Source organism: Hypomesus nipponensis, chromosome 9 (assembly GCF_054491055.1).
Source record: "Hypomesus nipponensis isolate SF chromosome 9, ASM5449105v1, whole genome shotgun sequence".
Lineage (NCBI taxonomy): Eukaryota > Metazoa > Chordata > Actinopteri > Osmeriformes > Osmeridae > Hypomesus > Hypomesus nipponensis.
In genome coordinates this window covers 16,067,740-16,192,500 of record NC_140369.1, presented here as the reverse complement: position 1 = coordinate 16,192,500, position 124,761 = coordinate 16,067,740, and the positions used below count along the sequence as shown (strand labels likewise).

The following is a 124,761-nucleotide window of genomic DNA, read 5'->3' as shown; positions in this document are numbered from 1 at the left end:
GTCACAGTTGGCCTGTGTTGTGTCATTGCTTCCTCCTCCCCCCCCACTCTCTCTCTCTCCTTCTCTCTCTCTCTCTCCTTCTCTCTCTCCTTCTCTCTCTCTCTCTCTCTCTCCCCCCTCTGCCCTTGGCTCTTCACAGCCTCAGCCTAAACAAATAGGTGAGAGAGGAGCTCTCACCAGACCGCTTTGATCTGCCACAGTCGCTAATTGTCACCTAGGTTCACTAGGTCACTCGCATGCCAACCCTGTTGCATCCCCCCCCCCCCCTTCACCGTCAGGGCGGTAGAAGGGCCCAGTCAGCTCCTGTGGAGGTGTCGGGGGCAGTGTTGTTGCGTCAGTAAAAGGTCTGACACGAGGGTTTCTTGGGCCCAATTCTGGATCCCAGCTCCCAAGGCTTTCTCAGCTGTTGCCGCACAATGCGACTATCTGTAGCTGTGCAGCTGCTGTCCCAATTCATTCTCTCTGCTTCCTCAAAGCCCGGGGTGTTGAACATTTGTACTTGTTTTTGTTTTTTTCTCCACGAAGGAGGAAGGAAATACTACCTCATATGGATGCCTGTGAGAAACGAGCCATGGCTCATGGTGGAGTTGTCGTTTGTTATATTTCCACACCAAGAGATGGTAGCTACCAGTGACTCTGTCTGCCTCCCAGTCAGAGTGCTCATGTGCAACATTGTGTTTTTATCCTAAAGAGGTTCATCATCATCAGGTAATCATTTATAATGGCTAATTGCGACCACTTACCACACGGATCCTCTCAGCCCTCCACTGTTCTTAGCCAGTCAATGTGTCCGACTTTACATCTCCAAGGTTACCTGTCTGTCTGCACCCAGCCCAGCCTGGAGAGAGTGGTGGGACAGACCCAGTCAGCCAGCCCTGCTGGAGCTCCCGCTGCTGACAGTAGTAATCATCTCCTCTCTCCCTGAGAGCTTTAGCTGCCTTCAAGCCTGCGACCCAGGCTACAACAACACACTCTAGACAGGCTTAGAGGGTCCACGGAGGTCCACCCACCGGTCTACTAAATTGCTTCATGTGCTTGAGAACGCTAAAAGAAAGTGAGGTTCTCAAAGCTACTGTCGGAAATGTGTGCATACCCATGTTACTCCTCTCCCCGCACAACACCCGACCGCCCCCCCCCCCCTCCTCCTCCGTGCTCCATCTTCCATCCATCTTTCATCCCACGTTTTTTGCATCCCTCTCGTCTTTTTGGGTGCCTTTCTCTGAATAAAATAATCACCTAATGACATCCTGTCAGTGGCAGATCACATTAATCCTGACACAAACAGGCCTATCGACAGAGCCATTTTTAAGGGAAGGCAGCGAAAAAAGAAAGCCGGGGCGGCTGTAATTGTTCTAATTTGGATTGGATCGATAGCTTTGGCAGTGTGCAAATCACGCTGCCACACAGGCATACAGAAAGCTGACGATGGTCAGCGTGGGGGGGCCACCTGCCATACAAACACTCATTCAGCATCCCCCTGGCAGCCTTCAACCAGGGCTAAGGTGATGCATCCAAGATCTAGATGTTTTCTCCAGGTAAAGGCGGCACATCGTTTGTTTAAAGGTTGTTGCCTGTCTGTTGGACAATACTTCACAACAATGTCATAATATGGATTCATAATCGCACAGTGATTATTCCAATGTTAATCATACAGTAATATACCACCTCTGACATGGTAGCCAGCCGGAGGAGAAAATGCATTAGATAAGCATTATTTCCAGTTTCGGGGCCATATTTCACTGGATTTTAAGCCGCCGCAAACCTCAAACCACCACATATTCTGTAAAGCACATATGGTGTTGTATTAACATTTTTGAATTAAATCCAATGGTGTGAAGCACTTGGAAGCCCAGAGCAGCAAAACAAGTTAATGTCAGTCACTAATCCAGTTGCAGGTGTTCAGAAACTGAAGCTCAATTAAACTAAATTGGGTTTCAGAGATTTATTCAAATTAGTTTAGAATCATGTACACCAAACACACCGAGTGTCAAAATATGCTTACCTGGGCAGAACACGCTTTTTTTTTCCCACTGTCAGGAGACTCTCATGGAAGAGGTTGAAATAATAATAAATTAACATTTAAAGTAGCGCTGAAACCTGAATGAGAACCTGAACCTGATCAGAGCCTGCGTTTCCCCAAGACTTAATCAAAGTTTGGATGTGTGGTGACATGTGCTCCACTGGGTGCAGTCTGGCAAGCTCCCCAAGAGAGGGACAAGCTAATGAGTGGTTAATATACTATCCTCACTGTAATTAGGCAGCTATTAGATTCTGACTTCATGCAACAGCGATATCTTAAATGCTGAACCCATCATAACCACTATCGGGCTCTATTGTGTCAGTCTTTAGAGGGTTGTTCTTAGTGTTTCTGCATGAGTGGGTTTACAGGAACACTGTGAAGAGGGGGGACGTAAAGCTGTGTTTCCACAGCAAGCACCAAGAATCAAACTTTTTACACAGCAGACAGACAGAGAGTGGGAACAGGGTCTAAATGAGACACAAAAAACAGACTGTGTAGAAACCTAGAAAAAGTCCCTGGTGTTGTTTTCTAATTGGTTCTACATCTTGAGTTATTGGTTTCTTCATGTGCTAACAAGAAAGTTTATTCTCACACACTTGGCACCAAGAGACTTCTCTGATTTTGAAATATGCGGTAAAAGCTTAAAATCATAGTTTTACTATTTGATTACATCCTGATTTTTTTAAAAGGACATTAGACATTTTACAGGTCCATATTTGCGTGTCATCATATGAATCAGTATAAGAAATAAATACTGGTGGAGACTGTGACTGTGGGTCGGTTTTTGGAAAGGTAGAGGATGGCGAAATCCAGACACAGGCCAGTGAACAAAGGGGCTGTAATTCAGTCGTAGCGGTGGGTGTGAAGATCCCATCAGAAGAGCTCAAATGGGGAGCGGAGTACGCCTGTTGATTTAACAAGTGACACTCCTCCCCTCCCTTCCTCTCCAAGTCTATCTCCTCTTCACACACATACTTACTCATACACTCACTCACGCTTACAAACACACATGCATACATAAAACACACACACCAAGCCAGAACGATATGGGAAGGTTGATGATACTGAGAAATACAATCTCAGCCATCCACAGCTGAAGAAATTGCCCGAGCAGCTTTGTATTTACACAGTGGCCTGTTCTTTGATGTTTGGCCTGTAAGAGTTAACTTGAAGGCACAGCTCAGAAGCAAACATTTCTTAAGAGGAGCTGAAATGATAGATGACTCTGTGCACCCTTTCAAATATCCCCAGTCCTCTGCAGTGCCTCCTTTGGTTCAAGTCTGTTTTCTGGAACCCTAACGCCATACAAACTGACAGTGTGGCATCCGTTTCTAGTTTGCTTGTGTTGTTTTGCCTGCTTGGTATTTTGACACTTTAGTCCTCTCTTTTTCCCTGCCGAGAGCACAGTTTGCATTAGAGCTGGGTTTGTGACAAGGACACATTCATCATGTACTAAAGTGATGCAAGCTGCTGCAAAATACCCTAAATGAAAGTGGGCCTGTGAATCGGAGGGATCGGGGGTGAATTGTAGCCGTTTAGGCTCAGTCAGGACCTGCCTCACTGCCAAGTATGTTATCTTGTATATTTCGATGACATCCTGTTATTGCCCAGGTGGCAATGAGTGAGAGAGCAGGGGAAAGTTGCTGATCCTACAATGCAGTTTATAACTCTGCAACGCCATGAGTAAATGATGCAGAGAGGATGTTGCAGGATTCTCTCCATCACAAGGCAGACCCTCTTCCCTCAGGGTGTGTGTAGCAACTCTGGTCATGTCTACCTACCTGCAAAGGAATCACAGTATTTTCCACAGGTACAGATAGATGGCCATTCTCTTTACGCAGTCGGCTTCCTCCCTCTCTCTCTTTCTCCTTCGCTCTTATTTGACGTGTTCCCCCCCCCCAACACACTCTCCAGCGACAGTCCTCCAATCAAGTACTCCGTATTCTCAACACATGTTTTGGGTGCTGTCTAGACCACATTACACTGCTGGGAAGAGTGTTTACTCATGAAGAATGTATAACTACGTATTTGCTTAGCTCTTCTTTCAAACCTCATCCTGTGAGGGCATGTCAAACTGAGAATGGGCATGTGCCATGTGTGTGTGTGTGTGTGTGTGTGTGCATGCATGTCTAAAGGGGGAAAAACACTCTAAAAACTTTAGATCATAAGTTAAATTGTTCAGATTTATTCTATTTGTGCAAGATGAAAGAAAGCGTTTCAAGCCAGTGTTTTGGGCCAGGCCGACAACAACACACTACTGCCACCCTCTGGTTTAACACACACATGCAGGACCTCTGTTTCAATCCTTTATTCATAATTACACCAAAAAACATACAAAAACAATGACAAAAGACACTTACTTGACATTTCACCTGTAAATACCTTGCTGATAGATACAGAGAAAAAAGTTGTTTCGTGTGTAATGTCATTGAATACAATTCTTTTAAAACATACATTTCAGAAATAAATTATTGTTATAACAAACTACAATTATTAACAGCAAGTCAATGCCAACACAGCAAATTAACCATCTTCTATGATATGTTTGATAATAGCTAATAACTGCAATCAATCCATCAACAATCTTAAAGGAGTCTCATTTGACAGCTGACTGGTAATACATTAACTTGCTAGTTGGGGCTGGAAGACCCGCATGCATACAACAGTTTGCTTATGATGATGTTTCTTCATCTCACACATTTCTCTATCTAACCAATGAGATTTAACAAGCCTGGGTTGAACATGTTATTTTCATTAGACCAGGCAGCATGTTGTGCACCATCCATCTCTGTTGCTACACTGTTGCCAGCTGACAGGGTGTGATGCTGTCCACCAATAGTAGCACCACACTCTGGGCATGCCCGGCTGACCACAGCCCCTCCACAGTCACCAATAGCGTAGACATGACCATTAGGACACTTGTACCAATGTCCTTTGGCCAGCTGCATGGCTGAGACGACCATCTTCCTCTCCTTGTCAGAGAGCCCCAGCCCTGTTCGAGGCAGCGTCTTGTCCAGTTCTTTCAGTGCCTGTCTGACCCACTGCTCATCTTGTTGATTGAACGGCCCCGGAGCATCTAGAACCTTCCGTATGGCTGTGACTTCGACCTGCGCCTCTGAACTCATTGGCCCCTTGCACCTGGCGTTGAGGTCGGCCAATAGCGAGAGCCTCTGCAGTTCGCTCTGCAGGTCGGAGGCTTGCTGATCAGTGAACTTCTGGCGAAGGTCCATGAGCCACAGCAGGAACTCCTCTACTCTGGCCTTAAAAAGGACCATCTCTGTGCTGGACATCTGGCGGCTGCATATCTTAAGCAACTCATCTACCTTTTCAAGGAAAGCCATTTTATTCTCCAAAACCCATAAATCCTTCGCAGTGAGGTTGGGATTTTTGATCTGATCTCTAATTTGGAAATATTCCACAGGCAGGTTCTCTGCTATTGCATTATTGTTTTGCCACTGTGTGACCAGCACCTTCGTCTGTTCCTGGATGTCGGACTGTTGACCGTTGATCTTCTCTTTCACTTTCTCGATCTCGGCCAGACACTGGTTGATCTTCGCCCCGTAGCGGAAGTTCCTCCGGACGGGGGTGCGACACCTGGGGCACTCCTTCAGTTTGATGTCATCCCCGTCGTCCTCCATCAGATGGTCCATGGCCGTGAACTCCACCATGTGACCGCAGTCCTCCAGCTGGATGAAGCGAGCGTCGGGCTCGTCCTCCGTGCCGAAGAAGATCTCCGTCACCTCCTCGCGGTTGCAAACGCGACACTTGTCCGGGCAGCTGCTCCCGCACAGGCCGATGCAGGGGTGGCCGCAGGCCAGGGTCTCGGTGCACGGCTCGTTGCACGGCCGCCGGTCGCAGGGCTCGTGGCAGAGCCTGCTGCAACGCTGGTGAGGGCACTGCCGCTCGCAGGGCTCGACGCACAGGGCGCAAGGCTGGCCGCACGCCTTCTTGCAGACGCTGTGGACGCAGCGGTTCTGGCAGGGCATGCGGCAGGAGGGGCAGTCGCGGGTGCACGGCTCGCGGCACGTGTGCGAGCACACCAGGAGACGCTGGCACTGGTGGACGCAGGGGACGTGGTAGCGGCCCTGGTGACATCTGTGACAAGTGCCCGCACAGGCGTGACCACATTTCAGGGTGTTCTCACACGGGACCCTGCAGCTTGGCTGTGCGGTCGACCCCCTGTAATGGCAGGCGTCCTCTTGCCTGTGGCCGCACTTGAGCTCCAGGGGGACTTTGACGGGGCAGTTGATGGTGCAGGGCTCCCCGCACAGGGAAGCACACGGGTGCCCACACAGCAGCGTTTTCACGCAGGGTACCTGGCACACAAACTCATCTGGGTCTTGGTGGCAGGGCACCATCTGCTCGTGCTGGCACTTCGGGACGGTCTTCTTCACCTTGACCGTGCATGCCTCGGGACACTTTTGGTTGCACCTGCGAGGGCATCGGTGACCTTGCTCACAGAGAACCTTCTGGCATGTCTTCGCACACTTGTACTGCTTGTGCTCCTGGTCATAGGGGTGGCACACCCTGGCACACACGTGGCCACAGTCCAGGCGGTGCTCGCAGGGGAGAGTGCAGCCTCCCTCGGGGGCTTGCAGGAAGTCGTCAGGGCCCGAGGCCCGGATGTGTCTCTCGGGGTGGTTCTGACAGCACAGGGTCAGGGCCGGGCCCACTTGGTCTTTCTCTTTCAGCGTGTGGAGGATGTTGCTCCACAGTGGGACCTTGCCCAGCATGGCCATGTTGCCGATGCAGTAGAGGCCCTTTTTGGCTCGTGACAGGGCCACACAGACGCGGTTGGGGATGTTTAGAAACCCTACGCGTCCTGCTTTGTTGCTCCGGACCAGAGACAACAGCACAATGTCATTCTCCTCCCCCTGGTACTTGTCTACCACGTGAACTTTGACCCCTGTGAACTCTTTGGCCGGCATCTGGTTGCGCAGGCAGTGGAGCTGGCCCGTGTAGGTGGTGAGGATGGTGATCTGATGGGGCTTGTAGTCCTGCAGTAGGAGGTAGCGACACAGAGCTACTACAAAGCGGGCCTCGTGGAGGTTCTGGTGACTCTTCCCATCCCTGATCTCCTCCTCAAGTTTGTTGTGCTCCACAAAGAACATGTTGGTGAGGAGGCCCTAAGGGAAGCAGGAAAATATATTCTCTCATTCAGTTTCATCCACATGTTCTCAAAATGACGTAGGATTCCAAGAGGTCACATGGTCACATGGTCAATTTGCTATACTTACGTAGATATAGAATCATAGACGAAGAATAAACACACACCTTGATATTCTCATAGTCCATCACAGAGGGGTGGTTCTCAAGCTCTTTATAGATGTGAGGGGTCAGGAGACGGGCTATGTCGGGTCTCATACGATGCTGCACACACACAGAAAGGACGTGAGTTGGGAGTGAAATATCGGATTCAACCAGCCTGTCTTCAGTGAAGACCCCACTTTGAACTCTCCCTGCCCCCTTACCTGGTAGTTCAGTCTGACGTAGGGAAATTTAATGTTGACCAGCCTCTCAAACATTGACACCTCCAGATTGTAGTTCTTAGCCAGTTCAAAAACATTGGCACTGGGGCGGAGCTACAGAGCAGGCAGACAAAACAGAGATCAGTAAGGAGCAAGTTTACCTTTACATCACATGGCTAGAAGTGTTCATGTCATGATCACAAGTGACACAACTTCATTATTTCTGTCTTTGATCTACCGTCTACTTTCTTCTGCTCATTAGGTTCAAAGAGAGGCTGAGATCAGGTGATAGTGAAACAAAGACCTGGAGCCATGGTGAATCTGCCCCAGGGGTCTACTACCTTATTTATAACCTCTCTCTACCCTGGCATGGCAACATAAATCTTGTCATTACATCTTGTCTTGTGCCTTTGTGTCTTACTCAGACAGTGTGACAGTTCCTTGTTCTGTCATGTAGTAAAATGAGCTCTATGCCTTCTACTCCCCATACTGTGGAATCATGAAACGAGTAGAAATGTTCTCATTTGCATCTCGTCCGCACAGATGTAGTTCTCCACATACTGTAGTGGTCCGTGACCAGATCGGCACGTTCTAACTTTTAGGATGGATCACTAGACTGTCTACCTGTGACTCTGATGAACAACACACTGCTGTGTCTGCTTCTGCCTCAACCACAACTGAATACAGAGTAGATGCAAAAAGGCTCCAACTTAGTTTTGCTGTCCTCTTTAGTTTTGTTGGTTTACACTCTTTGTTTCCAAGTGTGTGCTTCATTTAGCTAGAGGACAGAGCGTGTTTGTTTGTGTGTGTATGTGTGAGTGTGTGTGTGCGTGTGTATGCGTGGGAGTGATGCGAGGGAGGAGAGACAAACTCCCATACAATGTGAGGTATTGTGTTTCGCCTGATTCAACACCAAACTTGTGATTACTGAACAGCGCTACCAAGCCAAAGCTTGTTACACTCTGAAAGTGTGATCCATCCACCTACATTACATGCCCAGATTCAGGGAATGTGTCTGATATGACAACAGCACACATCTTGGCACACAAAGAGAAGCCTAAAGTGAACTGAGTGATATCAAGATGTAAGATATAGAGAGATAAAACCGAATTTCCCAACTATCGATACCGAGGATAGATGATCCGCTTAAGCCTAAAGCATAGCTTCAGGTCCGTTTCCTTTTAATTCAAGTCGATTGAAAAAAGTAGGAGAATAACCATTGAATTCCAATTGACAAATGCCCAACTCACATTACGAGCAATTTTCAAGGGAATCTTGTTCCGGATAAATGATTGTGCTGAGTGGATTTGCAATTACATGGGTCTTACAGTGGGGGATGCTAGGATAGTCCAATGCATGTTAATTTCCATGATGTATAAACTATAAATAATTGATTCAGATCACATGGGTGTCACCACTAGCCTGTCCCATTGACCCGTCTGTACCACTGCTATGTACCGAAAGCCCTTGGACAGTAACACGTTTGATTATTTGGGTTCTGTTTAATAGGATTTTGGAAGGATACAATGATATTGTATCCAGTGTCTGCATAAGTGCAGAAACTTTGAACGGTATAGTAGTATAGTATAGTTTAGTATCAGCTTAAAGGGGACAGCTGTTAAGACACCCAGACCTGAATATGTGTCGGAGGTCAAAGACTTCAGTCAGTCATTGCATATGAAGGATATCCAACCTAAGTTATGGAACATGATACTTTATAGTACATCATGTTAAAGTGCCCAAGAAGACTTGGGTCACTGGTGCTAACTGTGTTGCACCATAGTACGTCATGTTAAACTGCCCAATGAGGCTTGGGTCACTGGTGCTAACTGTGTTGCACCATAGTACGTCATGTTAAACTGCCCAAGAAGACTTGGGTCACCGGTGCTAACTGTGTTGCACCATAGTACGTCATGTTAAACTGCCCAAGAAGTCTTGGGTCACCGGTGCTAACTGTGTTGCACCATAGTACGTCATGTTAAACTGCCCAAGAAGACTTGGGTCACCGGTGCTAACTGTGTTGCACCAAAGGCCTTGCAGATGTGTGGCCTCTACCTGCTGGTGGTCTCCTATGAGGATGAGGTGCTGGCAGGCCCGGCTCAGCGTGGTGATGGTATGGGCTTCCAGGACCTCCGCCGCCTCCTCCACAATCACCAGGCGCGGGTGCACCTCCTGCAGAACCTTACGGAGCCTAGCCGCCCCCGTGGTTGTCATGCCGATGACCTTGGCGTCCTTCAGGATGCATATGGTCTGTTGGCGGCGAATATCGGCCAGGCGCTCGGACGCATCCTGGTAGGCTTCCTCCGATTCCAGGACCTCCCGACGAAGCTCCAGGCGGTAGCGGCTCACCCACAACCTGCGGAGATGGAGCGGGAGCACCGTCTGGTCAGGCCGTGCACCACGGGTGGAGATCCAGCCCCCGTTCACTGACAACATGATGTTGCAGTGCACTGACTACTAACTCCACGTGGGCAGTATGCAGTGGGATGTTGATGAAGCAGAGTTTGTTTTTCTTCAAAACAACAATCCCGACGACGACGACCGTCGTGTTACCGGGGTGTCTGAACACAACACAGCAAAACCCGGCCTCTTAGGTAAGTGAATCAGTACACGGATATTCTGAGATCCATTTTTTTCCCAGTGATTAGCTGGTGTAATTATGCACGCTGGGACTAGACGAGCTAGACGGGGGTTGCCTAGGGGATGAAAGAGAGGAGGAGAAGGAGGAGGGAGCCCTACCGATACAGTCTCCATCTGTCTGCCAGACTGAGAGCCCAGACATCCCCGATGGCCGCCTCCTCTTCCACGCTCATGGCAGAGCTCTTTCCCAGCTCCTTCCTGGTTCGCTTCTTCATCCTCCTCCTCTGCTTGGACTGAATCTGAACAGCCACACAGAAAGGCGGGAGAATTTCCATTTACTGTATTGACACACTCATAGTACCAAGAAGTTTACAGGTTCACCAGAATGATTAATAATGCAATTAATCATGAAAAATACTTTGAAGTCTAATTTAAGACAGAAGCTGCAAAGGCAACATCAACAGAAAGAAAATGGATGCATCAAGCATAGTTATTCATTAAAATGCAAATCTGGTTTATTACAAAAGTCCAATATACCTTCAATATCTCATACTACAACACCATTAAAACCACCCCTTACCGATGGACACAGGGTAATAACGTGCAACGTGATTGGTTACCTCCCAGCCATCCTGGTCCTGTTGTAGTACCACAGTGTTGTCCAGGTCCATGGCCAGCATCAGGTCTGCCACCATCGCAACGCTCTCGTCCTGCCTCTGCTTGTTCCCCTGTCTCCCCTGGTGGTCCACCTTATCGTCAACATAGCGCTCAGCCTGGATCAGATCAGCCTCTTCGGCAACTTCAATCAGATCATCCACCTCCATGTCTTCTTCCTCCTCCTCCTCCATGTCTGTCAGGATGAGAGGTGTGAAGGCATGAAGACGGGACACTGGTGGACATTCGTATGATGACTTTACTTTGGGATTTACATTTACAGTTAGTCATTTAGCAGACGCTCTTATCACAGAGCGACTTACACTAAGTACAGGGACATTTCCCCCGAGGCAAGTAGGGTGAAGTGCCTTGCAAAAGGACACAGTATCATTTGACGCGGCTGGGAATTGAACTGGCAACCTTCAGATTACTAGCCCGATTCCCTAACCGCTCAGCCACCTGACTCCCTTTTAAGAAAATTTAAGAATAATTTTGGTCAACCCTAATTTGTTTTTTCTTTGACCAGGTAAGACACAATCCTTCCTGGCTCTCGGGCACTGATCCTGAGCTCTGGGTTTCAAAATCTCTTTGCTCTGATAGGATCTTCTCACCTGCAAGTCCATACTGAGGCTCTGCTGCCCTCTGCTGGAATCTGGAGCCCATACCCAGCCACTCAACAATCAGTGGCTGCCTCTTCTCACCATATACCTCAAAGCCACCCATCCCCTGCAGGTCAGACATACATCAAGATGAAATATGGAGCCCTGTACATAAACAAACATATTACCAGGGCTTTTTTTTGCCACAATCTGTTTTATCCCTATGTCCTGCGGTGCTGTAGTTCGTCTGGGACAAGGCCCAGTGTAAGACAGTGGGGAGCTGCATGACAGTAGATAAGGAGCCATTGGCTTTTCTGCTGGAGATCTTGACCCTCCTCATAGATGAACAGCACCCGTTTAGTTCACCCAGATATCTGAGAATCGCTTTTAACTGCGTCCCATTCTGGCGTAAGCTTGGATCAAAGCCGTTCCAAAGTGTTCACTCGTGTCACAATGGAAATGCCTTTTCTTTTTTACCAGCAGTTGCAGACAGTAGGTTGGGACTCACTGGTGGAAGGACCAGGCTGTCCCAGTGGGTGTCTGAGATGAACCTCTGTAGGAACTGCTCCCTGAGGACTCCCTTCAGACTGCACTCCAGCTTGGCGCTCTGCTGCATGATACACTCCTCCTCTATGCGTAGCTCGTCGTACATCTGACAGGAACACACCACCCACAGCCGTGACCACCACACCCTCAGCCAGGAAAGCTCAGCATTAGCACTCCTTTTTACACAACGTTCTCGTTCATCGTGACTGCTGGCAGGTCGGCCCAGTGGATCACACAGCATGGCTGAGTCTCTTACCTGGGCGGTGGCGCGACGCAGGTGGGGCGGAAATCTGCGTGTGTGCTGGAATCCCTTCGACAGCTCCCTCAGAGAGAAGGGCTTCAGAACCTCGCTGGTGCTGCGGCCTCCGACCCTCACTATGCCCTGTGGCAGAAACTTCTGGATCCCTGTGGAGCCAAGTGGACACAGCAGGTTGATGACAAGCAGGCCATTCCCATAAGAGTGTGATGGAAGAAACACATAAGCCCTCTGTGACATGCTTGCGTGTAAAAAGGGCTAAACAAATACATTTGATATTGCATGCCCGATTAGTGATGTGAGTCTTTAATGTGATGATTATGCAATCTATCATCAAGTACCATACACCCAAGTTGTCTTGTTTGTCAGTGACAGTAAAGAATCCTTACCCTCTAAGAACTGGTCGAGAGCATGGTTGGTGTAGCACACCACAAGCATTGGGGATTGGTCAACGACATTGCTCCACACATTCATATTGGTCAAAAGGGCCTGTGCGATCTTCAGACCGACATAGGTCTTTCCTGAGAAGGTCAGCATGGACAGAGAAAGCATTTTCCAATGTGCTGTCTAAGGACACCCTCTTTTGTTCTTCCAATAACATCAAACTATACACTCACTTCACCTGGGTGCTGCTGCCTACTGACCTGTGCCAGGGGGTCCCTGTATGATGGCCACCTCCTTGGTGAGGGACATCTGTAGGGCCTTCATCTGGCTCTCATCCAGGCCCAGCTGCTCCATAGGAGGCCAGGCCTCAGGGTCCAAGGTGTTGAAGGGCTTGATGCTGCTCTTAAACTCAGGAGCTGCTATTTCGGCCAGGTTGTAGGTATCGTTCCTGGGCAGGTAGGCTGGGGGGTGCACGTCTAACTGACACTCCACTAAGTATCTGCAGCACAGAGAAGCTAATGTTGACAATTCAAATATGTTGAACATCACAGTATTAATATTCATTTATATTATATTATATTATATTATATTATATATATATATATATATATATAATATAATATAAATGAATATTAATGCTGCTATATATATATATATATATATATATATATATATATATATATATATATATATTCCATATATATCACTGCTGTAAGCCAGTCATCCAGTCATATTTACATTTACATTTAGTCATTTAGCGGACGCTCTTATCCAGAGCGATTTACAGTCAGTACAGGGACATTCCCCCCGAGGCAAGTAGGGTGAAGTGCCTTGCCCAAGGACACAACGTAATTTGGCACGGCGGGGATTCGATCCCGCAACCTTCAGATTACGAGCCCGATTCCCTCACCGTTGAGCCACCTGACTCCCATATACATATATATATATATATATATATATATATATATATATATATATATAAACTGGTTGTTTATCACCTATGAGTACTTGAGCATACAGGACTGACTGGCTTACAGCAGTGATACTGTAGACAAGATGCTCACACACGCACACACCTTTGGAATGGCAGATCTTCTTCTTCCAGCTCCTGCAGGCCCTCCAGGACATATCGGTAGGCCTCAAAGTAGGCAGTGGTCTCCACCATGCAGAACACTTGATCTGTCTGTGGAACAGTTGTGGGTGTTGTTCAGCTTCATGGAATAATAAAGAGCTGGACCAAATTGAGCTGACAGTTGACGGGCTATATGGCCACGTGTATTTCAGGGAATGTGTTCAGTGTTTTGCCCCACTTATGGACTGGCCAGACGGGAAATCATATTTATTTGCATAGTATGCAATGGAAAATCATCCTAAATGAGTAGAACATCACCTCTATTATTGCCAGCGCAGCTCTGCTCTGCTCACAGAAGATGAGCTGAACAAAGCCCTTCTCCAGCTCTGTAGGCTCACGTTCCGACACAGTGGCAAACAGGAAGTTCTCAAAGTTGTCACAGGACAGACATACCAGGGAGCCATACAGAAGGCGCTTAGAATTCTGCCAGCGAACAAACTGTTGCAGAAGAAAGTAGCAAAGAAATGTTATGATGATATTGATATTTAAACCAAGTCACATTCCATATATTCAAGGTTAGCCTCGATGAATTCTACTTCAAATGGAGAGTGAAGAATGATTCATCATTTTTCTCAGTCTACCCACCTTGAGGGGCTGCGAGTCAAACTGGACCATGTACGCAATCCCAGAATTCGTGCACATAGGAACCACCAATCGGGTGTCAAAGTACACTCTGATGTCATCAAAGTGCTTCTTCTGAGGGGCGTCTCCTCTCCCCTGATCCTGCTGCTCCTGCAGAAGCTGCTGAATCCCTTCGCGTAGAGGCCGGATAAAGTCCTCCCTGAGCAGCCGGAAGTGCGTGCCCAGATAGGCCAGCACGCTGGCGTAGCGCTCGGAGATCACGTTGCAGGGGAGTAAGGGCCTCTGGTCCAGGTGGAACTCGTCTACAGTGGGGAATATAGGGAGGGTCCTGTAGTCCTGCCCCCCAGCCGCGGCGTCCCCTGTGGCGGGCAGGAGGGAGTAGCTGTCCTTGTCCGAGCGGAGGGTGCCATCCCTGGCCTTCTCCTGGAGGTGACCCACCAGGACCTGTAGTCCCTCCAGGTGCTCCTCCGTCCGCGGCAGGATGTCCACGCCGGACGCCCGCAGCCCGTTGATGGCAGCCCGGAGCAAGGCCACCAACATGGAGACGGCCTGGACGGAGCTGGCAGGGAAAATGCCGAGCACTTCAGAGAGGAGGGCGAGGATGTGGTCCAGTTGATTGGGGTACTGCTGCCGCCTGGTAGGGTTAGGCTCTGAGCCCATCCCTGCCACATAGTGGGGCAGGATAGTCCGGGTGAAGCCGGAGTTCTTGACTATCCCAGCCAGGTGTTGAACGGTCCGACGGTCGGTTTTGGCCTTGAAGGCCTTGCACAGGACCTGACAGAGAAGCTGGACCAGTTCCTGGCGCATCTCTGGCTCGTTCAGGAGGTCTTGCAGAGCCGTGCCAGATGATAGGGTGATGGCTACCTCTGATGGCTCTTTACCCAACAGCTGCTCTAAAGATTTTAAACCCAGCCTAAAACCATGAGGGGAACCATTTTCTGTAGACCTCCCTCTTCCTCTTCCTCTTCCTCTCCCTCTCCCCCTCTCTCCTCCTCCTCCTCCTCCTCGTACGTATTCGCGGCCTGCCTCTCCATCTCTTCCTAATCCCCCTCTCTCACCACCTCTTCTCTCCCTTTCCCTTCTCCCTCCACCTCTCGGTCCTGCCCCTCTTCCACCTTCTGCCCCCCTATCCCCACCATCTCTACCAATCCCTGGCTGTGGAACTGGTACTCTCGGAACTCTTCCACCACCCCTCCCTCTTCCTCTACCTCCAGGATGCAAACCTTGCCCATCCACTCTCTGGCCAGTGTCTCCTCTCGTTTCTCCCCCGGACCTTCCTCTTCTCCTCCTCCTCTGTTGTTCTGGGTTGTCCATGGTCTCCTCACCTTCAGGATTACAAAGTACTTTATAAACCTTTAAGATGAAATACAATCCCTTCTTTTATGTATAGTGAACATTCATTTCAAGTTTAGAGACTCACGCTGCTATACTATCGAGTAAGATTGTGGGTTGGAAGTTGGTTAAAGTGCGCCCCTAGATGTCACAGCGTGCTCGCACCGGAGTCAGTTTCATTTGTCGAGAAACCGCGTCACGGTGAGTGAGACATTGTCGAACTTCCTTTTATTTTATTTATTCATAGGCTAGTCATAACGCAGTTGTTAAATACAATACCCTGTGCCCAATAATTAAAGTATTTAAATTTTAATCTAAATTAAAACGCGCAATACATTTAGCATATGAAATACAACTAACTGCGTTCAGTCCTCTCAAAAGCAGGACAAGCCTATTGCATGCAGTAAAAGGTGCAATTTTGCACTAGTCTTTCCTATGGCTTAGATCAAACATCTATAGAATCAAGAAAAATGCTACCAAACATTTCAATCGTTTACACTTCATTCAAACTTCATGGGAACCTGAAATGCTCTTACTATCCAATTAGAATCCATATAGAAATAGCTAATAAACATTAAGAATCAAGTGGATTTACATTACCTGTTTCTCGACTTCAATGTTGTTCAAATATATAGCCTACGTTTCAGGGGAAACAATTCCCTTGCTGAATGTCAGTCTTGTATTCCTAATGCAAAATCGAATTTCTTGTCTTTCCTCAGTCAGCTGCTGGGAACGACTGACTCGCGATGCGCTTTTTATATGCCATGCCCCGTTGACAAAACGCAGTTTCGTTTTCGTTGTTAACGTTGAGATAAACAAAACTGTAACTATGTGCCCTGTGACAGGGAAACTACCGTACACCGAAAGTCACTTAGAAAATATCTCTAAATGTTTCAAATACGCGTCACTGATTAAGAAACCTCTGAAGCTCTAAATAAAAGCAATGATTTAGTTTCTGGATCTTTATTGAGTACATTATGACACCTTATACCTCTGAATAGATCGGTTATACAACAATATGCTCAGCTAATCCAGGCCACTGCATATTAATTCCTTAAGTATTCAATCTTCTTAAAAAAGATAACTTTGCAAGCACTGAATGTGTATGATGTCAGATAACGTCATAATGTAATGAGGCCTTAAACCACAAGTTAGTTACCTCAGCCAGATACAAAGTAAGACAGGTTTGCGTTGGGTGTGTCAACAACATATCACATCCTCATACAGTTCTCCCATTTGTACGTCTTCTCCACCATGTTTTAGAGACAATCTAGCAAAAATAATTGTGTGAATAATTCATTTTGTGTACTGATGATGAACCCACAGATCCTCAGTCGATTGCCACAGTGCTTACTTTCTCCTGAACCTGAAACAAAGAAATGATATTCGATTGTTCAGGTTCCAGTCCTCTTAGAGAATTTCAATTACAGTTCTTTCATTGATCCAAATGTAAATTCAAGAACAATCAGCTATCTGTCAGCTATCTTATCTGCTAAGCATGCTCCCATTCATAAGTCATCCATTCAATGAATTAAATCCATCTTAAAGTAATAATAACTAAATGCATATTGGCCAGAAATATGGTAATGGTATGAATTAAATAATATAATGATCAATGATCAAATCCATATTCATTTATTACCATAGGACAAATGTCATGAAGTGATCAAAACAGGCAAGGCTATATAATCTACTCTCTTTTCACTTACTTGGCTTGAGACTTGAAGCGGCCTCCCTTTTTGTTGGTTGGAATCCCCAGCCTCTTCTTATCCTCAAAGGAAGGTCTGAGGGCGACAAAACTCAAGTGAGACTGCAGCAACATATAGGTAGGCCTTCTATAGAGAAGTCTCTCTTTGTCCAGCCAGAGGCACGGCCATGTGAGGCCCATGGGAGGCTTGCTCACCCTGCTCTGTACTGCTTCAGGGCTTTCTTGCTGGTGTTGGTGAGCTCCTTATCAAACACGGACTTCTTGGACGGTTTATTGCCTTTCTGGTTCACCGCTGAGTGTAAAGACAAACAGAATGGGGGGTTGGATACGTTCTGAGAGGAACGTCTGATGACGGTACCGACGTGCACCACAGATATCAAGGTCACCTTTCTGTACTGGCTCGTCCTCGGGCATGGCTCGAGCACGTTTGGGCTTGCGGTCTCTCTTGGCCGCTCGCTCAGCGTACATCTGAGACTTGAGCATCTCAAACTGGGCCCGGTCCTCTGCCTGGGGAAGGAGGAGGTCTGTTATTTTATTTTATTCTAATTCCACTTAGTACTGTTAGTTTATGTACCCTTAGTATAGATAGTCCACATATTTACATTTTAGGTTCCTACTGTGTATTTTTATTGTATGTACCTTCCTGCCAAAGAAAATTCCTTCAAAAATTCTTGGTGAATGATACCCAATGATCGAGGTGAATGATACCCAAACTGTGTGTCTGTGTGCGTGTGTGCTTGAAACCATAGGAGACCGCATCTGTATTCATAACAGGAAATGGTGGTACTGCTGTGTGCTAGCCTGACGTTGTCGTACTCATAATTCTAGTCAGAATATGAGTCTGAAAACTCTCCGTTGGGCTGTGACTACGGTGCGTGTTTCAACCGAACTCGAAAAACAAATGCCTCTACGTTCAATTGGATAGACCAACAACCAATCAGAGCAACGTAATATGTTGTTTGTTGAAAACAAATTCAACCCAAGGGCTCTTTCGTGACGTTGTTGATTACGTTACTATTGATCATCTGTCCATCATCGTATAAAGACCACCCTGGCAATTTCATTGGTCCGCCCAGATCCTGGTTTTATGTAGTTGTTCCCAATACCAGACCCTCCAGACCCAACTTCCCGACAAAATGTTTTTGTGGGCGGGGAGAAGTTGGGCTGGCAGCCAGGCTAGCTGTGTGCAGGTTTGGAACAAGAAAAGCAAGTGCATGTTCAATCCAAGCCATGCTATTTGTGAACGACCAAAACGCATGGGAGTTCTTACGGAGAGCTCTTTCTTTTTGCCCTCCTTGATGAACTTTTCTCTCTTCTTCTTTCCCCTTAGGGCTAGGTCAAAGTCCTGGAGTGCCTTGGTCACTGTCACACACAGAAACACAGTGGTTAGACGGTCTCGTCTTGCTGGGGGGGGTCAGATAACGTGTGCGTATCTGCAGGTCCAAAACTCACTGCGCTCTTTCTTGCGCTCCTCGTGCGTTTGGAACCACGTCCTTTGGGGGTCCCGTTCATCGGCGTTCTGGGCCAGTCGCTTCTGGGCCACGCTGATCTGCAGAACGCGTGCGCGGAGACAATGAGCGCAAATCAAGAACCTTTCCGTGTATACTAAAACACACAGAAATGTCTACACGTGCACATGCAGAAAGGTCTGCGCGCACACACACACACACACACACAGAGGGATGGTGAGGAGAGGGTGTCCCTACCTGGGCCTCGGAGGCGGACATCTCCCTTTCTTCCCTCTCCAGCCTCATCACGGCATAGACGTCCTTCTCCAGCTTCTCTATCAAGTCTCTGAACTTCAGAATGACATCTGTGGGAAAACACAGCGAGGACAGACAGTGGCTTCACGTGAAAAACAGGAAGGCGAGGCGACGACATCGTACGGTACTTTATGCACCCCGTGTCTGTCACAGAGCTCCCTGGCGGGGGGGGGGGGGGGTTCACCTTGAGGCAGGACACGGGCTTTGACGGGGGTCTTGGCCTTCTTGACGATTTCTTTCAGCATTCTCCTCTCCGTCTCTCCCACCAGGGAGACGGAACGGCCGACCTTGCCGGCGCGGGCCGTGCGCCCCACCCTGTGGACGTAGTGCTTCACCGTGTTGGGCATGGTGAAGTTGATGACCTGGGGAGGAGAGGTCATGTAATATGTATTCATTTGGTCCCGCCCTTTTGTCTGGGGCGACGCACGCGAGGAGATTTGAACCTGCGACCTCTTGATCTGCCGTAGAAGGCTCGACACCACTGAGCTATTCCCGTGATGCGGGTACGATCCTTAAGAGGTGGGTATGCAGTTCGGATACAGGGAAGTTCTGGTGGACAGAGTTGTAGGAGGGGAGTATGTGTGAGTCTGCTGCTGGCGCTGGGCCTTTTGAAGTACAAGGACAGCCAATAAGAAGGAGGAGGGATCAGAATGAACTTGTTTTGCACCTGTTGTGTAAGATTTGATAGAACTGCCGACTACTGAGAGACACTACGGCCTTGGAGTCTGGAACATCCTGCAGCTGTGCCATTTAATAAAAGTCCTCTCCATACCACACTTTTCAAGAAGCAAAAGGCACTCTTTTCATTTGTAAATAGACCTTAGATTCTAACAAGAGATCTAACAGATTACTTAATATTTGCTCCACCCTAGATGGTCTGTTTAAAATGAGTCCCTGCCCTGCCCAGATACTGTGGTGCAATTACCTGTTATGACACCATCCCCACAGGCATGTTTTGACAGAGAGATTGGAGACACAGGTTGTAACTGACTTTAATAACACATACAAGAACTTGGGTAAGCTCCTTACCGTCTTGACTCCATCAATATCCAGTCCTCTGGCTGCTACATCGGTGGCTACCAGGATATCAATCTGCTCATCCTTAAACCGCCTGGGAGAGAAAGATAGAGGTAGTGTGTGTGTTGTAGGTGTGTGTGTGTGTGTCTGTGGCCGTGTGTGTGTGTGTGTGTGTCTGTGTGAGTGTGTACTGTACCTGAGACTCTCCAGTCTCTGGGTCTGGGACAGGTTTCCATGCAGCTCTCCCACCTTCAGCCCCATCAGGCCCAGCAGAATGTGCATACGGTGGGCCTGCTTCTTAGTCTGGGTGAACACCATCACATGATCCTGGAATGTCCGTGTAAGGAGAGCTGGCACACACACACACACACACACACACACACAATTAGTGTGTCTTACTTCCTGATGAGATCCAATTTTGGTTATGTACAAAAACTATTTAAACATTAAAAGCAAGAAAGATCTCTTCCAACAGCATCATCTTCAATGTTTAAACACAAAGTCACATGAATGATTGCCAAGAGGTAACTCTCAACACTCCTGAGACTTGTGCCCGTATGCAAAACTGCATGTGGACTAAGAATGACAAACGGTGATTTCTAAAAGCGCTTCTGGCACGTGATCCCAACACCATGGAAAATAAAGAGCCCAGGTCTGCATTTGAAGGAGTCAGGATGGAGCACATAGGAAGTCAATATGGTCAACACACAGACGCATGGCCTTGGTCTCACAAACTCACCAGCAACAACGGCCTCCCGGTCGCCCTCCCTGGCCGGACGAATTCGGACAAACTCCTGGCGCAGGTACGGCGCCACGTCTGTGTTGCTGTTCACAAAGATCCTGACGGGTTGCTTCAGAGACACGGACGCCAGGTCCTTCACCTGGAGGCCCAGACCACACAAGCCAACACATTCAGACACACGGGGGGACCTTCAGACAGGCCAGGGCATCCCAAAGTCTGACAAAAACAGCAAATGTGTGGGAGGGGGAACACTGTCGGAATCTGAACGAGGCAGGCCTGCAATACCCAATGATATAAGGCAGTTGGAATGGAGCCATGAAACTGGGACAAAAGATGAGGACGTCTGATACACTTGGATACGAGTCAAGAAGCACCTGGATATAGGTGGGTGGGGGCTCAGGGCAAAGCCATATTCTTACCTCCTCGCTCATAGTGGCAGAGAACAGCATGGTCTGTCTCTGGTAGGCACACATACGGATGATCTCTTTCATTTGCTCCTCAAAGTACTCATCCAGCATCCTGCAAACACAACCATAGACCATGTTTTTTCGTCAGCATCGAGGAACGGATGCACAGATGCTTTTGAATCCACATTATGAGGATGTTTACTAGAAGAATCCCACGTTTCAGAGCCACGGCATTGATATAGCTCCTACAGTTGCAATCAAATTATTCAACCCCTATTGCGTATTAGGCTTATTGGCAAATTGTAAAAATATGTTCAGCTGTTTGCACTAAACAAAGTAGACAAGACCAGTTGTAATTGTTCAATAAAACTAACATTACCATGGATTTCATCCAAATTCAACATGGAATGCTACTTTTAATCACTACCGCAGTCTCAAAATGATTCAACCATTTATTCAATGCAAATTGATTGAAATATGGCTAAGTCAAAAGAATTGTCCAAAAAGTTCAGAGAAGAGATCATTGCCTTGCACAAACAAGGAAAAGGATACAAAAAGATAGCAAAAGCACTGAATGTCCCTAGAGATACAGTTGGAAGTTCAAAGTTGAAGGAACAGTGGCTACACTACCTGGACGTGGCAGAAAGAGGAAGCTATCAGCGAGCGGCTGCCACCAGATTCCTGCGGAGGGAAGTGGTCAAAAACCCTCGACTGACTGCAAAACACCTGCAGCAAGACTTAGTGGCAGCAGGCACTGAGGTTTCAGTTTGCACCGTAAGGCACCTTCTAAACACTGAAGGGTTCCATGCCCCGTTTTCAAGACACACACCACTCTGACCCAAAAGCACAAGAAAAGTCGGCTCCAATATGGCAAAGACCATATAAATAATCCACCAAAGTTTTTGAATTCTGTTCTTTGGAGCGATGAGACAAAACTGGAACTTTTCGGGCCTGTGGGTCAGCGGTATGTCTGGAGGAAGAAGAATGAAGCATATGCTGACAAGAACACCCTGCCTACAGTGAAGCATGGCGGTGGCTCAGTGATGCTCTGGGGCTCCTTGTCTGCCTGTTGCACTGGAAACCTGCAGCGTGTGGGGGGCACGATGGATTCAGTCAGGTATCAGGAAATCCTGGAAGCTGAAGCGTCATTGGACCTTCCAACAGGACAATGATCCCAAGCATACCTCAAAGTCAACCAAGGCTTGGTTTCACAAGAAGAAAATGGAAGATTCTAGAGTGGCCGTCACAGTCGCCTGACTTGAGCCCCATCGAAAATCTCTGGTGGGATTTGAAGAAGGCGGTTGCAAAACGCACACCAAAGAATATTACTGAACTGGAGGCCATTGCCCATGAGGAATGAGCTAAGATTCCTCAGGAACGCTGTCAGAAGCTGGTGCAAAAGGGTGCTCTATTAAGTACTGAAAAGGCTTGTCATGAAGGCGTTGAACAATTTTGAGACTGCAGTAAATTCATTAAAAGTTGCATTTTGTGTTGAATTTGGATAAAACCCTTGTAATATTAGTTTCATTAAACTACTTAAACAATTCTTGTATAATTTGTTTATTGCAAACAGCTGAGAAATTGTATATTTTGCCAATAAACCTAATGTGCAATGGGGGTTGAATAATTTTGATTGCAACTGTATATTATTCAACCGTTCTCGAAGTTCTCTAAATCCCCCTCCAGGGTTCTAGACTTCTTCCAGGGTTCAAACCCCTAGTCCAGGGTTCTAAATGTCCTCCCAGCATTTCAAATGACCTACCATCTATTGCAGTAATCTAGACCTCCACTGGGATTCCAGAATTCCCTCACTGTTCAAGATTAGACGTGTTCAAGATTAGACGTGTTCAGAATGACTTCCAGACGTACCTGTCGGCCTCGTCCAGGATGAGGATCTCTATCTGGCTGAGTTCGAAGGACGGCGTGTTGTGCAGATGGTCGATCAGTCGGCCAGGCGTGGCAATGAGGACGTCAGGCCCAGCTCGCAAGGCTGCTTCCTGGGATTTGAGATCCAGGCCGCCTGAAGGTAAACACAAGCCTCCGTCAGCGGTTCACTCGGCGCCCAGGAGGACTCTCTCATCATGAGGCAGATTCGAGTGGCTGCGTATCTGTGGCGCCTCTGTCCACATACATGTCATCCATTGAGGGCCAGTGAGAGGCGTGTGCCTCATGGCGGTCTACTGACCTACGGCCAAGCAGGTGGTGACGCTGGTGAACTGTGCCAGCTGGCGGGCCACCGCGTGAACCTGGATGCCCAACTCCCTGGTGGGCAACAGGACCAGCACCCTGGTCACCTGGTTCTGCCTGGGTTTATAGACCAGTCTTTCCAGCACGGGCAGCATGAACGCAGCCGTCTTTCCTGAAAGGAGAAGGAAGAAGACCGAGGAACAAGGGAAACGGGTGTGAAAAGTGGGAGTTTGTGTGATGAGAAGGTTGACAAATATGAAAACACTGTGCGTCTTCCTCACCAGTTCCGGTAGCAGCACAGGCACAGATGTCCTTGCCCATTAGACCTACAGGTACACAGGCTTTCTGGATGGGTGTGGGCTGCTTGAACCCCATGGCTGTGATGGCCTGGTAACATGGTGATGACAGACATTAACATTAAGTTATTAGAAGGGCAATCAGGAAACATCAGAAGGGCAATCAAGAAACTAGAGCAATTAGAGATGTTCCATATCTACAGACCTGACCACATGCAGTACATATTTCCATGACACTGAATAGCCTCACATTCAACTATGTTCTACAATATATATATTCGGTATGTTTTTATTTGACACATGCAAACATCTATGATGAGTTAAATTTTGTACAAAAGAAAACAGGCTCTTAAAAGATAAAAGGTGTGTGTGTGTGAGTTTGTAAAACAAGAAGCAACCTTTAAAATGGGCCTGGAGAGGTTCATGTCCTGAAACATCAGCTTGTCATCGTAGCTGGAGGCGTCTTCAAAGAACTCTTGAGGAGGCTGAGAGGGAAACCGTATAGAAGAGGAGAGCGGTTTGAAAACATACTCGATGTGGGCAATGCAAATAACACCAAGCGTTTGTTTCATACTCACTTCCTCTCCTGTCTTCTTCTTCTTGCCTCGTTTTGCTTTCTCCCTTAAGGTATCTGTTAAAAATGGAATCGCATCAGCCGAGAGCCAAGTGTCACGCTGGCCTTAAGACAAAGAGCAAAACCTTGGCCCAATGAATCATCTTTAGAGGAATCCACAGCCTCATGTCCAGTGTGCCACCCACCTGCTTTGGTAAGAACCTCCTCGTCTCCTGAGGTGAACTCCTCCCCATCATCATCATCATCCTCCTCATTGGAATCCTCACTCCCATCTCCAACGACTGGTTTCACATCGTCACCTTCCTCCCCCTCTTCTTCTTCCTCCTCGTCTTCATCATCCTCCATCTCCTTTTCATCAGCAACCTTTTCCTCTGCGGTCCGAGTGACTGTCAAAGCCTTTTCCTGTTTACAGTCAAACAGATACAACATGTCGCCACATTTTAAGTAAAAACGCTTCATAATCATGTTCATATGTCCACTCAAGTGACTGTGCGTCATACCTCGGTTTTACGTTTCTTCCGAACCTTCTCAATCTTCTCGTCCAATGTGGTGGGGGCTTTCTAAAGCACAACATGAGAGAGCATCACAATGTCAGTTTGGCAAAACATTAATCAGATGATTGGCATGTTATCTTGCTCATATGGTTACATGATATATCTCGTTATGCTTCCATGGACTGAGATGCAAAAGAGGATGAGAATGAGAAAAACAGAAGGGGGGGACTCAGGATGCAAACTGTTTTAGCATTCGTCTGACAATGACCTTGAGAGCATCAAAGTATACAACATGATGAGTATGTAAGATTCACTTGAAAAGGCTACCAGCATACCCTCTTTTTCAGCTGAGCCATAACATCAGCCATTGCCCAGTCCTCACTGTAGAGTCCATCTCTCTCTCCAAACTCAAAGTCGGTACTGAAGTCTCCAGCACCTCTGCCCTTCTGTGCTGCCTTTCTCTTCTTGTTCAGGACTATAGGTTGCTCCTGCAACATGGAGAGGAAGCATCACCATGTGAGCTGCATGTATCAAGAGTCACTGGATCAGTTGTTTGAGATATGTTTCAATAGGAATGTCAAAATCATGGTTGACAAATTACAACTCGATACTTAAGTGGTAAGTATGGACAATATTCTACTTAGCTATAACGCGGACACCCATGGCATCATTATATAATATCTACATCGAATCGAGCCTCGACCTTCTAATACATATCCCACATCAAAAACGATATCCCACACTTACATCTTCGTTGTCTGATTCTGAATCAGGATCTTCTGGCACATCCTCGTCATCCTGGATGGTTCCGATTAGGTCTAAATGAGACAGCATGCTGCCACTTTGGAGCATGGAAACCAGGGTACCTAGCTCGCTAACGTTACTGTAGCTAAGATTGTCTTGGCAGTCCCTGCATAAGCAGCGAACCCTCTTGCGTTGAACTGTTCGGCGAAACAGTCCTCTCACGGTTTGTCTGTTTGCAACACGTATTTCACAACTTCATTAGCGATAATCAAACTTGAATTGGAGATGCCACTGCTGTAGTGTCCACACGTGTGTTGACGGATGGGACGTCGCAACAGAACTACGACTTCCGGTTTGTTCGCAGTGTCGGCGTTGAACTAGTGCCCTCTATCGACGTAGCCAGTAAAACCACCATTTGCTCATGAATCACAGGTATTACAACTGTTTCTGAAGACTGACATCATTGCTACTTATGTAGGGACTGCCAGGACAATCTTGGCTATAGTAACGTTAGCTAGCAAGGTTCTGACAGCTCATATCAGTCTCTACTGAATTTAACTCAAGGACACTTATCAATGCAGTGCCAATACAAAAGGTTGACTTAAGTGTGATGTGGAGCATAGTAGCAAGCCTTTCAGAAACTTAATGCCCCACAGGATACATTTCTTAGCAGATATTTATTAAACCACCAATATGAACTGGCCACATTTGAATATGAGGCTCATTTGGCCACAGTCAATAAGGCAGGAAATAAATCATTGTTAAAAACAAAATTGTCCATCAGACACTTTATTTAAAAAAAGCAAAAACAAATACAAAAGTCGGAACTATACAATAGCTCAGTGTGACAAATCGGGAAGGAAGGGTGACGGAAAAAACAGCCCTTCAGTCCAGAGGATGGGTTCAGGGTCTAGGAGGGCGCATACCTGGGGGTGGGGGACCTAGAACAGAGAGCAACAAGTCAGCAAGTTTAAACTGCACTGGGTGTTTGTTTGGGACACATCTTATGAGACAAAGCAACACTAGATGAAGGCAATGCTTACCTCTCATGCCAGGGGGAGGTGGTCTCATTCCTGGAGGAGGCATGCCCATTGGTGCACCTCTGCCAGGGGGCATTCCCATTGGTGGCCCCATTGGTGGTCTCATGCCTGGGGGTGGGCCCATCATGCCTAAAATAACAACAACAAAAGTTTACTTTATGTTTGAGTACTTATTGAGCCTGATTACTCAGGGGGCTGAGTATTGGTTGAGGGGCTCAGAGTAATCCTGCTTTCAAATAGCTTCAACATCATCGTTCAGCTGATGAAAATCATCACTGCCAAATCAACCAAGACTCAAAATCAAGTGAGCACCTTTTCAGAATGTCTAAGCAGACACCAAGGAGGCCTCTGGGTACAAGTCTCTTACCAGGAGGAGGTGCACCACGGCCCATTGGGGGAGGCCCTCCCCTGCCTGGGGGGTACTGTGTCGGGGCCCCAGCAATGCTGGCTCCAGCTGCTGCTGCTGCCACTGTTCCTCTGCCCTGGGGGGTCATCACCTTTGGGGAGAGGGGGAGGGGGGGGGGATTAACACAGACAGAAATGGAATCCAGAAAACCACAAACTCCCATGGGTAATGTCCCCAGTAGTTCATCTTGGCTCAGTGTAATCCTGCTCCAATTGGCTTCAACATCATAGTTCAGCTCAATTGAAATCATCCTTGCCAAGGAAAGTGTCATGACTAAAAAGCCCCATGATCTGAACTCTATCCCCACCACACAAATTGAACAAAATTGCAACCCAGATTTCAGATCACATCACTCAAACCTCAAATTTGAGAGACTGGTCATGCCAATGTACCTGCTGTGAAGGCCCTCCTACTCCTCTGACGGGGCCTGCCAGGCCTGCAGGAGCCTGGGGCATGGGGGCGCCAGCAGGGACACCTCTGCCAGCTGCCCTGCCCACACCTGGACCTCCTGCCACACCAGCAAGGGGCACGCGGGCAATACCAGTCTAGGGGGAACAGTTGAGTTAGTCGCACATCTCAATATTCCATTTTGGCCCTCATATCAAATATATATATAGCTTGTGATTTTATAGAAATTGTTCATGATAAGACATGACAGGAAAGGATATAGACTTACATCTTTAGGTGGTGGTCCCTCGACTGTCATGGAGACCAAGTTCTCCCCTCTCAGGAGGACCAAACCCAGCACCCTCTTCTCCTCACGTTCAGGCTGCTTTGAGTTTTTAGGCCTAGTTAGCACAAGAGGGATTAGGTTATTGCTGACACATTTCAGGGAATTGCCCCAAGATCAACCAACCAATACTCATACTTGTATGATATGTTGCCCAAATGGAAAAACATCGATTACTGATGAAGCAATCCACCATCTAGATTTCAAACCCACTTACTTGATCTTTCTGAACTCATCACAGTCGCACAAAATGAGGTTCATGTGTTTGTCAAACGCCTTGAATGTCCCAATAAAGATGCGCCCATCCTGCAGAATGCACCGCATTCTGTAGTCGATGTGCTGCAACATCTTGCTACTCTTTCCAACCGTCTGAAAATAAACACACACACACACACACACATCAGTAACACCATTGAACAAGGTCATTTCCTTGTGTCCACATGCATCCGGATTGATTTTCGGCGACCAGCTTGGTGGTTGAATGCATTGACATTTAAAAACATGGTTCAGGGCTCAGTGTAATCCTGCTTCATTGGCTTCAACATTGTTTAGCTCAAATGAAATCATCATTGCCGAGACCAATTTGATATAGTTACTCATTTGCGAGCAAGCTAATGGGAGCTAGCATCTGGTAGCTAGTCTACGAGTTTAGGTTACTGGTGTAACTAGTGAACTTTCTAGTTTGTTATTAACCATTCCACTTGTACACACGATAACCAATATGCACATGGTCGGAGTTCACAAAAAACCTAACATTTAAGCTTAGCTTACAGCAAGGATATGCTAAATGTTTAAGGTTGTGGAAATGAATGGCTGCAACAATGGCCCTACGTTGCACAGACGTTCTCAATCCCACCGTATTTTCCGACATTTTCAACTTTTGTAATACACAAATAACACCTTAGACAAGCCATATATATTTGAACTATGTCACAGACGACGCCTTACCATGGTTGCAGTTCTGATGGCTCCGATATAGGTCGGATCACGCCACACAAAATCAAAAAATTGACCCGCGAAGCTCCCTGTTTAGGGCTGCCAGGTCCGTCTTTATCTCAAAGTTGAAGGAAATGACGACAGCAGTGCGACCGAACACTATTCCGTTGGTCTCGTTTAATGGCGGTCGCGAAACACACGGATTTTCTCCACACTGCCTCTATGTGGACAAAAGATGAACCCTTGGATTGGAAGTTAAGAAGGTATGCATTTAAACAGGATTTCAAACACCTTTTAGTAAATAATTTCTCAAATATATCAACGCAGGAGAAACATTTAGCCTATCATTCGCTCACATGGTAGGACATTTTGTTCTGGGCTTGTTCACTCTTTCTTTGCGAATGTGTCCTTGTTTTTTTAACCTGCTGAACTGGCGTGGCTAGTGGTGGAAGTCTTTGTAGCCAATAATTGTTGTGGTAAATAGTTGGTAGGTGTTCATTTCTGGTTTACAGGTTTAAAACAAGAGAAAAGTAGCTCCAATTATGTTTTTCTTTGAGGAAGTGTTTGTTAGAAATATGTGGGCTACCCTACTGTGACCAGGACCAACCTAAATCGCGTTTTGTGGTCAAAACCACTTTGCTTATCTGTAAAACTTCACCTGGTGACTGGAGGAGGCTTGAGTATGAATAGGTTTTCTATTTATAACCAGAACATTGAAAATATCCTATTTAGCGTAGTTAATAGGGCAAGTTAATAGGTATGTTTACTAGAGTGAAGCGTGGGCAGTCCTTTGTTTATATGATTGACCCTAAAATCCATATTGATAGGCTGCTGTTGCAAAGCATACGTCGTATTTTCCAGCATGCACAAAAACAGACGCGGTTAGGTCTAGCGTAATGCACAACAAATGATGAGTGATGGAAAGATGTTAAATGAATCAACAGCACACATGCCTGTCTGTGATGTAGGGCCTAAGTAATTAATTGACATTTATTGGGATACCGCAACCATAGGTTGTCCTATAGGTTATGGACTGTTCAAGTCCGTCGCAGCTTGCACTTGTAACTGTTGCCACAGCAACCACTGAGGAGAATTCTGTGCCGGTCCTGATGCTACCGCGCGCTACCGCATTGAGGGGGATGTAGCAGTCAGACTTGGACAGATGGGACCTCGAGATCGACAGTGACTCACCGACAGAGTGCCACAGGGAGGAGAAAGCGTGGCGGCGACAAGACTCATTTATCTTAGACCTTGACGGAAGACACGATCACACGTTTATCAGGTTGTTCTACGGATCATAGGTGAGTGCAAGAAAACTGCGGCGAATTGGTTATTGGTTTAGTGAATCAAGTAGCCTGCTGAATGTTAATGAGGATTGCGACTTTTTCATTAGTGTTGACATTAATTTATCTTAAAGTAGCCTTTAGACTAGTTCTGGCTTAGCAAAAACCTGTTCTTGTTTTGCAAATATAGTAACCAGTTTATGCGTCCTATGCAGTTTAGCCTATATGCTGTGAGTCTGTTGGGTGTATTTACTAAGGTGCCGAGGAGTAGGCAACAGGCCGCCTGACATTTGTTGGTGAGAAAAATGATATCGTTATTTTGCCTAAAGCAACATAAAACCATGAAAACTTATCTCCAGAGCTACTCTCTTAAATGCAATGCCACATTTCAAGATTATCAACCAGCCTGCATCATGCACGTTTTGTTGGCTGAAGAGATTTGTGAATAAACAACACAGGAATTGTATTATTTTCATATCCTGTTATTTACATTTTACTTGTATGCTACTATAATTTTTTGTTTATCTTCTTTGGCCTCCTTGAGTTGGTTAGTTTGTTGCTGATTCAATCAAACAGATCAGAAATAAATGATTTCTTATGGGATGAAAATCAAGTCACAAATTCTAAACCATTCCTTTTGAATTAAACATTTGTATTTAGTTGTCAGTCTATAGCGTAGTTCATAAAGTATACCAGTCAACATACCATATAGGTACATGCAATTGTCAATTGAAGAGGCCATGTCTGCTTCATGCTTGTAACTTGCATTGCAGTATATTTTTCAAAAGTTAGATGGATCACTTATGGGGCCCATTTTATTTCCTTGTATCTATATATAACAGAGATTTGAGTTAGTCCAAGGTTGTGATGCAGGATTGGAGCAGAGAGGTTGGTTGACTGACCAGTCCTCCCAGGTGCAGGCCCTATCAACCTGTCCCATCACATCACATCAACACAGACATGAGGGTGGTACTCTTGAGGCAAAACAAGAGTGTGTCACGTGACATACTGTATGACCAGGATAACTGAAGACTCCAAACCTGTTTCTGTTTGTCCTTTTGTAGACCCGCTGAAAAGACTGAAAGTGTAGTTGTTTTCATTGTTTAGAAATAAACATGGTTTAGTTTCTGATGCAACAAAACTCCACTTCTTAAATATTGTTGACTTTAGCACAGAGACTAGCATTACTAGAATAAGCCTCCCTATATATTGCAGTTTTATATCCTGTGCATTAATTGCTTTGTTAATTTCCCCCTATCGTTTCACAACACTGCCTCTCTCACTGTCGTGCGTAAGACCGGATCTGTGGGGTTCTCCCTTAACGAGGCTGTAGGGACCTGTTATTTCGAAATAGATGAGAATTAAACATCATCATGAAAGATTAATACACAAGGGCTCTCTGTCTGGCATCATTTTTCAAAGCTCCGCTTTGATCGTCCATCTTTTATTCCCTCAGCTCATCGCTCATCTCACACACCATGCACAGGACTTGTCACAGTCGAGGGAGATGCAGAGGGTACCTTCTCAGCATGGGCTTTCATCCACCCATAGGATTACTTACCAGCAAACCTGTTAGCCCATGTGAAAGCATCTTGTGTTTTGATCTGCATCCCACTGAAGATGACTAACTAACTGTCATTGCATTTTGTCAATTTTAGAAGGAAATGTCGCTGTGAAAAACGTTTATTGTTCTGTTCCCTTTAACAGACATGCGTTTGTACCTGTACCTGTAGGTAGTACATGGAAGGCACAGTGACAGTTGTCAGGGAGTAGCTTGAGAGGAGCCAGGCAGAGAGCACTGGCTGCCAAGTAGAGACCAGGGGCAAAGATGGCCCGGTGTTGTTGATCCACCACCACACTGGCTCAGGAGGCCCTCCTGAAATAGCAGGCTTCAGGTCAGGCTCAGTACCACCTTGAACATGGAGCAAACACAACTAAAGGAACCGCAGGATGTCGTGATGGCATCATGAAATATGCGATGGGTGATGAAATAAATGCCCTAGAAGAGGACAGTTATCTTTATGTGGTGGGAAAGGCACACATCAAGGAATTTATTGCTGCTTGACATTTAATTAAACAAAGGTTGATTTTGTCCAGCTTCCAGCTTTATTGGTTTTGTGATATGCTAGTATATTTAAGTTTGTTGAAGAGGCCATTAAATGCAATTATTGCCTGTTTACCTCCTCATCATTCTGCCTGTGTGGAACTCCCCCACAGAACACCACACATACACAGACCCTCATGTTTAAACATACACACGACCAGTAGATCAGTCTATCAGATAAGAACACAAATGTGCTTTGTGTCAGCAGGTGCTCTGCAAATAAGTACACCAATGTCAAATGGACGGAGCGAACATCACTATAAGCAAAGCCATGACTACAAATTCTTCTCGAGTAGCTCTGTTGTCGACACAGCACTCAAGTCAGTGTATGAGTGTTTGAACACGGCAGACGCTGAATGATGGCGGCATTCTTCAACCTGCAGTGTGCCGTGCGTCCCTCTGTAGTGTAAGACAGTAATCTGTTTTGTGGTGGGGTTTCTCTTAGACTGGAAACCACACGTTAATGGCAAACCCACAATCTGGTTTTACAGATCTAAAGAAAGTGGGCCTTCTTGGTTCCTATTTGCTGTTCTTACCCCACTTCTTATTAAGGCTGACAATAGCCCTGTCCAAATATTGGCTCATAGAGAATGATCTATAATGGCCTCATGTCCGCAACTGAAGCTGTTTGGAATCAGGGAAACTTCTGTTTATGCACAATGACCAGCCAGAGAAATATAGACACCGATACACACTCACACATTAGCACTTTACTTCATTATAGGGATAAATATGGTCAGGTCTGTTACAATGCGTCCCTTCAGGATATGGAGGTAATTACATTACAGCAGTGCCTGTCTACAGCCACCTCCATTCCATATTGACCCACTGGCTGTCATTCAAAAATGTGTCTGCATTTATTTATGTAATCTTTAGTTTTTCTCTCCCTAAAGCCTGGGAGACAAACTTGCCACCAAATGTCTTTATCATGATCGGTACTTGTTGCCTGTACCTTTTTATCTATCTCTGCCCCTCTCTTCCTCTCTCTTTCCCTCTCTCACTCTTCCTTTCTCCCTCCTCTCCCCCTGCTATCTCGGATGGAAATGGGGGGTGTTATATAAAGCAGCCTGTGTATCCCCAAGCTGTACAGGCTGGCTATTTATAGGCCCAGCTCAGATTCTAACAACCTGTGCCCAGAAAAAGAAACACAGAACGAGTGAAGGAGACGAAAGCGTTAAAGAATGAGAGAACGAGCAGCGAGAGAGGTGTAATCTATGTTCTGTTAGCGCGCTGGTGAGCTCCGTCTCTCTGCTACCCACTGGTGAAGGCGTTCCTTCCTAAATGACATTCTGATGTGTGAGTCATCGTCTTTGTGAAATAAAGATGAGAGATGGGGAGGGAGGGAGAGGGAGAGGGAGAGGGAGGGAGAGAGGCAGAGAGGGAGAGGGAGAGGCAGAGGGAGGGAGGGAGGGAGGGAGGGAGGGAGGGAGGGAGGGAGGGAGGGAGGGAGGGAGGGAGGGAGGGAGGGAGGGAGGGAGGGAGGGAGGGAGGGAGGGAGGGAGGGAGGGAGGGAGGGAGGGAGGGAGGGAGGGAGGGAGGGAGGGAGGGAGGGAGGGGGAGACGCCTTCCTGCCCCGGTTACGGTGGATGCTTGTTGGCCAGCTACCCAACCCGATGTTTTGATACCTAGCCTAATACAGATACGCAAAGAAGCGCGCAGCTGATCGTGTTTTCTTTCTATCTCCAGCCTCGCATGGATCCACAGGCATCCATCAATCTCTTCCCCCCCCCTCCCTTCCTTTTTCTCTCCCTCTCTTCACACAGGGCTGCCAAGCCCTCGTTTCTATGACATCAGCATGTCTACATGAAGACCCTGACAGAGAGGGAGAGATGGATGGAGAGAGTATGAATTGAAGGGTTAACTGTAAAGTATGCCGGCTTCGTAGCATTGTCAGGTTGGGGGCCATGTTATTGGAGGGCACAGTTACAGCTTTGGACATGGAGGTCCCCCCTGTGGTCGTTATGGGGGAATGAACCACACTAAGAGGATTACTGCTGCAGCATGAATGACATTGGATGACCTACAGCACAAAATAAACATGCTTCTTTATTAAATACACTCTCATGATCAAATGGAATACTTGTATGATTGCTAAAGCATCATTTGGTGGTTTAAATAGTGCCGATTAGAAAACAGTAGAAACCAAAGGACATGCAATAACAGTGCAATTTTCCCTCAGGGATCAATAAAGTTTCTGTCTGTCAATCAATTGAATTATGAATCTATCTATATGTATCTATATAACTATCATTCTAGTGGTATGCACTTTCTTCCTGTATTTCTAAAGATAGACAGACTAGTTCTAACAATATGAACATCACTACAGTGGCAGTACAGTAAAATGCAATTGTTTGTATGGATTTGTTTACCAGTTCATCAGCCCTGTGTGTTTTCTCCCCAGGTGAGAACACAATGCTGGATCTACTCCCCCGATAAGACCACCTCTACACTCTTGTAGCGCCAAAACCAAACTCCAACTTCTCCTCAACATCTATGGATATACAAAGGATGCAACATCTTTGTCCTTTGATACTGTGAGAAAGAGTTACAAAGTCTAAGATGAAAATGTTTTTATCTCCTCACACTGTTAATTTCTTTTCATTGGACTTTGCCTTTAATGAGGACTTTGAAATAAGGGTTGTCTCCATGAAGGGTTGAGATGCATGCTGTAACAAAGGTAGCACCAGATCTGCAGCTGTAAGGTTTGCAGAGAAACAATGAGACCAGTCTGTTTTAGGTTGCTTGGCAGAGGTTGGCATAGGTGTGGGGCCAGTGTAACCTGTTAAATTACAAACGTTGTCTTCCCATTCCTCTGCTGTCAAAAGATAAGCTTGCGCCATTGATATATTCTGCGACAAAAAAAAAACTTTTACATGTATGCATGAACTGTGAACATAGTGAATTCAGGGTATTCAGGATTTTCCAGGGCTTGCCAAAAAGAAATCAGGTAATTTCATTCAATGTTTTGTTGATAAAATATATTTGTAATTTAATGTGAATGTATTTATCAACTATTTCTGTGAAAAGCTGTAAACTACATTATTATCTGTGACTTGAATTAAGACTACCCAAAATTTTGCAATTTTCCAAGTGGAATAACACTCTAAAAGTATGCTACATATCTTCACTCTTGAAAGAATCTTGAATCAGGGACAAAACCAAGAGAGACCATAAACCGCTGTTGAAACTGCTCTAGGATCACTTTGGAACATTAACAGCCACATTCCCCAGCTGCCCAATAACTCCCATCCTCACCTACATTCCTTCCTGGCTCGCTGCTGTGCATCACTTCCTCTCTCAGGATGAGCCAGAAGCTAGAGGTGGAGGCAGGGGAGGGCTGCCAATCTCTGGTGTACACTGTGGAGGAACTTGAGTGTAAGATCTGCTACAACCGCTACGACACACGCACGCGCAAGCCCAAGGTGCTGGGCTGCCTGCACCGCGTCTGTGCCAAATGTCTGAAGAAGATAGTGGAGATGGGCGACTCCTCCCCTAGCCTCATCAGCTGCCCCTTCTGCCGCCATGAGACCCACGTCCCAGACGAGGAGATCTGGCTGATGCAGGACGACAGCAACATCCTGGCCATCCTGACCTACCAGGACCGAGCCAGGAAGAGTGGCTCCGCCCCGGCCGGGGAGGTGCTACTGACCCCCAACAGCCTGGGTGGCGAGGTGGGCGGAGGTGGAGGAGGGGGTGGCTGTGTGACTGGCAGCGGAGACCAATCTCACAGCTCCTCAGACTGTCTGGTCATCACCATCATGGAGGTCCCGGGGGAATCCCAGTCGTCCGACTCCATGAGCATGCTCAACATGGTCCGGCTGTACCGGCCGCCCAGCCTGGACTCACTGCCCTGCCACCTGCCGGTGCAGAAGTGTCGCGCCTGGACCTCGCGGAGCTTCCCCCGCTTCCTGCTGGGTGTGCTGTGTCTCGTCTACTTCAGCTCGTTGCCGCTGGGCATCTACCTGCTGATGATCCAGCAGCTGACCCTGGGCGTGATCCTGGTCAGCCTGGTGCCCACCACCCTGGTCCTCTGTGTCTTCTATGGCTTCTGCCAATGCCTGTGCCATGAGATCATGGAGTCCATAGCCACATAGCACCATTTCTTACAGTGGTGGGTTGGGGTCCATTATAATTTAAAATTGAAATTTAGCTGATGAGAGGAACTGAAAACAACTTATATAAATTGGAGGGATCAAAAACCTCATTTAAAAGCAGACTTTAAAAACTAATTATTAACTAAATTCTGAATGTATTAGGATTTAATGGTAATTAGTGTTGACCCCAACCCCAGCTCATAAGGACTCCATCATCCCGCAACCATAGACCTGGATGGAAATAGTATATGTTTTCACATGCATGAAAGAGATAATGTGCTGCTGATTTAGTTTGCCCAGAACAAAACCATCCCCAAATGCAGACCTTGCACTCAGATCCATCTGGGAAAACAAAATCTGGCACATCCATCTGAAAGAACACATGTCCTATTGACACCCTGGTCTTTCCAAGTACTTACAAATCTCTGGACTTAGCGAGCCCTGTAAAACGCCAAATCGATCACCGCTACCCTTTCCTTTGTAAGATACCTCCCTATCCACCCCAATTTTCCACCTCTGAAAATACCAGCACTTAACTGATATGACTGCTCATGGGTTATCTGTCTGTAGGGCTTTTCTTTGGAGGCAGGGAAGTGGAGAGGCAAGCCTGTGTACGCGAAGGCCCAGCCATCCTGAACGTTTTTCTACAACACAGCTCAACCTGCATCAGACTGCTGTTCGATGTTTGTGTTATTTCTAGTACCCGAATGGGCCTGACTTCGTATTAAGCTGTTAAGATCACTGTCACTATATTGGAGAATATGTTCCTCTATCTTGTACTATAATGGTCCCTTACTGCAGAGTGTTTAATCTACTGTAATGGAACCACCATCTGCTACTCTTGGGTACATTATTTTGATATTCCATAGGTAAAGGATGTATTCAGTCATACAGCATAGTTTCCATGTATACTGTTAAAGTTCCTAGTTGCCTTCGTAAGGCATGTCTGTCCTGAAGTAACTAAACGTTGTATAATGAATTTGTCTGTGGCAATGCAATGGGAATGGACAAACCGCCTAAACTGTTACTAGATATTTAAAATAAATATTCAAAACTATATTGGAAAAAGGATTATTTGATGATATCACTGTCACATGTAATTTCTCCGACAACTGACTCAAAAATTAGCAGTAATGTACTCAATGCAACTGATATCTCAATACATGTCTATCATAATAAATTAAACAACTGGTAAACATGGCATCTTGCATCATCCTAACAAGCGTATACAATTAGACCAGTTTAATTAAAATAGTCCCACAAGAAAATTGGTAACAAAATATTATTCCCTGCAAGCACATCAATGTTCCATCTGATCCCTGGTGAAAAAGTGTACCATTTGGTAAAGTGTGAGTCACTTGACTATGTTCCATTGCCACAGGCTTGCTCTGCTGTCATGCTGACGTTTGGCTACCACAAGGAGCTAATTTTAGTGCAGTTGCTCTGGTGACCTGGCACATGGGAGCAAACTTATGGTACTATAGGATCTCCACATCTTCAAAAAAGCTTTACAAGTAGTTAAACTGTAATTATCACTTGGAAGTAAAGCAAGAAGCACCGGTCTGGCACGCAGCTATTAAAGCCAGATCAAACCGCACATATACTTATAAATGTGCAAATCAGTCACACAATCAATCACAAAAAACAGCTACACATGATTAATTAACACTGAAGGTTACCATTAGAGTTGCACCGAACGACCTCTTTCAATATGTGTTATTAGAAGATTTTTCTGAATGATAATGAGGTGAAGAAGAGGTCTTCCCTATCAGCCATGTGTAAGAGCAGACTGTAAGAACAGAGGAAGATGATCCTGGGCAGCTCCATGAGCCTCAGCTGCTGTGTTTGGCCTAATTGAAATGTGTCTCCCTAATGAGTAGCACCTCCCAAGGCTCCAGCCAAGACACACCGCTCATTGGAGCAGAGGAGGTGCCTAATACTGGGAGGGTGGAGGGATGGGGGGGGGTTATCCTGAAGTTGTTCACTTCGACATTCAGTTGCCCACAGGCCAAACACTTGCCTGTTTGATACAAGACAGACCATGATACCCTGAGGCAGCTCTCACCTTGGAGGTAGGATACATTTTTTGTTTGTTTATCAAACTGTCATTTATCTTAATGTGTTTCCAAACAATTTGAGCTTTATTTTCCAAATGCCCTAGACTAGTAGTTATTTCTACAGTGGATGTTGAAGTCATCTCTAAATCTACAAAAGGGTATGTTGGGAAAGTTATTCAGAATTCAAAATGATATGGTTTTCATAATTTATCAACAGAAAGGCAATGAACAGACAATAAAGATGGCTTGATTGCTCTGATCATTATAAAAATCCCCTTATCAAGTGCCTTTGTGAGAGCAGTTTCTATATTATGCTCAATAGTACTTTGTGGATGTTGCTCTTCTGACCCCGCACTACAGAATTCTGCCCATGCACAGTTTGATCAGTCCCGTCTGACCTCTGTCTTAGCTTCAGATGAATCGGTGGCAGAAGTCCGTGGATGAGATCCAAGCCCGGAGGCGCCAGGTGGCAGAGTGTGAGCGTGCCCAGGAGGCTCTGAGCAAGGTGACTGCCTGCTTCCAACAGTTAGCCAGCTCAGTGGGGAGCAACTCTGATGGCAGCTTCCTGAGGGAGGAGATGGAGGAAACCAGAGGACTGGTGTATAGGATTTGTGCAGGTAAATCAATTTTCCCAAAACAACAGACAATTTCATTCAATACCAAAGTTGCGGTGGAAAAGCTGTATTCTTTAATGCTTTATTTACTTAAATGATCATCGACCATCAAATAAAATGACCTTTGATCATCCACATCCCTTAAATAAGAGACAATTAGTAACTACATTAAACTTTTGATCAAACGTCTACTTTAATTGTTTTATTAATGCACACATAACCTTACTATTATTTTAGTGTTGGCTTGGCACAATTGTTAAATGTTATCGATGATTGCACTCATTATCACTATGAAAAGTATAATGGAACAAAAAACATAATAGATGTGTTGATTTGCCCATTTTTTGTAGCCGTAACAAGCCTTCAAATCAAGCACTTGTACACAATCACTAGACCTGTTTAAAGTATATCGATTATACATTTAATTTTTTCATACATAGGCCTACATGAATAATGAAAACGAGCTCATAAACAGAACAGGAACAAAACACATTATAGTTAATTTTGTGACAAACACAAACAAGTCTGAAAGCAGCCTTACCCTCAGGACAGCAAGGTAACAAATCGTACCTGCTGATCTTGATCCTAATCATACCGGAGCTTTTCTGGCTTCATCATGGACCTTAACGCCCCCCTCACACATCACACACTACACCTGTGTCTTGGTCTTCCTTGGATACTGAGAAAAGAAATACTAAGTCGGGTCATAAAAAATGCGAATCATTTCCGTCATCTGTATTTCAATCTAGCCAAACTATGAAAAACAATACATTTGCAGACATCTTGCTATGCTAGGCTTGACTTAGTCAACTCAAAACTATTCTGTTTGCTGGTGGGTGCAGATGAGAGTGCATCGATAATTCTATGCACGTCTTTGACATTTGCAGGCATCAGAAATAATGCCATAATTAGGATAAATCAACACACCAGAAGCTGGTATGACCACTGCATTAGAAACCACAGTATTGCAGTAGTTCTGACACGTCATTACCCTCCCGTGCATGTCCTAGGTCTCCATCGCAGACTGGTGTCCCTAATGACAGAAATGGAAAAAAGCCAGGAGGACAAGGAGCAGGTGAACCGGCTTTGGGTCATCTTCATCTCAGGCCTGGAGAACTTCCAGCAGGATCTTCACAAGGCCAGTGACCTCATAAACCTCTTTCCCCTGTCCCAGAAGAAAGACCGTCGGGCACTAGTCAACACAGGGGTGTCAGATAGCGTTTCTGGCGTGGCAGCACTCGCAGCCTCCGTTCAGACGCCCTGGCTGACTGTGCAAGTGGAGCAGAGCCCTGACCTGAAATCACACATCGCTCAGGTGGACACCTTGCTCAAAGAGATGCTGCAGAAAGTCAGTGTGCCATTCTGGTCAGTGGAGTCCACTCAGAAGGCCTGGGTTGAGTCTGGATCTCAGGATGATAACCATGACAATCATGGCACTCTGGAGGAGATGATGGAGGTGGAATCACAAGACTCCAAGATGTCTGCATGTTGTCACCCACCAAACTGTAAACTCAGGTGTATGTTCTGTCTACTACACTGACTATAGATTACCAGAACATTCAAAGCAATTAGAACCAGTCCTTTAGTCCTGAGCAAGACGTTTTATATTTCAGTTGTTATTTTCTAACAGAAAACCATTCTAGAGAACAGTAACATTTATTAACAGATTGACACAGTTATCATCTTGAGTACAAAATTATGGATGTTAAACTGCAATAAAGCCAGACACATGATTGTATCAACATTAAAATCTTTATTCACACATCTCATACAAACATGGAAATACTGTACATACACATACCCAGTATTCAAATATACATAATTAGAAGCTGACACCACAGAGAGAAAGAGTTTGACAGATAACAGAAGAAAGAAATTGTGTGGCTGTGGGTCAGCTCAGTTCTTGAAGGTTGAGTGCAAATGAGCTTTGAAGGCTAAGAGGGGAAAAATGCCATTAGATTTAATTTTGTTCCCCTCACTGAATGGTTTGATTAAGGCACATTGCATTTTTTTATATGGCTGGCAATATGCTTGCTTACCTTCCTGGTTGTCCCAAAGCTCAGCTGCACCAGCATTTAACGGACTTTCATTATTGGGCTCTGGGAGTGTGTAAGGGAGAAAAGAAAAAAAAGGTACATGAAAAATGATTTTCCATACACATTCAACACAAGGTTCACCAAGATAAGTGTGTGTCGCTAAGTGGCAACAGATACATACCTCCTAGTAAACTTTGGATGGAGAGGAGGATGGAGCGCACATCATATAGGGCTGACCACTTGTCTTTCAAGATGTCCAGACAGATAAAGCCTTGCTCGTCCACGTTAGGGTGGAAACAGGGGGTGATGAACTTCACCCGAGGGGCTTTGTATGGGTAGCCACTGGGAAACTCCAGTGACAGCTTGTACCTCAAGCCTTCATATACCTACAGTATATAGACATACACTGAGCATTCAAGGAGATGTGTCATGCACACTGATTATGTGGGATAAAGTACGGGTATAAGAGTAAGAAATGCCAAATATACATACACAGCCCCGGAAAATACCAATGGATTAAAGAGAGTGTTTAATGAGGTAAACTGATTAAGTGGAAATGAGCCATCTACCGTTGCTGGAGCTCCATGTATTGTTCCGATCCACTTGAAAAGATTGTCTGATTCTGGAAAGGCAGATATTCCCTTGTCTCCAGACATCTAGAAAACAATGCTACTATAAGAATGTGCAGTGTTTTGATGAATAGACGTTAGACAATGTAACAAAGGAAGCATGCAAACGTAAGGTACATTCTTACCATAAGTGTCATCAGTTCTTGTTGAAGCCTAAGAGAGAAATACATTTAGTTTCGAGGCGAACATGAGGTGTAAGACGTTGCTAGTTTAACTGGGTTAATCAAAAACGCCCACAGGTAATGTAAAACTCGCTAAACTAATCACCCACCTCTTGGAGACGGAGCCCTTGGCTGCACTACCACCGGTTTCGTTGCCTTTCCGAGAGGTTGTTGATGAGGCTGCTGCAGGATCCATATTCTGAGAGGCCATAGCTAGCTAGGTACAGTGCCGTAATTAAATTCTATGGAAGCAATGAAATCAAGATGAGTCACAAATGCATATCATTTAGAGCAAAGTTACTTTTATTTACCCGAGTTAACTAGCGTAGCAGTTGGGTTTGCTAGCATGCAGTTGACTGTCTAGGTGCAGTGCTAGCTAGCTACAGTACTGTAAAAACTAGTGCTAACATTGTCAGTGTTAGTGATGGCTAGCTAGCTAGCAGCACAGTTAGTACCTTGGCTAGGTTTTTTTAGAACACATTTAATAACTACTAGCTAGAAAGCTGTTGTTTCAACGGTAACGAAGGGTTGCTAGACATCTGAAAACGCCACAACATATCTACCTAAACAACATAACCTAACCGATGTCGGAAAAGTAAATCGAGTCACTCAACACCGGCTAGCTAGCTGTAGCTAGCACCGTACAATCAATTCCAAAATCCCTTTGCTGTTTGTACGCATGAGCTTGTACAGCAGTGCTTGCTTTAACAAATCAGCAGCTACATTCTTGTAGTTAATTTCGGCTTCATAGATTAAACAATTTGACACCGCATCTTTAATTCAGATGTAATACTTGCCTGATAAGTCTGATCAGACGTCACCTCCCGAGAGTCCTGACTGTTGCAGTAAAAATTTCAAACTGAGTTTATCCCGCCCCCCTGTTTAAACTTGCTTTCAGAAAACGGTCCCTCCAATCGCAACATCAGGTTTGAACAAAGCACAGCCTTGGCAACCATTTGGGAGAATGCGGTTAACTACACAACTTCCATGATTGGTGTAAACTCAGTTCACGAGTCAGTCAGAAGTTGCTGCATGTTTTAGAAGGTGTAACTAGACTGATTTCAACATAGACATAAGAATGTAACTTACTATGTCTATGTTGAAAATCTGATTTAATGAAGCGTATACAGGAAACTCGATCTCATCCGCAACATGTCTGCCGAATCAAATAATCTGGCAGACAAATAAATGAAACAAATTTAAAGGAGTCTTTAATTGTTTTCTACTAGTGGTTGCCAGTGTTCAACCATTATTTGCGATATTTGCCATCTTAAAACTGGAGCTAGCATAAATGTAGAAAAATACAATTCATATAGCTACAGGTGATTAAGTTACAAATCATTTATCAATTTACAGATCATTTATCATATCAAGCCCTGGAGAAAAAAACGTTATTACAAAAAAACCCACATCAATGACAAAAAAATGTTTTACACTCAAGGGGCTAGGGACACACTTCCATGCCAGACAAATGTGATTACATTCTATTTCTGTAAACAATAGAATAACTTTAATATTCTTGATAAATTCTCTGCTCTGGCACACAAACTCAACATAATACAATCCCTCAACCGTCTTTTGAACATAGCCAATACAAATAAAGTTCAAAATTTGATACATTCCATTTTGGAGTTTTAAGTCACTGCAAATAATAAGCACCTTATATTGTTTAGACAGAATCTGTCTAGTACATCTGATGTACTACACGACTGCTAGGCTGTAAAGAACATTTTAAGTGGACTTAAAAATTAAATAAAAAAGCAAAACAAAAGACATGGAATTAAAACAGTAAAACGTGTCAGCATTATTACTGGGTACTCCCATAAACATTATGCAGACTGAGGAATTGGCACAACATTTTACAAATGACAAAGGGCCTATAGCACCCTCTGTTGCTGCTACTGTACCGTGGTCTGTTAGTATGAGGTGAAGAACGACAATGTGCACATTATGGCTCTGATCACTGGCTTTATACGATCAACCACAGTATCCAAAGCACTACCTACAGATAAGACTAGACAATGTTGTTCCTCTTTGTGACTTAATAGGATCCAGCTTCAGTTTGGTTCTCTTTGGATCTATTCCTTCTCTGACCTCTGGGCGTCCATGGCCTTCTGCATCTTCTCAATCATCCACCCTGGTACTGTAAAAGGCTTCAGTTCATCCATTTTCAGGTCCGGACCGTCTCTGAAATGTGCAGAATTTTTGATTTTCTGAAATTCACATTTGAGAGACTACAATGCTGTCATGACTATGATTTGACTTCTGGGAAACAGATGATACGTGTGTGTTTATTCTTAAATGTGTGTTTTGCAGAAGGTCAAAAGACCAACGTGTTTTACTCACTTGTAGTCATCACTCCGAGACAGGTCTTGAACATCGTCTTCAATAAGGAGGTAGGCCTAAAACAATGTAGAGGGCAGATATTGTTGAATACGCCTGAATGGCTCCACTAGGTCGTTGTAAGGCTGAGCACTTACCATCTTTCCCCCTGTGGCTCTCATGTGCTGCCTCTCTGCTAGCCAGTGTTTGTCCTGGGCATCGGCAGCATACTGAAACAGCCAAACACAAAACAGTTGACCAACCGCAAACCACTGCTTGCAACCAAACAACTGAACATCCTGTGGGTTGTATATGAATCAAAGGCGCTAGCCAGGTGTCTACCTTGAAGAGATCAGCATGTTTAATGTAGATTCTCCCCCTGGTGCCACCCATTCCTAGAGCCCTGCATTAGAACAAAGATTAGGCCATGCTGTCAGAAACGACAAGCACAAATGTTGTTTGTAGGTTGTGCACATATAGAACACCACCAGTAGTGAACCTACTTATTAGCCCGTGACCCAAGAACAAATGTGCTGCCATCGTTCAGTCGTGAGGGGTCCCACTACGAAACAGAATACCAGACAGTGTCACGGGGGGGGGGGGGGGGTCCTGTTTCGATAGTGTCCTGTTTCCAAGGTAATTTATGAAAGCCTATGCCATTTACCCAGCAGCACAATGACAAGGTAATAACACCATAAGGACAACACAAACCTTTGGTCCGTCACGCTTTATTGGCTCTGAGGTCTTAGTTTTAGGCCTACAGGAAAGGAAAACAGGCATGTTAAACATGGGAGTCAGGATGCAGGTAGGTACTGCTGCCTATTCATACAACAGCATCAGCCACACTATAAACGTGAACGTAGACATTCAAGACAGTGTTTTGATGGGGTAATGAAGACTTCCTTTTGAGGAAATACTAACGCGTTACTAAATGTGGCAGGTCTGTCATAAGAAACTGTGGGTGCATTTGGACGTCCTTTCCTCTGAAATTGAAACACAAGACAGGGCCATAAGTTTTAGTTGCTTTGGATTCCAGACAATAAATAGTCTAATCCACAGGGTGAGCTGGTCAGTTTAGCTTGTCTAACAAACCTACCTTTTTTAGAACGGGGCTGCCCCTCTGACTGGAGTCATCCTCTATTGGTCGTGGACGCTTTCCAGAGAAGAGAAGAGGGGAAAAAAGACAAAATGATTAGTGATGCGGAAGTAATAAACGTACCACTCAATTACTCTCCAGAAAGAGTATTGTTGTACTGTATTTTCTTTCCAGTCTTAGGGCACAACACCTGTTTTACAACTATTTCATAAGATTTTTTTTAACATGACAATAGTTATTTTAAATATTGAGCCTACTTTAACTGAGGGCTCCAGACCAGGTTTTGCAGCTGGCTTCTCCCCATCTGAGAATAGCTGCTTGGCCTGATGATGCACAGGAAACAAGTATTACTCACAACTCCTGATGTTAACCACACATAATCACACAAGAGTGACATCTACAGAACCCAAGTGTCACGCTCACATTTTCCAGACAATTTCTACAGGCTTCTTTTATCAGATGATCCGTCTGCACGTCCTCTCCAACGTTCTCTTTTACGTTGCTGGCTGCTTTCTCAAAGAACTGTAAAAGACAAGGCAATAATGTAAAAAGAAAGACCAAAATGCACATTTCAATGCCAAAACACATCGGCATGGATGTGAAGCATTCGAGATTATTTGGCCATACAGGGCACCTCTTGCTTCTCAGAAGGGATGTCATAACAGTAAAATACAGCAACCAAAATCACACTTTACACCAAAAATATGGGCTTCCCTACTCGGTTATACATTTTTACGTAATGCATATATTTGTATTTTTATCTCAGCAGACAAATCCAACTACTCACCCTCATGTATTTCCTGAAGACTGCCATGATATCCTCATTAAAGCTGGGCTGTAACACTGTTCTCAGCAGGTCCATAGATATGACAGGATCTGTGTAACTTGAGGCACAAAAGGCACACACTACTTCAAGACATCTTGAATACCTTAAATCTGATTTAGATGTCAATCCTTATGATTAAAGCATCTCACTTCAACATTGACTAATTTACTTGCACAAAATGTTCAGTTTTTTGCCCATATTCCCAAAAGGCCAGTATTCCTACTTTAATACCTGGCAAATGAAAAAGAATATTCCACTATTACCGTTTAAATGCTGCCATGCACACTTAGATTAACTTCATGTACTATACTTTTTATGTTTATGTAGGCTACAATACTGTGAATGTATATATATGGCGGTCCATTTGCATCAATAAAGCAGTTTGTCAGCCAACTAACTTACCTTACAGTCATCTGAGATCGCCTCCCCCTTCGATGAACCTGTCTGTGTTTGATCATGATATTCCAAGGATTCTGCAAAGGGATAAAAAACACTGGCTAAATAGTTCAGTCTAATTACTCATCAAAGGGCTCTGCGGCATAGTATTGCTATTTCATAAGTTACATTAAATGCAGTGATAATCTTCACTCAGTCTAATTAGTACCCCAACTCCGTCCATAGCAAAAGTCTACGGTTTTACCAACACTTCTGGTAGATTTAACAACTATCATACAGGATATGAAGGCCGGAGTTGACACTAATTGTGATGTTAGCATCTGATGCTTCGTGGCTCGGTGCACGACTTACTTTAAGAAATCATTTACAGGTAGCCAGACTAGTGGCCAGTTCAGTGTTTTAGGTATCAAGCCAGGATGACAGCACACTCACCATTGCTTGTATCGGCTGTTCAACAGCATCTTGCTGGAGCCAGTCCCTGCGTCCCTCACTTCGATGGGCACCCATTTGTTGTGGACTGTCTGAAACTATATGGTAAATGAAAGTAAAAGCACTGATTGACGTCTGTCAACCAGTTTAGGTTGATAACAGCCTAAAAGCGGATTGCTGAATGTACACGTAAAGAAAACGACGCGACATAGCTAGTTAGCGCACCTACTTTGACGTGGGGTTCCTGATGCTGAAGTTAAGTCAGCGCGAGCGGTCAGGTAGCTAGCTAGCTATCTAGCCCCGCTAGATATCGTAAAAATGTTGACCTATCAAAAATCACTTACAGCTAACGCTTTCTGATCGTATGCTATCAAACTGCTTTTTTATGACTTTAGAGAGAATGCAATCCAATTTTGCAATATTCAAGCAGTTAACTAGATTACCTGTTAAAGGAAAATTGTTTACGAATGCAGTGAGTATTGTACACGGTTAGGAAAACCTGTTTAGTTGACATGCAACTCTGGCAGTGTCAAGAAAACGTCTAAGGCGCATGCGCAACGAGAAACTGGGCATGTCCTGCAGACAAAGATTTGTGAACCAATATTCAGCCATCTTTGTAGAGGCGTCAGTGTGGCATGTTGCAATAAAGGCTAAATTCATTTTTATTCTTACGCCTCTCAGCATTAAGGAAAACATTTGGACTAATCTTTACATTATTAAAAAGAGTATTTACTATATCAGACAGTAAAGTGAATGATTAAATGTCAAATGTTTCTAAATATAAAAAAAATGTTCCCCCATATTTCAGCAGGTCGGATAGACTAAAAACTACAGTAAGCTAGTTTATTAGAAACTCATTTGACACATTTTACTGGGAGCAAATGTGATCCAGTGAATAGTTCTGCAAGTTTGAAAAGAGAATGCCACAACATTGATCATCTACTGAGAAGACCAAGGATATGAATTCAATGAGCACAGATAGTATATTTACATTCACTTTCTTCTTGCCCATAAGAATAACATTAAAAAAAAACATTCATGGTATAACAAAAAGATAATAAATGACCATTAGAGTTTAAACAGATATAATGAAGGATAAATAAATGTCATACTGTATGAAAATTCCTATAAACTGATTCAGCAATAAAAACATATTTTATGAGTGTCAAACGTATCATGCAAAACAAATAATTCAAAGACAAAACTGATTTTTTTTACAAAACAAAAGATAATTATAAAAATAAATTTGAGGAGTAATTTGTAACCTTCTGCATTACTGATGCAATCATACATAATTCTACTTTTAAGTACTAGAGATTTTTAATAACACTTTGGTTTAGTTTAAAACAATTTCTATGTAATAAACTGTATAATACATAAACAGATTTATTTTTAAAAGTTATGTTAAATTAAATCAAATTTAAAAAGCATGGATGAACATACGACATACAATTAATTGTTTTTATCATCAGAGCTCAATCCTATTGTGTAGCATTGAGGAAAAATAACACATACTTCATACCAATTCTCTGTACAATATTTACAATAGTTTGCTGGTGACAGAAATACACTAACATCTGGGCATGTGATTTGTTCTCAATTATAATATGGAGAAGCGTGAGTGGCTAAAGGTTATAGGGCACAATGCCTTATCGACCAATCGGATCAAGACAACCATCATAACACAATTTCAACAGTACCACACTCGTCTAATCCAAATCTCTCCTGCACCATGCAGTCATCCTAGTTCTGAACCTCACTTGTCAGTATGGGGCAAAGGCAAAGAGATGATGTCTTCTGTGAAACTACATCTAAGCTCATTATACACGCACTCAGGCTATAGATGACTGTATGCAGAGTCTGCTTTGCATGGAATAGTAGTTTACTAGAACAAAGCCAACATTTAAATACAATGAAATGATGGAAGAATTGTACAAATAGAGGTTTTGTATTCCCCCCCCCCCACCCAACATAAATATTTTCTCAACTCACTTAAGTCTCCAGACCAACCATTTTGTCATTTACTCTCAATTCTACATTCATTGTGCTGCCCAGTGATGCGTTCGAATCTCATACTGGTGTAAACATCGGAAACAAATACAAATTTGAATGGATGGATTAGAAAATGCCACTACTCAACAAACTAGTCTACTCAACAATGTGACAACCAACGTCGGCTGAAAATAATCACATTTAAGCATGTTTGCTACCGGTGGCCTAAGAGCATTTCATAGCTTTACACTCTCTAGAGTTATTGAAGCCTGTTCATCCTTTTACAAACTGTCCACAGAAACAATAAAACACATAAAGCAACATCATGCCAGGGGTACTGGACTCAGCCTTCTTTAATCAACTGCAGATATGGAGGTTCAAGGCTGACTTGGCCGATTCTCCAAATCTAGTCTACAGTAAACGTGACCTGCATAGCATAATAAATCTAGCGATGTTTTCCATCTTAGATTGCTTCGACTGTAACAATGGGCCTAGATGTTACATGTATGTACAAGGATCACAACTAAAAGTGTTTGCAGGCTTAAGGGGGTAGAAACATAGCTGCCTTATCACCAAACACTACAACTCCCTTCTGTACCAAGGTATCATAGGATTGAGGGAATTTGAGCAAAACAATGACAAACAATTCCTCTTTATACCAACAGAAAACCACAACCTCCAGCGAGCATTGCACTGTCAGAAGGCCAAAGAACGAGGACCAGAATTACCCAATTATTACCGACTACAACAGCAACATATACCAAAATAACCTTAGCAAAGCGCTACAACTACGTTATTAAAAGCAACAAGAACTACCACAGTAAATAACAAGGAGAATCTGTAAAACCCAGTATAACTATTTTTAAATAGTCGAGGCAGAGAAAGTAAACAGATTAAAGAGGGGGTCCCCCTCCTTTGCAGGCCACCCTTTGAAGGCAGTCCAGGGCTGAACCCTCCCCCCCGTCAGCACCAATACAGAGTTTCACCACCTACCCCCCCCCCCCCCCCCCCCGGCTTCCTAGACGCTAGCTGCTTCAGGTGCAGTCTTTTCTACAGGACTACTGCTACAGCTGTTGTCCTGGCTTGCAGGTGAGTCCAAGCTAGCAGGCTGCTCTGGAGTTGCAGTCTTAGAGCAGTCTTTGTCACCCGCAGCCCCAGGAGTCCCTGTGCTGGCCTGGGAGGGTGTGGTGGGGGTTGAGGAGGAGGGCCCAGGAGAGGACATGGTTCGACCAGACACCTGGTAAGCTGCCAGGAATTCCTGGATGCGCTCGGCAGTGGGCTCCCACTTGGCAAAACCAGCGGCGTTCTGGAGGAATAAGACCGCCGTGCCATGGACGGCTTTGTAGTACATCTCCTCCCTGAAAGAGAACGAGGGGAAGCAGGGAGGGAGCGGGTTGGAGAAACATTTGTGAGTAATAAGTAATAACTATAAACATCACGGGGTGTCCTGGCACTGATACTCACTTTTTGCAGATGTGTTGCGAGCCACTTCGGTACTCGTGCTCAAAGGCCGGCACGATCATCTGATGGCGCCGATAGATGCTGACCTCCATACGGGTGAGGGCCGGAGTTGGAGGGTCCCGCCACTCTGGGACAAAGATGATGAAAGACAGGGGCTCGCTGGAACGTTCCAAGAGCTCCTACGGGTTAAACAAGGGTAAACCGCTTGCCTTGATATATTTACCTATTTCTACTCTTGAATAGGGCTGTGACACATACTGCATTTATTCTTTACAGGCAACGCCTTCGGTATTTTAAGGATTATTGCTCACTCAAGTGTTCAACCAATGTAATAGCACCTGCTCGTTCTCATCAGATAAAGGCAAGTTTATCCTAACCACAATTTCCCCCCACTATCTCTTGGACAGTTTACTTCTGGCAAAGGCCAAAAGTTATCTCCGAAAGCAAAGTGTTATTGTGTCTGCTTGACTGTTTACAACATATTCTTCATCTGTAGGATATTCGGATTAAAATACAGCCCATGGTTACCGTTACGCACCTCAAAGTGTGTCACCATGGCATCCATGAGCTCCTCACAGAACGGAGGGTTGGCCTCAAACGATCCACTGGCTGGAGAGAAGTTCAGGAAGGGCCTGGGGGAGGGGGGGCAATGTCCAATGGTTCAAACTGACAAACACGTGCCAACAAACACACGGAACACAACAAACACACCACATAGTTCACATAAAGAGCTTTGTTAAGAATGTTTCCCACTTGATTGTACTTACCCTCTCGATCCAAAGAAACCGTCCGTATCGGGGAAGGCCGAGCAGAACTGCTTGAAGTAGGAGTTGAGCGGAGAGGCAAAGCACTCGAAGCTGACCCCGAACTGCTTGTTGAGAGCCTCGAAGACGGGAACAGGGAGAGCCCCCTGTAGACCCGTGCCTTCGTTGATTCCAGAGCCAAACATCACCTGAACACAGAGCCATGACATCGGTCACGCTCAACCGACTTCTAACATACCAGTCAAATGGTGGGTGCGGGTGTTGAGGACATTACCGCAGCAACAGGTCCCTGCCATGGTTTACCTGGTATCTCTTTATAAGGCACCACACTCGTGACAGGAACTTCTCAAACCGAGGATCGTCTATGCAGCTGTACCGGTACAGGAGCTCCTGAGAGACAGGCCGGTGGATGAAAGGGTGAGACAACAACATTCTTGTGGAAGAGGTATTTTTCTGTTGGTCAAAATCATTAAAAGGAATCTTGCTGTTCGTTAAACTAACTAAATCAGTCTCCACCCTCCTGAATGGGTCACTTAAATGATGGCGTGATTCACTATCTCTAACCATACACGTAGGTCGCCTGTAAAATGTTTAGACTGTATGAAGTTAAGTAAGGTATCACCACTACTGGAGAGGGACAGGAAATGTCTTTGTTGTGGTCTTAAGTCGCTCATTGAATGAGGTGTTCAACTAGTTGTGCACGTGATGATCTATAACTATATATACACACACACACACACACACACACACACACACACACACGAGAAGTGCACAAACACACAGATTTCTTACCAGCTTGTTGAAGTAGCCACGGTTCACCTTGACCATCTCGCCTTTATAGCGGAGGCAGGCTATGTCGTTCTCAAAGTGCAGCTCCACGCGAGGCTGTGGCGGCGAGGGCATAGCCAGTCTGACAGGGTAGCAGTATACCAGCCTGTCCTGCACCTCTGCACTTGCTTCTGTTCCAAACACACACACACACACACACACACACACACACACACACACACACACACACACATGAACTACTGGCATACCTTCACATACGAATGTGATCCATTAAGTGTGACATCAACCAAAGTGCACTTCCCACAGTAGATGTTGTACAGGTCGGGTCACAAGTTGACTTTCTTCATCACGCTAAGAGGTCGGTATCACTTCACCAGGGCTCACTCACCTGTGATGTTGCAGTCTTTGAGCAGGGCCTGGTGAGCCTGGCGTATGCGGCGGACGTACTCAGCGGAGATGTGGTAGATCTTGGTGCAGATGCCCTCCACAGAGTCCTTGGCCACCGCCGTCACATGGGGGCCACACTGCTTCCTCAGGTGGTCCAGGCGGTCCTGGGAGACGGGAGGGAAAACAGGAAGTTGTCGTTTTAACATGCACGCTTGAATCGTTCCGGTTTTTGTAGATGAACATGACTGCGGCAAGAATGTTCACAACGGGCAAGATCCCCAAAAGTAAAGCAATCACACGCACACATGACAACACTGTTTATTGCACCACATGTACACCAAGACACGTACCATGTAGTCCTCTTTACTGGCCGAGTGGTCTCTCCGTAGCCAGTTCATTGTGTCCTCTGCGTTCCACTTCACCACCTTGCGGCTCTCTGGTGTGGCGTTTCTAAGATGTAAAGCCAGGAGTGAAAGACCACACACCAGAAGACCATAGAGACACTGGGGTAGAAAACATGTTGGATCCAGGACTGGGTTAGACTGGTGATATAGGAACTGTCTACTGCTCGGCAATACCCGGTATGCCCCTAAAATGCAGAGGAAGTGATATAGCAGCAGAGATGTCTGCTGGGATTGATTTACTAAAATGCTGAAGTAAGTTGTAGTGCCTTACATTCCGTCTTAAGAGACTGCTCTGACCTCATGCTTGGAGAGAGTTCAAGAAATAGCCTGCAACATAAAGAGGTAATATGGCTAATTATGCTGAAGACTGCCAAAACACCTACCTTGAGTCGATCATTTTCTTGGCTGCTTCTGCATATTTGAATAAGAGCTTTCTGGCCTCTTCCTTATACTTGATGCGGGATAGCCTGTCACGGGGATGAAGAATAGTGTTCAGTGATATCATCCATTAACCAAATGCAGAACAAAGATTAAGGATTAATGAATAAACACACAGCAAAAACACCACATTACTGTCAAATCCCTTTTAAAGTAAAGCCCAGGTTCATTTTATGCAACATTTCTTATCTCACTTCCTCGTGCTCAGGAGCATACGGATGGATGGGAATTGAGACGAGGAAACAACGTCTTTTCAGACCGTAGGATTCTGTGTGTCCTGACCTTATGGGAATGTCGTTCATGACCTCTCGGAACATGGATGGGGAGATGACAGGTTCACACTCGCTGGGCAGCAGGGGGTCAGGGCCTTTGTCGATCACCTTCCGTTCTAGTAGCCAGCGGTTGAAAGACTCCCGTGGGGGCTCAATACCTAGAGAGAGTGTGTGTGTGTGTGTGTGTGTGTGTGGGGGGGTGTTAGGGTGTGCATTGGTACATAACCACTGGCTTGGTACAAACGGTCAGAAACACGGCCTACCTTCTCGTTGGTAGCAGAGCTCGTGGTAGTGTTGCCTCAGCTTGGTGACCAGCTGGGCTCGCAGCAGCTCCATCTCAGGGTGCGGGGGCAGGTGGTCGCCCGGGGATCTCTCTCTGATCACTGCGTTCGTCTGGATGTCCAGGTCCCAGTACACGCTGGGACGAGTCACAGCACAAGGTTTTAGTTCTAAAGCAGTGACGTCGTGGCAGATGGATACGTTGATGACAGGGCTGGAGGGTGTGCTTACATGGTGGGACGGTATGGTGCGGGGGTGGGGGTGGAGGGGGTTGCTGGCTGCCCTGGTTTCTCCTCGGCGGTCGAGTTCCATGGCTTCATACCTGGGGTGCTGGGAGAGATGGGGACTGTAGGGGTCGTTGGGGTGACTGGGATTTCAACCTGTGAACCGCAAATACAAAAGCTACAGAAACCATTTCAAGTTGAAAGGACGACATTGAAACGTCATAACGGATGCAATCACTCTGCAGATAAACGACAGTGAGCTTTTGACGTGACCCGTCACATAAAAACTTGCCTTTGGCCTTTTAAAACTGTTAGGCCCCCCTTGTGCTGCCTCTTCCGATGGGCGTCTCTTGCGCTGCCCGTTGCCCAAGCCTGCGTCCCCCACGCCTGCGTCTCCCGCGCCTTCCGCTGGGGCAGCATTCAGACCCAGAGGGTCAGACTACAGAAAGAATAAATGAGGGCAGATGTGACATCAGAAAACTGTAATATGGTCGTTACTCACACCATACTAATGTTTTTCTTCTTTCAAAAACTCAATTTAAGGGCAGGGATGAGAACATAATTTGCAGTAGTGAAGTACTGAAGGAAGAACAAATGACAGAAACATTCTCAAAGCTGAGTCCATGAGAACACATTATACTGACTGATGGGCTCACATAATACTGCCTGAATCAGGAACTTACAGACACATTCCATCCCTCTGTTTCTACTTCGAGTCTTCTTTTTTACACTCACAATGACATCATGCTGCCCAAGAACGGGCATCTCCCAGAGCGACTGGTTGGTGAAACGGTTGAAGTAATATGGCCGGTTCTCTCTTTTGCTCCAGCATTTGGACCAGCCAGCCTGGATCAGCTCATCTGTACAAACAGACGATACATTCGAATATTCTACCATCAACTGAAATTCAGCCCATAGACACACAGTACGACATACAAGGGACGCATCTTGCACTCTCTCCCTCACATCATCATCATTCTCGAACTAATATCCTGATGGGTTGGGCACCATATAAGAATGTCATATTACAGTTGTTTTACCTGGTAGCTCCTGGATGGGTTTACTGGTTGATGGTGACAAGGGAGAGCCCTCTGTGGCAGAGCCTGAGGGCGACATCACCATGGTGGTGTCCCCCTTCACTGTTCCATGATTCTCACTTGACATCTCTCGTCATCTGTCCTCCTGTCCTGGGGAGCCATGGGAGGGGGGGGGGGGGGCAATAGCGACTCATTCTGTCAGGTGCATTTCTTGAAGCCACAGTTGGTGATCTGGCATTGATTACCTTCTCCCTCATTATGCAAATATGATGCATTTAAACAAACTTTTTTGTACGAAAAGATAAGCCACATTAATCGGTTGTCCACTTTGCTAATGGGGAGGATCTGAGTATTTTGTTTGAAACCATTTCATACATTAACCTCATGTGAAATCGACCGGGTGGGTTGGCTGCTGATTGTACTCGCGCTTTGGCAGGCAAGTAAACAATTCCCCGCGCCAAAATGCATCACTAGATTCACAACACATTGACTAAACTCGAGGCCAAAACATTGGAGACAGCGTTATTGCACTAAAGGGTAAAAACTATAGCTACAATAACACCTTCCCCAAAATAGGCAAAATAAACTGTTCCAATAATTAGAAAGGGGCTATAGATAGTGGCTAACTTGCTGGATAGCTATGCTGTGGGAGTGCTAAAACTAGCTACTACTAGCTAGCTATAGCGTTGACTCGTTGTTAGCCTTGGTTAGTGTTGTAGTGCATAGTTGGTCTGGCTATCTTAAGTTCGGTATTTTTATTTGAATAATGTAGATTCCCACATGAGCTAAATACGAAATTGACATCAAGACAATGCGTTTTCTGTCAATCTCACAGATAATTCAAATGAACGAACGATGTAGGGACACGCATGCGCCCCATCACCGCCCACCCCAGCTTGAGCCGCCCGAAAACAAACACGAAGGAGGAGGGGAAAACGTCGGGTAGCTGCGCTACACAACAAAGACAACGGCAGCATCTCCAAACTCAGGCGGGGGACACTTGGTAAAACAGGTAATATACGGAGGAATACGGCACTAAACTGGACTGTTAAGACATAAAAATGATCAGAATTAATACATGCACACGAGTCAGCGAGCAAACTAGGCAAACGTGGTGTGCCAGATGTAGCTGATCCTTCAAATTTTCAAACATACTGCGCGCACTTTGAATGTGACAAGATGGCGCGAGCTCTTGAGCCATAGCCGCTGCGCACCTTGCAGTCATTATTTTTTGTTTATTACGTGCATTGGTCAGATATGTACAATCTGGGTGAATAATATGACTCTCTGCACATTCCGCCGTATGTTTATGTTCTTGCGGGTGCGCTAATTTGTTAAGTTCCCTTACCTTGCAGAGGTTTGTTGGGAATCCCGTATAGGCTTTGCTCTATTCAATCCGGACCCGCCTCCGCCTCTCCCTCCCCACCTTTTCAGCCATCTTGTATCAGGGACTCGGGCCTATGTATTGCGCATGCGCCAACTTTGCCTTCGCTCCTTAAAATTTGACACTGTAAAGCAGCCATATGCAGAGTGTCTCTTACGAGTTTTCTGTGCAACCAGCTTTACAACAGCCAACATGCTGATGGAGTGTAAATGTTCTTCGCAATTGTTATAATGGAAAAATATATATTGCAATTGCACATTATATTAGTAGGTTGAAGTGTATGAGAAACGGATTTATAGCGGAAATAAACACGATTCATTTTAACATTAAATCTAAAGCGTCAAAAATCACGTTGAGAAAACGTATTTAATAAATATAAAATACCTTTGATTGAAGTGTCTTTCATTTTTAATTTGAAAAGTATTCCCACACATATGTTGTAATGGAGCTGAAGTGAACTGTATGACTGAAGTGAAAAGCGTTCCCAAATTGATCAAGGAGGTGAGGATCTCAACCACAATAACAAACAAAAGTTTTTAGTCTTCCTCCTTTCCTATGTGGTCACACTTTTCTCACAGATGCACTGTGTGTTAAACTAAGCAAATTATCACATTACTGACATTGTTCCCACAGGACTTCCAAGAATTCAGCCTTATGAGGATCTTGTGGAAAATTGGTGTAGAGGTTTTCTTAATGCCACGTAATGTCCCTCTGTCCACCCTCCATGAACCAAATTCTTAGCAAGGGAGCTAAGAAGCACTTCTCTGTGGTTTACAGACTTCAAGGGATCCAGAAGTATCAAACTGCCCTGCCTGGCTCTTTATGTGCTGTGTATTCCAGGCCTGTGCAGTCCTCTGCCCAATTTGTGAAATACCAAATAGGATTGGTACCTTATATACACTGTTTTGTGTGTGTGTATGTATATATATACATAAACAGGAGAACAAAGTTGTAGGTATTCAGAGTGGTGGCTTGAAGAGTGTGTTGATGGGTTGTCAATAACCTGTTTCCTCCCCAATCACATGACAATGAGTGACTTGGAAGTGAAGAGACAAACTAAATGTGTTGGGGGGACACATGTCCCTAAAGAAAGGATGCCTCACCAAGTGTGTTAACTCTTAAATGTCTTGCTTTCTAAGCACATGATGCAATCCCCACTCCCTCACTCTTTGAAGATTGTGTATGTGGTAGGTTTAGTTAACATTTTAGGACTGTGGCTTTGGAAATGTTTAGTCAAACCTATTATTTATCAAATCACATGGTGTGGAGTTACCCCATATAACCTTATAATAATTATACTTTGAAGACTTCTTATATGTCTCCTCCTGAAACCTTCTTTCAAGCATGTAAGATCATTCTGTGTAGTTTAAGGATAATGGATAAAGGGAAATCAGCTAAAGTGTCAATGCAAACCTTTGTTAAATATTAACAATAATAATAATATAGTATAATGTAATCATTATAATTTAGCATTTCTGAAAGTTAAATGAAATGTTTTTTCTTTCCCAAAATATGTTTCCACATCCATCTTCTTTTGAACTAATTGCCAGGAGTGACATTTTCCACATTGAGTTGTTTCTGGAATAATGCCTAAAATAATGTTTTATTTTACACCACACACAGAATAATACGAATCACAGAGAGAAGTCACTCCCCTTTCGTGTCAACCTGCCTCTATAAATACTGACATTCAGACCCCTGGGGGGAAGTTAAAGAGAGATGTGTATGTATGCATGAGAGCGAGAGGATCACAGGAACACAGAGACAGCACCGTCTTCAAAGTAACTGAAGTTTAACACAGGACAAAGGACTGATCTGCAGTGAGCTGTTCCTCCACCCCATTTCAAGTAACACCGTAAGTATTGCCGTTTTGGTGGAAGCCTCATTGGGGAGAAGGGTGTAGAGAAATCTAGCTGTCATGTCATGTGGAGATAAGTCTGCTCAAAGGTTAGACAAAGCAGGCTCAGAATGTACCCAGTTTCTGCTGAAATTAGTTAACAGGACACAGAAGACCCTATGCCCTCCCAGCAATGGCACGCGAATGGTGAGTGGTAAACACATTCAGGCTTTGTTCAATTAATTGATTCAAATTGCCACGGTTCTTAAATCTCAGGCTTATCGTAACATAGTGGGTAGGAATTTAATCAAAGTTAGGAACTTGATATCCTGTTGAGTTTGTGCAATATGTAACAGTGGAGGTTCATTTCTGCTTGGGGGATTTCTGTTTATTATAATCTCATGGGTTCTATCACAGTCATTTGAACATTTTAAATGGTACTTTTTGTGCACAATGGATGGAATAATTAGGGAGTGAACACTGGTTGGGCTGTCGATTTAGATTCTGTTAGGAATACCTTAATACATGTAAATTGACATTATTCTTTAAAGCTATAAGCGTGCCTACAGTCAGCTTTCCAGATTCAATGTAATGTGCTACAACATTGATAAGTCAGAGCTTTCGGTAAAAAAAATGAGGTGACTACTGTACGAGTATGAATAACAGATGACAAAATGAAAATGACCCCTTACCCCAAAGAGATGTGCAATGCATCTGTAGCTAAATGTCACGCTCAGCCAAGTCATAATTTGTCCTGCAAATTACAGGGGTTTGATCATAAAATGACTGCAAATAAATTGCTTTGAAATAGCTTGAGGCAATTTTGAACCCATTTTTCAAGGCCGGCTCACACTCAATCAGGCTACAGGAGGGCAGGCGCACTGGAGGAGCAGTAATACGTTTAACTCCTGCGTAGCAGCTCAAAGCTGCTCCCCCAATTTGGATTGTTAGCGTGCCCTCCTCCCTCCTCTGCCTCTTTTAAGCATAGTTTTCTGGCAATCATTGACCTGGATGTGACCACAATGCTGTGCTGCTGAACTGCAGTACCCTCTCCCTAATCCCTCTCCAAAAACACCAGCTCAGTCTCACAGCAGACAAAACAGTAGCCTGAAGACATCCACCATAAACGGGGCCCAGAGAAGGAGGATGTGCAAGAACATGGGATGTTTATGTTTTGACAGGAACAGAAGTAACCTGTTGTTTCAGTGTGAGTCTTGTTTAACCCTTGTGCTGCCTTCGGGTCACATGACCAAAAGGTTCATAACGAACCATCGTTGTGTTTACCCAATTTTACCCAATACAAAGGCAAATAAAAATAATTTTCTTTTAACCTTCGCAATGTGGGGGGTCTGAGACAGCCCAACGGTTAAAAGAAAATGCTTCACTTTTGTATGCGGTAAAATTGTCGCAAACGAAGGTGGGTCACAATGACTGATGGGTCAGAATGACCCGAGGAGAACACAAGGGTTAAACAAGAAAAAAACTATAGTTTAGAGCACATGGACAGACTGTTCTATGTTGGTGATTGTGATGATTGATTGCCAGGATTCCACCACAGTGGCAAACATTCAGTCATAAATCCGAGCTACTCAGGAAGCTCTTTAGTTTTTTTTAATCATGATATAGTGTTGACTGTGAAGTGCTAGAGAAATCCACGTGCAGAGACACGTGTGGTCAGACCATGTTGACCGTTTTGGACTGTTTATGATGCCCAAGTAACACAAAGAGGTTGCCTCTGGGGAACCCACAACCCTTGACCCAGCACTAATTCTCAGAAAAAGCCATGAAAAAAAGCACACTGTTTGTCCAAGAGGAAAAGCTTTTCAGATGTATGTGAGGTTAAGTGGTCCCTGTAGGGTCAATAACCAGCATGGGCCAATTGCTGATCCTATTTGTTTTGTTTTAGCGTCCACCAAATGTTAAAATAACTCTCATGCCTTCTACAGGAAATGTACACACACAGAGTCACTCGCATTCTCACTTTATGAGTGTCGAGAACATTAATTAAATGGAGTTGGCAGGGGATGGCATGTCTTTTGGGCCCTCCTAAAATCTTACGGTCATGAAACCTCCAGCTCTCCCAACCCTGGAGTTCCTCTGTGGTAGGTTACTATAGCGATCACTACTCTCCCTGCTGTTCAAGGAAACAAAAGGCTATGGAGACATGAAGTAAAGAGTCAAACCCTCTTCTCTGGGTTACCCCTCCCACTTACCCCCCGTCTCCCCCACGACACAAGCACTCAGCCCACTCACTCGTCGCTCGCTCGTTCAGCAACAGTTCATGCTGCTGGGAAACGATTTCAGACTGCAGCATTTAGGTGCACTTAGAGCAGACTTGTGAAACATTTGAAATATTTATTGCACACTTCTACGTTTTGGATACTACACATCCTGCACTGGAAAGGTAGGACAGATTTTGGTGGTTCACTTTCCAAGGAATAATGATGTTCTCTTGCAATGAGAGAGACCTCATGGGCAGAAATGAATGACTGCATTGATTCTGTTGTGGCTACTTCACTTTTAGAATCATCGTTTTTCAAAAACATTTGAGGACAAGGGGTAGGGCATAGAAAAGGGGCAATATAAAGTATAATATTGTTGTTCAAGGATTATGGAAGGTTTGATTTGTTACTTTTAGGCCCAATGCATTTTATTGAAGGATGATGATGCTTCAGATATTTATTACATGGCAACTAAGATGAACAATAATAAACAGTGCCATCATCCCCTTTTCTGTGTGATACTGCACTGATGCCACGTGTGGTCCTAGACTGTCCTATTACGACAATAAGTCTCATCCAATATCTCTGCCATCAAATGTGCTATTATGGCTGTAGGCATGGATGACTTCTTGAATATGTTTCATAAGACAAGCATATTTCGAACCAAATTTACGATAGGATGATTTGTTTATTGTCAAGGTTTGTCCAGTTGTGATGGCTTCCAGTCTGCGGTCCTTCGTCCTCCTGGTTCTTCTCACCTGCACGGCCATGGCTGCCGAACCCCCCGGCTGCAAGATACGCATCACCAACAAGGGCCTCCAGATGTGTAAGACACACATTTTAGTCGACCGAGTTGGTCACCCAATGACTAATAATTTTGCAACGTTGTAATTGCAAACATAAAAAAACCACTTCATTTTGCAATCATTCTCATGCGTATTCCGATGCATGTCATCCTCCAAATGTATTTTCCAGTGAAGTATGAGACTCAGAAGTTTGTGGAGGAGGAGCTCAGCAACATCACCATGCCCGAGATGAAAGGAAAGGAGGGACGCTTCCAATACACCATCAAGGAGTGAGGAACCCTCTGTTGTCATGACACCTAGACTGAATCTAGATCCCTTCAGGCCCATTGACACCACTTATTTAAGATCACACCACTTATTTAAGATCACACCACTTATGTAAGATCACACCACTTATTTAAGATCACACCACTTATTTAAGATTTAGTCCTATATGTTGAATGTATGCACCCTACTGCCAAAGTAAATTACTTGTCTGTGCTAACTTTCATGGCGATTAAAACCCTTTCTGATTCTGATTGCATGTAGTAATGTCTTGTCCAACCACAGTGCCACCCCTGGGACCAACACTGTCTTTCTTCAGGCACTAATCTCACATTCTACTGTCTGTTTAGAGTAAAGATCACCGAGCTGAACCTGACTCATGCTGACCTGAGGTTCCAGCCCGACCTGGGCCTGCTCTTTGAGGTGCAGAACTCCTCCATCGCTCTCAGCTTCGAAAGACGCATCCTCTACTGGTTCTTGTAAGTCATCCGCATTATAGGCCCATTAAGCTGGCTTCCCACCAATTTGAAGCCAGGCTAAAGGGTTTAGGTTCAGCTGGACGCCTAGATGAACAACACATGAGTATAGGACATTCATTTCCTGTTCATTTAAAAATGGAAATGACAAAAGTTCTGTGTCGACTTCGGTGGCTTATGAACGTGTATGAAGATGATCACGACTATGTGTTCTGGTGTGGTCCCAGCTTTGACACAGGCTCCATCAACGCTTCTGCAGAAGGCGTGAACATCCACACGGCCCTCCACCTCATCAGAGATGAGCAGGGACGCCTCAAGATCAACAACATCACCTGTGACGCCTCCATTGCCAAAATGCGTGCCAAGTTTGACGGCACCTTAGGGTAACCATACCACGTGTACATTTACACATGCACTTGTAAGATTTCATCTATTGGGTTTTGAGTACAGGTGTTCACAGCTTGTCTGTATTGTTCCTCAGGAGAGTTTATGACTTCATAGCAACTTTCCTAACCACAGGAATGCGCTTTCTTCTCAACCAACAGGTACGGACATATAATATTGTCCTCTGGCTATAAGTAAGTACATGGTATGTGATGTTTAAAGGTGTTACCTCGTCTTCTCTACAGATCTGTCCTGTCCTGAATCATGCCAGTTTGGTTTCGATCAACTCTTTGTTGGAGACAATTCCAGGTGAACATAGCAACGATGCCTAAGTCAGCACTGTACTGTTCACACTGGCATGGGTTTCAACATGTCATATTTTCTTTCTACCTACTAGTGCGAACTGAAGTGGACAGTTATATCGGAATCGACTACTCCCTTCTGAGTGACCCTGTGGTAACCTCGAGGAGTCTTGACATGGACTTCAGGGTGAGTGTGCCACTTACCAAAGCAGACACCAGTGCATTCACAACCATACAAGTCACTTTTTTTCTTCTAAACTCTCACTTTCTCACCCCTACACTTCAACGCCGCACAGGGAATGTTCTATAACCTGAAAGACGAGAACAACACTCTGGTCAACTACGCCGTCGACCCTGTCATGAGAGAGTACGACCGCATGGTGTACATGGCTCTCTCCGAGTACTTCTTTGACAGTGGCATGTTCTCCTACTACAAGGGGGGCGCCTTCCAGATGCTGCTTGCCAATGACAGGGTAACTATGAGGCCTCGAAACCCACTTTAACCCTAACCCTCCATTCAATACCAACCACTGGAACTGGACGAATGTGTTTCCAGATGTCAAAGGACCTAGAGATGATCCTCAGGACTACCTACTTTGGCTCTATTATGATGATGGTGAGCATACTCTGACCGTTACAGTTAGACTGCGGTTCGTTCACGGATATTCCCTTTTCTACCTCCAACTATTAACTCGTGTCCCTTTAATCTGTCTCCAAGAACCCAGCTCTGGTGGACGCGCCTCTGTCCTTGCATCTGGCCGTGACCTCAGCGCCCCGCACCACCATCAAGACGTCGGGAGCGACCGTTGTCGTGAACGCCATTGTTAAGGTGATGCTGCTGCCGCCTGGCCTGCCACCTGTTCAGCTCACCAGCATGACCATGGTAAGGATTAGTAATACGCCTTGATCTACTAAGGCAATCCTTCCCACTCTTTCAATCTGCTTTGATTGGTTGTGTCTGATTACATTGCATTTAAATGCAGGATGTCCCGTTTTGGGTCTGTTCTGCTGGCTTCAGTGCCCAACAAGATACCAGCTGTTAGGAGACTAGGCCATTGTCAGATTCTGTCTGTCGTCACTCTTCACAGGAGGCCAAGTTCAATGCCAAGGTGTCAATGAAAGGCAAAAGGCTGGCGGTTAATGCTGACTTGCGCAAGTTTAAGATCTTCTCCAATCAGTCTGCTCTGGAATCACTGGCAGTAAGTTCGTCTCGTTTATCTTTCTTTCTTTCCTTTGTATCAGTACGTGGTTCAAACCCTCACGTGTGTTTGTTTCTGAAGCTCATTCCCCTACAAGGTCCTCTGAAGACCATGCTACAGATCTCTGTGGTACCACTCATCAACAGTAAGTGCTGCATGATGACTGTTCGGTAATGCTCATAATGTACCTCGATTATTACTTTGACATTATTTCACTGACCATCAGAGACTTTAATTCTTCATCTGTGGTTCTGCTTCAGACTGGACCAAAAAAGGGGTCCAGATACCTCTGGCAGATGGTATTGACTTCATAGAGGAAGTGGTGGAGTACCACAATGTAAGTTTCAATCACAACCTCTATCCTTAAGATGACTGAATAGACAGAACATTATGCCCGTATGAACATAGTAGTGATGAGGAAGATTGTTGTCTTTGCCGTTCGCTTTCTAAGTACTCGACCTTTGACCCTAGGGTTACCTCATCATCGGAGCCAACCTGCACTTCAGCCGAGGTCTGAGGGATATGATCGAGAGGAAAATCCAGGAAAAAAACGAGGAGATCGTCTAGACAGAGTTCTGACAGGCACCAAGTAAAGAGCACAGCAGCACTCCTATACCCTGATGGGTTTGTGGTCCAATGATGTTTTTTTTTTCTATGTCTCACATGTATAGCACATCCTACTGTAAGAATAAACGGTGCAAATGTTTCGTGTACTTTACTATGTAGATCTCTAACTAAGTATGAACAGTTCAGTGACAATCATGCTAATGTAACGATGAATGTAATGCAACCTGGGAACCCTAGTGATGACTGCACAACAGTTTTAAACCTCAGTCATGCATTTATGTAATGCCATTCTGTAAGAACCAATTAAAGTGTCAACTAAATACAAAATATCAAGCGTTTTTATTTCCAACAATCATTAGATCATTCTTGGGAACACAACGAAAACAGACATGTTCCCTTGTAATCATTGTGTCTACAAATGTTTATGTGGAGGCACAATCAGATTGCAGTTCCTCTTAAAACATGAACAGATTTACATGTACAGACAAAGAAAACAAAACATAATCCAGTGCGTACAGATCCCTTTGATTTTTACATGTAGTTAAAAAGGCCATTACAAGAGCACAGAAGACATTTTCCTGTGCAAATCAAGGCAGTCAGTAAACAAATTGTCAATCAGTTTCTATCACGATTACAGAAGGCTCTAAAAAATATGCTGATCTGTTACAGCAGCATGTGTACCTGTCACAGTAGAGAAAGAAGCAGACAAGTTTCGATATTCCTTGCTTAATATCTCACCTACATATGACCAACACTGATGGAAGAGTATACCAACAATACACCATATTGTTCCATCAAGATGTTGACAAGCCAAAGTGCCAAGTGGGGTCTAAAAGTCAGTCTGTTCTGCTGCCAAAACAGAGTGCAAATCAAATGACAGAAGGAGGGGATAGGTATTGATGTAGTTTCATCTCAGTAAGGCTGCTTCTTTAGAAAACGTGTGAACATGCTGAAGGCAGCGATGGGCTTGTCTGAAGGGACCATGTGGCCTGAACCCTGGGGGTGGATAAGACAGGCAACGTTACTGAATATTCTAGAAGGCAAATGAAAGCTGGGTCTGTCATGTTCAAATCAAGGGAGCTCAACACATTGTAATCCAAAAAGCAGGGATGGTTTCACCTGATTTAATACAACTAAATCCTTTAAATAGTTTTACACAATACAAGTGGGGGGGCAAGCTGTTTGGATGTTCAGGCTATGATTTTTTTTTTTAAGGGTCCGATTGTGTCTGTGTTTATTGGTGGTGGTGATTTAGGGAGTCTTACCTTAACGGTGAGGAAAGCCAGGTTGGAGAACTCCTTGACAAAGCCTCCCACCTGCTGGCTCTCTCCTGTATTATAGGTCCAGTGCCTCCGCTTCACCTGCACCTGGAGAACCACACAGCCTGGAGGTCAGCACACACTGGCCCAGAGCCACTCACCCCCCCTCCCCCCACCCCAGGCTCAGCCACAAAACAGCTGAAATATCAACACCCCAATAAGTTTACTTAGGGAAGTGACCTTACCTGCTGGTGGAGAGACTCCACAAACCACTCATCACCGAGAAAGTTACAGGCCATGTCCACATCTCCGTTGTACACCAGCACTCTGTACTTCTGAGGGGTCATACCAGAAACAGCCTACGGCTTGAGTGCTGCTACTTTTACGTAAACAGGTGCTGCGTTCATCTTCTTCGAAAGCACAGAGCATCTCAAGTCAAATAAAAAAATAAACCCTCACCATGGCCCCCAGCAGCTTCAGGTACTGCTTCTTCACATCCATGTAGAGACGCTTGTAGTTCAGATTCACTTCAGCACTGCAACAACACCACAACACACACTCAGAACGTTCTCAACCCAGCCACGAGACACAGTGAACCCTGGCTCCCCGGTCCACTGTGCGAGTAGCGGGACCACGGCTCGGGAGAGGGTTCTACCTTGGTGTGTGTGTGTGTGGACCCACCTGCAGATCTGCCACTCCAGGGCTTTGGGGGAGATGTGGAGGGCTGCTTTGACGTAGGGGTTGTTCAGGTACAGGGTGGAGGGGGTGGAGTTGGTGCAGGGAGGGTCCAGTTTCACACGCTTGTACAGAGATGCCACACCCTTTACTTTCTACAACATGAATAATAACACTGTTAAAAAAAGAACTCTGGTTTGCTGACATATGATTCTTTTAGGAATTCACAGACTTAACGGTACACCAGAAATGTATACTGCATATATGATCAGATTTCTGAAGGCCCTTTGAGACTTCTCTTTAAAAGTGTTCTGTTTTCACGGAGGGTCCACTCTTCTGTGCTTACCTTGCTCCACAGCTCTGTCCACTCGTGGTTCAAGAAGCTGTTTCCCATGTCCCGGATCACCAGGTTACCATTGTCAATGCTACAACCACAAACCCAGACGAGGGCAGTCGACAAGTCAGGAAGGAGGATGGATGGAATTGAACCAAGAAGTCTCAACCAAACAGTTCCTTACACCAGACATTGTGTAAGCTAGATAACCCAGGAAGATTGTTATCTGACCTGACTCTGTGGCCGACTCCTCCGGGACAGGGGGCGTACAGGTTGTACATGTTGAGTCCAGAGCTGTACACTATGTACTGCACTTCAGCGAGCTAGAGTTGGGAGAGAGTGGCATGAATGCATTTCCTCTTTAAAGGAAACAATACTTTTACACGGTCAGCATGCAGTGTTCCAGTCAAAGTCCAGCTGAAGCTTTCTTGTCAAATCTACAAAGGGAATGTGGAAGCTGTAGGTAACAGGGACTCACATTTTTGGAACAAGTGGGGTCATGGTTGTTGTAGAAGTCACATTTACCACCCTTGCAGCAATATGTCTGTAGGTCAGCCCATAGCCTGTCAGATAATTAGATGTTTTTACTCATTCTGCAGGTTTGTTTCTAAAGATGATTAATACCATGACAGGTGTTATGACCCTTCTGTTTAGGGTCAAAGAAGGACCTAACACAATTGGAGTCTGCCAACTGTGTGGGTGCATTGCAATACAAATGAAAGAATATGTATCCCCTTGTCCCTGCAAGGAGAACCCAAACAAGGCACTTTACCTCTTATAGGTCAGCTTATAATATGAATACACAACCAGTGGCTCGCTTACAACAATTGAAATGAACACAGCAAAACTACAACACCCAATCCCACAACGCCTACAAAGACAGACCCAGAACAGAGGACAGGTGGGCTCATGGTTTTGGGAGACAATGTGGGAAGATAGAACACTCATGCATTGAGGACGAGGGACATAACACAGGCTTAAATACCTTGTTCCAAGAAGCCCGTGGTAGTAAGCAAAGTACACCAGGGAGTTGTCATTCATCTCATAACTGGACATTCCATTACCAACAGCAATCCCCTGGGAAAGACAAAGCCCCATTTACTCAGTGTCCTGATGGAAGTCATACATTTCGGGGTACTTGCCCCAACTCAGGAACAGATTAATGTTCAGGTCTGGAGCTCTCCCCCCTTACCTGCAGGTTGATGCTGTCGTCCTCCATGACTCGCTCAGCCAGGGTGGGGATGTATATCCCTCCGTAACTCTCTCCAGTCAGGTAGAACTCATTCTTGCTGTACTCTGGGAAGAGCCTGAAGAACTCCTTCAACGCCAGATAGTTGTTCATAGACACCTGCCGATGGACAATATTGAGTCAGTGGAACCATCACAAAAGCATCTCTTATAAAACCCTCTCTCTTGCTGGAGCCATGCAGCACCAATTATCATTCACCTCTGTGTCATTGGTTGTATACTTCTTATCATCAGAGTAGGAAAAGCCGACCCCTGCAGGTGACTCCAGGTACAGCATGTTGGCAATCTAAAAACACAACTTCAGTTACACAAAAGTGAAAATGAATTCCGTTCTATTGACTACTAGTGGGTTCATGTTTTAAAAGGGAGGAACGGGGAGGAAAGGCAGAATAAGCCAACCATGTTCCATGAGTAGGGGTTGTACTCCAGTGATATCCCATCATCTTGAATCTGAAAAGACAGCATCACATTATTGAACATGACTCAAATTTGATCTGGTCTTGTAAACAAACCAGTGTCCAGTTTAAGTGCACTGTTACTGTAGCCTACATAAATCAAACGAGGTAGCCTGCAATCACTTTTTCACAACATAGCCAAATGTGATTGAAATATTTGGTCCCATCTGTGCTTGGTTTTATAACAAGTCCTAGCAGTCACCCCCTTCTCCTCACCAAGAAGGGGCCATGCTCAGTGAGCAAGCCATCCAGAGAGCTGCAGCCAGGGCCTCCATTCAGCCAGAGGACCACAGGACTGCTGTCCGGATTCTTCTGAGACTCCACAAACCTGCACAAAGATAAAGACTTCACATTGTCACACATGGTGTGGGGAGCAGTTAGGCATCTGAAATACTAAACAAATTATTGGTTTGAAAATGAGCCGGAACCTGAAGGTGCTGACAATACTTTCTAGTTTCAGTTGGCCTGCTTCCTACTTCCTTGGAGAATCTAAAAACTAGTCTAGGGAAATTCTTAACCAGGAAGTTAGGCCACTAGATTTTTATATAAAGGTCTGATTGTGGGAACTTCTGAATAGAAGTCTGTAGATGCAAATTTAATACCCTGAATGTGCTAAAACAATAACAGTTGCAAAGTATGTTTGGAGCTTAAACAGCACAGAAGTTTTACATACATCAAACAAGAGCTTCCACTTTAGACCAAGTAAACTAAAAACTCTCTGGAAGGGGATTTACAAACATATGTCTTGCTGTATAATGTGGAACAAAAACAAGTATGTACCAATAATGAAGATGTTTGTTTTCAGCAACGTTGAAGTATCCGGAATACTGCTTGAAGCTGGGCTGCTTCGGAAGACCGGGGAGGAACTTGATTTCATCTGAGTCAGGAGCTCCTATCACCCCAAGTGCTCCCAACAACACGCCCAACACCACACGAAACATCTGAAAAAACAATTGTTACCAAATGTTAAGTGATTGTTCAAACAATGTATGATTGTTCTTAAAATAAAAAATCCAGCCACAACTGCAGTAGCAACGTTATTTGCTCGTGCTCGAGGGGTTACAATGGCACACAGATTATAACGTTGGCTACAAATATACATACATTGTTGAAAGTCATTAAAGATAAGGAGTGCATCGGTTACTTACCTTGGGCACAAGCTAGCTACCTTTTTCACAGTCAAACCAAGACCTTGCCGACTCTGACAGCGGAAGAAAGAATCATGTGCTGTTTGCGTGAATGCTGTGGTCATATGACCTGGGTGCGTTCAGCAGCCAGTAAACGTTGAAAACATTTTATAGTTTTTAGCAGTAGGATGCAATAATATCATCCGGCCTTTGGATGGCGCACAACAAGTTGTCCGTCACAACCTTTCCGTAATAAAACGTAAAAAGATTGCTGAAATGTATTTGCATTTACGTCGAACCACTAATTATTTATAAACGACATGCGTTCCAAATGGATTAAGTAAATTAAAAAAAAAAATATATTGTGTTTTATAAGCACTTGTGTAAGTTTTCTGTTGGGGAGGGGGATGCGGAGCCTGGATCTCTGCATCCTCGCTTGTGTTCCGGTCTTTGAAGGCAAAAAAGGAGAAGATGGCGGCGTTACGAGCGGTCGTGCAATCTGGGAGTGGGAGAGCCCTACTGAATTCTCCCAAATGTGGCCAAACTGTCTCAAGGGTAGGATTACTTGTTTTCTTCACATACGTTTGGTATCAGAATATGTGCTCAACTTTTTCTTTAAGAGTCTGGCTACATACAGCAACCCTGTGTCAGCTCGCATGTTAGCTATCGTGGTGGGATAAGACAAGGTCACTTGTGTAAATCTGATATTTGTAATTTTAGTTTCACACTGATGCCAGTTCATGATTTGGGGATGAGTCTCACATTTGTATTCTTTGCGACAGTTTCGTTCATTTTCGAGATTGTTTGCTAACCTTGACAATATTTTTATGGAGTTCAATGTACTGGCAGATTAGCTTCTTAATGCTAATCTATATAACATGGCAGAAGTCATGTAAGTCCGCAGAACACCGGCTGGCCTTGCTTGTAACATTTGGTTTTGGTTAACTACTAGTTTGTAACATTAAAAATATAATTTGAGTTGTCTTGTCTGTTTAGTGGAATTGATGGGTATGTGTGCCCGCCAACTATGTTAGCAAATGCTCGAAAATTACTTTACGAGCTTCCGTACACTTATCCAAATGACTACTGTATGCTATTAAACTCGGGTTATGATAATGGTGTAGCTGGCCCGTTGTCTCAAGTCATCTGACTGTTGCTGTTATGAAAACTGTCTGGAAGGGCAGTTTCATAAAACTGCTTGCCAACATCAACATGGTGCACAAGAGAAGATATATCTTGATCAAACCACATTATTCTTTACAGTGAATACATAGATATGAAATACAGATAGACAGATATACATAATAGACATGAACACTGGCATACCAGGATAGATAAAACGCTGGTGATTTTGTCTACATTGGAATTTGTATTATTCCCTATTGAAAATGAAATTGCTCTAGCACATTCAAAAGGCTCTCCTCTCATACAGTATGTGTCCCCTCCAGGCCAACATGTCGTTCGCCAGTTTGCCGAGGGGGAAGAAGGTTATGCTGACCACACTGGGGGTGTTGACTACTGGTGGAGCTGGGATGGCTCTGATGCTGCAGCAGTCTGTCAAGGCCTCGGATCTGGAGCTGCATCCTCCCTCGTACCCCTGGAGTCACAGTGGCATGGTGTCTTCCCTCGATCACGCCAGGTCCAACTTCAAACAAACACCCACATAGCCTTTAGAAAACCCATGTGAGTGTAAGTCTCATGTTCCTGTTTGTGTTTTGTGCATGTGATTGCAGCATCCGTCGTGGGTATCAGGTATACAAGCAGGTGTGCTCGGCCTGCCACAGCATGGAGTATCTGGCCTTCCGTAACCTGGTCGGCGTGTCACACACAGAGGCTGAAGCCAAGGTCTTGGCTGAGGAGGTGAGGATTGTAACTTACCTGGATGGGTCATAATGTAGAGCAGCACCCTCTGCTGATGGTTCCATCTAAAAAATACCCCTGGTCCTTGTCTGACTTCATGTAAGTAGGTAGAGATTTAGTAGGGGTGGGAATCTTTTGGTACTTTTGGGGTCACGATTCGATTATAAATCGATTACCGATTTATTTAATTCGATTCAATATATGCTTATATTTGATTACAGTTTGCTGTTTAGTGTTCCTTGTTTCTGTTAGACTGTGATAGGCAGTTAAGTGTTGAAGAAACAAATCCCACTGCATCAAAACCTTGAAATGTATTGTTTTTCTTGCAGTTTAGTAAACTCATTGTCATAATTTATTTTTTAATTTTGTATCGATTTTGGAAATTTCTGAATCGATATGAATCGCCAGAAGACTGAATTGCAAATAGATTTTTTCCCCCACCCGAAGATTTAGTAACCAACCGGTTGTGTTTACTTTCCTGGTCAGGTCGAGGTGGTGGATGGTCCTGATGACACAGGGGAGATGTTCACCCGTCCAGGGAAGCTGTCAGACTACTTCCCCAAGCCCTACCCCAACCCTGAGGCTGCCCGCGTGGCCAACAATGGAGCCCTGCCTCCAGATCTCAGCTACATTATCAACGCCAGGTAGCTCAAACCTCTACCTCACCTCTATATCTCTTGGAAAATATTTCACCGCTGTAACATCTCCTCTTCCTTTTCCAAGTAAAACATTTGAATCTCTCTCTCTCAGACATGGAGGTGAGGACTACGTGTTCTCTCTGCTGACTGGCTACTGTGAGCCCCCCGCAGGTGTGGATGTGAAGGAGGGTCTCTACTACAATCCCTACTTCCCTGGCCAGGCCATCGGCATGGCTCCACCCATCTACAACGAGGTGTTGGAGTATGATGATGGTCAGTATATCCGTTTCCCCTCCAGATCTGGTCCACCTTGTTGAGTTATCAGGCTAGCTGGACCAGCACCCTAGGATGTAGAATAGTGATGGTCTCTTATAGTCTCCTGTTGCTGTCTGACAGGAACCCCTGCCACCATGAGTCAGGTGGCCAAGGACGTGTGCACCTACCTGAGGTGGGCATCGGAGCCCGAGCACGACACACGCAAACGCATGGGACTGAAGGTGAGTCGCTGGCCTGGCCACACATGTAGACTTAGAATCTGACTGCATCTCCCTAACGCCATGTCGCTCTCTCTCGCCTCCCTAGTTTTTGATGGGTTCCGCAATCCTTTTGCCCCTGGTCTACTACATGAAGAGACACAAGTGGTCTGTGTTGAAGAGCAGGAAGATCGCATACAGGCCACCCAAATAAACCCATGACCCGTTCTAACTGACCTTCCCGTGGATGCCTCTGGGCTCAAACTCAGATCTTGTCCTCTACAATTGTCGATCTTCTGTAAACCAGACTTGTGCTAAGACATGGTTGCCCTAAATCATTAACTTGTTTCTTCTTCAAACACACCATTTCCTCAGTGAGGATCGAAGCAGAGAACGCAACCTCTTCAGTTTTACTGTATAAAATAAATTATGGAAAGATATGTGTCTGGGTTGTGGTTAAGTTGTTGCTTCAGGGTAGGGATGCATCATCTTCCTTCAAACTTATGTTGCTTGCTGTGAGTTCATTTATCCATTTTAGTGGGGGCTCTACACTTGTTGTGTAAATATTTAATAAAACAGTAAACTATAAAAATAAAACCTTGTTATAATCTATTGTCCCAGATGAGAACGTTATTCTGCATGCTGACAGAACTTCCTTGACTTGAGTATGAAGATAAGCAATACAAACTTCCACAGCAGCTAATACCAACTACGGTTTTGTAAAGGGAGACATATGCTATATTTGAGAGCAGTGGCGATTTTAGACCCTTTTTAGGGGTGCTTAACAACCCCTACATTTTTATCTCAGCACCCCTCAAAATAAGTATTATTGTGTATTATCATTTGATGCTGGTAGTTCATGAAGAAAGGGAAATCCTTCGTTTTTTCATTCAATATTTTGCAGAAAAATACACAAATGTATTAATTGTTATCCAGTGAAATTAGAGATTATATTAGCAAGGGGGTTTAGCACTTTTGCAAGACACTGTATTCATGTTACATTCTCTTGGGGGCTACATTGGGGGCTGAGCACCCCAAAGGTCTGATCCTAGAATCGCCCCTGTTTGAGAGTATGATATGATACAGGAATGATGGCCCGCCCCGATGTGTACTAAATACACCCTTATTCCAGGAAAATAGGTGACAATAAAAAGGTGTGCAATCACTGGGCGCATCTCACGTACTCGTACTGGACAGTCGAGTCTGATCGGGTTGCTTACGCGGTGAGCGCTGATTGGCTCTTAACGCATGCCTTGTGTACCGGAAGTGAATCTTAACCAGTACCGATGTGTTTCGCGATCAAGAGTGTCCTTTCCGGCAGATTGACAGACGATGGACACGTTAAATAAACTAAAGCAATTTGATGCATATCCCAAAACACTAGAGGATTTCAGAATTAAAACATGGGGTGGAGCAACCGGTGAGTTTTCGTTTGAAATGTTTCTGTAGTTAGTAGCTAGCGATATCACCCGTGAACCTCCTGCCATTCATACCTGCCATACTAGCTAGCTAGCCAACAAACTATCTCAACTATGCTATCAAGGGCTGGGTAGTTCTTTCTAAATATTTTGCTGGCAAACAAGTTACTCGCAGTGATAAAAAATAAAGTGTAATCACTCTCCTCTTTGTAATGACAATTTATTTTACGGCTGAGCAACAGATGTAGACCGGCAGTAACGCAAAGCTATCGCAAGTTAGCCATACACTCTGTGTCAGTACATACAACACAGTGCAGCATAGTTCACAGCAACATTTTGGATATTGTGTACGCCGTACACAATACGTTGCCTGAAAACCCAATTGAATGGACTTGGTTGCCTCACACACCACGAGAAACGCTCTCATGTGTTTCTTTTACTCCTCCAGTCACCATCATCAGTGGGCTCATCATGCTGATCCTGTTCTTCTCTGAGCTGCAGTATTATCTCACAAAGGAGGTGGGTTTTACACACTGCCGTTATCATAAGGTTCTTAGTGAGATTTGCTTGTAGACTGGAAGGTCTCGTGTTCATGGAAATGGTTTGTTTAAGGTTCACTTTTCATCTCAGCTTCTCTTACAGTTAATGGAAAAAAAAAATTGTTTAACTTTACCAGTTACACCAGTTGCTCCAGTGGCTCACTGGTTAGAGTGCGTACTTAACGCAGGGGCCCGGGTTAGATTCTGGGCCATTACCTTCATGTCTTCCCTCTCTCCCTCCCTGCCTGCCTTCCCTATCACTCTCACTGAAAAGCAGAAGAAAACAAAAACTTTACCAGTCACCTAAGTTCAACAGTTGGTCAACAACTCTTTCCCCTCTGATATAAGATACTCTACATATCTCTGGCTAGAATACAAAGATGTTGTTTCTGGTTTGTACATCTGAGCTGTCTACACCGTATCATAAGTCATAGCAATCTGAGTGGAGATGTAACTTTGTTACCGGTGTAACCGAAATGTCTCCATCCTCTCCACAGGTCCACCCTGAGCTGTTTGTGGACACATCACGGGGAGACAAACTGAAAATCAACATTGACGTCATATTCCCTCACATGCCCTGTGCCTGTAAGTAACAAACAGAAGTGTGACTAAATCATTCCTACCAATTCTCCAGACAGGTAGGATGGTATATAGAGGAGACCCAACACGGATGTGGTTTTACTCATTCAGACCTCAGTATTGATGCCATGGACGTAGCAGGAGAGCAGCAGCTGGATGTGGAACACAACCTGTTCAAACAGAGACTGGACAAGGATGGCAAACCTGTCACCACAGAAGCTGAGAAACATGGTAGGTGGCCAGCTCCCAGAGCTCAGGCTCGATAGGACAGCTACAATGGAAAAAGCCAACCCTCTCTGTTCATTTTGACATTAGTTGTTGATTCGTTGGTTGTTGTTGTTTTGTGTAGAGATGGGTAAAGAAGAAGGGGGGGAGGTGTTTGACCCCAGTAAACTGGACCCAGAAAGATGTGAGAGCTGCTATGGAGCTGAAACGGAAGATCTGAAGTGAGTGCCACTGGGCGATGCCTGGAACAATAAACACATTCTTTGTTAGTAGTAATTATGTACATCCATGTTCTCTGCCGTGGTCAATTGTCTCCTCCTCATTGCCTGATATTGGAGTAAAGGCAAGGCATACAAACATATGGTTTTGATGTTTGGCGCATTGGCTGTGTAGGGTTCTGTGTGCATGTGTAATATGGGACGGTTGTCTCCATGGTCCAGGTGTTGCAACACCTGTGATGACGTGCGGGAGGCGTACCGCAGACGGGGCTGGGCCTTCAAGAACCCAGACACCATCGAGCAGTGCAAGAGGGAGGGCTTCAGTCAGAAGATGCAAGAGCAGAAGAACGAGGGCTGTCAGGTCTATGGATTCCTGGAGGTCAACAAGGTAACGTGTGCACACACGCCGGTGAGGTGGGGCCTGAAACTCAAATGCCATTTGCTCTAACCGACTTCCCTCATGTGTTCTCTCTTTTTTTCCAACCAGGTGGCTGGAAACTTTCATTTTGCCCCAGGAAAAAGTTTCCAGCAGTCTCATGTCCATGGTAAGAGCTGGCCCCCTGACTGAGCTTCTGGTTTTTTGGTCATGTGGTCTGTGTAACATGTCAATGGAACCAGCCTCCTCCTGTTTGATAGGGTAGGCATTACAAGATTGAAAAATATAGGATTTTGATTGGTTGCATTCAAAGTATTTCAGCGTATCCATATGGGTTGTTGTCTAAATATAGCCTGATATAAATATGCTCAGTGCTTTACAGACTGTGTTTATCAGACCACATGCAGCCAGAGAACTTTGTGTTGTGTGTAAAATTGTAGCTTAAATTCCATTCATTGAGACAGACAAAGGAAAACCGGTAAGTCCACTTATTGTAGTTGCTAGTCACAAAGACTAGTACTTACTTCCTTGCCATTTTCTTGGGTACACTTCCTTCTTACTCTGTTAATTTGTCTTAATTGTAAACTTTTAGTAACCTAGTATATTTCCTAAATAATTATATTGTATGTGCACTGGCACAGTAGTATTACTCACAATATTTGCCACTCACTAGTGATTTATACATTAGATAATCCTAATCTTAAAAATAACATCCAAATAATGTATGTTATAATAAGAATAATATTCAAAATAACAACATTAAAATGACATTTGTATAAATTAACTCCATTAACTAATCCATTAACACCAATTCTGTAGTTGATTTCATACTAATCAGTACAGCACTAAGTAACATGACACAGTACATTTAAACAAAGGTGTGAGCACACAGATCTTTCCCCTTCCTGCATTGTCTCACAATGTCCCTATCTGGATAACAGCAGAAACACGAGACAAGAATCCCTAGTGATGTCAATAAGGCTGAAGTTACCATGATGAAACTGCTTATCGTGTTTACTCTTTGGGCATAGGACAGGGTTCACAACCAAAGCTGTAGTTGAAAACTATCCATAGTACTGTAGTTGTGTATTTGTGGCCCTTATTCCTCGTCATATAGTGACTCTTCTTTCTTCTTTCTGCAGTGCACGCTGTGGAAAGTAAGTCAATTTTTTTGGTAGCTTTTGTTTTTGTAGTCCCCAAACCCTTACATCTCATTCTTTTCTAAATTATCCAGTGACATATCAGAACTTCTATCTAATTTCAACACTCACAGCTTCCATTTACTTCAAAGAACATAATCGTTTACCCGGCGTGTTGTTGAATGCTTTTTTTTATTTGGGGTGGTACAGTTTGGATAATCGATAAATCATTGAATAATTGATAAATCACATTTCAGAGGGCCATTTCTTCAACAATAACTTGGAAAAGGGAATGTCAGGTTTTGTGACGAGAGAACCTCCATTTACTTTACATGTCATTGTTATTTCACATATCCAAAGTTCTACTAACAATCTGTCTCGTTTATTTTCAGTTCATGATCTGCAGAGTTTTGGACTGGACAATGTAAGGACACGAGAGAAACCAAATTTTGAACACTTATTTCCTATGAACTTCCAAGAGGAAGCGACAAAATACTTTTGAGACGGATCTGTTGAATCCTGCTCTGTGTCTGTGTTACAGATCAACATGACCCACTTTATCAGGCACCTGTCTTTTGGGAGGGACTACCCGGGCATTGTAAACCCTCTGGATGGCACGGACGTTGCAGCTCCGCAAGGTTGGCTAACTCTCCCAAAAAAACAGCCTCAAATACATAAAGAATTTGAAATCACAGCTTTTATTTAACAAACTTAGCCCATCACAGAGCCACAAAGACTCTGTTCCAGCAGATCTACAGAGATAGTGACATTGTCAGGCTTTTCCCAAGATATTGTTTAAACTGAACTAAAAAAACAGCTAGTGTGGAGTTCTCCAATCATCTTTAATCAAGAATTAATCTTAATCTCAGAGATGCCATGCTCTGTAATAAAAGTCCCATTTTGGAAGTTCAATGAGTGACAATTGGAGACTATCTTCAGCAGCGGATTCCCATCCCAATGGACATGAACGTTCCAAACGTCCCCCCGCTTTGCATCATGGTCTTGCCCACTCCTCCCATCAGTTCACGGCCCCTCATTCCAATCCTGGAGAGAGAAAGACAAACCAGTCAATTCAGACACTGACATCTGCGGTAAAATGACCAAACTTGTTCAGTTGTATATGAACCCTTACCTTAAACAAGAGAAGGTCCCAAACATGGCACCTGCTGCCATACCAACCGCAAAGCCCATCATGAAGCCCATCTTGACTCTGTCAAAACAGCTGGGCTGGCCCTGGCCCTGTCCATATGGTCCTACTGCCACAGGCATCTAAATAAGAACCCAGTCAGATATAATGCCATTCTAAAAATCCACATGCGTTGCATTATCAGGACAGTTGCATATTTCAGTGAGCCTACAATATCCTATAATAGTAGATCTAAGATTTTAAACCAGTATAAAGGTTCGCACAGTTATGCTTGTATATAATACCTCGTCCTTGCTAGGCTAGTTAGCTTTGGGTTTGGAGACCTAGCATGTCAGAATCACAATTGGTGTTATTGACCAGCTTGCTCGAGTTTAGTAATCTAGTTGTTTTTGTGTTTTACCAGGTATAATAAAAACGCACTTTGCCCTGTAATGGTGTAAAAGTATTTAGTTTTTACAATTTAGGTGGTTGTTTTAATAGCTAGTAGCACTCTATCTACAGCCCGTCACCTACGGCTGGCCTTGAAAACAGCAAGAGTCGATACTCTCGACTGCCGACAGCGGTACACCAAGTACGACATTTATTAGCAATCACGTTGACTTACCGTAGTTAAATAGTTAACGTAATGTGTTTTTAAATTTAAGAAAACGATTACGTGTGCCTTCTAGACGATGCTAATATCAGCTACCCTTCTAGCGCAACTTCATAGCAGGCAGACAACTCTCAATGCAGTAACTCATGTTCCGGTCAAATGCTTAATAGTTTTCATAATAAAGGTACTTTTTTAAGTTACTGTTCTGAACCCGCTCACACTGCTGTCCATTTAAACTATGTTGTTGAAACAGAAAATGTATCCGTTTTTTTTTACTTCAACATAATTTACATTTCTCGCAAAGAACTCACAAATGTCAACTAAATAGCAAGGACGATGTGCAGTGTTATTGCTTGTTCCGCCATCCAATTCTCAAATTCATGCACATTAACGGTCGTGCTCTTATTTTGAAGGCAAATGATCAGACCCGAAAATGCCGTTGACGTCTTTCAAGGCCAGACGCTACTTTGCTTCATTACTGGTTACTGGTGAAAATATACAGCGCCCCTTGTGGTCTGGGTGCCCTTGACGCTTTGTTATAACAGGTATTTTCATTTTTTTCAGCATCAATGATGTACCAGTACTTTGTGAAAATAGTCCCAACTATTTATGTCAAAGGAGATGGAGAGGTGAGAATATTTATTGCATAATAAAGTTCACTCATGCAGCAAATGTCGTCACGGGAATGTTTACATGTTGACGGGCTGTATTTATTCTCTAGGTGGTGAAAACAAACCAGTTTTCTGTGACCAGGCATGAGAAAGTGGCTAACGGACTAATAGGAGACCAGGGTCTACCAGGAGTGTTTGTGTTGTATGAACTCTCCCCCATGATGGTCAAGTTCACAGAAAAGCAGCGGTAGGTATTGTAGCTATGGAAACAGAATATGAATTTGACTCTTTACTGCAAGTTTCACACTCCCCATTCCATCTAACTACCTTTCAAAAGTTTGGGGTTACTTAGAAAGGTACTTGTTTTCCAACGACGGTGTACATATTCAACGGGTTGAGATGACAACAGTGTGACACTTCATGCCAAAAACATTGTGTCTTTGTTGAAGGGGGTTCTTATTGGAATTGTTGTTTGATATAGATTTGACCAATTCTGAGTTGTAGTTTGTGTGCATTTTGTCTGATGTGGAATCTGATGATCTCTTCAGATCGTTCACACATTTCCTGACAGGAGTATGTGCCATCATTGGGGGGGTGTTCACAGGTGAGTGAATCATGTGTAGTTCATCCATCTTCGTTATCTATAGTGTATTGTGTGTATTATGTTCAAAGCCGTATTGAACTGATAGTTCAGTTCAGATGATTCAGTGTGTTTTATGTATCTGCCCCCCCCCCCTCTCTCTCTCTCTCTCTGTCCACAGTGGCTGGCCTAATAGACTCATTGATATACCACTCAGCCAAAGCGATACAGAAGAAGATTGAGCTGGGCAAGGCTTCCTAGTGGTGGTATTCTATGGTGCTGGAGTTAGCGCAACCTGTGGTGTGCCCCAAGTTTCCGGAAGGCTCTCTTGGATAAAGGAAGTGACTACAAACAGACTCACTGCTTCCTACTGAGGCTGACAACACACTAAGAACTTTTCACATCTTCCCCAGAATGGAGGAATCTGTCTGAACTCTCTCACATCTCCACCTCAACCTCTGAGATTCTGCTGTTTTCTTCTGTTTCTTTGTTCCACAGACAAAAGTGCATTTTCCATAATCCCCCTCGAAGCCCCACCTCCTATGCGTTTGTGAAGTTCAGAAAGGATCGGACTCTCATTAGCAATTTGCTGTCAATCTGTACCAGCCAATCACAGAACATGGGGTTGGGAGTTATTGCCATGTATTGCTGACTTGTCCAATAGTTTGAGATCTGAGTAAACAGGAGTCTGAGATGTCAGTCTAGAGGAAACTAAGGACAACGGCATTTTCCCAAAGTGTTGGTAGTGATTCACAGTCGATTCCGTCTTGAAAACCGATTCTGATTGTTTCTTTTCTTTCATCTTGACATTTTTTCTTACTTGCCAACTATTCTTCTGTGTTGCAGTGGACATATCCTCGACCTTCACGCTTTCTTTACTTTACTTTACTAAGTCATTTGTAGCGTGTTGTTTCCCAACAGACAGAGCGTCTGTGTCGCGCGGTGACTGTGCGTGATGTGTGGAATCCCACTGGATGAGAGTGCCACTCAAGGAGACTGGGTTGGCTGTTTTGGTATTTTGGATGTGACGGCACCTTTGACATCCAGTTCAGGGGGCAGGGGAAGTCATGCGTAGGTGTGTGTGAATGTGTGAGTGTGTGTGAGGAGTGTGTATGTGTGTTCATCTGGTGCTGTGAACAGCCTATTTTGCAGGTGGGAGAGATGTATTTATATTGTCCAAAACAGTTTTTAAAATTATGAAAATAAATGGTGAATAAACCAGCTTCTTTACATGTCTCAACACATCAATCCGCTTAGTCTTTGAATAATGTACCTACTGCTAGCTGAACACTTAAGAGAGAGTGTTTGGAGTCTCTGCACACGTACAGAATGTGAAGGTCAACACTTCACTGGTGTTAAATAGTGTTATGGAGTACGTTCCCCTAAAGAGAAACAGGATTGTGATCTACCATGTGAACACTCATTCTCTTCAATACTTGCCCAGTGATCACTGAGGGTAACTGTTGCCGTTGGGTTGTGCTGGTCTGCATAGAATGCCATTGATACAGTATGACCTCAGGAAAGCTACATTGAGATTCCTGGATGCGAATAAAAATTTAAAAATGATCATGTGACTCGTGACTAACCCACTGACATTGTTTAAATATAAATGTACTTCAATGCTTTCTTTGTCAGTTTGCCTTTTTTGTCCTCCATTGTGGAATTCCTGTTAAATTAAGACCACAAGAGGGCGCCCCAGACTTCCATTGCGTTCAGTAGAACACAATATTTGTGGTCAAATAAAGCAAAAGAATAAAGGGGAATGAGTGCCATAAAAAAATACAAGCCAGCTGAATATCATCCATGTGAGCAATATCCTGTAAGTGTGTCACAGCCATGTATCTATGAGGCATCATGTTTTGAGAGACTCGTTTTTGTACCCGGCTTGATTTCTTGGACAGGGATGTGGATCCGTGTAAATGCATTATTTCCTAGTTAGACTCAGACAATAGTAATTCCCCTGGGAGTCCACAGCTGGAAGTGCTTTCTCCATGGCCTGTATTCACTGGTACCTCAGCCCTAACTCCCACATCCTGCTCTGGAATTGTGAAGCAATCATCCACACAGTGTTGGAGGGAGACTAAGACAACAGCTTTGGGAGTGTGACAGCGGATGTTTTTTTAGCGTAGCCGGGAGTAGAGTGACTCCCGCGTCTGGTGAAAAGGAAAGGCAGTGTCAGTGAATCATGACCAGACCAATGGTTGAATTTGCGTGTGTATGTCTGTGTCAGGGTTCACATTCATTCTCAACCTAACTTAGCTAGTTTCACTTCAGAATGATCTGGTTTTCTCTCACAAGAATGTTCACTCAGCTGTTCAAAGCTTCAGAATCTTCCGGAAGAACTGAGTACATACAACAAGAGAGATAAAAAAACGATAAAAGCATAGATGCATAGCATAGATTTAAAGACGAGAAAAAGATGTGAACGTTTGACACTCCTCTAATGCTGTACCACCCATGGCCCCTTAAGGCAGCTGCTGAAGTGAGGTCAGGTCATGTGTTTTACTTCGGTTAACTGTCAAATTAGATTCACATACAATTATTTATGTTTTTTTTTTTCACACATTAGTTTCTACTTTTTGGAAGTCAGAAACTCATTGTGCATTGAACTAACTGATTAGGTACCGTCTTTATATAGGATGCAACAGTATACTATTCACACAGAAAATGTGTAAAACAATCACTCTTGAGTGGAGGCCATGTTCAGGCCACGAGAACAGCAGCTGCAGGAAGAAGGTTAGAATGTGGACCAGAGCTCCATGTGGAAAGCCGACATCATTGGAAATCTATGGCCAGGGTCAAGAACCATGTCAGGAACCTCCATGGCCAAGGATTTCTTCAGAAGAATCGAATTGCATTTAAAGTGCTATTTGACTCCGTGCAGCCCTATAATCTATGAACCTAATCTTTGATTAATCCCAGAATGATGCCACTATCAAGGACCACACCCCCAATGACTCAATCTTCACCTTTCTGAGGCGAGGGCAGAGAAACAGGGAGAGGGTGGGGGGTTCAACATTTGAAAACAGCCTACTTTACCCTTCACTCTCATTGTGTTGCTCATTGATTGCTAACCTGTCTTGGGGCCCTTTCAGACATGCAGAAGGTCACTCAGGTCAACAATTAAAGGCTGGGAGAGACAATACTTCAGTGATCAGCTAACGGTCTCTGATATGCGCATGGGAGGAGGTGGCAGGTGAGGGGGGTTACATGCCAACCTGACTCACCTGATCGTTTGTTACGCATCACCATCTGGGAAGTTGTGTTTGGATAAGGGCAGGCACTTGGTAAGTGATTAGATTAACCATCTGCCTATCACTGTCCACCATGGGCTAACTTCAACCACGCCCATTCCAGTTCCTCAGAGGATCCTGATGGGTCTGAAATTGATTACATTGATCTTGGGAAAGTGGATTCTCGTGTGATTGTGATCTCGCGAATCCATCTGTCCTGCAAAGTTAGATACATACAGCCCCCTGGCATGATAGGCATGTATGGGTGGGAGGAGGAGGAGGGGGAGGGGGCGGAGGAGGGGGGTTACGGTGGTGGTATTTGGGCTACCCTGGGGCAGAGTCATGAGATGGTGAATGGCTGGAGGAGACTGCCATGGTTACTTCCAGTGATTGCACATTTAAAGGCCCCATCATCACATGCCCTGATCTAGTGCTTACAGAGAACTCGTGATCTTCTCTATCACACCATCACTCGGATATCAGCCCTCGTGAACTGGGAGGAGCTCCGACTGACCTTCCATCTTGTCATGATGCATTTGACCTTTAGTGTACATGATCTCACTTACATGTAGGGGTTAAACGTGAACAGAACGTGATCAGAAATACTATGCATGCATGCATAGTGCATAGACCCATAGGGAGTTTAATGTTGGCTAACTGCTACTCTTAGTACTGCTGGTACAGTGTTCCACCTCATAATAAGTGACACAGGACCACCATATACTGTGTCTGTTTGGGTACATGGGTGTGAGAATGAAGTTGTGAATGCCGGCATCGGTGGGTGTGGGAATCTGAGCTAGTTCTTATAGGACCTTTGGTGATCTCTCACCATAAATATCCATATGTCGTTTTTGCCGTTCCTTCTCTCCATATGTTCTGGCTTCCAATTCCGAGGAAGAGTTCAGGAGAATCTCTGTGGTGTTGCTCCTGCACTTGGTCTTGACAGTATGGTTTCATTGCAACAGCAAGGCGTTTTCATCTGGCCCAGTACCGATGAGTGTGATGGTATTTGCTTATGCCAGCACCTATGGTCTTGCCATATAAGTCTAGAGACAGTTCTTCTTAGAAGTTCACCCAGAGAACCGGGGAGGTCGTGAATGTTTCTGGCATGCGTGGTGTCAGGTTGTGTGTGGTTCAAGTGCTGGCACCAACTGATATGTGGTCATGCCAAGGATCTGCCCTAAATGGAGAGGACTCATACTGGCCTGCTGCTTTGCTCCACCCCAACCACCAGACATGAGAGTCCAGTGGCATCTGGAACAACTCCCCCAGTCCTATCCTCTTTCCTTTCCTCCCCTCCCTCCGATGCACTCTCCAACCCTCATTCTCCTTCTCTCAGTTTGCCTCTCTCTCTCTTTCTCTCTCTCAGGACAGCCTAAAATAAATACGATGGTAATGCTCTACTACGACCTCAATATTCTCCCTCCCATTTCTCTCTCTCGTTCCCTCCGTCACTTTTCCTCTCGCGCCTCCCTCTCACACAGTTCCTAGAAACACTCCCTGTCAGATGCGTGGAATGTGCCCTTGAAAACCTTTGTTCCCCCCTTACCAGTTTCTCCCGCGTCATTCCGCACCATACGACCCCTGGATCCATGTCTGCATAGTGCATACTTTCTGTCTGCTTACCTGTCACTTTCCTGTTGTTTGGCTGTATAATCAATACATATATGTAGGTATGCAGTAATACGATAGAAATCAGTTATGTGGGGATATTTAAAGTCCTCATGTACCACTATTTGAGTATAATTAAATGATTTCCTTGCAAATAGCGAAAGCAGCTCCTTGTCTGAAAAACAGGGAAGTCTAGTGCGATACATTCTCTCATAGCATGTCAACATGTGCTCAGAAACAAATGTTGCACTCAGCAAATGGAGGACATGTATACATTGATACGTGTGCATGTGTATTGTATTTGTGTGTGGTGTGTCTGTGTGTGGTGTGTCTGTGTGTGTGGTGTGCCTCCTTCAACACTGTGACTCTGTTTCTCCAGCAGTCTTCTCGTGCTCAGTGTAAGGGTGGTCTCAGTCTATGGCTGAGAGCACACCATGCTGACCTTTCACACAGTCTGACACAGTCGGATAGGTATAGCTCAGGGGTTGACCATTTGACTGCAGATCAAGAGGTTGCCGATTCAAATCCTCCCTTGTAAGTTGCTTTCGATAAAACCCTCTGCAAAATGAAAACATTAAAAAATAAAATGCTTATAAAAATAAGAGAGGGGGAAGGATATGAACGGACACATTTATAATTGCAACAGTGTTCTAACTATATTAAGCAAAAGAGGAAGAGAAAATATGAATGTTCACTTAACAGTTAAGCCTGCTTCTCCTTCCTCACCACTTCCTCTTGACAGTCATGAATGAACGTCTGGTATGTCTTTTAATGTCCCGAAAGTTGTCTCAAACTTAAGTCTGTGTATAAAACCAATCACCAACCACTGACATTTGGAATACCACAAAGACACCTATCTTAAATCATTGATCTAGAACAGTTTATATTGCATTAAATGTAAGAAAAAATAATAACAATTGTACTAATCTGTCATTAACACTTAAGGTAATGAGAGAAAAAAAATCACCATTGACACAATGATCACTTTGGGTGTGTAGGATTTGGCTTGGAAACAACTTTTATCTTTATCTCTGTCTCTCTTACTGTACCTCTCCTCCCTTTTGTTTGACAGGGTTTCTTATGTCTAACAGCAGAATCATGTGCCTTCTGTCCTCGGAGAGATAAGCAAATCCAGGGAGGTAATCAGAGGAGGAAGACCCTGCATCTCTCTGCCAGGGTATCTGTGCTCTTCTTCACACCACCCCTCAGCCCCTATCACCAGGCCACAGGCAACACATCCCACTTCCTCTTGCCTCCCACCCTCTACCCCTACATAACCTGTCAGAGGAAACATTGAAATGATTAATTTCTCGTAAAGTGCATAACGTTAAATATTGGTTATGCACACACGCACACACACACACACACATGTCTGCTATCTGGGAGCCCAAGGGGATGTGTTGTAAGGCTGACAGGGACCCCTCCCTGACAGTTTCAGGCCACAGGGTTGGGGGTGAGGAACTGTTGCTCCTAGGTTGACGGGAACTGAGGAGGTCGGAGTGGCCTGGGTTTCACGTTTTCAGAGATGTCAGAAGAACGTGGAAGTGGATAAATCTTCTGCATAGTGTTTGTCAACTCCCAAATCTGTATGTGGTTGGCAACAGAATTTGTTACTTTAGTATTAGTTTAACCCACGAGGACGGATGCCCCACAATGTAAGAGCCTGCTACAATACACTAACTGTAGTTGTGTCAACTCCCTTATCCCGACATGCCAATCACCATTTTGTCTTTGTTCATGTGAGCAAACAAAGATCAGCTAGCCTTTGTCTGCTAAAGTCCTTCCAGCTCCTGCTTGGAGTTTTACCCCACCCTAGCTACACAGAACACCACCAACCTTCCACTGGCTCTCTAGCCTGGTGCATGTAGGCCTGCAAGCTTAACGTCTGTGTACATTTCCTAACCAATGACTTCCATTAGAGCATTCAAACATTGACAGAACAACAGTTCCATGCTCTTTTCACACTAGTGCAGAGCCCGTGGTAGGCTATATATTTTAGACTGTGAGTGGTGGCAAGTTCTTCTAGTGAAACAATGTGCATTGTTGTTCATTTCGCTATTATAGATTGTAAAGAATTATCTTAATTTAACCTTGTCAGTTAACCACAGTAAGGTCATGTGGGTAGCTAGATAGCTAACATTGCTATGTGGTGATGGATGTCAAGCAAACCAATGCCTCTCTAAAGAGTATACCTACTCTTTGGCACTCACAATTTGCCCAATTTGCTCTAATTTCATGGCGATTGAGAAATAAAGTGTTCAGTGATAAGGTAGAGTCTGTGCCGGGTTTGTTTCTCATGAAATCTGTAGCTTTCTGAGTCTTTTTACTGTGTTTTCAAATAGTGCAGTGTTGGGGGTGAAATACTTGCAGTGCCCAATGGCCGAACACTAGGAGGTGAACACTAGGGCGGTGTCCATTAACGACAAAAGCTTTTATATTTATTTGTCACAAACCACTCATCCAAACAACTTCACAGGCAACACTGCACTTTGCTGGGTCCTGAGTAACACACCTGGAACATTTTAGACAGTGCCTAGTTTTTGAGATAATCACAACACACAGACAGACAGACAGACAGAGATTTCTGTTTTTATAGATGACATGACACTCCACTTCGAACAGACCGGTGCATTGTGTATTGTGTATCTGTATCCTATCCTTCATTAGTAATATGTACAGCTATGGCAGTGTCTCATGGCAGGCAGCCATGTTCCTGAATGGTGCAGTATTTTGGCTTGTTTCTGGCAGCCTTGGTTTCTCTGATGTCCACCAAGAAGCAGGCACGCAGCCACACACCACATGAAAGTGGCTCCTCAAAAATGGGACCTCCAACATGAAGTCTCTCCCTACTGTGGGCCATAGTACAAGTCTGGACCGTAACGTCCCTGACAGTATAATGTCAGAACATTACAGAAGTCAAGCATGCATGGATGATCTGTGAAGAGATGAGGCTACTGGCCCTTGGCTAAAAAAAATCCTCAATGCTCTTTCCTTCGTGCTCTCTCCGAACACATGGAAAATTAAAAATACTTTTATCCACAGTGTGTCTGTCCTTAAAGACTGGAACATACCAGGGTTCTTCAGTTTGTTAAACTAAATCATGGTCTTGATCTGTCAAGATAATTGGTAGTTAAAGAGTTGCAGGCTGTGGGTCAGTGTGTGGCAGTCTGTGTGGAAACGTTTGAATGCTGGTTTACTCTACAGGGTGTAATTTCATAGGAATTAAAGGTGGGGTCTTTATTTGTGCGAATTGTACTCTGCAAAGCGTTGTAGGCTAAATGTGAAGTTGAACAATTGTATCACTATTATAGTGACCTACAGGCTACAATGTATAACATGAATCCATTTATCATGCAAATATGGAATATTCGAGTATTGTCCAGTCAGGTTTTCAAATTCTTGCTTTAATACAAAAGAAAACGAACCGGAACAGTGTGATAATCTTGCCAGATGCCATGGTGAGTTCAGTGTGCACAGTGTTCACTGTAAGACGCGCCGCCTCTAGGTGGCAGTTAACCCACAATTTCAAGCTGCTGATCCATCAAAGCGCACATATCAAGTAGCCTATTAATTAAATTCACAATAGCTTTGGTCTAAGAGTAGGCTATACGGTATTCTGACCGTTAACTAAAATTTCTGAGAAATACTCACAAAAATACAGTTTCTACAATAGGTTAATGTGCGTGTAGCCAAACAGTTTATTTACTAAACGCCACTAAGTTGTGACAAAATCGGAATCACAATTCAATCGATTTTGCTATTACAATGTGAGGACTTCAACATATAGGTCTACAAGTTCTACAAAAATACTGTAACCTATACGAACCGGCTCTATCAAACTGCCCCCCGCATCGCCAATGGGGTTTGCCTGTGAACTGTGCACGTGTGGTGCCGGATGCATCCACAGTTCGCTCCACATTATATGATCTGTGTGAACACTCTATGTACACTCTATAGTATTATAGCATCCCACAACTTATTTAATCAGTGTCGTCTGTAATCGTGAACACTGCTATTTAAAATGGCATTAACTGCATTATTTCTTTAAACCAAAATACATCATTTTATTATGAAATATATTCAAGCATTTATGGTTAATATTGTTTAATTATTGTTATTAATATTATTAATATTAATATATTTTATTATTTTTATTATTTTGTATTATGTAAGTCAGCAAGGAACCGTATGTCTGATATGTGCATGGCTGAAATCCCTTTAACTGTTCAACGTAACCTTAAAACCCATTGACACACAAGCGATAATGGAGCTGCCGCATTGCTACTACAACTGCCACGGCGAGGCACCCGGCTTTTCAGAGAGTACACGTGTGAATCTGTGCTACCCGCCGCCATTTCTTGGAATTCCAGATTCAGAGCCCCTAAGCAGAAGCGATGTATCCCTTCGCGTTCGAGGAAATAGATCCAAACTTTTGTCGATTCGTTCTTGGTTTGTGTTTTAGCCATATTTTACGAACAGACACATAAAAATCAATGAAACGAAGTGATTATTATAAGAATACTATATTTTAATATATGTTTCCCGATGTGATAATATTGTTTTGGCGCGATTTTGCTTAGTGGAGGAATACAGTTGCAATGTGGTTATATATAGTTAAATGGCTCTCCGCCACACCCACCGTTCGGGGTGTGTATTGACTGTGAGTGAAACGTGGAAGTGCGTGTCTGCCAATGCTGCGTAGCTTTACGCTTACCGACTGCAACGGAGAAGAAAATTACACAAATTGATCCAAACTGGAGGAGGAATCGGGACGTTTAATCGTATTGACGTCGTGACTTTTTCTTCACTGTGAGCTTAATGTAAGGCATGATAACAGCATGGCAGATATATCGTTTTTGTCAATTACTAGCAAGATACCGGTGCCTTTCACATGGCACTCACGAGTCGTAAAATCAGACAGCACATATAATGGTGCTGATTATCTAGATCTCTGCAATTGATTAAGTAGGCTAACTATGTCGTTTGCTAACTATTCAATAGTTTGAACTTTGGTTTTGTGCGACATTAGGCCATCGTTAATAATGATTTATGGGCTAACCTCCCCAAAATATCCGAAATGTCTGTAGGAGCTATAATCAGCGTAGAAGGTTTAAATAATGAAATTAACACATTTTATAAATCGTATGATGCTGCTTTTAATATCGCAGTGCATGGCCCATTTACCGGTTGAATGGAAGAACAGAGTAGTTGCATGGTCAGATGACACTGCTAGAAGGACGTTTACCGGTGGTTATGCAGTATTTTCCCTGGAAAGTGAAAGTACCTACAAAAATTAGCGTTATTAAAGTTGAGTTACAAGTGAAATTATATATCCTAGAAACTTACGTTGATCTCTCCAGCTGTTCTAATGATGTCATTGCGTAAAAAGATAGGAGGTGATCAATGGGCGGGGCAAAGGATGTAAACATGAATAAAAGGTTGTTTGCCGGTGGGTTTACAGTCGGGGTCCTAAGACACTAGAGAACTGTAGCTACACGTGAAACATTTGCCTTATAACATAGTGCTGCGATAGCGCTTGTGGACTGCCTCGAATCATAGTCACAAATTGCTTGGTGTTAACCCAATTTTCTCATCTTTTTTTTTTTTAGATTCTGCCAAAATGTTGCAAAGTTTTTCCCAGTCGCAAGACTGGTTCTACCCGGAGCCGCTTTTATTCGATGACGAGTTCTGCCAGAGTTTGATGAAGGATCTACAGTCCCTGCCTACGCCACCCCAGTCTCCACCGATGAAAGCCGGTCTCAGCAGCAAGCCGCTTTCCAAGGAGGATCAGCTCAGTTACGTATCGGATATACTCTTGGAAGATCAAGATCTTCAACTAAATTGGAACTGTGACTTTTTCAATAACGTAAATGGAACCGAATCTAAGGACCAGCGGCCGGAGGAGTCTGAAGACTGTTTGTGGCACTGCTTGGGGGATAATAAGTCTATGGAAGAGAAGCTTTCTTCTGTTCTATCCAGCAGCCCGCTGCTATCGGACATTGACACCAGAATATTTGAGGAGATCGCCGGTTCCACCCTGGACTGCCACAGAGCGGCGCTAGCATGCCAAGCTCTGGAAAGTGAGGATTTACTGCAGGACAGCCAGGAGTCTTCCTCGGACTATGGCTCTGCTGGAGGGGAGTTCTCCACAAACTCATCCAGTGACTCTGGTGAGTTTTGAATGGTCATTGTACGCTAAAGTAAGCTAGGTTTTAGCTCAAAGGAACTTCTGGAATGCTTGTAATCCCTTTTGTATGATTCTTAAAAAAACGGTACTGTAGTAAACCGAATTGAGCATGCACAGTGGTACAACAACAGAGGAATTGAATTGTCATATTTTATTTGCTAATTTGGCCACTCAGTTAAACTATCTGCCTCTGGGACTATGTATAACATCCATGTCCTTATCTCTAAACAAGATCAAGAATGCAGACCTGTTGAAAGAAACGAGGGAACGTGGACGCACTAGCCATTTGTGTTGTGACAAGCTGTATGCTGACCTTTCGAACCTTGTTTTTCAGAGGAGGAAATAGACGTGGTGACAGTCAGGAAGCCCTCCAGCTCGTCCCCCCAGCCCCAGTCTGCAGACGAGAGCCTGCGGCTGCAGCAACAACGCCACCACCTGGAGATCCAGCAGCAGCACAACTACGCCGCCCCATGCCCCGCCTCGCCTCTCCGCCCCGAGCCTGCCTCCATGTCTCCGTCAGGGTACCACAGTAAGCGCTCTCGCGGCTCCGAGTCCTCCCACCGACACCACCACCACCACTCTGGGCGCAGCTCCTCGTCGTCACGCCACCACCACGGGTCCGGGAGTTCCAGGCAGTCGCTGGACGTGGAGGACGAGGAGGAGAGGAGGAGGACCCACAACGTGATGGAGAGGCAGCGGCGGAACGAGTTGAAGAACTGCTTCCTGAACCTGCGAGACAACGTGCCTGAGCTCTCCCAAAACGACAAGGCGTCCAAGGTGGTCATCCTGAAGAGGGCTAGAGATGGCATCCGCAGCCTGGAGGTGGAGGGACGCAGGCTGCAAGCAAGGAAGGACAAGCTCAGGGACAGGCAGGAGAAGCTGAAGGCCAGGCTGGAGCAGCTCCGCAGGTAGTGGCAGGGAGACAGGATGGGACTGAGGAGGAGGTGGAGAAGGGGAGCACACAGCACCCGGAAATTTCAGTGACCTAGATGTAGGTCTGTACTATATAGACCTGGAAGCTGTGCACGCACGCACACATGCCCACAAATGAACACACTCACACGTACACACACGCACACAGACTGAAAACACAGCATGGTGGAGTCCTCATGCCTTGACTGCTGACTGTTGAAGATTGTTGTAATTAAGAGCCACAGGCCTAGTTCAGCCTAGAGCAATGGTTTTGTTATGTCTACCATGTCTTGTCCTAGCAATCTGCCAAAGTAATTTAGGATACATGTAAACTTGCCTATTAAACTGTAGCCATTGGAACATTGAAAACATAAACATTGATATATTATGATCTTCTTACAGACATTCCCCCTATCCAAATATGTTAAGTCAGCTCAGTTACTATCTTGCAATTGTTTCATTACTTTGGGCTGGATCTAAAGTTTGTATGCTGATTGTGGGGTTAAAATTTAGCTAATGTTTATGCCAATTATTACAGTTCATCACTAAATTGTTGGATGTCTTAATACCTGCCTTTTTGAAAATGAGAATTCTTCCCTATTCTTGTGTGAACTTAAAATGACCTCACCTGTTGATAGGAATTTGGCGTGTTATTGTTAAATGATGCATCTTGTTATGGACTCATACCTGTACCATGTTTTATATCTGTGTTATTAGCATGAGTAACCTACCTCCACCAGGGGAACGGCTTGCTTTGTGGTCTTCAAAGCAAAGCGTAGATATTTCTGTATCTATTTTGTTTATGTAAATTATTTTAGTATTTTTTTCTCTTCATTTGCAAAATAAGTTCTGTTCTTTTTAAGCGGCACTTTTATAATTAAAGAATGGACAAGATCACGTGTCTGCTGGTCTCCATGTCTCTGTTCATACACTTAACCACTTGTGCCTCTCTGGATGTGAGCTATGTGAGATTCCACTGGGCTGAGAGAGCTATTACACAACCCCTGCTTTGAGCAGGTGTATGTAGTGGTATTTGGGCCAAGGTGAGTGGGTGGATGATTGACAGTTGAGATAGCATGCTTACTGATTGGTGTAGTACCATAAAACTCTTAAACCTTGCTGACAGATCCTTTTCATTTGCCGGTTGGGGCGTAGTTGATAATGCAGTCAGTCATTTACCTGCCGTGGTTTCTAAACACATGAGGCCTAGTGAGTGTGCGACAACCAAGTCTGACCTTTCCACTTAAGTCTTCACTCTCTAAAGTACAAGAATTCTCAGTTTTAATTATGTATTCCATTCTTCACTGTTCCTGTGTGTCAGTCAGAAAGTTACTCATACTCTTTCCATCTATGCCAAATGATTCCTCTCCTGTCAGAGTGATTTTGTCAGTGTGGATGGGGAAGGCCAGCTTCCTCCCCAGGTGGTTATTGTACCAGCAGATGTGGGCCAGAGTCTGGTGCTTTACGTGGCCCAGATCTTTACTGGCCTGTCACTACCACTTACCATGAACTACTCGCTCCAGCACTCGGGGCACACCATGTTACATCACTGGCTTGAGAGATGGAAGCGGGGAGAGTCTTCTGCTTGAATCTTGCTGCACTTTCTTCTTTCTCTCATATGTCTCCCTCTTTCTCTCAGACTTTTTCTCACTTCTTGGTCAGAACTACCGACTCCTGTGTGACTGCTGACACAGAGGCGGGGGCAGGGTTTGGCTGGGGATTCATGGAGGTGGAGCTAAGCGGTAGCTCTGTGAGACCAAAAGGACACCCTACCGAAGTTGAGTGACATTTGGGCTTTGAAGTCTTACTCATCACAGCATCCTGGCATGGTTCCAACCTCCATAACACCTCCACACAGGAAGTCAGCTGGAAAGTAGCCAGAGTAAAATTCCTTTTAAACCAGAATGCCACTACCGTTACAGACTCCACAGGACGTCAAACATGTATTTAAAGGCAACATCTGGGACAGAGAAGGATACACAAATCCTTGCCTGCATAAGAATGAAGACTGTAGTGCATAATCCCCAACTGTCATAAAGAGAGATAATAGGTATGTAGAATGTGTTTTTAAAGAGAAAAGAATAGCACAGTTTTCCCAGTGAGTCAAATGAGTAAACGCCTACAGAAGTATGCATGACATGTTCATGTCAGTGGCCTACAGTGTTGGTGTTCAGTAAGGTGGCACAGATCGGTCTGGAGGAGAGAGTTGAGAGCTCTCTGAGCGTGGGGGGAGGACTGGAGGGGAAACACCAACTAACAGAAAGTTTCACTGAGGGATTTGTGATTCATAATGAGAATATTTCTCAAGTATCCTTCAGGAATTGCACAATAGCCTTTTTGAAGCAAAATCTGAAAATATTATTTTGCTATAACACATTTCCACTTTGCATTAAACAGTAATTTGAGGGATTTCTCTGTTGTTAGGGGCTTTAAAAAGGCGACACACCTCTTTAAAGTGATGGATAAGCCCTCATATAACCTCTTTTGGAAGGACTTGTTAGGACATGTCTAATTGGCTCAGCCTAGAGGGGGGGGATATTAGCCAGAAAACTACTGAGGTCCAAAGGCCTACTCGGATTTGTCACAGAGATTACATTCAGTGACGGTATGCTTCATGGTCAGATTGCCCTTTCTTTTAATTGAAAAAATAAAATAATTAATTTATGGTTGATGTGCTTTAAATGCCTTTTATTGCTCCTTTTCTTTCAGTTTAAATCTGCTCACTGTATTTTGAAAAGGCTGGGTTTGGTTGGAGGCAGTGGTCTATGATGGTATGTTGTCCCTCCAAGGAATGTGTTACAAGCTGAAACTTCTTGTAACACATTGGGATTCTGGTGGTATTTAGTCACAAGCCGTTCACACTGCTGGGGGCTACAGTCGTTTCAACTAATCTTGTCAGGTACTGTTGTTTACGCTATGATTTACAGCACACAACCCTCTGATACTTTTCAGCAGAGAGGGATCGGCCCTGAGAATCCACACTGACAGGCGTGTGTGAACTCGCTAAGCTGAAGCCGAGGCGTTAGATGTGATCTGAAATGCAACCGCACCGTGTCTCCGGGTCTGGAGACTCAGAGAGGCAGTGGCATGGCTCTAAAGTGTTCTTCGAGGGTCACAACAACCAACCGTCCTGCCCTTGTCTCTTTGTTTATGTTGCAATGGAAGCAGAGAGGATGAGAGGAACCTCCCTGGAGAAGTGAAAGTGTGTGCGATTGGAAGGGCGGGGGAGGCTTAATAGTGTGCGGAAGAGGTTTCCCGTTATGTGTGCGCTTGCAGAAGTGTGTGTGTACGTGTTAATGTGTGTGTACATGTGTTCGTACCATATGGTGATACACTGTAGTCTTATTTTTTTTCACGCCTGTTAGCTAAGATGACTGAGATTACTTTGTGATGCTTGTATGTACAGACTGTCCTGGCACTGATGACCAAAGTAAAAATGCACTTCTGATCCTTGACCGTCTACAGACTTTCTATATACACTTTTTGTACATCCCTTTGGTAAAAGTATCTGCTAAATGAATACAAAATATATATGGTATATCCATACACTGCTCCAAAAAATGTAAGGAACTGTTTTTTTATCAGGGTAGGGCATATCAGTAGCTAAAGATATCCAACATAATATTTATTCACATTGACAACTGATGTGTTTTCAAAGGGTTCCTTATAATATTTTGAGCAGTGTATTTAAGTAAAATGTAATACCTGTGTAAGGGGTGTGAGTGAGTGCCAAATGCTCCTGGTGAGGATTGCTTTTGGGAACGTTTGAATGGTAGGGGCACGGAATGGGGGTTGGGCTGGAGGGTGTGGGTGGGGGGTGGGGGTGTCATGTAAACCCCCACCTCCCCGAGAAATAAAACCAATAAAACCATTAAATGTGTTGGAGTTGAATTTCCAACAACAGGACTGACAAGACAAACACGTCCCTGAAATGTTCAAAGTGGCCCACACCTGTCCCCTACTGTGCAAGAGGCACATAAAACAACCTAAGGAGGACGTCAGATTCACTGTTTCAACATTCAACATCCACTCTCCTCCCCCGTCAATCAACCGGGTCTGACTGACAGAATGCTTGTAAAATGGCAGATATGTGCCTCTGGCTTGTCCATGTAGACAAAAACAGAGTATTGGGATTCGGCCTATGAGAAAGAGTTCAAACAACAGAAGCCAAATACATTATTTTACAGGAAGTGATTTGCACAGACTGGATTTTCTGACTGTAACTTCTGGTGGAGTGATTGCTACTGGGCCCATGGTAGGCCCCAGCTGTAGATTGATAGGTGGTTAAATATAAAAGGTTTGACATGGAAACACATTCACAGACACACACACACACACACACGTGCACACACAGTAGAGTAGCACCCAGTAGTTCGCTGAGAAGACAAGGACTTAATTGAGGAGGTGACAGTGAAGAGTTGTGGACAATGACAAGCGCAGGTCAGAGCTGACGTATGTTTTTGCGCGTTAAAAGCGTGCAAACAGGTGTGTGTGAAGACAAGTAAAGACATTGCTGGATGTGTGTTTCAGTAGTGTCTTTGTGTGTGTGAAGGTGCATGCGTTTGCCAGCATGTGTGTCAGTGCGCCTGTTTATATGTGTGTGTGTGTGTGTGTGTGTGTGTGTGTGTGTGTGTGTGTGAGTGTGTGTGTATGTGAGAGTAAGAGTGTGTGTGTGTGTATGTGTGTGAGAGTGTGTTTGTGTGATTTACGAGTAAGCAGTGTCTAGAGCAGTTGAGGACCAAGGGGTTGCAGAGGTCTTATTGCCTATCATAGGGAGGGACAATGTCCCAGTCAGTAAGCCATCAGAGCATTACCACAGCCCAGTTGGGGGGCCATCTGACAACAAGATGAATGGGAGGAACAGATGCGGAGAGTCTGAAGCAGAAGAACCCAGAGCCAGTCAGACTCAGGGGTGCTGGGGGGTTGAGCCAGTCAGACTCAGGGCTTCTGAGGGGTTGAGACGGTGGGGCTTCAGTTTTCTCATGATGCGTTCTAATGGTTGGGACGGACACAGTCAAATGTGCACATTCTGTTGATTGGAATCAGTCACTTCATCTGTAACAGAAGTGTTGTTTGATTATGTTAATCTGTATTGATCAGTTATGGATTCATGAGGCCCCGTCTCTGTGGCTCATTTGCACATTGATTAGGATGGTTGAATAGATAACCCCAGCCTGTAGTTGCGAGCAGCATCAAGGGTAATCTGATTGGTCATAAATTCCAAAGCCGATGTTGACCAAACTGTGATTAACGTAACAGAAAGACCACCAGCATTAGCATGAGTGAATTAGCATTTGTAAAATGGTGACAATCTGCTATCGACTGCTCTTTGTTCCTTCAAGGATGTGATAGTAGATGCTCAATGTGCTAATATCAACACTTGAGAGTGTGCATATATGTGTGGTGTGTGTGAGAGAGAGAGAGAGAGAGAGAGAGAGAGAGAGAGAGAGAGAGAGAGAGAGAGAGAGAGAGAGAGAGAGAGAGAGAGAGAGAGAGAGAGAGAGAGAGAGAGAGAGAGAGAGAGAGAGAGAGAGAGAGAGAGAGAGAGAGAGAAGAGAGAGAGAGAAAGAGAGAGAGCGAGAGAGAGAGAGAGAGAGAGAGAGAGAGAGAGAGAGAGAGAGAGAGAGAGAGAGAGAGAGAGAGAGAGAGAGAGAGAGAGAGAGAGAGAGAGAGAGAGAGAGAGAGAGAGAGAGAGAGAGAGAGAGAGAGAGAGAGAATGTGTCAAACTAAACACAGATCTTTTGTATCCTCCTAGTCCCAAGTCCTGGCAGGGCTTGGAGGTGACAAGGGCTCCTGGCAGGTCTGTTAGCCTCCTGTAGGGCTGCTGCCCCCTGGGTCGTAGAGGCCTAATCCTGGGTCCCTCTGCCAGGTGGGTGGAGGGCTGGAGGAGGGTGCAGGGAGGGAGGGCGGGTCAAAGTCTAATGATCCCAAATCCTCCTCTGGTCACAGGTCACCCTGGATCCGCTTTCTTGGTAGAATAAAGCACCCCTCTATCCCCCAACATGGAGTCCTACCCTCATTCAGCTCTTGACCCCAACCTCCTGTTCGTCTTTTAATCAGCCCAGCCACAGAGATGGCCAGCCGAGGAAGACTGACCAAGAATAGGACTAGAAGAAAGGTGGAGAGGGTTAGGGTTGGATGGCCTGTGTGTGTTGCTACTTAGGAAGTTACTTTATGTAACACTAATGTGAATGGGTCAGCGTTTACAGAAATATATAGGCTTTAGCAGGAAAGCAATTGATCAGCTGAATTATAAGATTAGGATAAAGAAGATTGAAGAAGTATTTTCCTTGGGCCGTCTTCAAAGAGTATGGTGGAATACCATCTGCCGTTCTCTTGGTGGAACACACTGTTAATGTATCACGTCCCAGGGAGATGAACAGAAGTGGCCTGAGAGCCTTATTCGTATCAAACTCCTTGAGATTTCTATGTGTGTATGTGTGTGTGTGTATGCACGTGTGTGTGTATGCACGTGTGTATGCACTGCTGGGGGCCCCGAGAGCCTAGAATGTGCCGACGGGTCCCAGCCTCAAAGCACAACATTGTTCTACGTCCCTGACAAGGATGGAATGAAGCAGCCGCTCTCCTAGAGAACAGGTTAACCTCTCTCTCTCTCTCTCTCTCTCTCCCTCTCTCTCTCTCTCTCTCTCTCTCTCTCTCTCTCTCTCTCTCTCTCTCTCTCTCCCTCTCTCTCTCTCTCTCTCTCTCTCTCTCCCTCTCTCTCTCTCTTTCTCTTGCAAACACACACACACACACACATTGATAGTGGTTCTCCAGTAGAGCGGCAGAGTCTTCCAGGAAAGCCTCTTTGTGGAAAGGGTCTGGGGGGCAGAGAGGGGTCAGGGAGGGCCTCTTTCTTGGGGTCCTCCAGGCTGCCAGGGCCTCAGTCCAGGAGGGTTGGAGTACAGCGGTCGTCTCCCACACTGTGGGGCTACCGAGCCGCGGGGCACGATGTGTGTGTCCTACCCACCAGCCCGTCACTGCTCTCCCTCCTTCACTCCCGCCCTCCATCTGTCTCTTCTGCTCGCTCCGTCTCTCTCCCTTCTGCTGTCGCTCCTTGTCTCTCGCCCCTCTCTCCGGCTGCCTTTCCTTCCCTCCCTCCTGCTAGGACACATTCATGCACATCTGTAAGAAAGGAGCTCCGTTTGAGAACTTGGAGGCACGATGCTTCCCTGAGGAACATCCGACTAAGTTTCTCTTCAGACAGACGTCAGGCTGAGCCAAGTTTCAACCCACTTACTAATGGGTTGAAACCAGCCCTACAACCCACTTACTAAACTAATGAACACCGTGCGTTTTTATGAGTCGCAGGTGTAACAGATCTGAGCAACACTGACTAACGGGTGTTTTTTGATCTTTTGGGTTTGTTTATTTTGGATGTGTGAGCTTGACAACCTGTGGAAGAGTGAGGTTGGGAAACAGCAAGCCAGATGTGTTTGTGTGTTTGACTCTTCAACAAAGGCATCAGGAAGAGTTCACCAAACACAACGCTTCTCCTCCACCTCCACCTCCACCTCTCTTCTTCTTTGTTATAAGTAAGATTTGAACATGATCTACAAATGTAGATTTAAATTTCAAACAAGAAAAAATCCAAAGGATTTCCTGTCAGAGAGTTTAACATTTTTTACAGAGGGGTGAGAGAGTGTGTGTGAGAGAGTTTCTGTGCATGTGTGTGAGTGTGTGTGAGTCTCTGAGAGAGAGAGAGATCTGAAGAAAGTGCTCCTCGCCCCCAGAGAGCTACGGAGCTGTTGAGATGTGTCAACATGCATGTCAAACTAAAAATAAATGAGAGAACATCAGAAGTTTCCTGTAAATCACCTTGGGAGTTTCTGGTCTAAACTCAAAAACTAAACCACCTACTGCTAATTTCTCTGTCACCTCAACGGTAAACATTAACATCATAAGGGAACGATAAAACTGTTACACTTTTACTGTAAAACTGTCAACTTATTTTTATGTAGAGTATTCTAAAGTAGTTTGAGCTGTGTTTGTGTGTACTACCATGTATGTGAGTGTATGAGTCTGGGCACATACTGTAGTTGTGCTGTCATGTGTGTGTGCGCGCCCAGGGCCTCCACATCCAGTATGCGTGTGTCCTTCCGAAAGTCCACCTAGCTAATGAACTGTGACAGCATCAGTCCGTGCTCTGTCAGCTTTACCTGCAGGGGGGCTGAGCAGAACCGCCCCCCCCTCCCCCTGGGAAATGGACTGACCCAGGGACCCCTCTCTCTAATCCCTTCCTCATAGAATAGAAGGGTTAAGGTGTGCAGGCAGGGGGGAGAAGCAGGCCAGTTTCCACCCTGCAGCCTTTGTTTAAACTAATACAATAATTGAATGTCATAGATGGTAATCTTTCGGATGATAATGGCGGAATGACTGAAAAGAGAGGAGCTGAACCATGCCGGACTTCAGTGGTATCTCAGATTTTCTGGCTGTCGTGGTATTGTTAGGACTATAATGGTCTTTTGATCATTTCAGAGCCAGTTATGAACCGTTAGACAAGGAAGCTTCAATGACTCTGAAGTGCAACAAAGGGTCGTCCCTCACGGGGCCCATTCTGAAGCTACGCCAACGGTGGACTGTCACTCCAGCCTGCGGAAGGAGCCATGATCGGAGGATACTTGGAAAAGATTTCGGTTTTTCTGAGAAGAAGAGAAAAGGTTGTGTCTCCTGTGTGTCTGTTTTGTGGCACAGTGAAGCATGTCCATCTGTGGTCTGACTCGTTGAGCTGGCTTGTCCCTGCTGCATTCCTATGCTGGTCAAACCACTAAGGAAAGACACGACAAGCCCGTAAGAGACTGAAACTGCGGAGATGGTAAAGAGGAGAGCCCCAGCTCATAAAGAAAGCAGATCCCTGAGATGTGTGACACTACGTGGTCGCTCAGTCAGTCAGACAGTTGGCCAGCTATGTTTCTGCTGGTCAACAAGGCCATCTGTTAAACATTGACCAGTGTGCAGAACCGTATTTCTAAGAAACCCCCTCCCCCCCACCCCCCCCCCCACACACACACACTCTCTCCTTCCTTTAGCCACTGTGCGTACATGTGCGTGCTTGCGTATGTGTGTGTTGGCACATGTTCCCCTGCGAGGAAAGGGGTGTGTTAACGCAGTGTTAGCCAATCATTTTGCAGGGAGGGAAAATTGTACACATGGCTGAGAGGACTTTCCAAAACAGAGGGATAATAATACTGGGAAACGGCCTGCTCTGGAATCTAGAGCACCCAGGAGTCAGAGTTACCACGCTGGCAACAGTTGACTGTGGTATTTCTATTTGTAAGGATCCTCAAGTGAAGGATACCTCTTGTTACCAACCATCTCAAATAAACAAGTGTGAAATAGCATTTAGGACAGAGGTTAGGCTGAGGACGTGTGACAGGGTGATAGAGTGTGTTTAAAAAAGATAGAAGAAAAAAAACAAACAGCCAACACCGCTGTGTCTAAGCCGAGGGGGAGTCTGTGTTTAGTACACGTCTAAACTTCCATAAACCTCCATAGATGGGGCCTTCAGGCTAGACCTAGAACTCCACCATGCAGAGCGAGGAGGCAATGAAATACTAGGAGCTCTCACACTGAGACTGGTTTTCTCACACACACACATCCTCGCGTCTGGTATGTTACCAGATCCCAGAGTTCTCATTAGGAAAGGCTTTCGTTAAAGAGATGCCTGTGGGCTCATTCAAACACAACGCCTAATGAACACAGGTACAAAGACCCAGGGGATGCAGAAGAGGTGTTTGATGTTTGTGTGCGTGTGGTCAAGAATCTGTCTACCACAGTCAAAGACTTCTTGATAAAGGGAACAGGAAACATAGGACAAGACAGTGATGAAACAAAAGTTCTGTACATCTTCAGTCAATTCTCAAGATGTAAAAACAGCACTGGAACTCAGCAGGGTTGATGCAAAGTGTTTTATTGGTTCTCAGGTAACAAAGATTGCCAATAGAACGTGAGCGTGATCCCGGGATCAGACTGAAGTTTTCTCCGTACAATTTAACTTATACAGTCTTTTTCCCCATTGTATGTTAATATGGTACGATATTTTGTTGGTTTCGCAGACATTAGGTAATCTTACAAAGCGGATCCCTTGTCTCAGGGGATTCAAAACAGGTACTTTCCTACGTAGACACTTCTTCCAATTAGGCACTTTCTGACCTTGAACAGCCAGCTGCATTAGGCTTCTGGGCGTAAGGCCACAAATATGTCTCATAAGTTACAGCTATGCATCCTGGTCCTTTATGAAGGCATACACATGCTCCTCTCCCCCACTCATCCTTTAATTATTTAAACCTTATATTTTGGGCTCCATGTCTCCTACCATTGTTTAGGGATAACATTAATCAGTCAACAGCTTTGCATCTGGTTTCCAATAATATAGCATGTACTACAAAGGTGATCAAAAGTTTCATTGAATCCTTAATCATTAACCATCTTCATAATTTCAACAGTATGGTGTTTTTTCCACAACAACAGGTCAAAAGATGAAGAAGAAATGATTAGACGAGCCTGCACAGTGAGCAAGGTCATGGTTTCCAAATTGGGCTCAATCAGTTTTTCAACTGCCAAAACAACGTGATTAATTGAGCTACTGTTGTGTTTAAGCAGACTCATTCCGTGAAAGCTCTGTGTGGCTGTTCATCCAGCCCTGCCAAGGGGGTTTCCTGGGTGCTCGAACTCATCATAATATATTCATCCCCACTCTGTTGTGACTCACATCAGTATTCTCTGTATATCAGTACACCCTGAAGCTTAATCATAACTGGCTTTTACAGTCAATGTTCATGAATTCCTTGGAACCTTGAGGAATGTACATGTCAGTTTGAGATAGGAAAGTGAATAAGGTGATAAACTTCTGAAAACGTGTCTGCAAACATTCCAAACCCCTGCATTCTTTTCATGCACAACGCAATTCCAATATATTTGTTTCAGGGACCTAGTTTTATCTTAATGAAGTTTACATCAAATCTTCTATGTTTTGTTCAACCGAGCAGAGACCACCCTACCCCCAGGGTCCCAGTACTTCTGGTAAATCTCCTTCACCGGATGTAATGAGTCATTTTGCCATATCGGTTACCACTACTCACTTACTCTCTCTCTCTCTCTCTCTCTCTCTCTCTCTCTCTCTCTCTCTCTCACACACACACACACACACACACACAATGCGGTTTCCTTTCACCTCCTCTGGTATAATTCAAGTCTCATTTACTACTATCCCACTAACGTCTGCTACCCACCAGTCATTCACTCACTTTCTGACTGCTGTCTGTATTTATAGTCTCCAACTCATCATTAAACTGAATCTTTGCACCCTTTGTTGTTTTTCCCGCAAGATGACCTGACCAGCGTCCCATACAGATGTGAATGACTGTGAGTGGACAATGGGTTGGTGGAAGGTTTTAGGGGGTAAAATTGTCCATGTGTCAGTGAAGTCGTTGCAGGGAGAAAAATATTGTGAGTCATTTGTCATTATATTTCCGGGTCAACAAGAATGATATGTAGGGTTGCCATGGAGTTGTCTTGAATACTGTGGGAAGTGCTCATGTTGAAGCCTCTGTCTTTGCCATCCAGTGGAATTACAGTGCAGGTGCTCTGATGTCATGACAGGAAGCTGCTGTGACAAACAGGAAACAGTTCCACTCTGATTGGGGAAGCAACTAGGATTTCCCCTTCAGAATTTCTTCTCAACCTATAGCCTAACCACAGGTCACCCAGCTGCAGAGCTAAATATACTTACTGTACATTTTCAAAGGTCCTATTTCCTTTTGAGAGATTCAGGGTCAGCAATGTTCCAAAAATAGGGACTATGGATTGACACATTTAAAATGTGTTGTATGTAAGTTCAAGTTTTGTTGCAGTTGTTGACCTACATAAGCAAATACAGGTTTGGGAAATACGGATTTTGAAGAATAAAATCCATACTTTTCTCATATTTTTAACTACTATTAATTACTTTGTACATTTGAATGATCCCAGGCTCCGGAAACAGCCCGTGATGGAACAGCACATGATCCAGTGTGCACCCCCCTACACCTGTTATGTACTGTATCCCCATCTCACATCACAATGCACTAACTTTCCCAGCCCACACACACAAAAATATGCACACGCAGAGTCACACATGTTCAGTTCCACGCTGACTTCTCTGCTCTCACTTCCCCCCTCTCTACTCCACAGCCTCTCCCCACTCGAGAAGAGGGAGAAGTCCCCCCAGTTCTCACTCATCTTTCCACTGTGACTCATCATACTTTTGTTTTCTCCAGAAGGAGACTTTTGGTAGCCTGGTTACACCTTTCAACTGTCACCCTGGAGAGGAGAGATGATAGGTCGGAGGGGGTTGGGGTGTTGGGGCGGGGTGGGGTGGGTGGGTGATGAAGAGAGAGAAAAGGAGGCGAGGGGGGAGGGAGAGAGGAACAAGGTGGTACATTAGGAGAAGGTGGCTGAAGAATCGGTTGCCACCCTTTAGCGGCACGTAATGTTGCTGCGGGTGCCGACTGAAATGGTTTGTAAGCGGGCTTTTGTTGTGTGTTCTTGACAAGAGTTTGTGTACGTCGGCGTTTCAATACTGAGAATCCTAATGTACCAGTGTTTTTTTTCTTCCCAGGTGCAAACAGACCCAATGGATCCCTGGGGCCTCTTCACGTCAGAATGAGTGAAGGGACTGTGAGAACATGCTGAGGCGTGATACAGTCCAATAGTACCCCCCCCCCCCAGAGCCTTCCATGCTGGCCTCAAGAGGAGAGCAGCGGAGTACATTGTGAATGTGTACACAGAGGAAAGTCCATTTGCTTATTACAAAGTGCCGTCAATCTTGGAGAATTCAGACCAAGCTGACATGCAAATGCACAGGCAAATGTATTCAAATCCTGGACCGCATACCTGAGGCCCTTTTTGCGCAAGCAGGAAGAAAATTGACATGTTCTCTATTATCTATAGCAGTTAGCAGTCATGTAACACATATCTGTGAGTAAAATAATAGTTTTCCAGGTGTGGTGGAGGCAGTTGGTGAGCAGTATGAGGAAGTTTCGTAAGGGTAGATAACGTTAGATGACGTTAAGGTTTGCTGAAGAGACTTGAGATCAACATCTTACCAGGGACACGGAAATTCCCCTACTTTTGCTGAAGAGTAGTGTGTGTGTGAGTGTGATTTGGACTGCAAACTGCAAAGTTTGGTGGGAACATTGAGGTCAGTCATATGGATGCTGTGTATGTCTCTATGTGTGTATCATCGGAGCTGGACAGCGTCGCTCAAGTACCAAGGCATGCGCCCACTACTTTCGGTAAACACCACCAAGTCCTGCTCCGTAAACACCCTGTCCAGTGGTACAGACACTAACACACACAAAAAAATTGCGCAATCACACTTCAGCCAAAGGAACTATTGACCAGCAGCCTTGATCCTGGTAGAAATGCAGAGGAAAGGGTTAACTGCTTGGACAGTTGATCACAGTCTCTGTCCTTGAAAAAGGCCATCACTCATAAAACTTTAGGCCTCCGACGTTGGTACGGAGTTGGGCAGTTTGTGTTTGAGTGGCAGGAGTTAATGAGGGGAGGACCAATCAAGGGATACAGTGGGAAAGAAGTAGGAGAATGATATGGGACAGGTGGGAAGAGGAGGGGATTAAACATATTCAAAAGACGTGTACATAACTACCTGAAAAGTCATTAGCCTACTCATGCTTTGTATTTGTGTGTGTGTGAGGGGTGTGTGTGTGTGTATGTGAGTTTGTAGATATTTGTTACAGTTAAGGAACTAGGACATTCAGCTTGGAGACTGTTATAAGAACCACGCCTTCACTGTGTTAATGTTTGAGTACCCACCATTAAGCTGAATGCTCAAGTGAATGTTTGATTACCGTAAGAGCAGTTGTGTCATTTGTTTTTCTGGTCGACAGGACTCTGTTAGAGCAGGTCTTAGGTTTGCTCGACTTGAACCATTTGAGATGGAGTTTCCACTGAAGACTGGTATTTGCATAGCACCTATTTGCATAGGTGTTACCCCCGGGAGGTTGAGAACATAACACTGAATACACCATGTCACAAGGTACAATATATTTGCCTGCCTGCCTGCCTGCCTGCCTGCCTGCCTGCCTGCCTGCCTGCCTGCCTGCCTGCCTGCCTGCCTGCCTGCCTGCCTGTCTGTCTGTCTGTCTGTCTGTCTGTCTGCCTCCCCCACCATTCTGTCTGCCCATTTATCTACACAGTCATCTGTCTGTCATCTAGGTGATAAAGAATTCAGAACCCCATGGCAGCCCGACTATAAAACCCCTGTGTCTTCCTGTGCGGGGAGGCCAGAGTTACAGAGAGAGAGGAACCACACATGAAGTCAGGGGCTCGGCCATGTGGGAGGAGGTGAAGTCCTGAAGTTAGCCCTGTGGGGAGCTGGAAAACTGCCAAAACAACAGGATATTAGTCACTTCCAACCAACACATTCCTGCTGCTGCTCAGGGTCCGAAGGATGAAGAAATGATACTGATATCAAGCTGCATCCCAGTCATAGCTGCCCTCAGTGTTAACACAGAGCCATGGCATGACAGGAATGCTGAGAGGACGGCCAGCTTGCTGACTGCATCCTGAGAGGGACGAGGCCTCGAGCCCAGGTCTTACTTTTAGACCAAAAGGGCATGTTCATTCATGGCTCAAGAAAGCCAGCAGTGTCAGACAGGACTTCCTCTGTAGCTGTAGCTTCCAACTACCTGTGTTACTGCATTAGGATGAGCAGATTGGTTGAGGTCACAGATTGACTCCATGATTGGATAAGCTCCAATTACTGCAAGATTTAATAACCTGATGAGTAAACTATCTTTCTTTTCATCTAAGCTCTTGGGCCTAGCTTGGCAGGGAGAAGGACATTGGATAAGCCCATGGATCAGGAAGCTTGACATGAATGACCACGTCTTCTACCATTCTGTATTTCTGCCGCTAATGCCATCAAACTTGGGTTGACTCCTACATTATATCTAAACCTACAGTGTAACCCCCATTGTTATGACATTGCTTACTGGAGCAATTCATTTTTTTTCAATGTGGAGCGAAGAATATCCAAACTTGAAATCGAAAAACTTAACAACATGTTTACTGCAGATGAAAAAAAGAAAGAAAGTGTGTGTGTGTGAAAGAGGGAGGGAGGGAGAACAAGATGAGGGGGGATTTGTGAATTAGAGACTGGAGGGTGGATTAAGTGGCCGTGGAGGTAAAGAGAAGTGACAATAGGCCTCGGCACTACAGGAGGCTCAGATTAGTAACACAAAGAGCAGAGGGCCGCTGGAACAGGGAGCCAGGGGGGCCTCCCATTCCCCCCGAAAGAAAAGAGAGAACCTCTGGCTATTCTCTATTGACTTTACCCTCCTCCTCTCGCGGCTAATCAGTCATGAGCAGAGTAACGTGTGTGCCACAGACTTGGGAGGGCAACAGGCTCGGTTCAGTCAACGGAAAAGCACGCCTGAAAAAAAAGGCCAAATCTCAGACTCGTCGTCGAGCGTCACATTCGTGGCTGTGGAGCGTGTCAAAATGACATCCCAGACGCTCGTCGTCGTCCCCCCTCAACGCCATGCCTATTCGGTCAGTGTGTGTTTTTGTGATCAGTGAAGTGAAGCTACCTGACCCCTGACCTTTTGATCTCTCCCTGCTGACGCTACACATCAGCCCATGTCACACCGCTGTAGGACGGGGTGACGGGGTCACGAGGTGGGGCTCCGCGAGCCTGTCTCACAGCCTGAGACGGAGCTGAGCAGAGGGCCTGCCCTGCCCCGCAATCGCCCCTGTCTCTCAGTGCCTGTCTTCAAAAGAGCAGAGACAGAGACTGAAGACCCAGGCTCACCAGTGAAGCCCGAGGGGCAGCTTTCTCTCTCTACACAGAGGAAGAGCACCTTCTATCACCAGGCCGTATCTACAAACTGTCCTCTCCTTCACTGCACACAAAGAGCTTTATCTTGATGGAGTGTTCTTATTGTATACCCAAGGATACTCTCTGACTGTGCGGGTTATTGTTATCAGTGTGTGTGAGTGTGTGAGTGTTGTGCACTCGCAAGCTTTTGGGTTGAGTTGTGTTGCAGCCATCTGCCACGGCATCAATGAGAGCCAACCCCTTTAGGTCCTAATTCACTCTACAGGAAACAGATGTTCGCCTCATGGTAAGGATATACAAGCTCTGAACGTGTACAGTGCTCTGATTCTCTGATCCTGAGGTCACCACTAGTCTTTATATCTAGTGTACAGTCCCTTCATGTGCAATGCATTACACAGAAGAGCTCCCCGCAGAGACACGCATCAGATATCCAGAATTCCAGTCATTTGTACACAAATACACACACATTAGCACACACACACACACTAGCACATGCACACACATACACACACACTAGCACACGCACACACACACACACTAGCACACACACACACACTAGCACACACACACGCACACTAGCACATACAGACTCACTCACTCACACACACACACACACACACACTCACACACACACACACACACACACACACACAAAGCCCCTCCCTCTGTCTGACCGGTCACTAAGAGACTTGTGTGTCTTCTGTAATAACAAACCCAGGGACGCCTCATTCATTTAGAAGACAAATGTTTGGACAGGACTCTCGCGTAGCTCTCACTATCTCCGATGGAGCTTCTGTTGTTGCTAGCATGCTGTTTTCCATAGCAGCATTTGGCTTGGTTGATGGGGTTGGTATTGGAAGAGGGGGGAGTGGATGGGTGTGTGTCTATCTAAGGCTGACTTCTAAGTGAGGTCACCTAGGATAGTGTATACAGCAGTCTACAGACAGTCAGAACATAGAACATTGACTGAAGCAACTGAACCAGCTGAACTTTGACCCCATTGAGAATGAGGAACAGACACACCTCCCCGTGCTTGTGCCTTTGGCTGCTTGCCACTGTTCAGAGGAGCATACTGATGTGAGGAAGGATGATGGTTCATACACTCTCCTATATCCATCCATGTGGTCCGCACCATTTGAGACTGTCCGAGTCTGTCTGTCTGAAGGACACAGGAGCATTGAGAGGGTTAATGTGTTAAAGGTGTGTTGAGAACACATACTTCCTGTGTTACTTCCGGTTGTTGGTAAGACTCTTGATGCATGCATTCTCATGAACTGAGATGTGAATTGTACTCAATGACCTTCCCCCCTCTCTATCTCTCTCTTTCTCTTCTCTCTCTCTCTCTCTCTCTCTCTCTCTCTCTCTCTCTCTCTCTCTCTCTCTCTCTCTCTCTCTCTCTCTCTCTCTCTCTCTCTCTCTCTCTCTCTCTCTCTCTCTCTCTCTCTCTCTCTCTCTCTCCTCTGGGTGATGTTGGATCGTATGAGGGAGATTTGTAGGGTTTGTACAGGGATCTTAAGGGTGTTATGAAGTTGAAAAAACCTTTTTGCCATTCTGGTTCTCATTTGATATGAAATTACATTTTTACCTATCTTCAGTAGGGTGGGTAAGGTGCCGTTGGATGGTTGGGGGGGTCAACTTGCAGCGCTCTCTTCTCCTCCATTTGTCCTTTTTTCCTCTCCCTCATTTTCCAGCCTCTCACTTTCTATACTTTCTCCTTTTGTCTTCGTAGCTTTGTTTCAATGCTTTTTTTATTGACTCGCTCTAATATTTTTCAGATTTCCCTAAGTTGAGCAAACGTCTGAAGCACAACGTACAGTATATATTTATTTTTGTGCTCTTTTCTGACCTCTTTTGAGACAGCAGTACTGGGCCTGCATGTGGACAGACTTCGGCTGACAACGTTTCATGACACCTGGTTTACTGATCATTCATTTCAACAGCTGATGTCAATAGCAAGGAAACACAAACCTGTCTGGCCCAAAAGGAGTGTGAAGTGACACCAGGGTACAGCAGAGGCCAAGTTTCCGATCTCCAAAGCAACTCTTAGGCCCCATACCCTGGCCAACTCATGGACAATTCAAGAAAATCCTCTCTCCCCTGTCCCTCCCTCCTCCCCTCCTTTCTCCCTCGTTGTTCTCCCCATCCCTCCCTCCTTCTCTCTCCTGTCTCTCCCTCCTTCTCTCCCTCCTTCTCTCCCTTTTTTGTCTCCCATACTTCTCTCCACTTCCCTCTCAGTGACCCTCAGACCTCACAGGGAATGCAGACTGAGAGGAGGGTATCCCGAGAACTCAACTTCCCATGGGTTCCGAGAAACGCTGAATGGAATACCTCAACATGCCTTTCTTTGCACACACCAAGACTTTACCCATTCACACAATCACTTTCATCTCCAGGGGCCAGGCCTCTTCTCGCTCAATGAGCCAACAGCTAAGCAGGCAGTTCATCTGTCATATCCACACAACCTGGACTCTCACACGCTTGAGCACCTCCAACACCACTGTCAGCTGCACAGAGCTCCAATTACCCCAAATGCATGTTTGTCTTTCCAACGAAAAAACTACACCAACGAGATGAGCAGTGATGCTCTATTCACCTATATATGTATCTATACACGTATATGTGTATTTATATATCTGTATACTGTATATATTTTGCATTTGATTGTAGCCATCAAAAAGGTAGAATGGATGTTGAAATTGATGGGTTTTTTTCATTTTCAATAAACCACAATGGTGGGCAGGAGGGGCCTTGTTTGATGGTCTCAACACTAGGAAAGAATGAAACCATGGAAAGGGAACCCACCTGTATGTTAATGTAAGTAAACCCACTCCTTCTCGGACCAGAACACTCACACTTACACACTCACAGACTCACACCGAGGAACGTGTTGGGTGTTTCCAACGGGGTTTTGCTAGAAGTGTGCAGCAGTCGTCAGGAAATACTTCAAAGCACCTCGTCAATGTGGATTACCACAGCTATCATGTCTGTAAACAACTGCTGCTCTAAACTTTCCCTCAAACAATATTAGCACAGCCAGTAACAATCTTGTGTTTCCTACATTGGGAGAGAGAATGTATCAAAGCACCCCCACTGCAAACATTGGCAGATTGTCCCTGTCTCCCTCTTCTCACCAGCATCAATACTATTGACTTACTGTAGCCAGTGGTGCTCATTCACTTTAGGTTGGTTCTTCTATAAGACTGTGCTTCCCACCCATTATTCAGAAGCTGAGATACTGAGAAAGAGGCTTCAGTTTTGATTTGGTTTGATATGCTAGAACATTCCGCCTAGGCCTAGGCCAGATATATGCTTCCTGTTTTGCCAGACACCTTGCAGTTTGTAGCACATTAGGCTATAAGGAAGCATTGGTTACATAATAGCTAACTTGATAGCTAGCTACCTTCACCACAGCAAAGTACGCACTCATTAAAACGTGCAAGCCAGTTGACGTTGAAAAAAATAGAAGAAATTAAAGAAAGAAAAGGGAGAAAAACTTTCTCTTTCTCTCTCTTTCTCTCGCTCTGTCTGTCACAGTCTCGTGCAGAAAGTGTATAAAGCCATAAAATGAGATGGTGGGGGACTCTCAAAGGATTGTTCACCCCAAGCTGGTTGTTTGCTGGTGCAGGTCACCCCTGGATGCTGCTGGGCGCCGCTGAGGGAGGGTGACACATTTATGAGGTGGTGCTGCCCTCGTATACCCAGAGGGGTCGAGAGGAGAACGAAGGGATGAAAGGAGGGCGTGAGGGAGGAGGGAGTGAGAGGAGGCCAAAGTTACCCACCTCTCATACAAGGTGCGAGGGACACCGCGTAGACTGTCTGCAGGCTGGACAAGAGTGTTAAATCACACACATAAAAGAGGTGTGTGTGTGCCAATCCAGCATGCAGAAAAATGAATCTACATTAACATCCATCAACACACACCTCAGAACGCAACGTTTATTTAAGTGTCACCTAGGCTGAGTTTCTCCATGAGGTTATATCCCTGTGGTGTAGCGAGGCATGTTAGTGTGCAAGTCAGTACCAATCTCTGCTTTCTCTAACATTCCTCCATGCTGGTAGGCCGTGGGAAGCCATCCAAGTGTACGAGTCTGCACATGCTGCCGCCCTGTCAGGACCCTTCTCCTCCACCAATGAGAGAACAGGTTTCAATCAAACAGAGAGGAACAGTTCAAGTGACTTGAATTGAACCCTGGTGTCTCAGATCCTGCTCCTCTGTCCTGCCAGTGAAAGAGGCTGAGAGGTGAATCACGGTTTCGATTCCTGAGGTCTTTGTGTGAAAGTGCTCCTCTGTATGTATGTGTGTGTGCGCGTGTGTGTGAGCGTGTGTGTGTGAGTGTGTGTGCGTGTGTGTGTGTGCGTATGTGTGTGTAGATTGTAGATTGTAGTTGAAGAGATAGAGAGAGACATTTAGAATGTGTTGGTAAGATTAAGAACATTTGGGAAGGAAGGAGAGAAAGAGCATGAGAGAGTAAACCGTTTAAAGACAGTCATGGGAGAGAGCTTCCCACTGGTGTCCCACAATCCTTTGAGAATACAGCGCCCATCCCTGACCCACAATGCCAAAATCATGTTCCTCCTATTACTTAGGGAGTAGCCTTGGGTTCACATTACACTAATGTCACACACACACAAACACACACACACACACACACATTTACACACACTCACACAGGCACACACACACGCAGACACAAAACTGTATCTTATTATTACATTGGAAACAAGAGATTCCTGATACACATTATGTAGTTAGAGACACTATTTTAAAATGTTTTAGTGACAGTGAACACACCCTATGGTAGTGTCTGTGACACAATGAGTGAGTACCCGTGAGCAACCCTGCATGTCCAGTACAGAAGCACACACATACACGATACAGATATAAGATGCTAGCTATCTGGTGGTCCCCCCCCCCCCCAAAAAAAGAAAAAAACTTTGTTCTCATACAGAGCACCTTTTCTCTGGAACAAATTACCTGTGTTTGTCTGTATATATATATATTATATAACTTTTAAATTGCAAAAAAAGCATCCATATGTCTGCATAGGTATCATATTACTTCACCAGTGGACATCGATCTGTGACAACAGTGAGCTCCTGGACCCTTCCCTCATCCACCTGCCTGTGATGCTGCACCGATCACAGTCCCCCAGCCCTGTCGCCATGCTTAAACTGACATTTACCAACTCTGACCCAAGTTGAACACTGGATTTTGGTATTTCAACATCCATTGACACTTCCCTGTTGTATGGCTATGTTTAGCCTATGTTCCGCACCTCTCTACCACCAACCAGGAGGAGGGGAGCCCTTCTAAGGGCGTATGTAAAGCCCTCTGTGACATTGCTTGTAAAAAGGGCTTTACAAATTCATTTTGATTTTCTGGAATTTGATATACACGCACACACTCACACAAAACTTCTCGTGTGTACCCTAGAGAGCACCCCGTGGAAAAAGTGTGCAGTAGAAAGAGTTCAGAGAATTTGGGGGGGCCTCTGAGAAGTTATGAATGGCCATCCTGAGAACACTCCGGCATGCCGGCCTAACAGACACACGACAGGTGGTGCTACGCTAGCAAGCCAATGCTCAGATGTGGATCAGGGGGAAGGGCATGGGGAGGAGAAGAAGGCCCGGTGGAGAGGGAGGGTAGATTCAGGTTAAGGGGGAGAGGTAGAGAGATGGACGAGGGAGGGTCGAGGTGGCTCCTCAGAAGAGTATAGGCGCTCCTGTGCTACTGTTCTCTCCCATCAACAGTTCTCAACACACGACGCATGCCAAGAACTGGACCCTGGCCAAAGATACACTGCCTAATTAGGCTTCAGCATCATGTTCACTACTTCCATGTTCAGTGTAATGTCACTTGTCACAGTGTAATGCAGCTTCACGTTCACGTACACCAGGGTTTGGGGGTTTTCTTTTTTACAAACTGTACCTTGGTTAGCTTGAGCCACAGTTGACGAATGACTAATTGGTGGCCCACAGGTTTCTGAGTCACCTTGCCACCAATACGTAGTGTCAGACACCTCTGGGTTAGTCCCCATGAGATGTTTGTTACATGCATATGCTCCTTTCTCTCTGGTTCTGCTCTATGGCTTTCATGAAAGGAAATGATGAGTGAGAGCCTTGCACACAGAAAGAGAGAAAGTCAAACCAGCAAACCGATCACCACTCCTGATAGACAGACTGAAACACAATCAGGCACGCAGACAGACACACAGGCAGGCGGGCAGGCAGGCCTATATCGTAAAACAAAGCAACAGTTGACTGTTAACCAGCAAGTACACTCATCCTGAAAGCAGCCCTGTTACCCGATCATCTGTAAATATGCCTTTCTGGCAGTGAACGTCGATCCCTTCTCGAAGCTTCAATGACTTATTCTGTAACCATGTGACACACATACTTGCCTTTTCGATGTGTGTTTACCCAGCATTGATGACTATCACCCGTCAGAATGAGGATGATGTTTGAAGGTGTGAGAACTTGCAGAGACAGTTTATATTTAACTATTCTAACCCCATTCTATTCTCCACCAAGTTCTTTGTATTTCAAGTTTTTTAGGGGTTTAAGTGTACCGGATATACTCTAACCGGTGTGTGTCTTTGTGCGTATGTGTGTGAAAGTCAGTGTGTGTGTGGTAGGAGAGTGTGGTGAGGCCTTTAAAGTTGTGACGTTTCAGCAACACGTTAGCAATAATATCTGAGAGCGTAACCACGGTTTCCTGTCAAAGGAGCTCATGGTCTCTTCATTACTCTCTGTCAAGGCAACAACTGTTTACAACAACCCACACACTTCTGCACTACTGAACACTTTATACTATACCCCCTAAATACTTTATACTATACCCCTTAAATACTGAACACTTTATACCATACCCCTTCAACACCTTCAATTAAGTCTGGATTGTATATATGAAGTGTTGTAGACACGACCAGAGAGGAGTAACAGTGTTGTGGTGATCAAAGCCATCTATCCTTCCCATCTCTCTTGAGTCCACCACTCACATTGAAAGAGGGTGGAGCAAGGTACCCAGAGTACACAGTATCACCTGACCCCTGGCCTGTGACCCCTCGACCCAGCACACACAGCCAGTCTCCCCCAGAGGCTTTTCTGTGTGTCTGGGCTGCAGCAGGGTGATAAAGAGTTGAATGATTTCCAGCGAAGGTCAGATTCTAGAAAATTCGACTCTCCAAGAGGAACTTTTTTTTCTCTCTCTCCAGAAGACCTGCCGGTAGACCTTCAGGTAGAGCAGGAATGAAGGTGGGCAGGAGGAGGAGGGGGGAACACTCCTTCTTTCTGTGGGATTTTCATGTCCTGAAACATTTTCCCACACGAGTGGGAGTGGAGAGGGCCGGGAGCGGGAGAAGAAAGCGGGAGATTGTGAAATGCCTGTTGAATTTGTATTTCTCAACAGACAGGGAGTGAGGGAGTGATGGTAGAGAAGGAATTAGAGACAGACAGAGAGAGAGAGAGAGAGACATAGAGAGAGAGACATATATATATATATGTACAGAGAGAGACAGAGAGACAGAGAGACAGAGAGACAGAGAGACAGAGAGACAAAGAGACAAAGAGACAGAGAGACAGAGAGACAGAGAGACAGAGAGAGAGAGAGAGAGAGAGAGAGAGAGAGAGAGAGAGAGAGAGAGAGAGAGAGAGAGAGAGAGAGAGAGCCCCAGGGGATTAACTGCTGTGTAAACTGCAAACTCAGCAAAGCCTGGGCGGGGTGCTCTAAACCTCTCTCACACCCGTCTCCATCAATTCTCCTGTGGAAGGCTGCCACAGCTTTGGCCTCCCTGTACCAGCATGCTGCGCTGTGTCCTCCAAACCTGAGGAACCAGATAGGCTTATACTGTCAGGCACAATTCCAGCGGTGGTCTGCCCCCATGGCTGATGGCTCACTGTTAGAGCAATGTTCCCTAGTGGTTGGCAGGCAACATTAAGGCCTATATGGGTGACAGCGTATAGGTGGGGGGTTTCCGAAAGACACATCGCATCAACATTATTCCCCAAGGCCCCCAATTAGGCTACAGCTGATCTGAGATGAGACAGCTTTCAGGAAACGCCTCACAGATTCATATCAGTGACAGTCATCGACTTCTGATGAATGACCTTAGATGGAAGCCTTGAGGATAGAAGTCAACCTGTGCTTTGATTGATAAGATGAATGTGTTCTTACCAGCTGTACCTGTGGGCTTGTACCAGGGACGTTCCAGTGCAAGAGGGCAGGTATTCACAGTTGTCCCCTGTCCATAAGTGCAGTGCTTAGTACCACACTGATGGAGAAGGAATCTCTCATATATTAGGGTCTGGTCCCAAATCCCTATGACTGCCGGTGATGAATATCAAACACCTGCCGGTATTCAGGTTTTATAGAGTGACATACCATGGCTTTGTATTGGTGCAGGTTTTGCAACATTCTGTTTAACGAGGTGTCTCAACAACTGAAGGACTTTCCGTTAACCAGGAGTCCTCAAAGTCCCAGCTGTCCCTGTTTACCTGGGGAGATAAGGAGCACTCAGACACCTGCACACACACACACATCCACACACACACAAGTCATGCCTACGCACCTAAACACAAATGCTTACACACACATGCTTACAAATGTGTAATAGTGGGTTTGGAGAGTACGATAACATGGGACCTGTAGTTGATCAGCACCATGACAATCCACACAGTCTCAGTCTTTGAACTGTGATGTAACGCCAATAAAAGCACCCTTCTCTTTCTAGTTTGATCTACCTCTTCTTTCTAACCCTCTCTCTGTTTCTCTCTCCCCCCTCTCTCAACCATTTCCAACATTTTGGATTTGGTTTTTCTCCTCTTCTCTCTTTTGGGGTCAAATATCCTAACCCAGGACACCGATACGCTCTCTCTCTCTCTCTCTCTCTCTCTCTCTCTCTCTCTCTCTCTCTCCCTCTCTCTCTCTCTCTCTCTCTCTCTCTCTCTCTCTCTCTCTCTCTCTCTCTCTCTCTCTCTCTCTCTCTCTCTCTCTCTCACACACACATACACCCACACACACTCCTTCTACACATGCCAGGCCTCAGATATCCAATATTGATTTTACTGGGGAGATGTGCATGATAATAAATGTAGCTAATAGAGATATGCTTGCTGTGTAGAATCGAACTTGCAAACCAATACCACAAATTGCATGTGTTAGTGTTAACCGGGCATTTTTGGTGAATTAGCCATGCATTTGTATACCTATATCCTATATATACAGAATATAGAAGGTGTTTGTGTGGTATCTTCAGCGGTATAGGCCCTCAAGGAAAGTTGTGTGTGTGTGTGGGGGGGGGGGGGATGTGTGTGTGTGGGTTAAATGTGATGTGGAGTTTGTGTCAGGGTTCAGGCCCATTCATTTGATGCCTTTTCATTTGGTTGACTTAACTGTCAATTTTGAGTAGCTTGTTGCCGCTGTTTGCTTCCACATGGTCTCAAAGCACGTTGTATTCCCTCCCAGGTGGCACAAACATGTCCCCTCCGTCCACCGCGGACTCCACGTAGAAGTTACCTCAGTTACAACACTCACACGACAAAACACACACTTGTTGCCTGCCATCCCCATGTCTACAGCATCTTCTCTCATTCTGTCGGTTACACATCATAAAACCGTGCGAGCGAGCGTGTGTGTGTGTGTGTTGTATAACAATTCACCTATTTGCTTTTGCCATGCCCGTCATAAACGGTTGCAATCAGATACAGCGTTTATGGCGGGGAGAGCGGAAACAGCCATCGATGATCCAAACGTCCAACCGTTCAGGATGTCTTCAGAGGGCCCACACAGTGCAGGGACGCTGGGAACCATGGTGTGATGAGGGAGCCCTGGGAGCAGCCCTGTTCCCCTGGGACAGAGGCTGACAGAGGCTGACAGAGGCTGACAGAGGCTGACAGAGGCTCGCTCCCCACCTCACATGATCTCCCAGAGTTCACGCAGTGTAAGTTACAGAGACAGACTCTGCCTGGAACACGCAGAGAGCAGAGACCACACATCTACTGTTTCATCTTCCTCCTCCTCTCCGCACCTCCTCGCACAGCCCCACTGATACCTGAGATGAGTGTGTGTGTGTGTGTGTGTGTCAGATGTGTGTGTGTGTGTCAGATGTTTGTTTTTGTGTTTATCAGATGTGTGGGTGTATTTATGTGTGTGTGTGTGTGTGCATGTCAGCTTACTGACCTCTGTTGTTGTTCTCTGTTCTTTGATCTTCAGACCAGGTGAAGTTGACCCAAGCGTAGCCATGCGTTGACCATGAACGCAGCAACCCTGCTAGCTTGCTCATAGTGACCATGAACTCAGTAACAGTGTTTGTTCACTCGCTGCCTAAATAGTAACTAGTAGAGAGCTGTTGTTTGATTGCAAGCCTACTAATTATCCTCTATAGTGGTTATTTCAGGACATCTGGCTAGCAGAACTTCACTGTAACACACACTTGCAGAGGTGCGCACAAGCACACACCCCAAGACACATCTAACCTCCCATGCAGTCACACACCAACATCAACCCACCTGGCCACCCAAACACTCAATTACACACACTCAATAGGAAACCCTTTGATAGCTGTCTGGTAGTTTGCCATAAGCTGATTAATCATTATGTTTAGATCATTGAGTTGGCAGTCAGATAAAATCTCAATGGACCATAATGACTGAATGTTCAGAGGCTGAAGTGAAGCTGTTCCCTGAGGATTTTGTTTTTCTACAACTCTGTAGCAAATAACAACAGATAACCATTCAAACCATCTGGTAACCTTCAACTACTGTTTGGACTGGAGAGCACCACTGATAACAGATAGAATCCACAAGCTTTTGAAACTCTCAATAGTGACACAAAGCCCTCAACCGGCAATGCTCATTGGAAGAGCTCCAGAAAAGTCTACCTCCAAATCAGTGTGCTAATACATAGATCCTAATGAATCTACTGTATTAGTAGAAGCTGTCATTTGTATTAATAGAGGTAAATATAAATGCGCCATGACAGCCCACACCATTTATCTCCCATCCGCTTGGCTCAGTATCCCACACCTTAGACCCATCTGCTAATCACAACATGAGAAAACACGACCAAGATCCTCCCGTCACCACTTCTGTCATCGCTGCTCTTAGACACAAGTTCCCTAAGCTTTGGAAAGCCTGGCTGAGACACCCAGAGTCTTCAGTCTAGCTGCCAAATTCATCCATTCATTCATTCATTCATCCTTTCATTCCTTAATTCCTTCATGAAGTCCTTCCTTCCTTCCTTCATTCATTCATTCATTCATGTTACTTCTTCAAGGAGAGCAAAATAAGCAAAAGAAACACGAATTTGTAATAAAAAGTGTTTTCTTAAGCTGCAAAAAGTGTGACGGCTGTTGAGGGCTTATCAAGCGACTCGGCCAGGCCAGGTGTGAGAGCGGCCAGATGAAAGAGACTTCAAGGCTAAATGACAAGAATTGCCGGTTCAGGTCCTTTGGACCTTCCCTGTCTCCCTCCACATCTCCTAACTGTTAATGCATAACTGACTTTGTCAGCCCACTTATCACACCGCAAACATGCATGGCCCCTGTGGCTTAACGTGCCGTGTGTGTCCGCGTATGTGTGCGATGTGTGTATTTGTATAAAGTCTGCTCGCGTGTGTTAGCGATGGAGAGAGCACGGTAGGGTTCACCCGGTTGATCTCGCTGCGTGTTCCTTTCAGGAAAAAACACGCGCGCAAGCACGCACACACACACATACAGGCACTCACTCACTCACGGCTGTTGAGTTTCCCTGGGGAGTCGTGCTCCCTGCTCTCAGCGTCAGCAGGACAGCATGAGGACCGAGGGGACACCCACCAGAGGTGACTCACCGGTCGCTCTGACATGACACAGCCCAGATCAGTCAGCAACCAATCAACTGCCTGTCATTGACCTCCATCATTTTGGCTGCTGCCAGGTCATTGCAGACGTGGTCCCGAGGTCTCCAAGTTGGGTGGGTGCCATGACCCATAAAACCTACATCTGGGTTGAGAGGTCCACCTGCCCTGTAGTGCCCCCCTCTGCATCTCCACGAGGATCTGTACTTGGTGAACGAGCTCCCTCACTCGTTAAGTGCCACTTGTGGACCACGGCACGTGCAAGTGGTGTCCTTGTGTGTATTATCTGCATCAGTATTTGGATATTAACAGGAAGTGGGTGGAGCATTGACCAGAACCGTCCAATTAGTTATTTGTCTATGGTACTACTGTGCTTCAAAACCCCGTGAACAGGGCCGTTAACTTAGGCCAGGCAAAGTCCTCCTGTGTCCACTTCTCAGACTCACTGACAGTTGAACCAGCTGGTAATGGACCCTAACAGGTGGTGTCTGACCAACAGTCTAGTGGATTCAGAATATTTTGGAAAATGGCTGTGTGGATTCAGAAAACTCCAGATCATTGTGAAATCTCAGTCCAGGCTCAATAGCCCATCTATATGATTATTTGATTGGTATATGACGGGACCACCCAGTCCTGTGCCATCAGAAGATGTCTATTGCTGGGTTTGTCTATGTGCTTGTGTGTGTGTGTGTGTGTGTGTGTGTCTGTGTGTGTGTGTCAGCTAGGTGAGTTACTGTGGCCAAAGGACACCAACCCTCAAAAGGGTAACAGAGTGAGGGGGTGCGGGAGCCTTAAATCAGGCATTCCCCAGGGAAGCGTTAGTTAAGACAGGTGAGAGGGGAGAGGAAGAGAGGGGTTAGGGCACACACTGGGTCTGCACAGAGCTCTCCTCTACCACACACACACACACACACACACACACCCGTCTTTGGCCTCAACTGCCATTCACGGTGATGCAACTGAGCCGCTTCCACATTCCATTCAGGCTCTCTTTGGTAACAATATGTGTGAGGCAGTCACGTTAAGTGTCTAGCTGAGCCCTGAAGACCTGACACTAAGGGGCCTCTTTGAGTTCTTTAAAGTCTCGGAGAGGGAGGGGAAAGCGAGAGAAGGAGGACGAGAAGGGAGGGAGGGAGCGTGGGAGGAGGGGTAGGTTGCAAGATGGCCTCACCTGCAGGGCCTCTTGCATGCAGGGCTGACTGAGCTGAGAGCCGTCTCTGGTGGGAAACTTGGGGGAGTGTTGATAGGTGCTTCAGTAAAAGGGTTAGGAGGGAACAGGGGAGAGGAGGAGGGCAGCTCCCGACTTGCACAGAGGGAAGATAGCAATCAGGTTGTTCTCTTCAGTGAGGCCTGTCCATGCGATCACACGGCGGCGTTACATGTGAGCGAGTGAAGGCATACCAGTGAATGTTCCAGACTGACAGCCTGCAACACGGGGAGGGCCACGTCATGGCCACACACACACATTCACTGCCACTCACGTGACCACACATATGCACAGCCACACGTGCAAAAACAGCCACAACCACACACACATTGACACGCCAACACACATCCTGACACACAAACACGGCTCCCCCGTCAGAGTCAAAGCATCTGGACACAAAGTCACCGTTCGTGACTGAAATGCCAATCAACTGCCTGCTTAGATGACTGAGGGAAGAGAGCATCCGTCTCTCAAGTTTATCACACAGGCTGCTGATGTTCAACATCAGCAATGATCCAGCGTTAGGCTGACAACTGGCTCCATTGCCTCGGTCTGGTTTCTGTGCTCAGATGTAGGAGGTATCTCACCTCTCAGGATTCAGTCAAGACAACAACAAAAAAACTGAACTTTTGGTCGGCGGGGTGGATGTCGTGATAAATAGCCAGTGTGTTCACGGTTTTAACTCCTAATACTGACAGATTAACGGTGACATTCACAGAACATCGTTACACATCAGCAGAGAGGCAGCAGACCACACAGGAACCTGTAACTTAGACCAATATCAGACCAATATCATGGAAACCTCGTTTGTCTGCACATTCAAACTAAAAACTAAAGTTTGCTCAAGACTCCGAATCCACCTGCAGGTGGATCACAAACTTCCTGTCTGACAGGAAGCAGTGCGTTAAGCTGGGAACACAAGTCTCTGACTCCCGGTCCATCAGCACCAGATCTCCTCAGGGCCCTGTACACCAACAGCTGCACTTCGAGCCATCCATCTGTCAAACTCTTGAAGTTTACGGACGACACCACCCTCATTGGGCTCATCTCTGACGGGGACGAGTCTGACTACAGGTGGGAAGCTGACAACCTGGTGACCTGGTGTAGCCAGAACAACTTAAAGCTCAATGCTCTTAAAACAGTGGAGATGGTTGTGGACTTTAGGAAGAACACAGCCCCACTCACCCCCATCACCCTGAGTGACTCCCCAGTCAACACTGTGGAGTCCCTCCGCTTCCTGGGCACCATCCTCTCCCAGGACCTCAAGTAGGAACTGAACATCAGCTCCCTCACCAAAAAGGCACAACAGAGGATCTACTTCCTATGGCAGCTGAAGAAATTCAACCTGCCAAAGACAATGATGGTGCACTTCTACACAGCCATCATTGAGTCCATCCTCACCTCTTCCATCACCATCTGGTACGCTGCTGCCACTGCCAAGGACAAGAGCAGACTGCAGCGTATCATCCGCACTTCTGAGAAGGTGAACGGCTGCAATCTGCCTTCCCTCGAGGATCTGCACACCTCGAGGTCCCTGAGGCGAGCAAGGAAGATTGTGGCCGACCTCTCCCACCCTGGACACTCCCTGTTTCAGCTACTCCCCTCCGGCAGTTTCTTCCCATCCGCTGTTGGCCACTTTAATAAGGCCAAGGACTCTCACTGACTTTTAAATCACAATCTGCACAATGACACCCTGCACATTGCAATTTGCACTATTGTATCCTTCTCTTTGCACAATCTGTATTTTTAGGTTAGATTGTAATTATGGCTACTTATATTTTATATTTTATTTTATATATTATATTTATTCTAAATCCCCTTAGTTTTAGCTAGACTTTGCTCCTTTTGTATAGTTAGACCACATATTTAAGTTTCAAGATTCCTATATGTTTAATGTATGCACCTTCCCACCAAAGTAAATTCCTTGTTTGTGCAAACATTCATGGCGAATAAAATCCCTTCTGATTCTGATTCTGAAGACCGGTGATGAAGCAGTTAAGTTCTTCTCTTTCGTCCTTCTCTGTTCTCCCTCCCTCCCTCGCCGCTCTGTTCTGTGTTCCCTCCCTCAATATCTCCCTCTATGGGCTTCCTGTCCCCCTTTCAGTCCCTCATGCCTTCCCTCCCTTCTTCTGGTTCTTTGGAGGCTAGGAGGAGGAATGTGGGCCTGGCACTGGGCCAACCAGGCTTCTCTGTGGCGGGAAACAGGCGCTGTCTTTGTCTCAACTGTAAGTTGCCACGCAGCAGTCCCCCCTCAGCTGCTGTCTCTCTCACTCTCTCTCACTCTCTCTCACTCTCTCTTTCTCTCTCTCTCCCTCTGTCTTTCTTTGTATCTCTCACTCGATTTTTCTCGCTGACCATTCCTCTCTCTCTCTCTTTCTCTCTCTTTCTCTCTCTTTCTCTCTCTCACTTTCTCTCAATCTCTCTTTCTCTCTCTCTGTCTCTCCCAACCTTACCCTCTATCTATCTCCCTTCCCCAGCACTAGCCCCTGATTGGCTGCTGCTTCGCGGGCTTTCGGGCCTCAGTCGGCAGATTAGAGTACAAAAGGTCAGTGAGGCTATTGCTATGGCACCGTGACCGAAAACAACCCGCCCTGCTGAGTTCAGAACTCAGTTGCCGCTGGCACTAGTATCGGTGCCGGGCACAGAAACAATACAGTACCCATGAATAAACACCAAAACAGGCGGAAATATTCAGGGGTTTAACGGAAGAAAAAAACACAATGTGCTGCATAGTTCATTGAAAAGACTGCTGGTCAGTGTAACCGAAGGACCATATCAGGTTGCTTTCTTTCGTATTGGCGTGCAGATGGATGAGTCATTGGTTAGTAATTTTTGGGTCCCTCTCTAGTTATAGCTGTAGCAGGAGCTGGAGAAGTAGTTCCTAGTATATCCTACAAGGTATGTTATTGGAGGAGGAGAGAAGGTGAGACATTTAACTGTATTTCCATGCTCCTTTCCTGGGCAACCGCTTGACACATACACACATATGGAGAAGAATGAACTCTGAGGAAACCTACCAAGGACATCTAGTGTTGAGACCAGGACATAGCAGCACATGTTTATTACTGTAATAAACACACAAACATAGCTTTGTCCACCCTTACACCATCTCCCTAACAATTGTTATAATGGAGGTCACATTAAGGTCTCTGTCACACATTGAAGTGAAGCGTGTTGTTGCCCTGAGTGTGTGTGTGTGTGTTTTCAGCTCTATTTCTGGAGCACTGCCCCTCACGTGGCTTCCTGCAACACAAGACGGCCGTTGTCATGGTGAGGGTGGACAGAGAGAACCAGAGCAGTGGACGTTTGGCGGGAAAACATTGTGCCTTGGAAACCTGCCTTTGTTTACCTTGTTAGAGGAGGACGGAAAAGCTTCCGTCCAAGACTTCACAGCTCACTGAACATACTGTACACACAACAAACCCACAGAAAAACACACCCACACACAAGTGCATCATGATCTGATCATAAATCTGTTTTATCACTCTAGATTAGAAGTGTTGCCAGTGCAGTGCCAGATGAAAGAGATATTTTATTGCCCGGTTGTGTCCAACTGTAAGAGCGAATTACATGGGACTGTTGCGCTTTGTTTCATCTTGAGCAGTGAGGAAAGAAATAAACCTCCTGGCAAACACTGTGACCACACCTTGGACAAACGTCCGGGTCTTTATGATGCAGCTTATCTCTATAAGGGTGAATCAAACAACATCCGGACAACCTCTTGCTCACCAATCACATTAGAACAAAGGCAGTCCCGCGGTGGGAAACTGGTGACTGTAGACACACACGGTCCTGAGCAAGGAGCGCTGCTGCTGGGAGGAAGCAGGTCAGCTGATGGTGTTATGTATCCCCCCCCTCCCCCCCCCCCTCTCTCTCTCTGTTCCTTAAGTGCTCTCTTTTTTCTTTATGATTTTTCTCTCATTGTCACATTAGGCACTGAAAATTAACTCTCGGAGGATACTGAGGTCACAACTGGTTACCCATAATCCCCAGCAGGGTGACACGCCTGCCCTTGAGTGGTCACGAGTTGGTCACCCTGGCAGCTTACTATCAAACTGATAAAGCTGCCATGACAAATGACGCTATCAGCTCTGATAATGGTTAAAGGGAAATGTAATTGCCTTTACCTGGATGGCAATTGACTGTGAAAATCAACTGCCAAGATCCAGTATTTAAACACATCTTCTATTGTCAAAAGGTCCTCCTTGTGGTCAGTTAAACCAATCTAATACATCTTAATTCGCTGCCTTGAACGTGCATGTGTTGAGTGTTTATTATGAACACCCTTACTGACATGTTTTATGACTTTTCAGTC

General features: G+C 45.1%; 14 protein-coding genes and 2 long non-coding RNA genes across 29 annotated transcripts in view; 8 read left to right on the top strand and 8 right to left on the bottom strand.

The window, feature by feature from the left end:
* Window positions 1-4,313: 4,313 nt before the first annotated feature.
* On the bottom strand, window positions 4,314-15,154 carry znfx1 (zinc finger, NFX1-type containing 1). The gene is made up of 14 exons (XM_084706067.1): window positions 14,225-15,154; window positions 13,898-14,077; window positions 13,584-13,690; window positions 12,768-13,006; window positions 12,513-12,644; window positions 12,124-12,272; window positions 11,830-11,973; window positions 11,334-11,448; window positions 10,689-10,918; window positions 10,228-10,367; window positions 9,544-9,844; window positions 7,492-7,602; window positions 7,295-7,390; window positions 4,314-7,146 (listed from the first exon to the last, which is right to left on the bottom strand). Exons 1-14 carry the CDS (start codon window positions 15,026-15,028, stop codon window positions 4,729-4,731), a joined length of 5,166 nt encoding a protein of 1,721 aa, XP_084562193.1. The 5' UTR covers window positions 15,029-15,154; the 3' UTR covers window positions 4,314-4,728.
* A 1,346-nt stretch (window positions 15,155-16,500) lies between these two features.
* Window positions 16,501-25,830, bottom strand: ddx27 (DEAD (Asp-Glu-Ala-Asp) box polypeptide 27). Its single transcript, XM_084706122.1, has 21 exons — window positions 25,489-25,830; window positions 25,077-25,229; window positions 24,748-24,807; window positions 24,433-24,649; window positions 24,252-24,304; window positions 24,072-24,158; window positions 23,659-23,764; window positions 23,376-23,549; window positions 23,060-23,210; window positions 21,203-21,302; window positions 20,781-20,922; window positions 20,238-20,391; window positions 20,054-20,135; window positions 19,209-19,386; window positions 18,968-19,074; window positions 18,714-18,810; window positions 18,532-18,623; window positions 17,648-17,768; window positions 17,457-17,553; window positions 17,263-17,337; window positions 16,501-16,919 (listed from the first exon to the last, which is right to left on the bottom strand). Exons 1-21 carry the CDS (start codon window positions 25,591-25,593, stop codon window positions 16,904-16,906), a joined length of 2,367 nt encoding a protein of 788 aa, XP_084562248.1. The 5' UTR covers window positions 25,594-25,830; the 3' UTR covers window positions 16,501-16,903.
* Window positions 25,831-26,240: 410 nt separating this feature from the next.
* On the bottom strand, window positions 26,241-28,749 carry snrpb (small nuclear ribonucleoprotein polypeptides B and B1). Its single transcript, XM_084705374.1, has 7 exons — window positions 28,610-28,749; window positions 27,879-28,030; window positions 27,608-27,719; window positions 27,324-27,476; window positions 26,893-27,022; window positions 26,529-26,654; window positions 26,241-26,426 (listed from the first exon to the last, which is right to left on the bottom strand). Exons 1-7 carry the CDS (start codon window positions 28,610-28,612, stop codon window positions 26,389-26,391), a joined length of 714 nt encoding a protein of 237 aa, XP_084561500.1. The 5' UTR covers window positions 28,613-28,749; the 3' UTR covers window positions 26,241-26,388.
* LOC146273230 (E3 ubiquitin-protein ligase RNF182) lies at window positions 28,734-37,268 on the top strand. Of its 6 annotated transcripts, none has more exons than XR_014766615.1 (4): window positions 28,734-28,860; window positions 34,386-34,518; window positions 35,286-36,558; window positions 36,649-37,268. XR_014766615.1 is itself a non-coding variant. In XM_084705372.1 (4 exons), exons 2-4 carry the CDS (start codon window positions 34,478-34,480, stop codon window positions 36,712-36,714), a joined length of 807 nt encoding a protein of 268 aa, XP_084561498.1. In that variant the 5' UTR covers window positions 28,734-28,860; window positions 34,386-34,477; the 3' UTR covers window positions 36,715-37,268. The 6 variants fall into 6 exon arrangements, 5 of the variants coding, with proteins under 5 accessions (XP_084561498.1, XP_084561494.1, XP_084561499.1 ...); XM_084705372.1 differs by having other exon boundaries at window positions 35,286-35,985; XM_084705371.1 differs by adding an exon at window positions 29,675-29,898 and having other exon boundaries at window positions 28,757-28,860; window positions 35,286-37,264.
* Window positions 37,269-38,550: 1,282 nt separating this feature from the next.
* LOC146273229 (regulator of G-protein signaling 9-binding protein) lies at window positions 38,551-40,379 on the top strand. Its single transcript, XM_084706200.1, has 2 exons — window positions 38,551-38,752; window positions 39,760-40,379. Exons 1-2 carry the CDS (start codon window positions 38,551-38,553, stop codon window positions 40,287-40,289), a joined length of 732 nt encoding a protein of 243 aa, XP_084562326.1. The 3' UTR covers window positions 40,290-40,379.
* A 103-nt stretch (window positions 40,380-40,482) lies between these two features.
* On the bottom strand, window positions 40,483-42,528 carry LOC146273228 (ubiquitin-conjugating enzyme E2 C-like). Its single transcript, XM_084705830.1, has 7 exons — window positions 42,373-42,528; window positions 41,686-41,817; window positions 41,540-41,567; window positions 41,355-41,441; window positions 40,967-41,171; window positions 40,789-40,848; window positions 40,483-40,683 (listed from the first exon to the last, which is right to left on the bottom strand). The coding sequence occupies exons 2-7, from the start codon at window positions 41,784-41,786 to the stop codon at window positions 40,646-40,648; spliced, it is 519 nt and encodes a 172-aa protein (XP_084561956.1). The 5' UTR covers window positions 41,787-41,817; window positions 42,373-42,528; the 3' UTR covers window positions 40,483-40,645.
* Window positions 42,529-42,769: 241 nt separating this feature from the next.
* Window positions 42,770-47,178, bottom strand: LOC146273227 (deoxynucleotidyltransferase terminal-interacting protein 1-like). 4 transcript variants are annotated; one of them, XM_084705825.1, is made up of 14 exons: window positions 46,870-47,178; window positions 46,648-46,742; window positions 46,222-46,292; window positions 45,781-45,877; window positions 45,417-45,515; window positions 45,251-45,316; window positions 44,994-45,050; window positions 44,819-44,880; window positions 44,609-44,654; window positions 44,401-44,459; window positions 44,240-44,300; window positions 44,056-44,127; window positions 43,922-43,977; window positions 42,770-43,762 (listed from the first exon to the last, which is right to left on the bottom strand). In XM_084705825.1, the coding sequence occupies exons 2-14, from the start codon at window positions 46,720-46,722 to the stop codon at window positions 43,654-43,656; spliced, it is 930 nt and encodes a 309-aa protein (XP_084561951.1). In that variant the 5' UTR covers window positions 46,723-46,742; window positions 46,870-47,178; the 3' UTR covers window positions 42,770-43,653. The 4 variants fall into 4 exon arrangements, with proteins under 4 accessions (XP_084561951.1, XP_084561950.1, XP_084561953.1 ...); XM_084705824.1 differs by having other exon boundaries at window positions 46,874-47,178; XM_084705827.1 differs by having other exon boundaries at window positions 47,088-47,147.
* A 295-nt stretch (window positions 47,179-47,473) lies between these two features.
* On the bottom strand, window positions 47,474-56,143 carry pcif1 (phosphorylated CTD interacting factor 1). Of its 2 annotated transcripts, none has more exons than XM_084705818.1 (16): window positions 56,040-56,143; window positions 54,695-54,841; window positions 54,390-54,514; window positions 53,947-54,093; window positions 53,662-53,810; window positions 53,415-53,569; window positions 53,162-53,309; window positions 52,825-52,908; window positions 52,388-52,487; window positions 52,039-52,201; window positions 51,654-51,820; window positions 51,165-51,251; window positions 50,865-51,049; window positions 50,636-50,729; window positions 50,101-50,276; window positions 47,474-49,994 (listed from the first exon to the last, which is right to left on the bottom strand). In XM_084705818.1, exons 2-16 carry the CDS (start codon window positions 54,816-54,818, stop codon window positions 49,655-49,657), a joined length of 2,244 nt encoding a protein of 747 aa, XP_084561944.1. In that variant the 5' UTR covers window positions 54,819-54,841; window positions 56,040-56,143; the 3' UTR covers window positions 47,474-49,654. The 2 variants fall into 2 exon arrangements, with proteins under 2 accessions (XP_084561944.1, XP_084561945.1); XM_084705819.1 differs by having other exon boundaries at window positions 51,654-51,817.
* Window positions 55,140-64,459, top strand: pltp (phospholipid transfer protein). Of its 3 annotated transcripts, XM_084705822.1 has the most exons (16): window positions 55,140-55,228; window positions 55,527-55,703; window positions 60,834-60,960; window positions 61,110-61,209; window positions 61,555-61,683; window positions 61,908-62,063; window positions 62,162-62,225; window positions 62,310-62,373; window positions 62,462-62,553; window positions 62,663-62,839; window positions 62,923-62,982; window positions 63,085-63,249; window positions 63,455-63,565; window positions 63,647-63,710; window positions 63,826-63,902; window positions 64,037-64,459. In XM_084705822.1, exons 3-16 carry the CDS (start codon window positions 60,849-60,851, stop codon window positions 64,130-64,132), a joined length of 1,467 nt encoding a protein of 488 aa, XP_084561948.1. In that variant the 5' UTR covers window positions 55,140-55,228; window positions 55,527-55,703; window positions 60,834-60,848; the 3' UTR covers window positions 64,133-64,459. The 3 variants fall into 3 exon arrangements, with proteins under 3 accessions (XP_084561948.1, XP_084561947.1, XP_084561946.1); XM_084705821.1 differs by lacking the exons at window positions 55,140-55,228; window positions 55,527-55,703 and adding an exon at window positions 57,699-57,930; XM_084705820.1 differs by lacking the exons at window positions 55,140-55,228; window positions 55,527-55,703 and adding an exon at window positions 58,094-58,119.
* Window positions 64,453-69,398, bottom strand: ctsa (cathepsin A). The gene is made up of 15 exons (XM_084705823.1): window positions 69,252-69,398; window positions 68,884-69,044; window positions 68,320-68,431; window positions 68,048-68,098; window positions 67,848-67,934; window positions 67,593-67,748; window positions 67,386-67,477; window positions 66,879-66,963; window positions 66,632-66,723; window positions 66,413-66,491; window positions 66,073-66,221; window positions 65,851-65,926; window positions 65,637-65,726; window positions 65,398-65,499; window positions 64,453-65,128 (listed from the first exon to the last, which is right to left on the bottom strand). Exons 2-15 carry the CDS (start codon window positions 69,042-69,044, stop codon window positions 65,045-65,047), a joined length of 1,416 nt encoding a protein of 471 aa, XP_084561949.1. The 5' UTR covers window positions 69,252-69,398; the 3' UTR covers window positions 64,453-65,044.
* A 244-nt stretch (window positions 69,399-69,642) lies between these two features.
* On the top strand, window positions 69,643-72,811 carry cyc1 (cytochrome c-1). Its single transcript, XM_084705829.1, has 7 exons — window positions 69,643-69,785; window positions 70,679-70,869; window positions 70,964-71,090; window positions 71,577-71,734; window positions 71,841-72,001; window positions 72,125-72,225; window positions 72,311-72,811. The coding sequence occupies exons 1-7, from the start codon at window positions 69,702-69,704 to the stop codon at window positions 72,413-72,415; spliced, it is 927 nt and encodes a 308-aa protein (XP_084561955.1). The 5' UTR covers window positions 69,643-69,701; the 3' UTR covers window positions 72,416-72,811.
* A 657-nt stretch (window positions 72,812-73,468) lies between these two features.
* ergic3 (ERGIC and golgi 3) lies at window positions 73,469-81,249 on the top strand. 2 transcript variants are annotated; one of them, XM_084705281.1, is made up of 14 exons: window positions 73,469-73,621; window positions 74,068-74,138; window positions 74,656-74,743; window positions 74,849-74,968; window positions 75,087-75,183; window positions 75,403-75,568; window positions 75,668-75,725; window positions 76,699-76,713; window positions 77,088-77,119; window positions 77,237-77,333; window positions 78,999-79,063; window positions 79,156-79,292; window positions 79,594-79,649; window positions 79,807-81,249. In XM_084705281.1, the coding sequence occupies exons 1-14, from the start codon at window positions 73,534-73,536 to the stop codon at window positions 79,884-79,886; spliced, it is 1,170 nt and encodes a 389-aa protein (XP_084561407.1). In that variant the 5' UTR covers window positions 73,469-73,533; the 3' UTR covers window positions 79,887-81,249. The 2 variants fall into 2 exon arrangements, with proteins under 2 accessions (XP_084561407.1, XP_084561408.1); XM_084705282.1 differs by lacking the exon at window positions 76,699-76,713.
* On the bottom strand, window positions 77,375-78,605 carry romo1 (reactive oxygen species modulator 1). Its single transcript, XM_084705283.1, has 3 exons — window positions 78,447-78,605; window positions 77,828-77,964; window positions 77,375-77,739 (listed from the first exon to the last, which is right to left on the bottom strand). The coding sequence occupies exons 2-3, from the start codon at window positions 77,962-77,964 to the stop codon at window positions 77,631-77,633; spliced, it is 246 nt and encodes an 81-aa protein (XP_084561409.1). The 5' UTR covers window positions 78,447-78,605; the 3' UTR covers window positions 77,375-77,630.
* Window positions 81,250-89,096: 7,847 nt separating the features above from the next.
* On the top strand, window positions 89,097-92,462 carry mych (myelocytomatosis oncogene homolog). Of its 2 annotated transcripts, none has more exons than XM_084706363.1 (3): window positions 89,097-89,278; window positions 90,079-90,639; window positions 90,991-92,462. In XM_084706363.1, exons 2-3 carry the CDS (start codon window positions 90,090-90,092, stop codon window positions 91,566-91,568), a joined length of 1,128 nt encoding a protein of 375 aa, XP_084562489.1. In that variant the 5' UTR covers window positions 89,097-89,278; window positions 90,079-90,089; the 3' UTR covers window positions 91,569-92,462. The 2 variants fall into 2 exon arrangements, with proteins under 2 accessions (XP_084562489.1, XP_084562488.1); XM_084706362.1 differs by having other exon boundaries at window positions 89,097-89,289.
* Window positions 92,463-93,512: 1,050 nt separating this feature from the next.
* LOC146273219 (uncharacterized) lies at window positions 93,513-95,021 on the top strand. Its single transcript, XR_014766702.1, has 3 exons — window positions 93,513-93,618; window positions 94,278-94,339; window positions 94,521-95,021. It is a non-coding gene; the product is annotated as an uncharacterized LOC146273219 (long non-coding RNA).
* A 28,575-nt stretch (window positions 95,022-123,596) lies between these two features.
* Window positions 123,597-124,761, top strand: part of LOC146273218 (uncharacterized) — a 1,727-nt gene continuing 562 nt past the window's right edge. Inside the window, exons 1-3 of the long non-coding RNA XR_014766688.1 lie at window positions 123,597-124,272; window positions 124,380-124,656; window positions 124,760-124,761. The exon at window positions 124,760-124,761 is cut by the window's right edge and continues 562 nt beyond it. This is a non-coding gene — a long non-coding RNA (uncharacterized LOC146273218). The remainder of the gene's footprint in view (window positions 124,273-124,379; window positions 124,657-124,759) is intronic.

Bases quoted from the DNA above. Each gene is read 5' to 3' on its own strand.
- LOC146273229 (XM_084706200.1), top strand. From the start codon at position 38,551: ATGAATCGGTGGCAGAAGTCCGTGGATGAGATCCAAGCCCGGAGGCGC. The intron at 38,753-39,759 runs GTAAATCAATTT...TGCATGTCCTAG, and splicing joins GGTGTATAGGATTTGTGCAG to GTCTCCATCGCAGACTGGTG.
- cyc1 (XM_084705829.1), top strand. From the start codon at position 69,702: ATGGCGGCGTTACGAGCGGTCGTGCAATCTGGGAGTGGGAGAGCCCTA. The intron at 70,870-70,963 runs GTCCAACTTCAA...ATGTGATTGCAG, and splicing joins TCTTCCCTCGATCACGCCAG to CATCCGTCGTGGGTATCAGG. The intron at 72,226-72,310 runs GTGAGTCGCTGG...TCGCCTCCCTAG, and splicing joins GCAAACGCATGGGACTGAAG to TTTTTGATGGGTTCCGCAAT.
- znfx1 (XM_084706067.1), bottom strand. From the start codon at position 15,028: ATGCGCCAGGAACTGGTCCAGCTTCTCTGTCAGGTCCTGTGCAAGGCC. The intron at 7,603-9,543 runs GTAGAGGCCACA...CCTGCTCTGTAG, and splicing joins TCATAGGAGACCACCAGCAG to CTCCGCCCCAGTGCCAATGT. The intron at 7,147-7,294 runs GTGTGTGTTTAT...TGCTTCCCTTAG, and splicing joins TGGACTATGAGAATATCAAG to GGCCTCCTCACCAACATGTT.
- ddx27 (XM_084706122.1), bottom strand. From the start codon at position 25,593: ATGCTCCAAAGTGGCAGCATGCTGTCTCATTTAGACCTAATCGGAACC. The intron at 24,159-24,251 runs GTGAGTATGAAA...TTTCCCTCTCAG, and splicing joins AGAAGAAGACAGGAGAGGAA to CCTCCTCAAGAGTTCTTTGA. The intron at 17,554-17,647 runs GTGACCTTGATA...CTTTACACTCAG, and splicing joins GGACGAGCCAGTACAGAAAG to CGGTGAACCAGAAAGGCAAT.
- pcif1 (XM_084705818.1), bottom strand. From the start codon at position 54,818: ATGTCAAGTGAGAATCATGGAACAGTGAAGGGGGACACCACCATGGTG. The intron at 54,515-54,694 runs GTAAAACAACTG...CTGTTTGTACAG, and splicing joins ACCCATCCAGGAGCTACCAG to ATGAGCTGATCCAGGCTGGC. The intron at 52,488-52,824 runs GTAGGTGTTTTG...TTTACATCTTAG, and splicing joins AAGAAAATGATCGACTCAAG to AAACGCCACACCAGAGAGCC.
- LOC146273230 (XM_084705368.1), top strand. From the start codon at position 34,478: ATGGATATACAAAGGATGCAACATCTTTGTCCTTTGATACT. The intron at 34,519-35,285 runs GTGAGAAAGAGT...TTCCTCTCTCAG, and splicing joins CATCTTTGTCCTTTGATACT to GATGAGCCAGAAGCTAGAGG.
- mych (XM_084706363.1), top strand. From the start codon at position 90,090: ATGTTGCAAAGTTTTTCCCAGTCGCAAGACTGGTTCTACCCGGAGCCG. The intron at 90,640-90,990 runs GTGAGTTTTGAA...CTTGTTTTTCAG, and splicing joins AAACTCATCCAGTGACTCTG to AGGAGGAAATAGACGTGGTG.
- pltp (XM_084705820.1), top strand. The intron at 62,064-62,161 runs GTAACCATACCA...ATTGTTCCTCAG, and splicing joins AAGTTTGACGGCACCTTAGG to GAGAGTTTATGACTTCATAG. The intron at 62,840-62,922 runs GTAACTATGAGG...ATGTGTTTCCAG, and splicing joins TGCTGCTTGCCAATGACAGG to ATGTCAAAGGACCTAGAGAT.
- snrpb (XM_084705374.1), bottom strand. The intron at 27,477-27,607 runs GTAAGTCTATAT...TGTTCCCCCTAG, and splicing joins AGGGACCACCACCTAAAGAT to ACTGGTATTGCCCGCGTGCC. The intron at 27,023-27,323 runs GTACATTGGCAT...CTCTCCCCAAAG, and splicing joins TAGGAGGGCCTTCACAGCAG to GTGATGACCCCCCAGGGCAG.
- romo1 (XM_084705283.1), bottom strand. From the start codon at position 77,964: ATGCCTGTGGCAGTAGGACCATATGGACAGGGCCAGGGCCAGCCCAGC. The intron at 77,740-77,827 runs GTAAGGGTTCAT...TTCTCTCTCCAG, and splicing joins GGGACCTTCTCTTGTTTAAG to GATTGGAATGAGGGGCCGTG.
- LOC146273228 (XM_084705830.1), bottom strand. From the start codon at position 41,786: ATGGCCTCTCAGAATATGGATCCTGCAGCAGCCTCATCAACAACCTCT. The intron at 41,172-41,354 runs GTAGATGGCTCA...TATATACTGTAG, and splicing joins TACATGGAGCTCCAGCAACG to GTATATGAAGGCTTGAGGTA. The intron at 40,684-40,788 runs GTAAGCAAGCAT...TTCCCCTCTTAG, and splicing joins GCTTTGGGACAACCAGGAAG to CCTTCAAAGCTCATTTGCAC.
- LOC146273227 (XM_084705825.1), bottom strand. From the start codon at position 46,722: ATGGGTGCCCATCGAAGTGAGGGACGCAGGGACTGGCTCCAGCAAGAT. The intron at 44,655-44,818 runs GTTAGTATTTCC...CCTTTCCTGTAG, and splicing joins CCTGCCACATTTAGTAACGC to GCCTAAAACTAAGACCTCAG. The intron at 44,301-44,400 runs GTAGGTTCACTA...GTTCTAATGCAG, and splicing joins CTTGGGTCACGGGCTAATAA to GGCTCTAGGAATGGGTGGCA.
- ctsa (XM_084705823.1), bottom strand. From the start codon at position 69,044: ATGTTTCGTGTGGTGTTGGGCGTGTTGTTGGGAGCACTTGGGGTGATA. The intron at 68,432-68,883 runs GTACATACTTGT...ATCTTTGTGCAG, and splicing joins AACAAACATCTTCATTATTG to GTTTGTGGAGTCTCAGAAGA. The intron at 66,964-67,385 runs GTATTTAAGCCT...ATTATCTGACAG, and splicing joins CACGGGCTTCTTGGAACAAG to GCTATGGGCTGACCTACAGA.
- ergic3 (XM_084705281.1), top strand. From the start codon at position 73,534: ATGGACACGTTAAATAAACTAAAGCAATTTGATGCATATCCCAAAACA. The intron at 75,184-75,402 runs GTGAGTGCCACT...TCCATGGTCCAG, and splicing joins GCTGAAACGGAAGATCTGAA to GTGTTGCAACACCTGTGATG. The intron at 77,120-77,236 runs GTAAGGACACGA...TCTGTGTTACAG, and splicing joins AGAGTTTTGGACTGGACAAT to ATCAACATGACCCACTTTAT.